The following is a 144179-nucleotide window of genomic DNA, read 5'->3' as shown; positions in this document are numbered from 1 at the left end:
TATTGCTCTGCACTAAGGAAATAGCCAACACAGATCACCTCTCAGGAGGGGTCCATCCTTAAACACTACTTCCCATTTTCGCACTGAAGAATCCTATCCCATTCTACCTAATGAACTTGATATCCCACACCCTAAGCTGACCAAATAACTGCTTCAAATTTCTGACTTTGTGTTCTTGTGAATGACCTTCGTCTCCAAGATATTGGGAGAACACATGGGAGGGGATACACTCTGTGCTTTTCTCATTGTACCACAAAAACTCTTCTCCCTTCAATCCCTTCAAGCACAAAAGTAATAACGGTAACAATAGCAAACACATATAGAGTGCTTACTATGTGCCAGACACTATTCTAAATTAACTCATTTAATAACCTCAATCACCCTATGAAATAAGTACTGTTATTATCCCCAGTTTTACAGATGAAACTAAAAAATACAGAAGTTAAGTGACTTGCCTACCTATGAAATGACACATCTGGAACCCTAAGACTAAAAAAGGATAGAAAACTTGACCAAGGTCACAATGCTAGTAAGTAATCGAGCAGCAATCCAAATCGAGGTTGGTCTGGATCTACAGCTCATGTTCTTAACCACTATGCTACTTTCCCTTTAATGTTGATTGTAGTAGATGTTCAGTAAATGGTGGTCAGGTGCCAGGTACTTGACGTATGTTCTAACATCCACAAAAACTTTCCAAGGTAGGGGCACCTGGGTAGCTCAGTTGTTAAGCGTCCAACTCTTGATCTCGGCTCAGGTCTTGATCTTAGGGTCGTGAGTTCAAGCCCTGTGTTAGGCTCCACACCCAGTGCCCTACTGTCCAAGGTAGGCATTAGGCTCATTTTATTGATGACAAAACTGATGTTTAGAGGATAGGTGTAAGGTCACACAATCAAGACGTGGGGGTTCCAGGCTTTGAAACTGGGCTTGCCAGACTCCACAGCCCACTTGTCCTAGATTATTAGTGCGAATGAAACCCAAGGGAGATGAATCACAATGTCTGAAGACAAGATGGGGCAGGCCGTTTTTACTCCTTGAGAGATGAGGGTCTCTACATCATTGCTAGTGTCAGGAGTCAGAAAAACTCTTCTCCACAAGGAGATCTCCACACATAGGGCTGAGGGAGACTCTAATATCCAGGAGAGTGAGAATGACCCCAACCCCAGGGAGGCCTAAAGGAAGCAGGTCACATGGACGTCATGGTCTAGATAAGGAAGCCAGGGACATTGGAAGCTAGCGTGGACAAGCTCCTGGACAGTCATGTCTGAATAACTTTTCATGACTTTTCTGAAGAGTTTGAACACATTAGCATGTCGGAGGGCCACAAACTCCTCATATCTGGGTTTTGGTATTAGAGTATCTTAGGACGATCTCATAGAAAGACAGGCGAACAGTAAGCATAGTTAGGCAGGTTCATGCACATCATGCTGCTTCCTATCTTTTGGCCTTTGCCCATGCTGTACCCTTTGCCTGGACTGCCCTCCTCTCCCCTTGTTAGTCACCCAGAAGATTCTTACTCATCTTTTTAAAGCTCAGTTCATATGCCGCCTCTTCTAAGAAATCTTCCCTGGTCCCCTGACCTGACTTCCGTGTTCCTCAGAGGCTCTCACAGTCTATTGTACCCACTGCTACTACACTGGCCACACTGAATTGTGGTTCCATGTCTGGGGACACACCTTGTTCATCTCTGGGTCCTCAGTGCAGAGCAGGAGGCCTGACGTGTAGTAGGTGGTCAGTCTATTTTGCTCAATTAAACTTATGATTAGTTGGATGGTTACACTGGTAATGATGAATGAATTCATGTTGGCCTGGAGAGGGAACTCTCTAGTGGCACGCTATAGGGCCCTGGGTATATTGATGACATTCTGATGAAATCAGTGGGTGACAAAAAACTAAGGGAGTAGGTTATATCTTAGACCAGAATTAGTATCTCAACAGTCATGGGCAAGTAAATACACTGGAGCCACACTGGTCACCAAGGAGTTTAGGGGAAAAGTCAGGACTAAAACCTCACAACCTATTGCAGTCTTGACAACGGGGGAAAAAAGGGTTTTTTGAGCTGAAACTTAGCTCCTCGTGTTGTCCACCATTATAACAGTACTTACTATGTGCCAGGCTCTGTATCAGCTTCTGTACCACCACCACCTCCCAACCCAGTAACGGAAAAAGAATAATGGGGGTGATTTGCTTGACCTGGGACCAAGAAACAGTTCCTCACAGAGCAGGAAAAGGGGGGATCCTAGCTGGGCTCAGAAGGCCCAGTGAGAGCTGCGGCTTTGGTTTTCACCAGGTAACAGGCAGGCATGACAATACAGCAGTTTGAGGGCTGTTTGAGAAAGAGGCAGGTTCACCTTCAGGAGCCTCAGGGCATAGAGCCAGTCATGGGGAACGTGGGTCTTTGTCACCACCCTACCAACCAGGAACTTACTTCTCGAAAGAACCCAGGATCTATCCTTACTGCTTCTTCACAACCCTCACCCTTCTGAACAATGACATCCACGCTCCTTAGCATGGCATGAAGGCCTTCGTGACTAGCCTAGTTCTCAATACATTTCTCTATCATTCACATTAATTAATTAATAATTCATTAATACTGTTTATTCCATAAATATTTATTGAGTGTCTACTAAATATTACTATGCACTGTTTTTCTTGGCACTGGGGATACAATAGTGAAGAAAACTAAGTCCCTGCTTTGTGGAGCTTACAGTCTACTGGGAAAAGACACACACTAACCACAATAAATAAATAGAAAATATATCAGGTGGTGATCAGTGTTTTGTAATAAAAACATAAGACATCAAGTAGGATAAGGGGTTAGAAAACACTAGTGAATGGGACTAGTTTGGTCAGGGAATGCTTCTCTAGGGAGGTGACGTTTGAGCATACTGGAAGTGGGTGGGAAACTCATGAGATTATCTGGAAAGAAGAGTGTTCCAGGCAGTGAGAACAGCAGGCACAAAAGCTCTGAAGGGGAAGGGTACCTGACATGTTTGAGGAAGAGCAAGGAGGTCAGGGTGGCTGGAAAAGAGTAATGGCAAGATTAACAGGATATGAGGTCAGAAAGGGCATGGGGACCACATTGTGTGGACTTTTGGGCCATGGCGAGGGCTTTGACTTTTCTTCTGAGGGAGCTGGGAGCCATGGAAGAATTTTGAGCAGAGGAGAGACATGACATGATATGGATTTTAAAAGGGATTTCAAACAGTTAGTAATAGGTATGATAACATTAGGCAAAAGAAACAAAGACTGTTACTAGGAAAGCAAAAAGGTATACAACAGAGGATATATAATCAGAGTGTACTATGTGGTTTAGATGTGAACGAAAATGACAATGTCATACTTATGCAAACAGTGATTATTGGTTGAACAAAAAGTGTACATAATGTTCTTTTTAAATAAAAGATGCAACCACAAAAATGAGCAAGCAACAAAAGACTATTAGGGATGATTAGGCATATTAGAAAGGGAAAATACGCAGCTTGTACACATGAAAAATATACTTACTGAAACAAAAACTCAGTAGACAGATTAAATAGAGCTGTCAGACAGACAGAGCTGAAGAGAAAATCAGTGAACTAAAAGATATATCTCAAGAAATTGCCCAGAATGAAATGCAGGAAGACAAGGAAACAAAATATCAACAAGACATTATGAGATATGGAAGATAAAATGAGATCCGAAATATGACTGACTGGATTCTGAGAAAGAAAATATGGAAAGGGTGGAAGAAAGGCAATATTTGAAAAGATAATGGCTGAGAATTTTCTAGAAATTATGAAAAACATGAATTCAAAAGCATGAAGCACATTTCCAAAGTAGAATAAAAAAGAAATACATGCCTGAACATGTTAGAATGAAACTGCATACCCCTCTGAGAGAGAGAGAGAGAGAGAAAGAGAAAGAATTTCTTAAAAGTAGCTCAAGTATAAGAAAATAGCAATTAGACCGACAGGAGACTTCTAAACACTTATAACAAATTATCTTTTAAGAATGAGGATAAAATAAAGACATTTGCATATAACAACAAAAACTGGGAGAATTTAACACCAAGAGACCTGTACTAAAAGAACATCTAAACATTGTATTAATGATAAAAGAAAATGATCCCAGAATGATGGTCTGAGATGCAAGAATGTATGCATGGAAATCCAAACAAATACTGTCTATATAAAATAATACTAATGATGATATAGAATTTGTGAGGTTAGGGGAAAAAAAAGAAACAAACTAACATACTCAAGACAACAGCATGTGGCAAAGAGAGGAATGACCAGAGCTGAAGGTTCCTGCATTCTTCAAGAGGGAGGTTAAAACGCTATTTAGCTTTAGACCTTATAAGTTACACATGCATAGCAAAAGTTCAAGGATAACTGCAGAAAGAATTTTTAAAAAAAGAATGTGTAAATTTCAAACAGTACAGAGGAAAATTTTGAATAAGAAAGCGAATAAATCTCAAAACTAAAAAACAGGCCAGAAAAGGGAAAAACGAAGCATAGAAAAGGTAGTGGTAGGAAATAGAAATGAAAAAGCACAATGGCAGGAACAAGTCCAAATATATCACAGAAAATGTAAACAGACTAAACTCGCCCATTAAAAGATATCATCAGATTAGATTTTTTGAGGGTCCAGCTGTATGCCATTCTCAACAGATATAATTAAAGCATAAGGGCATGAAAATGTTGAACAACGAAAGGATGGAAAATTGTATGCCACACAAATCCGAACAAGAAGAAAAGTTTGTGTTAAGGTAAGATAAGATAGACTTCAAAAAATGCATTATCGAGAATAGAGAGGGTCATTACATATTTACCAGGAATGTGTAACAATTCTTCATTTGAATATTCCTAATAAAATATCCTCAAAATATATAAAATTTTTAAAAAGAACTATAAGGGGAAACAGACAAATCCACCATCATAGTTGAAAATGAACACACTTCTTACAATTACTGGCATAGCACGACCAAAAAATCAGTGTAGATATAGAAAATTTGAACAATATAATTAACAAACTTGATAGTAGACATATGTAGAACTCTGTGTTCAACAATTAGAGAACATACATCTTATAAAGCACATACGAAACACTCAAAAATATTGATCATGTACTAAGCCGTAAAACAAGTCTCAATAAATTTCAGAGTTGTTATCACACGGACCACATACTCATACCATAATGCAATTAAGATAGATTTCAATAACAAAGAGATACATTAAAAATTCCCCGCACATTTAGAAATTTATAAACACACTTCTATATCACTCACTAAAGAAGTAACCATGATGGAAATGTTGAAGTACTCGGAACCAAACAATAATGAAGTAGGACATGTTTGAACGTGTAGAAAAGTCGTGTTTGGAAGGAAATGTATATCCTTAAATGCACACGTTACAAAACAAGAAAGGCTGAAAATTAATGATCTCCATGTCCAACATAAGAAATCAGAAAAAGAACAACAGAATAAATCCAAAAAATGTGGACGGAAGGAGATCAAAAAAGATAAGAGCGGAAATTAAAGAAATAGAAAACAAAGAAACAATAGAGAGGAGCAACAGAGCCAAAAGTTGGTTCTTGGAAAAGACTAATAAAATAGACAAACCTCTGGTGAGATTGATCAAGAAAAAAAGTGAGAAGGCACAAATAACCAGTATCAGCAATGAAAAAGGAGACATCGTTACAGATTATATGCAGCAGAGGATTTTTTAAAAAGGGATCTTTATGCCAATAAATTCGAGAATGCAGATAAAATGGACCAATTCTTAGAAATTGATCACTTACCAAAACTGACTCAAGAAACAAAAAGAAATCCCGAATAGCCCTCTAATTACTACAGGAATGAAAGAAGCAAGTTAAAACTCTTCCTACCAAAAAACAAACGAAAGAACAAAAACTAGGAGGCAGAACTTTCCAGCTGATGTGTGGATCCTGGGTAGGTGGAAAGGTACTGATCCCCTCAGTCCTGGAGGTGCCCACGTGGGCCTTAAGGCTGTGGAGAACCCAGGCAGGCCACTTCTCTCTATGGGCGGCCTCCTGTGGAGATCCTTACAGGGTGGCCTTAGTGAAATGGGGCCTGACAAATCCCTCTACAGTCCCCGTGGGTAGTGAGTACGAACAAGGGACACCCAGCGCGCCGTTACTGCTCTGTGGTAAATGTGCTAAGTGGAGCCAAGGAGGAGTGCTACGGCTCGGACAGCCTCTTCAGTAGCCGGCTTCTGTCGTCTTCTGCTCACTGAGGACAAAGGGGCTGTGGAGCTGCTGGAGGAGTCTGCGTTCCAGTCGCCAAGAATCACCACACACAGCCCGAGTAGTGACTGGCTGGGGTGGCGCTGGGTGCAGGGAAGCCAAGCAGGGGCTTCTGGAGGGCGTAGCTCCAGGTGGCAGCCCTGAAACTCAGTCTTCACGAATACCAGATACTTCTATCCGTGTGCAGCTGATGAGCCCTTTTAATGGCGTCCAAGCTAGCTGCAGGGTGATGGTTCTAACAGTGATGCATGTTCTGCAAATAAGAGCTTCATCATTATTTCAGAATAATTAATATGAAAGAGTTCAGGCGGATTTGAAATCTAATCACACTGTCTCAAGAATATAACAATATATTTGTCAGTCAAACAAAAAAGGCTGCTATCATTTCAATCGGCAAACATTTCTGAACAAGTTAAAAATTGGTTCTAAATACTTTATCGCTTCCATTGTACAAAGAGAGATTTTTGTTGGTGGTGACTGTTAAGAATTTGAAGAACATATCATTAAAAAGTCTTGATCAGGATTTGTGTGTAGCCACTTCAAGCATAAAACCTCATATAAAAGAAACACGTTATGGGAGCAGATTTCAAGTTTCTCATTTAAATGTTTGAAATGATTTTATGTAGAAGTTGAATATTAATTCAATGTTAAAAAAGCAAAACACCAGGGCAAGATGGTTTTACAGGAAAATTCTACCAAACAGATCGTTCCAAAGTCATGTACCATCTTCCAGAATATTGTAAAAAAGGGAACACTAACTCATTCTAGGATCCCAGCAGAACTTGAGGCCAAAAGCAAATTATGATTGCATGAGAAAGGAAAATTAAAGACCAATTTTACTCATGGACACAGACACAGAAATCCTAAACAAATATTAACAAACTAAATCTAGTACCGTATACAAAGGAAAAGATCACGACCAAGTAGTGTTTATATCAGAAATGCAAAGGTAGTCTACCATGAGGAAAATCCATACACATCATTTACCACATTATCACATTACTGAGGAGAAAAAAAAACCCATAATGATCCTAAGAAATAGAAAAGGTATTTCATTAAAAAAAAATCAACACCCTTTTGTGATTTAAAAACAATAATAAAAACTTCTTAGCATAGTGACAGGTTGGCACTTGCTTCACTCTGGTAACACCCGGGGTAATCTACAGCAAATGTCATTCTTAATAGGGAAAAAGTTAGTGGTGTTTCCTTTAAAATACCCAACAACACAAGGATGCCCACTACCGCCTTTTCTCTTGAACACTGTACCGGAGGGCCTGCCCATCTCAGTAACACAAGAAGAATAAACGAAAGGCATTAAGATTGGAAAGGGAAAAAACAAATTGTCATTATTTATAGCTGATATTGTTGTCAACATAGAAAACACAAAAGAATATACAGACAGTAATGATGTACTATACCTTGGCCAATTGAATTTAAATTAAAAAAAAAGAATATACAGACAACTTAGAAGAAACAAGGGCTCCTTGAGAAATGGTCAATTCTAGGGATGGAGCAGGAAAGTAACAAGATGAGTAGGTAGTATCCTGTAGCCCCGAAACAGGTAAGGCAGTGCTAAAAAACAAAAGATGGAGGCATTTGAAACGGGACACAGGAGCCAACTTGAAAGAGCTCCCAGTGGCCAAAGCTGGAACAATTTGAGCAACAAGACAAATGACAAAGTATTGGATTTATAATTCAAATTATTAAATAAATATGCACGAGTGCATACTGATACACACAGGCAACTGAATAAATAAGCAAATAGGCAGGTAAATAAACAAAAAAAAGAAACAAATAGTTTTTACAGAAGAATTGCAAATACTACATATAAATACACGCCCTGCCAGAAGTGGAGCTTAAATCCTTTCCCTCTCCTTGAAGGGGGGTAGAGTCTTCTAAAGAACAGAAAATAAAAAGGGAAAAATAACAACTTTACAGTGGAGACATTTGGCAAACTCTACCTTAACCAGTGATTAAGGTCAACATCAGTGATGTCATGGGGATACCACATACGTCTGATATAATATGATGAAAAGGGCACTTCAACTCTACGTTATTCTTTCCAAAAACAACCCCAGTTTAATTACGAAGAAAACTTCAGACAAATCCAAACTGAGGGACAGTCTACAGTACGCCTCAAAACTGTTAAGGGCATGAAAAGCATGGAAAGACTAAGAAACTGTCAGAGAGCAGAGGGCAATAGAGATGACAACTAAACACAATATGGTATTTTGAACTGGATCCTGGAACAGAAAAAAAGACATTAGTGGGAAAACTGATAAATCCATATGAAGTCTGAAGTTTGGTTAATAGGAATATACCAATATGGCTTTCTTAGTTTTGACCAATATATCATGGTGAGGAGTACACAGGAACGCTCTGTACTATCTATTTACTTTCCGTAACTGTAAAATCAGTCTAAAATAAAAAGTTTGCTTAAAAAAATAAAAGTTTAGCAAGGTGAATGGCTGGAATATTAACATAAAAATCAACTTCATTTCTCTACACCTGCAAATGAGATAAAACATGTTAAATGACAAGATCTCCCTTATAATAGCAGCAAAACCGTAAATACCAAGGAGTAAGTCGAACGCAAGATATGCAAGACCCTATGCAGGAAATTAGAAAACCGTACCAAGAGACATTCAGGAATTTATTTAAAATGAAAGGGTATGTCATGTTCATAGCTAGGAAGTCTCAGCATCACCAACATATCAATTCTCTTCAAACTGATCTGTAGATGCATTGCAATTGCAATATTCTTGTCGGACCGGACAAGATGGTTCTGAAATGTGTTTGAAATAACAAAGGGCTAGGAATATATGATACTCCTGAAGAAGAATAAGATGGGAAGATGTTGCTGTACCAAATGTCAAGATTCTTTATGAAACCAAAGTCATTAACGTAGTAAGGTAGTAAAGTAATGAAGGCCGTGTGACACTGGCTCAGGGACAAAACGTTGGCCAGTGGCAGAGATCCCAGCAACGGACCAATACAGATATGGACCTTTGGTATATGACAGAGTGGTACTTCAGATCATGAGGCTATCCGTGTGGAAAATAATGAAACCGGCTCCCTCCCTCATACCTTTATACCGCACAAAACTCAATTCCATTTGGATTAAGGACTTAAAGAGGAAAAAAAAAAACCATTAAACTTGTATTCAAAGAAAATAAAGAATGTTTCTATGATCATAGGTTAGGAAAGACAACACACAAAAAGTGTTCTAGCTATACAGAAAAGATTGAGTTGTCAACGAAAATTAGGAATTCCTGCTCATGCAAAGATACCATAAAGAAAAAAACGCCACAAACTGTGAAAAGATAATTCAACACGTATAACTGGCAAATGATGAGTATCCAAATAATTAAATAGCTCCTGCAAGCCAATAAAAATGAGAAAAATCCCAATTTTAAAAATGGGCAAAAGACAGTAACAGTCATTTCACAGAAGAAGAAACACGAATGGACAAGAAACATGAAAAAAATGCTCAACCGCATTAGTGATTGGAAAAATATTAATTAAGTCCACAATGAGATATCACTTTACACCCACTATAATGACAAAAATTAAAAAGTGGGACAGTATCAAGTACTGATTAGGGTGTGGATCAATGGGACCTCTTATAAATTGCTGAAAGGTATATAAATTGGCAACCTTCAGATAGGAATACATTTGGGATAATACTGTCAAGCTGAATGCTTAACTGTCCTATTAACTAGCAATTCCATTCCTCAGTATATACCTTCGAAAGATGGGTGTGTATGTGTACTAGGAGACACGCACAAGAATATTCATAGTTGCACTGTTTCTAAGAGCAAAAAGCTGGAAACAATCTAAATGTCTATCCACAGATAAACGGATGAATAATTTGTTTTATGGTCACCCAATGAAATATTATACAGCACTGAGAACGAACAAGCTACAGTTACATGCAAGAAACCAGGTGAATCTTTGAAACATAATAATAAGTGAAAAAAATAAGTCACAGAAGACCACATACAGTATGATGCTATTTTTTTTACAAAGCTCAAAACCAAACCAAATAAATAATGTATTGGTTAAACATTTACACAAATATGAAAAAAATGTATCAAAAAGAGCAAGGGAAATGCTAAACATAAGACTTAAGAGAATGGTAATTTCTGGCAGGGGGGATGGTGGGGAATAGGACAGAAAAGGACATAGGGATAGATGCTATCATTAATGTTGTTCTTGGGTGGAGTTGTGACTTCTACAGTTTTCATTACATTACTTCTTGATAACTCATGTATATAATTTTAATTACATATCTAATATATTTTGTATGAACAAACAGAGAATAGAAGAGTAGGAGAAAGTGAGGAATGATAGCTCTTTTGGAGAGTTTTGCTGTTAGGGGAATAGAGAAAGTCACAGTTGCACAGGGATGTGTGATGAATCAGGTTTTAAATGCTTTTTAAAGACGGTAGCAATGGGAGATAAATGGAATGACAGAATAAGGGATTTGGTGAACTGGCTTTCCCTTTAAAACAATGACAATATGGGCAAACCAACAAAAATCAACCATTTCAAAACTTGAAATTAACCAAAGACACAGAATGAAGTAAAAATCATCCGTCTAAGAGAAACCACTGAATCTTGGGAAGACAACAGGTTCTATGACATTTTAACTTGTAGCTAATTCCCATCCTCTTTCCCTCTCTAGCTCAGTAGTATAGTAGGCAAAGGCTGACTAAATTGCAGGCAACAGAGAGGCCTGACTGCTTTGGCCAGGAATTTAAAAGGAAAATCCTAGAGAATGAGACAACTACAGGAAACTTTGAAAAGCCCTGATATATTCCCAGGTATGTTAAGGGCTGTGCACATATTCAAGGCTATGCACATGCCCAATAAAGAGGTGGAAAAGGAGAGGCCCCAAGTCACTCACTTCTGGCTGACTGTAAGCAGAATGTGAAAGCTAAGCCTGCCTTGTAAACTGGCTAAAGTTGGAAGACACACTTTCTCACACAGATTCCCTTGGCGAAGGGTGGAAGACATATGGACAAGGGATTTAAGGAAAGCCAACCAATCAATGGCTGACCACTAACATATACTTACACAGGTGCAATCTCCCAGGAATCCAGGCTTAAAAATAAAAACATGAAGTTTTAAAAAAATAAGCTAGCAGAGAACTCAGGGGCCACATAGTGCAAGGAATATAGAATCTACAGAATTAGTTGAGAAAAGTACTCAACAAATTAACAGTAATGACGGAAATAACAACAACACACACATACAACAACCACACACACACACACACACACAAATACCACACATACACACACATACCCCAGAAAAACAAACCTTGAGGGTAGAAGAGGTTGATACCAGAGTTGTTAGAATAGAGTATCTAAAATGCCCAGTTTTGGGGGTGCCTGGCTGGCTCAGTCAGAAGAGCATGTAACTCTTGATCTTGGGGTCATGAGTTCTAGGTCCATGTTGGGTGTAGAGATTATTTAAATAAATAAAAACTTTTTAAAAATGACCAGTTTTTGACAAAAAAATTATGAGATATGCAAAGAAATAGCAAAGTATGTTACATGTACCAAAAAAAAGCAGCCAAAAGAACTTGTCCCTGAGGGAGTCCATGTTTGGAACTCAATAGACAAAAACTTTAAATTATTACTATAAATATTTTCAAAGAAATAAAAGAAAGTATACCTATAGAACTAAGGAAAAGTTTGAGAACAATGTTTCACCAAATAGAGAATATCAATGAAGACACAGAAATCATAAAAAGAATCAAAAAGAAAATCTGGAGTTGAAATGAAAAATTCACTTAGTGGGGCTCAACAACAATTTGAGCTGGCAGAAGAGAGAAAGGGTAAAGCTGATGATAGGGCAATAAAAAGTATACATTCTGAAGAGCATAAAGAAAAAAGAACCAAGAAAAAGAAACGGAGTTTCACAAAACTATAGGACACCACCAAAAGTACCAACATATGCATAATGGGAGTACCAAAAGGGCAAGAGGAAGAGAAGGGGCCAAAACACTGCGAACTTGATGAAAAATATTAACCTGTACACTTAAGAAGTAAATGCAAGTAGAATAAGCTCAAAGAGATCCACACCTAGACACATCATAGTGCAACTGATGAAAGCAAAGACAAAAAGAAAATCTTGACTGCAGCAAGAGAAAAATGACTTATCACATATATGGGACCCTCAATAAGGTTAAGAGCTGACTTCTCATCAGAAATCATGGAGGCTGGATGATAGCATGATGGCATCTTTAAAATATTTACAGAAAAAGACTATCAACTCAGAATTCTGTATCTAGCTAAATTGGTTCTTCAAAAATGAAAGAGAAGTTAAGATAAACAAAAACTGAAAGAATTTGTTGTTAGCAGACAACAAACACTACTTTCAGGCTTAAATTAAAGGACACTAAATGATAACTTGAAATAGGTATTATGAAAGAAAGTATTTTTATTTGTAACCTTTATTCTCTTAACCGTTTTAAAAGACAACTGTGTAAAGCAATAATAATTATACTGTGTTGATGGGCTTATAATGTAAGAAGTAATTCATATGATAACAACACTACAAAGAAGGAAAGAGGGAACAGAGGCAATTGGAACAAAGTTACTATTGATATTAGAATTAATTCGAAGTAGACTGTTTCTAGTTAAGATATTCATTGTAATCCCCAGAGCAACTGTTAAAAACCTAACTAAAAATACATATAGTTAACAAGGAAATTAAAAAGTTAAAGTAGAAAATATCTACTTAACACAAAAGAAGAGAGGAACTGAAGAACAAAGGAACAGAAAAGACAAATGGCATACAAAAAGCATATATTAATCCTTCACAAACTCTTCCAAAAATAGAGGAGGAAACACTTCCCAACTCATTCTATGCAGCCAGTATTACCCTGATACCAAAACCAAAGACATCACAAGAAAACTATAGAACAATATACTATAAGAATATAGATGTAAAAATCCTCAACAAAATACTAGCAAACCAAGTCCAGCAATGTACGGAAAGTATCATATAACATGACCAAGGAGGATTTATTTCAGGAATGCAAAGTTGGTTTATTATCTGAAAATTAATCAAGGTAATATACTATAATAACTATATAACTATAATATAATTAATCAATGTAATATACTATATTAATAGAATAGAAGTATAAATTCCAGATGGTCATCTCAATAGATGCAGAAAAGCATTTGACAAAATCCAACATCCATTCATGGCAAAAAGACCCAGAGAACTGGGAGTAGGAGGGAACTTCCTCAACTTGATAAAGGGTAACATCACATTTAACGAAGACTCAATACCTTCCCCCTAAGATCAGGAACCAGACAGGAATGTCTGTTCTCATCACTTCTAGGCAACACTGTACTAGAAGATCTAGTCAGGGCAATTAGTCAAGAAAAAGAAAGGAAAGGCACCCAGATTAGAAAAGAAAAGTAAAGCTATATTTGCAGATGACATGATCTTGTATATAGAAAATTCTAAGGAATCCACTAAAAAACTATTTGAATTAATAAGTTCAGCAGTGGGCCAGGACAGAAGATCAAGAAACAAAAATCAAATTTATTTCTATGCACTAGCGATGAACATTCTGGAAGTGAAATTAGGAAAATAATTCCATTTATAATAGTAACAAAAAGAATAAAACACCTAAGAATAAATTTAACAAAAGAAGTGCAAGATTTGTACACTGAAAACTACAGAACACTTTTGAAAAAAGGTAAAGAACAGCTAAATGGAAAGACATCTCATGTTCATGGATTGGAAGGCTTAATATTGTTAAAGGCAGTACTTCCTAAATGGATATATAGATTCAATATAATCCTTATAAAAATCCCAGCTGTTTTTCTGCAGAAATTGACAAGCTGATCCTAAAATTCACATGGAAATGCAAGGGACTTAGAATAGTCCAAACAGTCTTGCAAAAGAAAAACAAAGTTGGAGGACTCCCATTTCCTGATGTCAAAACTTATGACATAGCTATAGTAATCAACACAGTATGGTCTGGCATAGTGACAGACCTACGGATCAATGCGGTAGAATTGAGAATCCAGAAAATTAACCTTTACATTTAGAATTTATGGTCAGTTGACCTTTGACAAGGGTTGCCAAGACAATTCAAAGGGGTAAAATACTCTTTTCAACAAAAGGTACTGGGACAACTGACATCCACATGCAGAAGAATGAAATTTGGACCCTTGCCTCACGCCATACACAAAAATGAACTCAAAATGGATCATAACTATAATCACACAAATATAAGAGATAAAGCCATACAATTCCTAGAAGAAAAAGCAGGAAGAAACCTTTGAGACCTTGGGGTGAGGAATGTTTTCTTGGATATGACACAAAATGCTCAAGTGAGAAAAAACTGATAAATGGGACTTTCCCCAAATTAAAAACTTTTGTGCATCAAAGGATACCATCAAGAAAGTAAAAATACAACCCACAGAACGGGAGAAAATATATGCAACTCACATAGCTGACAAGAGACTTGTGTCCCAAATATATAAAGAATACTTACAACTCAACAAGAAGACAATCTAATTTTAAAAGGGCTAAGGATTTGAATAGACATTTCTCCAAAGAAGATACACAAATAGCCAATAAATACAGGAAAAGATGTTCAACATTATTAGTGATTAGGGAAAGGCAAATCAAAACCACAATGAGGTACCTCTTCATACTCACTAGGATGGCTATAATAAAAAAGACAGACAGTAAAAAGTGTCAGTGAGGATATGGAGAAATTGGAACCCTCATACATTGCTGATGGGGATTTAAAATGGTGCAGCCACTTCTATGAACAGTTCTTCAAAATGTTAAACATAGATTTGCCATATAACCAAGCAATTACACTTCCTAGGTGTCTACCAAAAGGAAAAGAAAACACACATCCACACAAAAACTTGTGCACAAATGTTCAGAGCAATATTATTCAGAACACCAAACATGAAAACAACTGAAATGTTCATCAACTGACAAATGGATAGGATACAAGAAATGTGGCATATCCGTATAATGGAATCTTATTTGGAAGGAAAAAGGAATGTTATATCAACAATATCAATGAACCTCAAAACCATTATGCTAAATGAAAGAAGTCAGTCATAAAGAACAATATATTGTATGATCTCATTTATATAAAATGCCTAGACTAGACAAATCAATAGATAGAGACAGAAAGAATAGTGGTTACCTATGACTGAGGGGGCGGTGTGGGGAAGAACTGCTAATGAGTTTGAAGCTTCTTTTCTTGGGGGGAGGATAAAAATGTTCTAAAGTTGATTGCAGTGATGGTTGCACAACTCTGTGAATATACAAAAAACACTAAATAGTACCCTTTAAAAGGGCGGATTTTATGATATTAAATATATCTCAATAAAGCTGTAACAAAAAGATGGGAACAACAACAGAATGTCTGTGTGCTAATGGGAATGATCTTGTAGAGAGGGAGAAATTGCTGAAGCAATGTCTTCAAGTAGGTAAAAGAGGATGGGATCTAGTGCCAAAGTAGAGGGACTGGATTTTGATGACAGCAGGGCTAGTTTATCCATAATAACACAGAAGAAGGCAGAGTATGTGAATACAGATGCTGTTTGGTGGTTAGGTGTGGTGAAGGGAATCTATGCAGGTTTTCTTCTGATAGTTTTGATCCTTCAGTCAAGTACGCAGCTTGAGTATAGGATGGAAGAAGTGGTATCAAGAGATTTAAGGAGAGAGAAGATACAAAACATCCAACTAGGAAGGTAGGAGAGTGAATGGCCTAGGGAAGTGCAGTGGAGCAGGCAGACAGTTGGATTTCACCGGGGCTGGGGTTTTGCCCTATAAACACGCTTAAGTACAGAGGGCCATGGAAGTGAGGATGTATGCAAAGGAATGATGGTCATGATGGACCATGGAATCTAAGCTGATTAAAGGAAGGACACAGGAACACAGAGGAAGTAAAGGGCAGTGAAAACGTTCAGTCTTGGTGGTGTTGAGGGATTGTTGGGAGTTGGGGAGCTAGAGGGAGTAGACTACAAGGATAAGAAGCACTGGCTGGATGACAGGATGCCTGAAACAGTATGGAGGCAGTGCAGTCAGAGGTACTAATAAGAAGAAGGGTAAGACTGTTGGAGAGGGTGGCTGAGGCAGGGTTGAAAGGCAAGAGCATTATAGGAAAGCGGATCACAGAACTGAGAGACGAGAACATCAGAAGGATCATCTAGGAGGATATTAAAATCACCAAGAAGTGGGACTGGGGTAGTGTTAAAGAGTGACAGTGAGCGAGTAGCTAAATTGTATGAATGAAGTATGATGGGGGCAGGTATGTGTATATGTCTGTACCTGACTATAACACAGATGGGCAGGTAATGGTATAGTCTGATGGTATGAAATTTAAAGCAAGGTGGTTGTGGGGCGCCTGGGTGGCTCAGTCGGTTGAACGCCTGACTCTTGATTTCAGCTCAGGTCATGATCTCAGGGTTGTGAGATCGAGCCCCATGTTGGGCTCCAAGCTGGGCATGGAGCCTGCTTAGAGTTTTCTCTCTCCCTCTCTCTGCCCCTCCCCAACTCCCTCTCTAAAAAAAAAAAAAAACCAAACCCCAAAACAAGGTGGTTGATATTTATACAATCTTAAAGTATCTCCCCACAAATTACTTACTAACTACAAAGGAAAAAAGAGTAACTATACTGGAGAAACCTGGCAGGCACCACCTTAAACAAATAGTCAAAGTGAACAAATCCAGTACTAGGAGAAACTGACATCATGTGCCTTCTGATATAAAGCACTGAAGACACATCTCTTCCATGGTCTTCTTGCCAAAATCACATAACTTAACTATAATCACGAGGAAACATCAGACAAGTTCTATAAAATAGCTGGCCAGGACTCTTCAAAAGTATCAAAGTCATGAAAGACAAAGAAACACTAAACAACTGTCCTAGATTGGAAGTCTAAGGAGCTAAGACAACTAAATGTAATATGGGATCCTGAATTAGATCCCAGAAGAGAAAATTCATATTAGTGGAAAAACTGAAGGAATCTGAGTAAGTTCTGTACTTTCATTAATAGTATTTTACCAATGTTAACTCCCTAATTTTGATAATTGAAATACAGTTGCATAATTTATTAATACTTAAGGAATCTGAGTGAAGGATATATGAGAATTCTTTGTACTCTTTTTACAGGTTTTTAAATCTGAGATTACTTAAAAATAAAAAAAATTTTTAATTCTAAAAAAAGGTAGTTTGAGGAGGAGAGAGAGTAAGTGTCTGGGAAGGTCAAGTAGAGTGACAACACCTACCTTCGCCTCTTGGCCTCCTGGCAAGAGGGATATGAGGGGGCTTCTGGGGAGCAGCATGATCAGGAGAAAGCCAATTTCTATTCAAGCAGTGGTTCTCAGCAGGGGGTAGACAGTCAAGGGATGTTTTAGGGTCTTTTTGATTACCACAATAATTGGAGATCACTAGTGACATTTAGTGGCCATGGACCGGGGCGCTCAGCATCCTGCAGTGCACAAGACAGCTCCACACAGCAAAGAATTGTACTGCATCCCATACAGCTTTTGAACACCCCACCAGACAACAATGTAAGTGAAAAACCCATTCATTTCATTCATTTATTCATTCAACATTTTTTTTTTGAGAGAGCCTATTCTACGCTAAACACTGTTTTAGGTAATAGGGATACATCAAGGCACAAAAAAGACAAAAACCTCTCCCTTCTGGAGCTTACAATCCAGTAGAAGAGTCAAACAATAAATAACAAACACAATAAAGGTGTAGATTAGATATTATAGAAGAGGGTGAGGAGCACTAGGGTAAAACAGATTGGGGTATGTGCTAGGGGAGAGCTGCAATTTTAAACAGGATGGTCAGGGTAGGCCTCACTGAGAAAGTGACATCGGGATAGAGGCCGAAGGAAGTGAGGGCATGAGCCTTGTATATATTTAGGGGCAACGCCTTCCAGGTCCAGGGGATGGCCCAGCACAAACCCCTGGGGTGGGAGTGTGCCTAATTTGTTCAAGTAGCGTAAAGGAAGCCAGTGTGGGTGGAATAGAGGGAACAAGTGGGGAGAATGGTAGGAGAGAAGGTCAGAGAGGTTATGGGGGCCAGATCATGGATTCTAGTACTGACATTTTCAGAAATTCAATGAACCATATAAATTGAGGGAGGATTGCACTTGGTTTTGTTTAAAACTTTATGAAGAATTATTCATGACTCGGAAAATCACATCACCCTACCCATGGTATTTGAGTCAGCAATCAACACACATGTAAGTGTCATATTCCCAGATACAAGGATCATTACGTGCAAGACCATTCATTATGTCTCCTAGTGAAATTATATCCTAGCCTTTACATATTGAAATACATATTATTTTATTAGAAATTACTCTTCCTTTACTTCTCCCTTATATTACAATTAGGACATTACATTGGTTTGGGAGGAATTATGTGGGGAGACAGATTCTGTTATCTATGCACTTCATTTCAGGATAGTGAAAGGGACGTTTCAAAATAGAAATTATAAAAATTGAGTGTTGGGTCCAGTAGGTATGAGAACCACTAAGGCATGGCAAGAAAAAAAAGGAACTGTTCAGAAGCCAAGGTGAGAATGGAGATTTTGCTGGTCACTGACAGTGAGTTCCAGAAGGCCTGGTTAAAGGATTTCAGGATGGGGACAGAAAAGAGGGCTGTGTAGAGATGTAACTAGGAGAATTCTGGTCTTCTTGTGGTGACCAACATAATAAAGGATAAAGGGCCTGGTTCACTTTTTCATCTAAGTTGACCCCCCACCCTGGAGGCCTCTGCCTGTTTAACACAGTAGGGTGGGAAACAAAGAGGGTTCTCTCCTCAGTGAGGCGAGAAGTAGACCAAAACCAGGCTCCATTTTTTTTTTTAACCCACATAACAGTCCAGAGCCCCAGGCTAAGCTCATAGATGCTCTCAGGCCAGGCTCATTGCTATAAACAATGCACCTCTAACCTGCTTAGAAATGGGAAAGAGACAGAGAGAAATATGAAAAACAGTAACAGAAAAAGAAGCATTCAGAAAGAAGAATCAATGGCGCTAGGGTCAGAGACAGGCAGGGAGAAAACAAAGCCAAAGACCAAGAGAGATCATTTATTTTTTTTTCAGTCACGACAGTCATCATTTATTGAAAAATTTCTAGGGGCCAGGCACTGGGCAAAGTGATGCACATGTATTGTCTCAGATGGAGATTATTTTTTTAAAGATTTTTTTATTTATTTGACAGAGGGAGAGACAGCCAGCGAGAGAGGGAACACAAGCAGGGGGAGTGGGAGAGGAAGAAGCAGGCTCCCAGCAGACGAGCCTGATGCGGGGCTCGATCCCAGAACGCCGGGATCACGCCCTGAGCCAAAGGCAGACGCTTAACGCCACCCAGGCGCCCCTCAGATGGAGATTATTAGACTCCCATTTGACAGATGAAGAAACTGAGGCCTTTATGGGTGGTGTAGATAAAGGTTTCATGGCTAGTCTTAACTGGTAGCGTCAGGGTTCAGCCTTCTAGGTCTGGGCTGTCTAGTATGTCTCAGAGAAGGAGACAGGCAGAAATATAGAGACACACAGAAAGATGGAGAAGGACAGGGAGAAGAGCGGCAGAGAGATGGGAGACTTACAGGCACGCAGACGATCACGTGAGCTGCAGACCTGCACAGAACCGTTTCCCAAGAGACAGGGGTGGGCATGGGTGATGGGCTCCGCAGGATACTCACCTGGTTGTTGTCTGGGGCTGCAGGGGCACTCGCCCTCCCTTTGCTACCCGCACGATCCTCCGCAACCCGCTGACCTAGGGTTAAGAGGCCGCCCAGGTAAAAGCTCGTCCAGGCCCCACCCCTCATGCGCTCCAGCCCGGCCTCTTTCCCTCACACCCCCCACCTCCGTCTTTACAGCGTCTCACCAGACACCTCCTGCCTCCGCGCCACCACTGCCGAGCGCCAGCAGATTCGAGGGGCCGGCGGCTGGATCTAGTGAACGCACTGGACGCGTCCCTCCAGCCGGCTGGAGAGCTAGCTGGTTAGCAGGCCTCCACGGCTACTGACCGCTCTCGGGCTCCCATTGGAGGAGTGCCCTTCTGCCTTCCCTGGGATTGGCTGGAGATGGAAACACTTTAGTTTTACCTCCCAGGCCCGGATCCAAGCCGAAGAAAACTCCGCCCGTCTGGGGGTCTTTGATTGGTTTATGAGCCAAGCCCACCCTTTCATAGGATTGGCCAGGAGAGGAGGACTTGTTGCCTTTTGCCAGGCTGTTTGACAGGCCTTCGAGAATTAGTTGGGAACACGCAGACGCTAAGGCCAAGGTAGCCTGGGCGCGAGTCACTGAACAATAGTAGATCCCCGGCTTCTTGACGTCTTACTCTCCGTAAGCCACCTTGCTTAAGCCAACGCTGTAAGAGACATGACTCGACCCCCCACCTGCAGGATTTCTGAGCCAGGTTTCTTTTGCTCAAAATGAGCGTAGTTCCTAATTTCATCCATGGAGGATGAGGTGGTTATGGGGGTCTGGCCAGTCACCCACCAGCCCCTGCCGCTAAGACATTGTTCAAGTGACAACCTCGCTAGGAGCCTCAGTTTAACCATCTGGAAGTGGGAACATAATTTAAAAATCTTTCCTTACAATGCTGTTGTGAGGTTTGAGAATACACAAATTAATTGCCTGGAGCGTATATAGTTAAGGTCTCCCTCTTTTAATTCTTGCCTTTCCCATTGTTCCAGACTGAGGGAATTATGGCCCAGAGAAGCAAAGTGATTGGCTTGAGTTTACACAGCAATAAGACCCTGAATAAAACCCAAGTTCTGTCCTCCAAAGGAAAGCTATTTAAGAAGGAAGGAGAGACGGAAAGGACATTTCTATTATCAGGTGTTCTTAATTTGGGTTGATGGACCTCCAATCCAGTCCCGGGACAGGGTTTGGAGGGGCCCATGAATTTGGATGGGAAAAAATATACATAAAAATATACATCTTTATTCACTCTAATTGAAATTTAGCATTTTTTCAGTAAAGACTGTAACATAGTAGTAGTACCTGTGGTTCTGTCATCAATAGAAATCACAGAGATTTTCATATCGCATTATAGATGTTGTAGATCTGAAATATCATGTAATCTCATCTCTATTTTAATATCATGATAGTCATTAGACCCTCCACTAGATCTTATGATTTAAGGGATTAGTGAGGAGCACATATATTACCATAGCACATATCTGCTTTTTCCATATTTTAATAACTATATTTCAATATAATCAATTTCTTTTGTAACTCTAGGTATTTTATGTATTTAAAGGATACTGTTTTCTGAGGAAAGGCCCATAGGCTTCACCAGATCACCAAACAGATCTATGGCACAAATTGTCTTAAACTCTGGGAAGGAAGACAGACCTGGTTTATCATATTTCTTTATTGTATCCCTATCACCCAGTTTAGTATCAGACACACAGTAGGTGTTCGAAAAATGTTTACTGAATGAATAGGATTCCTCCCCAACCATCCTCCATACCCTCAACCAAGGAAGCCAGTGCTGGCTCTCTTGGTCACCTGAGAAGGGGGGTATTCCTGAATCTAGTTTTGTCCCTGCCAATTGCTTTTGTTCACAGAAGGGTGCGGAACTTTAAAAGTCTGGTCCCAGAAGAACTTGGTCCCTGAGAACCTCACCCGCAGGCACAGGGCCCTCTGCTGCAGAGGAGTGGAGTAAGCTGTGAAGGATACAAAGACAAGTAGCTTCAGCATGGGAACCGACCCTGGGGCACATTGGGCCCATGACTCCTCATCCTCCACCTGGTCCTCCTTCTGGTTTCTGTTTAGGGTCCCAGCAAAGGCAGCCTATCTTCTCTGGTTTTCAGCAAAGACTGTATTTTGGAATTGGATGTGATCTTAAAGACCTTCCAGAACAGCCCTCTCTTTTGGAAGCCCAGACTGGGCAGGACCTGAAACCACACCACACACAGAGGAGTGAGGACACAGGGAAAAGATGTCACCCTAGGCAAAGAACATCTTCTCCTCCCATGCCTTAACCCAAAACATGAGCACCCTAGCCAACTATATCAGAATCCCAAAATTGGCTCCTAACAGTGTCCCTGAAGCCAGAGGCCTTCTCTAACAGGGTGAATGAAAAGGAGTCTCAAATGCCAGGATGAGGGGCTGGGGATTTGATTAGGGGAGCAGAGAGGAATCAGGGAAGACATGATGAGGGCCAAGCTTTGGAAGTCTGCTTCAAGGCTAGTCTCCATCTTGGGATCCTAGGCAGGTTGCTTCTCCAGGGCTGATCCCCCAGTAAGATTAACCTCAGTTTGCGGAGGGAAAACTCAGGCCCTCTAGTGAGGGTGATGGAATCACATTGTGAGGCAGAGCACACTGAGGGAAGGATACCCAAGCCGTCTGTCTCTCAGACTGGCTGGGATCCTTTTGCTAGGCTGACCTCTTCTCCTGGCCCACTCCAGGCCCTTTGCCCCTGTTGTTTTCCCCTCTACTTCACCCGCTGGTCATTGGGACTGGCTCCTGATTATGCATGTAGGTATCTCTTCCCTCCGCACAAGATGCCTTTGACTCAGAATCTTGCACTCTCAGCTCTGGCCCTGAGGCAAGATGTTCCCCTCTCCAGGCTAGAGTCTCCTCTTCCCACCTCTGACAGTGCAGTCCCAGTCAGAACCAGGGGAATCAAAGCCTTCATGCTCTCCCCAAAACATTTATCAGAATCATGGAGTATGTCTAAGATCTGGCATTCCAACTATATCACAGAGGTGGCCCAGGGAGGGAAGGGGCCTTGCCAAAGGTCCCACAACAACCTGGTAGTCATCCCTGACTCCTCTCAGTCCCCTCTTTTCCCATATCTAAAGCCCATTGATTCCAGCATCTAAAAAGCTCTCATAGAATAGACATGTTTCTCGTGCAGAATTCCAATTAATTTATGTAGATATTTCCCCCTCAAGGAGTTGGAGCTTAACTCCCCACTCCCTAAGCATGGGCTACACTTAATGGCTTCCTTCCAAAGAGTATGGTATGGAAAAGGGGTTGGGGGCAGGGAGCAGGAGTAACTTTACAGTGGAAAATCCTGGCATACACTGCTACCTCACTCAGGTGATCAGCGTTAACATCAACAATGGTAAGACATATTGATCGTATGTACCCTTGATATGATGAGGATGGCATTTTCTTTTTGTGGTCTTCCTTCCCCAAACCCATAACCCCAATCTAATCATGAGAAAAAACATCAGTCAAATCCCAATTGAGGGACATTCTACAAAATACCTGACCAGTATTGCTCAAATGTCGATGACTCCAGGTCATCAAAACCCAGGAAAGTTTGAGAAACAGTCAGTCACAGCCAAGAGGAGCCTATAAAGACATGACAACTAAATGTAATATGATATTCTGGATGGCATCCTGTAACAGAAAAATTACATTAAAAACTAAGGAAATCTGAATAAAGTATGGACTTTAGTTAATGATAATGTATTGGTATTGGTTCATTAATTGTGACAAATGTACTATGCTAATGCAAGATGTTAACAATGGGGGAAACTGGTTGTGGGGTATATGGGTACTCTGTATTATCTTTGCGATAATTCTATAAGTCTTAAACTTTTAAAATAAAAAATGTATTTTAAAAACCTCCCATATCCGCCCATTACACCACTCTAACCTGAGGAATAAGCGTCAACTTCCTCACTGCTCTCCCTCCCTCCAATCCATTCTCCTGGTATCCAGCAGAGGGCATTCTCTGAAACTGAAATCTGACCGTATCTGAAGACTTCCATTAAAACATGAGCGTTGGATGGAAAATTCGGGAGGTATATCGCAGAAGACCAACGTGGGTATTTGTAAAAGTTATCATTATGAGCCACAAAGAATCTGGAGGTATTTCAGGTGTCCACCGAAATAAAGTTACTGTATCCAAAATCTAAAACAACTTGGCCTTTCCAAGGTCTGCCTTTCAGACGCCCAACTCCTGACCACTCCCCCACCCCATCACACAGCTACATAGTAATTTCCCTTTGCTTTCCCCTTCTCTCTATGCACTCTTTGGCTCGAGCCATCTTTTCTTGCCTTCTCTTCCAGGCCTAGTTCCAGGAATCCTGCACCCTCTCTCTAAAACGAGAGAGGATTCCTGAATTATTAGGATGTAATGTCTCGACAGATTATCATTTTTTAAAAACTACATGCAAATGAGAAAAATGGATTCCAATGGTTCCCCACACCCAGCTCACAGTAGGCCCGAGGAAAGGTTTGACGCATGATAAATAAAATGATGAATCACTGAACAAATGGATATTCTAGGGCGCAGGGCGTTTCTGCGCGCCTGCGCGAGAGGGGAAGGCGTGGGAAGCTGTTTGCTACCTGCCGGGGTCTACTGCAGCCGCTGGTAGGGGGTGGGGCTTTCTCAGCCTCGCCCTGCCATTGGTCAGGATGGTCCGCATTGGTCTGACGCAACACCTCTGCGGCCTGCAGAGTTCTCCCCCAGAAAGCCAACCGCCCCCCCCCCCCACACCACCATCTTGCAGGCCAGTGCGTACAGACACCGATTTGAGGGTCTGTGGAAGAGAGACTGGTTCCTGGGGATGGCTCGCCAAATGGGACAAAAGACTAGAAGCAGCACTTTGAATTTGCTCAGAATTTTATTGGGATTACCAAGGTTCACAAGGAACAAGGAGGGGCTTCTGGGGGAGGGGGACAGGAATACCGCAATGACAAGCGGCCTTGCATAGACACCAAGGCGGGCTAGCGGAAACAGCGTGGGGGAGGGGGCGAGGGATGGAGGGAAAGAGAGGCTTGGGAGAACAGGGTGGCAGCAGAGCCCCCCAAGGCCACAGCGGCCCTCCCCGCTTCGGGATCAAGGGTATCCACTCCACACAGCACGAGGAGGGGGGGTAGAGGGGCCCTGACCAAGGCATCACAATAAATACGTTTAGCAGCACACAGAAGCCTGCAGGGGAGGAGGGCCAAAAGGAAGGGGGAATCCCCCTCTCCCTCCCCCCAAAATAAGAACTCTGCAATTACTAAACCATAAAAATAAACTTTAAACCCGTGTACGAAGTCGGTCACCCCCCAGAAGTGCAATGTGGGGCCGCGCGGCCCTAGCTGAGGGGGAGGGCAAATGGGGCAGGGGGAGAGGGATACAGAGAGGCAGCCCCTGCAAGGCTGCAAGGGTAAAATGTTTATCCAGTTTTGCCCCTCTTCCCCGGGTTGGCCCAAGCATTTTGGACCTGAAGCACCTCCTCCATGTCGGAATCTTCAGAGTCTTCCCCTCCTTCTGAGTCTTCTTCGATCCCTTCCTCTTCATCGCTCCCTTCCTCCTCATCGCTTCCTTCCTCATTATTGCTCTCCTCGCTTTCTTGTTCACTGTCTGCAAAGAGGAAGAGAGGCAAGGAGGGGAAAACGGAGGGTGATTAGATGGACAGGTAGATGTCATTCTTTTTTTGTTGTTTGAACAATAGAAATTTATCTTCTCACAGTTCTGGAAGCTGGAGGATAGCACTTTTACCAGGGAACAGAGCCCATAGCCAGGGTTTTGGGGGCCTTGGTACACCTGCCAAGCACCTCTGCTTGGAACAAGCCACTGTGTGTATGTGTACTCAGGCAAGCCTGGAGTGAGGGAGGAGCGGAAGGGAAGCAGGCAAGCAGGGTGGGTTCCCTGCCTCTGGCCTATCAAAATTGATACATCTCTGAAAGTCACTTTTTCTCCCCCTGTAATGTGTCAATGTGTGTGTCCTTCCTGAGTTCTGACCTCAGCTGAATAAACCTTCTGTTCATTCCAGGGCAGCTCCCCCGCTCCTTCTCCACAGTCTGATCCAAACAGGCTCCAGTCTGTCTTCTTTAGCCCAATTCCCCACCCCCACTCCCACCCTAGGGCCAGGCAGATAGCTCTTCCTCCCCCTTCCTGAAAGAAGATGCCATCCGGTGGCAACTCCTTCAGTTTCCCTACTCTAACTGAATATATGTCTACATTGAATCTACTCATTCATTCAATGCCTCCTTCCTTGCCCCTGCCCTCAGTGGAAATTTGCCAGAGCTCCATGGCCAAAACCCCCAGCAGCAGTTGGTCTTCCAGCTCCTTCTACCTCCTCCAGGGGCCTGCCTCTCCAAGGTCTGCCTGCACACAGCCAGGCTCAAACATCTCCCTTGCCCACCCTCCACCATCTCCTTCCTAGCTAAGATTTGACTCTTTTGCCTTGCCCCTTACTCAGTCCCTCCTCCTACCCCACTGTGGTCTGGCTCTGCCCCCACTAATATATTGAAACTACTCTTGCCAAGTCCTCATTTTACCTGACCTTTCAGCAGCACTGGATACTGCTGACAATGCCCTCCTTCTGAGAACGTGCCATGAAACAGTTCTCTTCCTAATTCTACCTTCTCAGAACCTCAGTTTCCTCGTCTATAATAGTACCTACCTCTTAAGACTTGCTGTGAGGATTAAATGAATTAATAAAATAAGTAAATCACTTAGAATAGTGCCTGGCACATAGTAAACACTTCATTAATGCTAACTGGTCCCAGAATCCAGGGCTAGGATTCTGCTCTGGCTTGTTACCACCTTTATTTACATCTTCTGACTTCCCAGACATATAACCAATCACCTTCCTGGGCTACCTGCATCTTATGTCCAACAAGCCCTTTCCAACTCCATGTTTCTCCCTGCATCTCATCAATCCTGCCACCATGTCATTCCTCATCCTAAGAAATGGCACCTCTGTTTGCCAGTCATCCAGGCCAGACTGAACCTGGGAGTCATCTTAAATACTGCCTTCTCCCTCAAACCCACACACGCAAACCTTTCCCAGCATTTCCTAAAATTCATGCTTTGGTGTAAACAGTGGCTTCTGTGGTCAAGAAGTTTGGGAAATGCTGGGTTCTAACAATGTTTAAATGGATTTCTTACAGCAGGACTTTTCAGAGCCTTTAAGGTGCTAATGGATATGTGACTCTACCTGAGAATATTCATGTATGCAGTATGTCCCCAACATATTTGACTACTGGACCTTTTTGTGAGAAGCAGCTTTCAGGACTGGTGAAGGATCCTCAGAAGACAGAGAAGCCTGAGAGTTCCCTGAAGCCCTAGGCTGGGTACAGGGTATGCTGAATTATAATGTGTTTGTCATTTACACCCTCTTCCTGTGTGTGAACTTGTCCTCAGTTTTCTACCCACCTTCTCCTATCTCTTCACTCTTCCTGTGTCTTTTGCTCTGTTACAACCTATCTACCCACCACCTAGAACTGGAATTTGTTTCTTTGGTTCCGCTACATTTTTAAGTTAAAGTTTCCCTGGCCTTGCTTTGTTTAAAAAGTTGCACAAAATGCTGCTTCTTTTCTCCACAAGAGCAGACTGTATTCATGCCTTGATGCCTTGACCCTGGCCAGCTTTCCTGAGGAGAGAAAAGGAGGGAAGAGGGGCGCCTGGGTGGCACAGCGGTTAAGCGTCTGCCTTCGGCTCAGGGCGTGATCCCGGCGTTCTGGGATCGAGCCCCACATCAGGCTCCTCCGCTGGGAGCCTGCTTCTTCCTCTCCCACTCCCCCTGCTTGTGTTCCCTCTCTCGCTGGCTGTCTGTCAAATAAATAAATAAAATCTTAAAAAAAAAAAAAAAAAAGGAGGGAAGAGCCTCACCTAGAGCCTCACCTTCCTCACTGTCCTCTTCCTCCTCCACTGATGATTCTTCTTCAGAGATGTTCTCTACCTCGTCCTCATAGTCGTCCTGGTTGTTGCTATTATCCTGATCCTTGTCAGGGTCATCAGTGTCATTCTTGTAATCTTCAATGTCTCTGTCGTCATCATCGCTGCCTTCATTGTCACCTTCATTGCCATCATCATCACTGCCTTCATTGTCACCTTCATTGCCGTCATTATCTTCATCATCACTGCCCTCATTGTCTCCTTCATTGTCACTGTCGCTGCTGTCCTGGTTGTTGCCACTGCTGCCATGGTTGCCACCTTTGGGGTTCTCATCATCACCATCAGGGTTCTCGTCAACATCAGGGTTCTCATCGTTGTCATCAGTATTCTCTTCATTGTCATCAGGGTTCTCTTCGTTGTCATCAGTGTTGTCTTCAGGGTTCTCACTGTTGTCATCAGGGTTCTCATTGTCATCAGGATTCTCGTTGTCATCGGCACTCTCATTGTTGTCGGTGGTCTCGTCATCAGAGCTCTCATTATTATCACTGGTCTCATTGTCGTCAGGGCTCTCATTGTTGTCAGTGGTCTCATTGTCAGGGCTCTCATTGTGGTCAGGGCTCTCACTGTCACAGAGGCTCTCGCTAATGTCAGTTATCTCATTATCAGTGGTCTCAAAGCAGTCGGTGGTCTCCATGAAGTCAGAGATCTTGATATCATGAATGGTCTCATTGTCGGTGATATCATCACTGTCTGAGGTCTCGCTGATAATGTCTTCCATTACATAATAGTCATCAGAGTCTTCCAGGATCACCACCTCACACCTGTCCCTGTTTTTACTGTGGAGAGGGCTGGGGTTGAGTATAGGGTTGGTGGGAGGCAAGGCAGACACTGAAAGGTAGTAACTAGGGAGGCAGTAGGCTACAAGGGATCCCAGGGATGAGGTTAGGGTGGGGAAATTCCCATTTCTGCTCCTGACTGCATGACCTCAGGCCAATCACACCCAATTTATGGGCATCATTCCCCACTTGTAAAACATATTGGACTGAATTCTCTCAAAGGCCCATTTGGCTCTATAAATCCTGTGTGACACTAGCCTAATCTTTGTCCCATCTCTAACAAACCACCTCTCAGCCACCAAACCCCCATCACCTTTCTTCCTTTTCTTGCTTCTTTCTGTTTGCCCTGTAGCCCCCTTCTCCCATCATGTAGTAGCGCAGAGGGTTAACCCACAGGTCATTTTTGATAATCTGTTGAAAGAGGGGGGGGGAAGGGGAAGAGAGTTATGAATACAAGCCCCAGAGCCTACTCCCAATTCCCCAAGCATCCAGAAGCAAGCCTAGCAAGGCTTTCTCTGGCAATGCCAGGAGGGGCCTCACCTCAGCAATCCTGTCAGCCTCTGGGAGGCTATGGTTTGAGAACCAGCTGAAGAAGCTGTGGTTGGTGTCCTGGTTCCTGTGCCTGCGGGCCTGGGGTTCCTGGCCCCGGTGCCAGCGGATTGGAGTGGAGTGAGACACCAGCCGACCTGGGGGAAAGGAGGCTATGGAGAGGGCAGTGGACAAGGACAGATGAGGGTGGGGGGTGTGGATTTTCCCTAGGACTGCTTCTTACCAGAGCGGTTGCGCTGGAACTCCTTGACAATCACCATGTTTGTGAAGTAGGGGTTTGTCTGGAAGTACAGCTTCATCTTGTAGCCCATGGAGATATGTCTGAGATCCTGTACCTGCTCAGGGTAGAGGTAACGTTGGAATCCCCACCACACCAAGGCCCCTCCCCCCCAACCCCCCTCACCTCCAAGGGCCAGATTCCTTGCCCGATCCTAATAAAAAATAGATCTTTGGCCTGACCTGCAGATTGGTCAAGTAGCGGAAGATGTCTTCATCGCGTCGGTTGATCAAGATTGAAATTTTGGGGTGGTTGAGGAACTGATGGAGGGAGCAGTTTAGGTCAAGGAGTGACTGTTCAATGAGAAGGAGGGAGGGAAGGCCAGGCAGGGCAGAGCAAAAGAGAGGCTGGAGCAGAATTCCCTCTGTGTTTATGTGATGTGTGTGGAGCAAGTGGGTCATGGGACATGACCCACACTTTTCTTCCCATGATACTGTGTGGTGAGCCTGTGTTTATGCAATGTCAAACCTCTGTATTAGGTTGCCTTGCCTCAGTTCACATTTGCTGTGTGTCTGGGTGCTAAGGGCCTATGTCTCTGTGATGTTGTGTCCCTGGGTGCTGAGAGTTTGTATTCAGAAGACATTGTGTGTCTGGGGGCCAAAGGCCCATGCCCAAGTGATGTTATATCTGGTTGCTGAGGGCCTGTAGTCTCATGATGTTGTTTATTTGGGTGTTACAGTTCTGTGTCCGCATGATATTGTGTATCTGGGTGTGAGGGTTTGTGTCCAAGTGATGCTGTGTGTCTGGATGCTGAGGACCAATAGTCACATGATGCTGTGCGTCTGCATGCTGAGGACCTGTGGTCACAAAATACTGCGTGTGCCTGAGTGCTGACAGCCTGTGATCATGTGATATGTCGTAGGAGGGTACCAAGGGTCTATATCCATGTATTCCACCAGGAAGTTAAGCCCATGTATTCCTAACATGTTGCACGTATGTATGTATGTGCCCCAGAGATAAGCTTTTCACCAATAGTGAATGAGATTCTTCTTACTCTCTTTCCTTCATTTAACTCCTTAATCTCCACTTCTAAGTACTCCTTCCCCTGACGCTTTAGCAGCTCCAGCCCCTTTCTACCTCCCTTCTCTCTAGCCAGGATTGGGGTCTCCCTAGCATCTAAGCAGAGACCTAGGCTTGAGAGCCAGGTGTGACTTAGGCACCCTTTCTGGGCAATTTCTCTGCTATGTGCCCTTCCCCTCTCTCTTCACCATCTCTGAGTCAGTTCATCTTCTGTGTGTCCCTCCCCTCCTCCTTTCACCATCTCTGGTCTAATTTTTCTGCTTTGTGCCCCTCTATTACGCTCCCCATTTCACTGCCTGTGATCCATTTTTTTTTATTATGTTCCTCCTCTCCTCTGTTTCCCATCTGTGGTCCAGGTTTTATGCTGTGTGCCCCTGTCCCCTCTTCACCATCTCGAGTCCAGCTTCTCTGATGTTTTGCCCCTCTCCTTCCATTCCTCCTCCACCAAACCTAGTCATTTTTCCAATAGACGTCCACCCCCACATCTTTTCTCCCCCCCTCCCCCCCTTTACGTCATGGGCTCCCGGCCCATGAATATAGATGACAAGGATACTGCTTTGACCCAGAAGCCTGGGATATGCCGGATGATGAGGTCTCTGCGCTCCAGGAAGGGTCTTCTCATCTGGATGAACTTGCGCTTCAGACGGAGGAAGGCCTTGCCTGCCTTGATGTTCACCGCCTCCAGGTCCAGTTGAATGTTTTCCAGCGCCTGCAGGATGCACTCTATCTTCTCGGCATTCCTCTCCTTGCTTTCCTTCTTCACCTTCCTCTGCTTCCTCTTCCTCCTCCTCCTCCTCTTCCTCACGCTCTCCTTTTCATCCTCGACGTCATCTTCCACTATGATGATAGTCTCCTCCCTCCCCCTCGGACCGGCTAACCTCTGGTACCCCCACTCCCCTACGCTACAGGTTTCTAGGACATTCTCTCCAGCAAAACTGCTGGGCTCCACAACCTGAAAGTCAATTTCCAGACTTTCCCCAGAAACCTCCGAAGGAGAGAATGTTTCCAGGCTCTCCGTGGGAGGGGGCGCCCCCCCGTACCCTGACTCCATCGCAGTCTCCCAGCCAGGACCCCCTGCACCCAGGGTGAAGTACGCACGGACCCCCCCCTCCTCCAGAATGACATAGGGCGGCGGCGGGGGCAGAGCGGGGCCCAGTCCCACCCCCCTCATGTCAGCCAGCACCTGTGCCGCCTCGGTTTCCTCCTGGAGCCTCGGGCGCTGCTCGGGTGGAGGTAGGGGCAGTCGCAGGAGCGGCGGCGGAGGCGGCGGCGGCGGCAGCTGGTCGTGCTGAGAGGGCTCTGAGCTACTCAGGCGGCGGGCCTTGGCCGGAGGCCCCTCATCCTGGCGGTCCATGGTGACCGCGCTCTCAGGTCTGGGGATCGAACTCGCCCCTTCGCTCTCAGCCAGGCCGCCGCTGCCTGTCACACCTTAAGCTGAGCCGCAGCACCTAACGCCACCAGCTCTCCTCGCAGCCTCGCTCTGGCGTTCCCTCTCACAGCGCCTGCCCTACTCCCTCCGCGCCAAGCGTCCAGGACCCGCCCCCTCCCTGACGTAAAGGGCCCGTTGTGTCTCTCCATTGGCTGCTAGCCTCCGCCGAGGCGCTCGCTCCCCCTCGACCTCTGCCCGCTCTCACGCAATCTGCTTGCCAACACCGCACCTCATCGTTTTCCGATTGGCTCCTTTCGGGCCCGCCAATCATCGGGCTGACTCCCCCAGCGACGAGAGGGAAACTGCAGGGCGGTTGGCTGCAAGGAAAGCTAAGGGGAAGAAGCCCCTCTCCCTCACCCTTCCTGCGTTTTATCCAATGGGAAAAGTACCAGTGGCTCTGAAGACCAAAAAACAAAACAAAAAAACAAACGCAGGCTCTGAGCAGGATGTGCTCAAATAAAATTGGGAGAGCCTCGCTATCGTTTTCCCCCTTTCTCTGCCCTCCCCTCGGCAACTACGCACTTCGTAAATCTGCCCCTTACCCTATTCCTGGCGTTTGCTGCTGTGGCGAACCGTGATGTGGCCCCCGGGGCTAGGGTTGCCCTAAAGGAGCCTGGCATTTAGAAACCTAGGACCTTTGGTTTGGGGTCGGATTTTGATGTGGCGTTTTGCATCTCTGCAAAATGGCTCTAGAAATAATCGCACACAAAAAGTAACTTCTTCTGCGTCATTAAAATGATTGTGATTCCGTTCATCCGCTAGATTTTTCTAGGATTTTATATCTCTTCATCCACTCGATACTTGCCCTCCTTCCAATCCTTTCCTCAGCGTATGCCGTTTTTAATTGTATTTTAGATTTTGGGGGGCCAGATTGATGGTCTTTTCCTGAGGCATGGTGGTGGGGTTGTGGCTTTGGTCTGGGATTCACATCACGGGGGTGCTGCTCACTTTGTAACCCTAACCAAATCACTCCCTCTCTCTGAGCTTCAGTTTCCTCTCCTCTAAATTAGGCATCCTTAAGACATGTAGGAAACTGCCCATTGCAGCTTTTCTGTGGTAGCAGAAAATTGGAGGCGACCTAGAGACCCATCACCAGGGGAATGGATAAGAAAAATGTGATATATGTAGATGGACCGCTAGGATGAATTAGATCTAAGTACAGCAACAAGGCTGGATCTCTCAAAAACAGAATGTTGAGTGAAAAAAGAAACAGAACAAGATTTATAGTACAATACTGTTTATGTAAATTAAAACACATAACAATACCATATATTTTTCAGATACACATATATGTAAATAAACACATGAACGGTGAATTGGAAGGACATACATTAAATACACGAGAGTGGGTGCCTATGTGCGAGGGGGTATTGGATCAGGGATGGGTGATGAAGGGGAAGAAACAAAACAAAGCGAAGAATAAAAGGGACTCGCATGGACCAACGATGATGTAGTGTGCCAAGAACTGAGGAGTATGGTCAACTCAATTCTGTGCACCTGAGAGAATAAGTAAATAAATAGTAAAGTAATTGAGTGCCCAGGGAGCAGGCTAGCTGGGTAGACTCCCAGGCTTGGCTTTTTCTCCCCTGTAATATCCCTCCTCTGAATTTAGTCAAAGCTTACCGAAGTTCCAGCTGTATACAGTGGACTGTTCAGAAGGGCTCCCATCCCAGACTGAGCAGTCCTTCCAGAAGTCATTACTTTGTAGGGGGCATTTTCTAATCCCGCTAGTTCCCCCATTCAAGTTTGATCCCCAAATCACAGTCCCTGTTCTCCAAAGTGGTCCACTTTCAGAAACACCTCATTTGCGTTTTGGAGAGGAGACTGATACAGGAGTTGGAATGGTACCCAGGGGCTCCAGGCTTCGGGAAGAGATGGGATTCTCAAGTATTCTATCCCTCATGTTCAGAGCCTGGGACAAAGGAGGAAGATTTTACGAGATGGGAGTCTACCCTCTTGCTGCATACATATGTACGGTTTTAAAATTCTTTTCTCGGACCACTCTAGCTCCCAATGCTGGCACATAGTCTAGTTCGTCTCCTTTCAATTAGGTGCATACATGTATGTGTGTGTGTGCCATATGTCTCCACATACAGGCATTTGCTCACATGTGTGTACCAGGCACATGTGCCTCCCCACACAAAGTCACACAGACACAGTCCCACTTGACCATACTTCCCCACATGTGGTCACGCAGACAGGACACACACGCGCACACACACACACACACACACACACACACACACAGAGTCAGAAAGAGAAAACATCCAATATAGCATTGTTCTTTTCAGTTTTCCATTTACAAAATCCAATGGTGAATCCAGGCAGTTAGAAAAAAGAAATGGAGGAAAACCCTCCAGAATATACCCTACCTACTCCCACCCCTGTGGTTCCCTCCCACCCCACTCCCTGGGAAAGGCACCCCCATCACTATCACTGAGAGAACAGGTACCCTCCACCCCAGCCTCTCAGCCACTCTGGCCTGCCTTTCCAGGGTCACTCCACAGCCAGGCTCATTAATGTCTCTCCTGCCTAGAGTGCCCTCCCCATTCCTCTTGGGTCAAGGCTTCCCCAGTTCTGGGGCTGTCTTGGGGGTAGGGAGGGAGCTTAGGACAACGGCTTCTATCAGGAAGGGAAAGGGGGTAGATAAATACAGATCTCCCCCTCCCTCAGGAAATGAGAGGGAGACAAAGAATCTGGGCAAGGCCAGGCAAAGGAATGCCAGCTTGGCTCACCAGTCCATAAGAACTGGCAGTGATATGAGCCCAGAGTGGACTCTGCCCTGGGAGGGAGGCTTGGGCTCTCCCACCTGGAGAATCTGGCTGCAGTCTGCTCCACTTTGGGTGGAGGGAGGGGGAGAAGGGCTATTCAGGGGAAGGAAGTTGGGGGCTGAGGGCGCAGAAGGCCAAGGGCTACCAAGAGGGGCTTGAGGTCCCCGAGGCTTGAAGGGGACAAAAAGAGGTCAGATAGGAATGGACTCAAGTCCACAATGCCTTGGAGCTTATACCACTATGTGTTATACCAAGGCCACCCCCCAACTTTTCATCCTCAGAAGAATAGTGTGAACCCAGGAGACAATTCTGGGGTTGAGTTCTGCTCTGACCCCAGGCACTAGGATCCAGTTACTCTGGGGAGTTTGGCTCCCTCCCTATACTTCCCTGGGGGTATGTTCCTCCCTGTATGGCACCCACATCAGCCCTAGTGGGGCTGGAGTGGATTTCCATCCTCAGGAAGAAGAGTTGGGGGCTGGGGATCCAGGAGGCAGCTCGAAAGAATGCAGCCAAGCTCAGGTCTCTTCAGCTCCAGGCGTGCAGCTCACATCCCGTTCTTCACCTAGCCTGGGCCCATCCCAGGGGTCCTTCTCCCTCCCCTCTGGCTTCTTGAACAGATGCTCAAGAAACACTTGGGAGGTCAGGACATGGTGGGGAGGGAGAGGAAACCAGGCTTTGGACCAGGGTTAGCTTAAAACAACATTGCACACAACATAGCAATTAAACGTCTCTGCTCCCTGGGGACCCAGCACCCCCTTTGGTCCCTGTTGTCAGCAGATGAATTTCTCCCTAAACATCCAGCCCTTGCTAAAGGACTCAGAAGGGGAGGGTGCATGGGAGCAGAGGGGGCAATAAGAGCTCTGGAAGTCTATTTTACAGGACAAATTTCCCCCTTCTGGACAATGTCAGAAGGAGAGACATTAAAGCAAGAAAGCCTGTCTCCTCAGCTGTTAGTAGAAAAACCTGCATTTCAGTCTTATTTTCTTTTTCTGAATTGTCACTTCTGAGAGAGAGAGGAAGAAAGAGAGAGAAAGAGAGAGAGAGAGAGAGAGAGGAAAGGAGAGAGATTGTAGAAGTGGAGAAGGAGGCAGCGGAGACAGGCCCCACAGAATTAGAAACGCCTCTTTCCCAGTCCCCCACCCTAGTCTCCAACCCTGGGGAGGTGTTGGCAAAGGTGCCTAGATTCCGGGTGGTTTGAGGGGCTAGGGCTGGAGCTCAGAAAGACAGGCTCCTGTATGGGGCCCACCCTTTCCTTACTGCTGGCCCCATCTCCGTAGCCATGACCTTCTCCCTGCCTGTCTGCCTACCAGCTTGCTTCACATGACACAGTAGGGTTCTCTGGGAGCCGGGACACCTCCTGTGCCCCAGCAGGGAGCGTGAGTCCTCAGGCACTTCTTGAGGTCCTTGTTGAGCAGGAAGCAGACGATCGGGTTGACAGCAGCCTGGGCGAAGCTCATCCAAACAGCGGTGGCCAGGTAACGGTGGGGCACGGCACAGGCTTTCACAAACACTCGCCAGTAGCAGGCCACGATGTAGGGTGACCAGAGGAGCAAGAAGAGCAGTGTGATCGCGTAGAACATACGGCCCAGCTGCTTTTCACCCTTGACCTCGTCCATGCCCAGCAGCCGCCGGCTGGCTGCGTGCCCATTCTGCCTGATACCCAGCAGGGTTGGTGGCATGGGCCCACGGCCAAAGCCAGCGATCCAGTTGGCAGCAGCCTGGCCAGTGGCCCCAGGGCCATGGAATGTCCAGTTCTGGCTGATGGCTGGCACCATCTGCACTGGCTTCATCTTGCGGTGACGATACTCGAAGAGGAGCAGCTTGCCATAGACAGCATGTGTAGCTGCCATGAGCACAGCCAACATAAGCATGAAGCCCAGCGTGTCATTGGCCTTGAAGTAGCGATGCTCAAAGATGCACTGGTCCTCCTCACGGATAAACTTGTAGGTGCCCACATCAAAGACGGGTGGGAAGGCCATGGCCACAGACAGGGTCCAGGCCATGCAGATGACAGCTGCGCATGTCCAGAGTGTCATGCGCTTGGCGTAGAAGCGGTGGTGGGCGATGGCCATGTAGCGGGTGACGCTGATGCAGAACAGCATGAAGGCCGCATGGAAGCAAAAGAGCACTGCCATAAAGGCCACAATCTTGCAGCTGAGCGCACTGAAGGTCCATGAGGAGCCATGGCGCACAGAAGCCAGCACAAAGGGGAAGCAGACGGCAGAGCGTATGCCGTCGGCCAGGCACAGGTCCAGCAGAAAGTAATAAGGAGCCTTGTGCAGGGCACGCTCCTTGAGCACCAGCAGGGACAAGATGGCGTTGCCTGCTAGGCTTACGCACATGATCAGTCCCAGCAGCACCAGCTTCACATAAGCTGATGCCGATGGCGGGGACAGTGCGCCGCTCACCTCTTCAGGCTCTCCAGTAGTGTTGGCCATACTGAGGGGCAGGGGCTGCTCCCAACCCTACGGGATCAGCCAGTCCGGTATTCGATGGGCCCTGGGGGACTCCATCAGTTGTCCTGCTGGGCTGCACCTGCAAATGGGGATAATGGGGGAGACACAGACACAGAGAGACAGAGAGATGACGGCAGGAGAGAGCCAGAGAGAAAAACGCGGGCAGAGGCACAGAGACAGAGTGAGAAAGGATAGAATTAAAAAAATGGTGACAAAGATATCAATGGATACAAATTGAGAGGGAAATAGGGGGATGAGAATGAGAAGAGATTAGAAGAAACAGAACCAGAGAGACAGGGAGAGAGGGAAAGGAAAGATAGAGATAGAGATGGAGAGAGAAAGAGAGATAGAAACACAAGAAAAAGAGACAGTGAGAACAGATGGAAAGGAGAGGAAGAAACAGAAAGGGCAGTGTTAGTGGGGCTACATGGCCTCCACACATACTCCCGAACTGGTGTCAGGCTCTGTCCCTCGCCCACTGCTGCTCCTACCCCCTCCTTGCTGGGTGAGGGGGCTGCTTCACCTCTCTGGATGTCCTCTGTTACCTGTTTCCTCCATTGGTGGGTCTGTGGGGCGGGGATGTTGGTGCAGCTCCTCTCCCCCTTTGCAAAGCCCTGAGGTTATGTTCTTCAAACTTTTTTGACTGCTACCCATAGTAAGCCAAACATTTGACATCACAACCTGGTACACATACACGAGTACACACATAACTGAACCAAAAGTTTCACAAAACAGTACTGATCCTATGTGTAATGTACCCCGTTAGGTCTATTCTATTTCATGATTTTTTTTTGTTAATGCTGGTAGTCACCCATTAAATGGGCTTTTTAATTCATGATCAGGAATGTGCTTAGCGTCCTCAAGAAAGAGTGGGAAGACCAGTGTGGTTGGGAAAGGAAAGGCGGGGGAGACAGTGGTAGAAAGTGAAGTCACAGAGGTGTCTGGAACCAGATTGTATAGGGCTGTGGGCCATGACAAGGACTTGGGTTTTTATTTTAAGTGGGGCAGGGAGTATTGTGAATATAAAGATATGAGTGTGCTTGTGTGCATTCCTTCACTGAAAACCGATTTATTGAGCATCTACTGTGTGCCAGGCACTGGGGACACAGCTGTGAACCAGATAGAAAAGGATCCCTGCCCATATGGAGCTGATATTCTAGATGATAAAGAAGATGTATAGGTGAAGTATAGTAGGTCAGATGATGATAAGGTCCTAAAAAGAAAAGTAAAGGAGAGAAAGGGGATAGGAAATGCTAGGGGTGGGCAAGGTATACTTTTAGATGAAATGGACAGAGAAGGCTTCACTGAGGAGGTGTCATCTAAGCAAAGACTTAAAGGAGGTGAGAGTGGGCCATGTGGATATTGGAGGGAATAGAAGTCCAGGCAGAGGGAACAGCCAGCGCAAAGGCTCTGAGGTGGGATCACACATGGTGTATTTGGGGAAGAGCAAGGAGGCCACTATGTGTGGAATAGAGTGAGTGATCAGAAAATGGGGGGAGGTAAGGTCAGAAAGGTGGTGTGGCCAGATCATGCAGGCCACGGTGAGGACTGTGACTTTTACTCTGAGTGAGATGGGAGCCATGGGAGCAGAGGCAAGATGTGATATGACTTGGGGTTGAAAAGGATCCCCCTTGCTGCTGTGGGGAGCAGAGACCAGGTGGGGCAAAGGTGGAAGTAGGGAGACTACATAGGAGGCTCCTGCAGTAAATCAGATGAGAACTAAGAGCACTCTGTGTCCCTTGCCCGGCTTTATTTTTCTTTGTAGAACTTATCTCTTCTAATGCACTATATAATTTACTTAAAATTCAGTTTATTGTCTGCCTCTCCCTATTAGAATGAAAGCTCCACAAGGGCGGGGACTAGAGACTCAGACATTCTCCTCTAGAAGAGCAGTGCAGAGCACACAGTAAGCCCTCAGTCAAAGGCTGTCAGATCAATTGGATGTGGGACTGAATGGGCTGGTGGCTCAGGGAGGGTTGCCTGGAGGCATTCAGGTAGGATTTGCTGAAAGAGCAGCCTGGGCAGTACAGGAGTGGGAGGGCACGGGCAAGGCTTGAGGGGGAAACAGGAGGGCTCCTGGTGTGTGTGAGCAGGGGGCAGGGGGAAAGGAGTGTGATAACGTAATGTGGTAGGTCCCAGAGGGAAGGCAGCAAGCTCAGAACTATTGTTGGGGCTGGGATGGGCTTGAGGTTGAGGTACACGAGGCTGAGTGGAGCCTTTCTACCTTCTCCCTCCCAGGAAGTCACCCCTCGGTATTGTTTCCCAGCTCGCTCCAACCTGGCCTGCCACAGCCACCTGGGGCCAATCTCTTTTGATGGCACCCCGAAGTCTCAGACACAGTGCCAATAGGCCATGAGAAGGTGCTAGGGCAGGGGCTTGGGAGAAGTGGGGTTGGTGGGCCCTCTTTCAGCCCCCTCAAGGCCTGACAGCTCCCACAGAACTGTGGCCCAGCTGATAGCTGGGGGTTTGTAAATGTGTACACACATACACACACACTCCTTAGCCTTGAGGGGAAGCAGGGGGAAAGCATTAGAGACAGAGAGAGATTGAATATAAAAGAGAAACAGAGAGACACACAGAGTGACAGAGGAGAGAGGTTTGTGAGAGAAAGACAGACATAGGAGGGAGAAGGGGAGAAATAAACAGAGAAAGGGGAGCAGGCCTTACACACAAACAGGAAGAGATAGAAATAGAGACAAAAAGGGAAAGAAGAGTGAGAAAAAAGAGAGAGACACACATAGAAACAGAGTATGAGACAGAAGAGAAATAGAGACAGAAGAGACAGAGAGAAAGAGAGACAGAGAAGGAAGGAGAGAGAGAAAAGTGAGAGAGACAAAGGGAGAGAGGGAAGGAGGGAGGGAGAAAGAGAAAGACAACAACAGAGAGATAGGAGAGGGATAACGCCAGGAAAGAGAGAATAGAGAGATAGACAGGTCGGGAGAGAGGCAGAGATAGAGACAGAGAGAAGCAGAAATAAAGATGGAGAGAGAGGGAGACACAGAGAAACACACTAAGATCCAGAAGGTGGATAATTTGTAGCCCAGAGTCTCAGTGAAAACAAAAGAAAACAAAACAAAAAACACACTAAAATGAACAAAACACAAAACAATAGCAGCAAACGAACAAAACCCTGGTGTTGCCTGGAAAGCTGGGGCGACTCTACAAGCGAGGAGACGGTTCTTCAGAGCAGACTGGCAGCCACAGCGTGGGCCCATCCTAGGCTAAAAGTGTGAGCAAACGCACACAACACATACACACCTGCTCGTGCCCAGACGCCCTCAGAAAGATACGCAGACAACTACTCACACGCTCACACAGAGACATAGGCTCCTGCTATGGAGACCTAAGGACAGCAACCAGCTCACACGTACGGACGTTGCCTAGCACGCATGCGCACACACGGTATATGTTCTATGGGGCCTTTTTTCACGGGCACAGTATACCCATCTAAACACCAGTGCATCATCTTCAACAAAGGCGTTACTGCCCCCTAGGGGACATTTTGGAAATCTCCAGGAGCATTTTTTGTTGCCACGATGCTGGAGTGTAGGACTTCCTTCTAACATTTAGGGGTCCAGGGCAAGGATGCTGGCCATCCAGTGATGTGTGGGGCAGTCCCACACAGTCAACATATGTCCCAAGTCCCCTAGGACTTTGGGCTCGTAATGAACTGAACCTTGAATCTAATTACTCTATTTCACATATAAATACAAATTTCCCACTAGTTTAATATACCCTGAATTACTCAAGAATATGGCTGGCAAGTAAGTCCAGAAGAAACTGCACTTTGCTTGGGGGAGCACTTTTTTTTGAGTTGTTAACTATTTTGGAAAATCTCACCCCTAGGCCTTTGCCTGTCATTTTCCTGCACTTTGAGCAAGGGGCAGCTTCTGACTTTTTCCCCTTCCAAATCCACATTTACTCATAAGATGTTACAAGCCTCTAACTACCTTACTGAATTTCCTGGGGAGTGCCATGCCCAAAAATTCATATATCAAAATACAAATTACTACCTTATAAATCACTTTCCTTTAATTAATTTATTTGTATTAGGGTTAATACAGTATGCATAATATATGAAATAGTTACTATATGGATTTTCTTTTTAAATTATATGTGCAGAGAGATTATATTATCTAAGAACTTCATGTCTGTTTAGTAAAGGGGTGTTACAAAATACGTTACATAAAAGAGAGTGTTAGCTATGAGAGGGCTGAGAACTGCTCATATACACCAACACACTGAGACACACACATGTGCAATGGCTCATAAACCCACAATTATAACTCCCCTAACACACACACACACGCACACACACACAGATGAACACTCAAATCCTGACAGATAGATACACATATGCAAACCTACTCACACATAGACTCATATATACAATCTACCTGATTATTCAAATCCTCTCACATAATCAGATAAACTTCTGTGACACAGGCATGTACACAGTGGCATACCTATATCATCACATACAAATACTCTTACACAATAACACTCGAAGTCACTTACATATGCCACCATACTCACATGCACTTGAAACCTACTACATCCATACACACACACAAACACACACATGTATGTACACACAGACAGAATCCCCCTCAGATATCCACAGATACATTTACATGGAGAAAAAACCAGACAAGCAAAAACTCCTTACATATACACACATGTACATACTCTAACACACTCTAACACACAGGCCGACTGAGCCAAACCCTTTCACATAAATTAGGCGCACTCAGCAAAACAGACACGTACATCCTGACACAGGTACACAGATACCCATTCAGGTACATACTCACTTCTGTAGAGAAGTATACCAGCTCCAACACACACATACCCGCTTGCAACGTGCAAGCACAACCAACCACAAAGAGAAAAACCACCCATGTATACTCTTGCACACACAGACATGTGTACACACACAAACTTGCTCACATTACTTGATATACACACCCCGCAATAGGTCTACACCCAGAGACAAACTTGCACACATGCACATACCAGCAGACTCCTTCAGGCGCAGGTGGAAACATCAGCAGAGCTGCTTGGCTGGTGAGGGGCACCTGCCATAGCAGGGAGCCAGACCAAGAAAGGCTCTAGGGGTTCAAAGGGAGGTTGTAAATGTTTGGATCGCTTCCTGTTGAAACATCCCAGATAGTCTGATTATTAATTTGATTGCCACTCTTGTTCATCAGTGAGGTTTTTTGGTTTTGTCCATACATGTACAACACTTGTTTTTCTTTTTAATTTGACCTTATTTAAATTTTTCCGCAACTTTTTTCCTACAAAAATAGTTGCATGACTGTTGCTTTATTATATTATTATTATTATTATTATTATATAGTAGCAGGTATTCCTAAAGATAATATAACTATTTTGTTAATTGCCCTGATTGTTCCTTCTTTATAAAAAATTTTTTCCTTATAGAACATTTCAGATATAAAAAAGTAGAAAGAGAGGGGCGTCTGGGTGGCGCAGTCGTTAAGCTTCTGCCTTCGGCTCAGGGCGTGATTACGGCTTTCCGGGATCAAGTGCCACATCAGGCTCCTCCTCTGGGAGCCTGCTTCTTCCTCTCCCACTCCCCTGCTGTGTTCCCTCTCTCGATGGCTGTCTCTCTGTCACATAAATAAATAAAATCTTTTTAAAAAAAAAGTAGAAAGAGGGTACGCCTGGGTGGCTCAGTTCGTTAAGCATCTGCCTTCAGCTCAGGTCATGAGCCCAGGGTCCTGGGATCAAGGCCCCACATTGGGCTCCTTGCTCAGCAGGGAGCCTGCTTCTCCCACTGCCTGCTGCTCCCCCTGCTTGTGCTCTCTCTTTCTGACAAATAAATAAAATCTTAAAAAAAATAATAATAAAAAAGTAGAAAGAGTCCTGTAATGAACTTCAGTGCACCCATTGCCCAGATTCACCAATGATCAACCCTTAGGGTCTTGTTTTGCCTATAACCTCACCCACTTCCCCCGCTTCCAGAGTATTCTGAAGCATATCTATTATACCACTCATCCATAAGTATTTCCCAGTGTTTCTAAAAGGACTCTTTTAAAAACGTTACAATATAATTTTTATTATTTCTTGGTTTATTTACTGATTTACTTGTGACTGGCTTTTAATATTAAAAATTAGCCAAAACTGATTCTTGGTGGGATTTCATAATTTATTTCATAATAAATTATTACCTTTTGTTGTTAGGTAAAAATATTTGTCAATAAAAGAATAAAGCCTGACTGTGGTTGAATTGAATTGATTCATTAAAGGGAAAGCTAGACCTTTAAGGCTTTGTTTCCAGAGTGCTGTTCTTTTAAGAATGCAGAAGACCTCAAATTTGTTTTTGCTTTAAATCAGTTTTCAGAAGTCACTAAGATCTGCTGGCCCCTTCAATACTTCATATTCAACTAGATTTAATTTTTAAGATATTTTTTCCTATCAAAATGGACTTTTTGATTAAAGCTGGAAAATCAGGAGACTCACAAGACAAACACAGTCTGCCCTCCAGAAACTCCAAGCTGTCCCCAGTTTAATGAGGATTGTCCCAAATTTGGATTCAGCTGCCAAATAAGCCTCTCATCCTCAGCCTATATGTCCAATTTGTAGGGAAAAGTTATCAAAAGAAATTTTGCACTGGGTGTTATATGCAACTGATACATTGTTGAATACTACATCTGAGACTAATGTATGTTGGCTAACTGAATTTAAATTAACAAGATTTTTAAAAAAGAAACGATTTCCCAGTAGGCTATGTTGGTCAACTGGCCAGGAAACACTCTTACAAAGAGAAATATTTGGACTTTTAAAAGCATCTCAAAATGCAAATTAAGAAACCTGGCTCTTTTATGAGATGAGTTAGAACATTACTTTTTCTTTTTAATTTGGGTTAGAAAATTCTTAGATGGAGTTCAACCAGCTAGGGACAGGATTGCATGATTAACAAGTAAAGCTAAGATGCCCCTGCCAGTAGTATCTCAGCATTCTGCCAGGAAAGTTCTAGCAGTCTGCCAGGAAATTGTCCACATCATATTTGGGACCAATGAAGTAAAAAGAATAGGAAAGAGGTCACTTTCAAATATTGTTATTAGGAGACACAGTGATGATGGGTCAAAGGACAGTGAAATGACACTAACTCAGAAGATTGCTGAATCAAAAGGGTTTTCATTTTATACTGATGCATCTCTAGATGTTGATTAATTGTGCTCAGTTCAGAGTACTAGTCAGAAAGCCTGAAGAGAAATGCAAGAAGCACCAAAATAAACTAAGGTTGAAATATTCAAAATGATACATCAATATTTTCTAATATTATGGAAACTCTGCCTTAGTCTGTGGACTGATGCTGCTGTTGAGATGGCATGGAGTTTATATCTGGAATTTGTTCTGAAAATGCCAAGATTAATGCACCAAGGAGCACTCACCTATAAAAGTCTACCTGTAGGTCTAATTTCCACAGTAATTGATGGTAGGTGAATTTGATTAAACCCAAGATACTACCCACCTGTGTGTTGGATTTCTGTGAAGCTTCGGGATCAGTACACTTTTCTCTATTGTTTTAAACCTAAATATGTAAGGATTCTGTAAAAGATTTATGAACTAAAAGAAAAATTTCAGCATTTTTTTTGTGAATGATTCTCATTTGCAGATTTGATGCTTACTCATTTCAACAAATGGCTCTTTGAGCACATGAATAAAATTACATCAAAAAATATTAAGACTCTCAAAAATATATGAAAGTATACTGTCAAGGTTTATGGATTCAAAACCAAACTTCAACTTAGAAGTGAGGTCATGTATGGTTCCCTGGATGATAATTAGTTGGTGTTATTAAGTTGACTACTAAAAAATACTTATTAAGATGAGTAGAGCAATGTCTGTGTCTACTTAAGGCAAAAGTTTCATCAATTATTTTGAAATACTCAAAATGAAAATTTTTTTGGTTGGATTCAAAATTCACGTGCATTTGTTACAAGGAATTTCAACATCACATTTGATTGAAAGAAAAGAAAGAAGTGTTAGATTTAAAGAAGGATCCTATCTTTGAAGCACAAAATTCAAAGACTATGAGTTATCCAAGTCCCGATTATTGATAAGAAAGGAGTTTAAATCAGTAAACAAAACAAAACAAAACAAAAAACTCTTTGGTCATTTGCTGCCACCTACTCATGCTAGCAGTTTCCTGTTGATGGTGACCACCAAGAGACAGAGGAGGTCATTAGCCATTTTGAGCATAAAACCTGGGTCTCTGCCTGGCCATGGCAAAAACAAGTGAGTTATCAAAGGGAGGTCAAACAGAGGGATGAATAAGCAGTTAGTTGTTGCATTTCTTAAGAAAGGTTGGTATGGTGTGAAAGCTTCAGAGAAACCAAAATGGCACCTAATGACCGCAAAGCTAATGCTTTTAAGGTGAACTTTGCTGACCTGCAGAATCATGCAGCTACGTTTCATACATTCAAGCTAATTACTGAGGACATTAAGGCAAACGGTGCCCACACGACCTTCACAGACTAGGTCTTACCTTCATCAACAGGCTTTCCAAGATCAAGAAGTAGCAGGTCACAATAGAAGCTTATATCCCTGTCAAAAGTACTAATGGTTATTTGTTTGTTTTGTCTGGGTTTTTACCAAGAAAAACAATAACTTGATGTAGAAGATTGATGCTCCGCACAAACTACTTTACCAAATCATGATGAAAATGTCCATAAAGGAGTCAAATTACCATAAAATAAATAAAGGCAGTCGTGACCAAAGGCTCAGAAGTGGCATGAATGCTGACCATTACAAATTTGCACAAGTGAATAAAAGTTATGTTTCCAGACGTGAGCTCAGTGTTCCATGAAAAAATCCTGAAAATATTTCACTTGGAAGTTGTATACCAAAAGTTGTATACAAATTCAATATTTAATAACTCCCCTAAAACTGCATTTTTGTTTTCCTCATCACGATTTGTATAATGTAAAGAAAATGTAAGGAATTTCTTTTCACCAAACCACAGTACCCCTAAATCCTCTTCAGTTTACTCCAATGTGCCATACAGATATTTTACCTTTCCCATGTGCCAGATTGGGAATGCCCTAAGACATTCACATCCAGTCACATTGCATAGACACACTAGCACACATGGACAGATAAGTGCACACAGGAACACATGTACATCAAGATTCAAACCCAGACTTACACCAGCTGATAAGCACAATCAGGTGTATGTGTTCAGGTACACACACACACACACACACACACCCCTCCTCTCCTACACAGAAAGTTAGGCATGTGCGTAGGTACCCACCTTCCAGCAAATCATGCAAAGATATACAAAACCCACGCAAACACACACACACACACACACACACACACACACACACACACACACACACAGATAGCCACCCTTCAGTAGAAATATAGACCTAGGCAGAGAAAAACTCACCATACACATGGGCACATGCAGGCACATACACAAATAAACCAAATCATATGGACCTGGGGCACCCGGGTGGTTCTGTCAGTTAAGCAACTGACTCTTGATTTCGGCTCAGGTCATGATCTCAGGGTCATGAGATCGAGCACCACTGGGGCTCTGCACTGGGTGTGGAGGCTGCTTAAGATTCTCTCTCTCCCTCTGCTCCTCCCCCCACGCTCCCGCGTGCACGCACTCTCTCTCTCTTAAAAAAAATAACCAAATCATATGGACCTACATGCTTTCAGACACAATCATGCATGCACAGACATAAGAACAGACATTCACACACAGGGTTTAAGTCTGATTCACATCCAATAGATCCAGGCCCTCCCCAACCCCAGGCTCATACATTAAGAGATTAAAATCCACTATTTTATGGAATACTACTCAGCCATCAAAAAAAGTGACATCTTGCCATTTGCAATGACGTGGATGGAACTAGAGGGTATTATGCTAAGTAAAATAAGTCAATCAGAGAAAGAACATTATCATATGATCTCACTCATATGTGGAATTTAAGAAACAAAACAGAGGATCATAGGGGAAGAGAGGAAAAAATAAAACAAGATGAAATCAGAGAGGGAGACAAACCATAAGAGACTCTTAATCATAGGAAACAAACTGAGGCTGACTGGAGGGGCGGGTAGAAGGATGGGGTAACTTGGTGATGGACATAGAGGAGGGCATGGGATGTAATGAGCACTGGATGTTATATAAGACTGATGAATCACTGACCTCTACCTCTGAAACCAATGATACATTATATGTTAATTAATTGAATTTAAATTAAAAAAATAAAATCCACTATTTTGTACAAAACTTGCCCTGGTACACATACATTATACACACAGTACAGACATGCTCACACACACTGGCATATCGCTCAGGTTCACTGCTACACACACATAGACAGGCATTATACAGAGCAATGCAGACTCACACATACATAACCACATAGTTACCAATGCTTATAAACACAGACAGACATAAACCCTCAGATGCACACACCCATTCACACCTATGCATTCACTTATACAACACAAATATATACATCCTAGTACATGGCTATATGGGCACAAATCCTTTATACACACACACACACACACACACATCACCACATATAAACCTGGTACTACCTGTTTACATATTCAGATAAAAACATACTGGTGTGTGTGCACACACACGTGCATACATGCACACACGTGCTTATATACGCAGCATACCAGCAATGCAGGTAACATCTGCACTGACAGGGACACACATCACCACAGACACAGATGAGTGCATTCATACACCCAGATGTACACTGGGAAATACACATGCATGGCCAAACCCCCTTCATTGACCTCCTGGACACACACTTCCTTTCTCATACACTCATGGTTTCATATACACACTGGGGGCACATATAAGTATAAAGCCAGTTTTATGTATAAAAACACTCACATACACACAGAATCGACTCACTTTTTTACATATACACATGGATACAGATAATGGGGCAAATATGCACATAGAAACTACTCCGTTGCACTTGCAGATGGACACATACTGTTACTTACACACCAGGCACATGAAATAATTGTAGTACCAGGTTAACACCTGATAAGGAACAGAGGACTTATTATGTGCCAGGCACAAACATTAACTCATCTGATTTTCACCCTATGAGATAGATAGTATTATTATCCTTACTTTACAAATAAGAAACGGGGGCTTACTTGAGATTAGGTGACTTGCCCAAAGCCCCACAGCTAATAAATGGCAGAACTAGGATGCAAACCCAGAGCCTGGCTCCAGAGACCTTGCCCACTGAAATTATTAACGTGGAGAAACACACTCACACACACATACAGATTCACACCACTCTAGCACAAACACATGCACACACAGGCCACGTACCAACATACTTGGCTACCAATAGCCACACATGTAAGCACATACACAAATACGGATGACATTTACAGACACTCTAGAGAGGTATATATGCCCTAGGAAAGATATACACATACATACACGCCCACAATCACACACCCCACCCAGGCACACCCACACTATCATACACACAAAACACCCAGATACACCACCTATGAACCATCTGGATAAATCCACACTCACATGCAGATACACCCACATTCTCAGATACGTTCCCCACCCAAATACACCCAAACACTCTCACACACACTATGCAGATACACTCACATGCACACACCCTCACCCAGATACTCACACACCCCACACAGATTGACCTATATACTCGCTTTCACACACCACCCAGATATACCTTGTCTCTCACACACCAGCCAGAGAGAAGCCCATGCTTCTTACTTAGATACACCCACACTCACACCTCAATCCAGATAGGTGCACATTCTCTTCCTTACACACATCATTCAGACACACCCACTTTCGCACACATACCCAGTACTGATACAACCACACTCTCTCACACACATCCCATCCTCATACACACACACACCTCAAATATACCCTACATTCACAGCCACTCCACCCAGCTACAGCCACACTTACGGGGAACTCCCAACTCAGTACACACACACTCTCATATGCAACATTCAGATATACTCTAACCCATAGAAACGCCTAACCTAGAGCCCTCATATTTGACCCAGGCACACCTACAGTCTCTTTCACACATGGTATCAAGACACACGCCCACAATGACACACACACCATTCAAAGACGCTACACTTACACACAGCCAACCCGGATACTCACACTCACAAATTCCCAACCAAGTACGTTCACACACACACAGATACCCACACATTATCCAGAGACACCCGTTCACACACAAATCCTATCCATATATACCCATATTTTCTCTTGTTCTCTCTCTCTCTCTCACACACACACACACACACACACACACACATACCCCAAACACAGTCCCACTCACAGAACCCAACCCAGATACATCCACCCTCTAAAACATATATACACCATCCAGATTCATCCCAAATGGACCATTGAAATACACACATATCAACTAGATACACTCCACTACCATCTAAATACATCTGCATTCACACATACCCATCCCACCCAGATACATCCAACTTTCACACATGCCTTCCCTTTATCCCTCCCCAGATACTCCGCTGCTCAGCTCATGCTCTCATCCCCTCCACACCACTCAGATGTACTCACACTCCAGACACACACTTTCCACCCAGATATATCCCCCAAATCCTCTCACACACCCCATCCAGTTATAAACACCCTCACACAGATACCCAAGTACATATATGCTCAGATACACAACCAAAGCTCTTAGAGCACACCATCCAGATACACCTTACTACACATTCCACCACCCAAATACACCTGCGCTTTCACCCACCCACCATTTAGATGCACTCATATTCAAACACACTCCACCCAAACTATACCCACACACTGTCTCACACAGCCAACATGTACCACTACACTCTCTCTCACACACCATCCTGATATATCCACACCTCACACACGACATCCAGATACACCCACTCATACCCCCAATCCAGTTAAACCCAAACACTTACAACCACCCACCTACACCCACACATTCCTCCCACCAGATATATCTATGCTGTCACATGCCCACCACACTCAGAAACACCTGCACTCTCTTCTACACATACACACAATCCAGATCCCTCTCTCTTAAACACCATCATACCCACACTCCACACACACAATGCAGATACACCCAAACTCTCTCACACATACTACACACACATCTCATCCACATACACTCCCACACACCATCCATAGATACTCCAATTATATATACATTCACACATACCCCCTTCATCACCTAGATGTGCTCAAATTCTCTCTCTTACACACACGCACCATCTAGATATATTCCATCACACATCTCCTTTGCCTAATAGACTTATATGCTCACCCACCTAGACACCATCCAGATATACCCATACTTAAATGCTCCCACCCCGTTACACCCATTCTCCCTCATGTACACACTCTACCCAGGAACACCCATGTTGTCTTAACACAACACAGATACATCTACACTATAAAACACATACATCATCCAGACACCCCCGCACTCCCTCTCACACAATCCAGATACACCCATACACACATACTCCTCAAAAACACACAGCCTCACACATATTCCCACGTAGCTATACCCAAACTCTCATATATCCTCCACCCAAATAGGCTGATGTTCTCATATCGCCTCACAAATGTACCATTTACATGCACCCATACTCACACTCACCCCTCCCAAATACAGCCAATGCCTCACATAGATATCTTACCCAGACTTTCTCGTATGTACACACAACCCAGATCCCTTCCCTTCCTCTCCCTCCCTCCCCCTCTCACTCCCTCATTTTCTCATTCTCTTATCAAATATACCACCTTCTACACACACACACATACACACACAGACACACTATACTCTACCCAGATACACCTTTACTTATACATACACATTGACATCTAGATTTCTGCCTGGCTGGCATAACTCGGGTGCTCTCCGTGAAAACCATTTGCCAACCTTAGCTATTATACAAAGCCATTTTGTCCTGGGCCTTCAAGGGTGGGGGGATGGGAAGGGAGGTCTTTGGGTTTCAAGAAACCCGTTTCTAAAAGGTCACAGGCCCCCTTCCCTAGGGGGACATCAGCCATGATTGATTCCTACTTCTTGAGTGTGAATGATGACAAGAATTATCCTGAGACACCCCCCCCGGCCACCACCCCGCAAAAGCCCAGCACATGGTTGAGGCCAGCGAGGCCCCAGAAGAGGGTCATGGATTGCTCAGGTGTTGCCATCCTGTAGGATGTCTACACAGAGCCGGATTTGGTCTAGCAAGGTGCACTGAGTCTTAGACATGCACATCAATACATGCTGGGGTGTAGACACAGCATCACACAGACTTGTAAATACCCTCCTTTATCACTCCCTCAGGGATTAGACCCATCTGCATAGGCCTAAGGCCAAATCTCTCTCTCTCTCTCTCACATACAGACCATCAGACCGGCACATGCACAAATGCCTACACTTACCCTATGCACAGGCACACTTATAGCAATGCACACTCACATTGCACTTGGCCCCACGTCTGCACATTCATTTACTCTCAAACATAGGTGTACATTCATTGCACACATTCACATGACATAATGCCCGTGAATGACACACATTCACTCACAAACACAGGTATACATACATTCAGGCATACTTCCACATGTCCACGGACAGGCAGACTCTCACACCCAATGAGACAGTGAACAAACATGACACACAGAGGTGGGATCCCAAATGTACACACACATATACCCAGATGTGACCACATAAACATTTGCACACACACTTATGTGTAGGTGTACTCATGTACATAAACACCCAGATGTGCACCTGCTTGTCAATGAGACAATGTATTCATATACAGACATTGTAATACACACAGAGACATACAACTGGGCATGTATGCCTATGAGCATATTCACATGCACACAGACATGTACGTCATTCATTCCTATATGCATAACCATACATGAAGACACAAATGTACTTAAAAAACACACTCATGCAATTATAATAGGAATGCACACGATGTGTGTTCAACACAGTTCATACATCCATATGAGAAGCTATGCAAACAAATATTCATTTATACTTAAATTGTCAGATAGATTTGGACACAAAGCTATGTTCACACACACGCACAAATGGAAGAATAGTCACATATTCTCACATCCTTGTACATCTGCACAAGAATTGATAACACTTAGCACATACACATGCAAAGACACACACACACACACAAACGTATGTATGGCATGCATATACATTCACTTAAACTGTTCTATGATATATGTTCCAGAATAAATACAAACACACATATACAAATAATTAGAACTACACAAACTGGTACATTCACACACCTGTACATTCAGACAGGCACACAAAGGCATATTCACACACACACACACTTAGATGTACATGAACACATGGGCAAATATAAAGACATGTTCACTCAAATGCACACACAGCCAGATGTTCACACATATTAGCATATACACACACATATACACTCATGATCCCTCACAGGCATATCCACACTCACACATTCACACTTGTACTCAGAAATTCAGACAAAACACATATTGAGGTATGTGCACCAGGTATTATGAAATCTAGTTACTCATGCATACCACAACCAGACTTGCACTCACATGTAACATTGTACCCACAAACACAATTAGACATGTACCCAAATGCATTCTTTCAACTATGCACACAGCCTTTTGTGCATATATACACAGGCATAGATCCCCCCCACAGCCATACCTATATACATAATCAAATGTGTACACATGGGCATACCCAGAAAATACATTTTCATGAACAAAACATGTATTCATACACTCCCCCCACACACAATTAGTTCTCTTTATATGAGGGTGATCATCTACACTAATATCTCCCTAATCAGATGTGAACCCATAGGTCTGTCTACAGACCTATGAACCCAAACACACACACACAGAGACATACACACAATTGAAAATGTTGGAGAATCCACATGGACATCAACACACAGACCTAGTCATACACATACGTGACAGACAGACCCACACAGAAGCATATTGACACACACATACACTCCCATACATGCATGGACACACACACCCCCTTACACTCACAAACACACCATTTAGATATACCTATACTCATGTGCGCACATAGTCACATACAAATATACACAGAGACAGCTAGACGTTCACTTAATTGGGCATGCATACCCAGGCGTTCTGAAACCCTCATACTCACACGCATATAACCAGACACGGACACTCAAAGACAAATTGATACCACACACATATACAACTAGACATTCAACAGGCCTGTTGGCTCACAGAAACACAATCTTAACTCAGCCTCAGAATCAAACATGCCCATTTGCTCACCCAGACAGACATGCAAAGTCATACCCACTCCCCTGTACACACACAAGCCTACCCAGACACTCACACACTTGCACACACCATCGTGTGGTCTGGTCCACACACAGACTCATATATATCCACAATTCCCATGGACAGACACATATACTCACAGACTGCACACGTACATCGTTACACATGTCTACCCACTCTCAGGCCCAGATGCCTCCAAACCATGGGCTGGGTCCTCTCCCTTCCACACCAAATGCTTCTACAGAAAAGTCTACTCTATACCTCAAAGCCCCACCCCTTCCAACCCTCACCATGGGGTCTTCTGGGTCTCAGATTTTCCCCTCCTCCTCCTCCTCCCCTGCCCGTAAGGACCTTCCTCCAGCCACCCACCCCTCACTCAATGTTCCACCGCATCTCCACACCCAGAAACCAGCCAGCAGACCCCACTGTCCCCCCCAGTCCAGGCTCTAGGTTAGCAAATCCCTGGGACCCGTCCCTCCATGGGTCTGACTGCTGCATGGGCCACACCCCAGCACTACCAGAAGCCCTGCGATCTCAGAAGCTTCAGCCTTGTCTCCAGGCACTGCCAACCACTGACCACAGGCCCAACTCTTGCCAAGTCTCCCCTCAACAGGGAGACGCCTACATCACCAGGGCCAGGAATGGTGCAGGCTGCAAGCCAGGCCTCTGCTAGCTCATGGAAGCTCAAGCCTCTGTGTGTGTGTGTGTGTGTGTGTGTGTGTGTGTGTGCGCGCGGGCAGGGGCAAGTACAGGGAAAGGAGTGGAGGGGGGTGGGAGGCTCTGCCCATAGCCACCACTTATCACTCCCTACAAAGGAAGAGTGACAACATTGAGCTGCTCCTGCCTCCCCTCCACTCCCCAACCCCCATTTGCCTACCTGCTGTCCTCCCTAGATGTCTGCCAAGACCCTGGAGAAGAGGGGCCAGTCCCTCCTCCAAATAATCAATAACAATATTAATCAAGAATAATCAGCAATATCGACCATGAGCTTTGCTGATACTGTTTCAGTGCCACTACTATGCACATCCTTTATTTGCATGCACCGTCTCATTTAGTCACCACACACGCCCATGATGGGAGGGTTACTGGTCTCTTTGACAGATGGAAAACTGAGGTTCAATAAGTGGCACACTCTCACTAAAGTTGCAGAGCTAGTAGTTGGGGGAAGTGTCCCAGGAGAATCCACGTTCTCCATGTATCCGGCTTTCCTGCCCTTCCAGGCATAGGGACCACTGGCCACCGTGCACAAGACCATAAGATCTGGGGATCCCAGACACAACACGGGCATGTGAAACAGAGATAGAGAGCCTTGGATGGAGGCTGGGACCCACACTGTGGCCCCGCAGGTTGTGTGGCATGGTCCTGGCCCCCACAGAGCCATCAAGCAGCCTGGGGCCTGGAAGTGCTTCCCACCCCCACCCCACTTTCCCTACAGTGGCTTTCTGCCCCTAGCTGGGAATCACAGCAATATCTTCAGTGCAGAGCCAGCAAAAGTCTGTGCTACCTGTGGGGAGAGACGGGAAAGTAGAAAGGAAGGGAAGTAGGGAGGGAGGGAAGAAGGAAAGAAAGAGTGGGGGGTGGTCTGGGCTTGGATCGGCTTCTCTGTCATGTCTACCCACCTGCCTGCTCACACACACACACACACACACACACACACACACAGAAACACACATATCCTGCATGCAGGCCAAGGAACCTCGAGGAGAGTGGAGGAGGAGGGAGAGGGAGAGGAGGCAGCTGCAGGAGGCTGAGCCTGCCCAGGGTGCAGGCATTTAGGAGAGCACTGCCAGGCTCCCAGGCATGCCTTCCACAGCTAGCACACAAGGGATTATTAACACAGCCTCATGCCCCAACGCGACCATAATGATAAAAACAGACCCCCGTGTGGGGAGTGGGGAAACAGGTGGTAGTTCCCTTTCTCATGGGACATTTGCGATTGAGAAGATGGAGATGGCTTGAGGACTCTACAGGCTTGGGTGCCCAAGTAGTCCTTGTGATGGAGCAGGGATGGGGGGTGGGGGACACACTAACCGAGTCAGAGAGAGACAGAGAGCATGGCAGTGATGGAGACCCTGAAATATGTGTGGGGAGACAGAAGAGAAATCTCAGCCCCCCCATCCTTGGTGGAGGGATGCTGACTACTTACCTGGGCTCTCTCAGCAGGGCTGTCTTGGAATCCAGGGAGGGGGCTCAAGCTGTCTCACCCAGGATAAATCACAGCCCAGGCCACATTGTGGGACCCTCAGTGATCTGGCGGCCAGTGACACTCCTGCTTCTGTTGCCGTGGATACAGCAGCCGGGCTGGTCTAAAACGCAGACAGCGGGGGAAGCAGGCACCGAAGGGGTGCACCGGGCAGGGCTGGGGGCGTCGGGGAACACCAAGTGGGCAGCACACAGCCTTGGGGTGCCCAGCTAGCTGGCAGGTGAGGGTCCAGGCAGGTGCTTCCCCCACTACACACTCCCACCCCCATCTTCATGCCACCGCCAAGCTGGGAGGGGGGCCAGTCCTGGCCCCTGCTACCCGTCTGCCCGCCCTGCTGCCGGTCCCCCCTCCCCCCGCCCCGTCTGCTTTGCTGGCCGCCGCCTTTTGTCCTCAGAAGACACGGTCCCCGCGGGGCCTCTGCCAAGCCTCTAGCAGATGCTCAGGGGCCATGGCTCCTCTCTGGGAGCACTCTGGCCATGGCCTGGGAGAGCCCCAGATTGGGGGGCTCTCATCCAGGCTCACCCCGCTTCCCAGGCCTGGTGGGGATGGGGAAGAGGTGTAGGTCCACAGCCAGAGGCAGCAGCCGAGGTGCTGTTGGGGAGGGGATGGACGCCAGAAAGAGGGGGTGGGGTGGAGAGAGAGGCTGGCCTGATAGCTGTGTCCCGGGTTTTAGATCCGGGTTGAGGAGGGTGGCTCAGAGCATCCGGGGGGGGGGGGGGTCCTGATGCAAAACGGGGGTACCGTGGGCCTGCCGGAGGCAAGCTCCTGACCTGGGAACCACTCCAGCTCACACAAATCCAGGTCCCAAGATGTTGGGGACACCCAGCCTGGACGGGGTATCAGTGGGGATCCCAGGGCGTTAAGCTGGACCCCATCCAGCTTGTCTGTCCCCCCTCTCCTCGATTTGCACGGTCCCTGCCTCAGGGGCGGGCGGGGGAGGAAGGCAAGCAGGGAGGGAGAGGGAGGGAAGGAGGGAGGCTGAGCAGGCAGGGAGACTCCCAGCCGCCAGCCTGGTCCTCCGTGGGGCGGGGCGGGGCGAGGCTGGGTGGGGGCTGGCGAGGCTGGGGAGCAGCCGGCTGGCTGGCTGGCTGGCCGACTGGGTGGGGATGCTGGCGTGGCGGCCGTGCTGCCAGGACAATAGCTGGCTGGGGAAGTCAGACTCCGGCCTTTCTGAGATGTTTGAGGGAGGCACGCGTGGAGGTGGGGAGAGGTGGCCAAAGGGCTGCTGAGAGAGCAACTCACCTGGGCTACAAGTGCAGAGGACGCAAGGATAAGGGTCCTGGGTCGGGTCGGGTCGGGGCAGAAAGGTCCTGTGGAAGGTTCTCAAAAGCTTTGGGATGGGAGGGATGCTTAGGGCTGCGCGAGGTAGGATAGATAACCTCATTCAGAATGGGTTCTGCGGGCATTTTCCCACCAAGGCCTGTGGGCTGGTGGTGGGAGAGGGGCAGGGAGCGCTGCTCAGCTCTGAACAGCCCTTCTCAGGACACATCCCGGGCCACCCCTACTTTCTCTGTGCCAGGAGACAGGCACATACTCATACCTAAGGCCATGTTCCAGGACAGCAGAATGGGACAGGTGAGGAGAAAGCTTAGTAGGCAGAGATTTGAAGACAAGGAAAAAAATATCTGTCCTGAATGGATTTAATTGGGACCAAATGATGCCGCAGTGGTTCGCGAATTCACAGTATTCAAAAACTCCAAGTGTTTCCATAGAAACAATTTTCTTTTATTTATTTCCTTCTTTCACCCATTGGTTCACTCTTAAACATGGCTTTATGCTAAGCCCAGTGGTGGGCACTGGAGATACAGGTGAATCAGACTTGCTCTCTGCCCTTAGGATACCCTTGCTGTGCTACCAAACTGTGGTCCTGCAGCCCACCTGCATCTGAATCCCCTGCAGAGCTTGTGAAATGTGGGTCCACGGACCTACTTCCCAGAAACACTAATCTGGGAGGTTTGAGATGAGGCTCCCAAACCTGTATTTTGACAAGGCCCTCAGGTGGTTATTTTTATGCCTACAGAAGTTTGGACACCATACTTTGGAGAGGGAGAAAAACCCATGAGTCAAAAATAAATTCACAGTGGAAAATAGCAAATATTTTGAACTGACTGATAATGAAAATATTACATTTGAAATCCTGTGGGGTGCTGCTAAGGCAATGCTTAGAAATGAATAGTCTTAAATTATATATTAGTTTTCAAAAGGTAGCAAATTCATCTCAAAAAGTTAGAAAAAGCAGGGGCGCCTGGGTGGCTCAGTCATTAAGCGTCTGCCTTCGGCTCAGGTCATGATCCCAGGGTCCTGGGATCGAGCCCCACATCGGGCTCCCTGCTCTTTGGGAAGCCTGCTTCTCCCTTTCACACTCCCCTTGCTTGTGTTCCCTCTCTCGCTGTCTCTCTGCCAAATAAATAAATCAAATCTTAAAAAAAAAAGTTAGAAAAAGCAAATTAAACTTAAAGAAAGTAGAAGGAGAGAAATAACAGATAAGAGTAGAAATTAACATGGGGGGCTCCTGGCTGGCACAGCGGTTAAGCATCTGCCTTCGGCTCAGGGCGTGATCCCAGCGTTCTGGGTTCGAGCCCCACATCAGGCTCCTCTGCTATGAGCCTGCTTCTTCCTCTCCCACTCCCCCTGCTTGTGTTCCCTCTCTCGCTGGCTGTCTCTATCTCTGTTAAATAAATAAATAAAATCTTTAAAAAAAAAAGAAAAAAAAAGAAATTAACATGGGACGCCTGTATGGCTCAGTCGGTTAGGCATCTGCCTTCAGCTCAGGTCATGGTCCCAGGGTCCTGGGATCGAGTCCTGAATCCCCAGTCTCCTTCTTCAGCAGGTAGCCTGCTTCTCCCTCTGCCTGCCGCTCCCCCTGCTTGTTCTTGCTCTCTCTCTCTCTGATAAATAAAAATTTTTAAAAGAAGAGTAGAAATCGACAAAATAGAAAACGGAACTATTACAGAGAGGGTCAAAAAGCTAAAAGTTGGTTCTTTTTAAAAACTAGGAAAATGATAAATCACTAAAACTGATCCAGAAAAAAATGTATAGAAGGCACATAACTAGTATCAGGAACAAAAGGAGGAAGTACAATATGGGTCATGGATACATTAAAATATAAGACAGCATTATGAAGAACTTTATATGAACAAATTTGAAAATTTTGATAAATAGGAAAATTCCTGGAAAAACACAATATGCTAAAACTCACACAAGAAAACAATTTAAATATAAATAATCCTGTAACTATTAAATGATTGAATTTACAATTAAAAAGCTTTCCATAGTCCTCCAGATTCAGAGACTGTCAATGGTGAATTCTACAAGATACCTAAAGAAACTCACCAATTTTCTAATTTTACACAAATTCTTCCTGGAAATTGAAGAAAAATCGTATGATCACTTCAATATATGCAAACAAAGCATCATGACAAAGTTCACTAAGAATATAAGGGAAATTCCTTAATTTAATACATGCTAACTACAAAAAAAACCCTATAGCCAATATCATACCTAATGAAAGATGTTGAATGCTTTCTGTAAGGATGCCCACATTAACTATTTTTATTCAAATTGTACTGGAGTCCTGGCTAGTGCACTAAAGCAAGAAAAATAAATAAAAGACATAAGGATTAGAAAGGAAGATATGAACATACAACTTCATTAGTCAAGAAAATATGAAATAAATCAACACACTAAAATGACTAAAAAGAAAAAAGACAGGGGCGCCTGGGTGGCACAGCGGTTGAGTGTCTGCCTTTGGCTCAGGGCGTGATCCCGGCATTGTGGGATCGAGCCCCACATCAGGCTCCTCCGCTGGGAGCCTGCTTCTTCCTCTCCCGCTCCCCCTGCTTGTGTTCCCTCTCTCACTGGCTGTCTCTATCTCTGTCAAATAAATAAATAAAATCCTTTAAAAAAAAAAAAAAAGAAAAAAAAAGAAAAAAGACAATACTGAATGTTGCTGAGAATGTGGAGTGACTGAAATTCTCATACAATGCTGATAAGAGTATAAATTGATATAATTACTTTGGAAACTGCTTAGCAATATCAACTAAAGGTGACCATATGCACACCCCATAACCCAGCAACCCTTCTAGGTATAGGCCTAACAGAAATGCCCGTGTATGTTTACCAAAAGACATATGCAACAATGCTCATAAAAGCACTATTTGTAATAGTCCAAACTGGAAATGACTCAAATGCCAACAACAGAAACATGAGAAATAAATTGTGGTATATTCACACAATGGAATACTACACATCGATGAGAAGAAATGCCCCACACATACATATAATATGGATTTCTACAAACATTAAGCTGAGCAGAATAAACCACACACAAAAGAGCACCTGCTGTATGATTTCATGTAAAGTTCTGAAACAGGCGAAACTAATCTATGGTGATAGAAATCAGATTCGTGATTGCCTTTAAGGGCTGAGTAGGAGGCCTAAGGAGACTTTTCCGAGTGCTAGGAACGTTGTGTTTCTTGATTTCCATGCTGATTACATGGGTGGTTACTTAGTAACAATTCATTGAGAGCTGTGTGTTTATGCCTCCTTGTACTTTTCTTTATGTGTGTTATACTTCAATCAAGAAAGTTTTTAAAAATGAAGGAGTGAAATAAGCAGTCAGATTGTTCCATCCTAATGGGAGGTAAAGGTGGGAACTGGGAGCTGTGGGCGCTCAAGGATGTCAGCTGTTGATAGCCAAGGTCAGTGTGGAAGAAGTGAAAGTGAGTTGGAAGAAGTTTAAGAGGCAATATAGCGTAGTGGCTAAGAGCGTATTTATTCTGGCTCCAGGCTGCTTGGGTTTGAATCCATGCCTCTCACCCTCCTTGCACCTCAAGTTCCTTATCTGTTAAATGGGGTTGTAATAGTGCTTACAACATAGGGTTGTGAGGATAGATGAGGTAATATCTGTAAAGTGTTTATAATGACGCCAAGACATATAATTAGTATCATGAACATCTTGATTAAATAAAAAATGGTGGCCTAGGTAAGTGGAACATCCTGAACAAAAATTTGGGGGTCCCAGAAGGCAAGACGCGCTTGGAGCATGGTGAAAGCAATTTGCAGTGGCCTGTGTGAGGGATGTTACCCTGGCACGGGCCAGGCCCTGAATGCCAGGCTGAGGATCTCAGACTTTCTCTTGGAGAAGGAGATCCTGACCTTGCCTCCTGCTATCTTGGTTTTCCCTCAGTGAGCCTCCGACCCATGTCCTTCGAAGGCCCTCAGGAGAAAGGATTGTTCTGGTGAGGCCACTGGAGACGGTGAGGAATAACAATGAGGAAGGAAGGACTTACAAAGGACCATAGGACAGGCCAGCTGATTTCAAGCCCCCCACCCTATCCTCCACCCTGAAGCAGCCTTCTTCCCTTGGCAGGGGGAAGAAAGGGTTCTTTAAAAAGGCCTGTCTCTATGAGATAAGCACATAGGAACCAACAGGCAAAGCCATAGGGGGCAAAGACAGGGGAAACTGAGTCATACACTTATAGCCACAGTCTCCCATCTTGAGTCAACTCCAACATTCTAGGAATGGGAGAACCCTGCTTTCCTCCTGCTTGTGCCCCTCTGTTTACCCTCTGAGCAGGAGGGGACATAAGCACATTTTTAGAGGATTTTAGAAGTTCTTTTTTTCCCCTTGTTCCTTTCTCTGAAATGACAGTACTCTACCACCAGGTGGGCAAAAACACCTTAGTGGGGCTGCTGTGTTCTGCTTGATGGGTCCAGTCTGTATTGAATTGAGAGAAATAGTGCCATATTTTACCACTCAGTTATGCTTTAAAAAGTCTAACGTTTTAAAGTGTGAGATGTAATATACAGATAGAAATGTACATAAGATTCATGCATGCAGATTAACAAATAGTTAGAAAGTGAACACCCATGTAACCACAGCTCAGCTCAAGAAATAGAATATTAATGGTATCCAGAAGCCCCTAGCATTAATGATTCTTTTATTTTAGAGAAGAAAAAATACATTCCTATTATAAGGAATGTTCTACTTGGTCTCTAAACAGCTGGGAATGGTTTGGTACATTTCTCACTCATGTTTAACTGTCCTAGTTACCGAATCTAAACGAGGCTTTTACCCCAGGCTTGAATAAAAATGCTCCTTTCCAATTTATTCTACAATTTTTCTTAGAGCTCTCATTCATTCTCTCAACAAACTTTAATTTTTTATGAACATTTCAAACATATAAAGAAGAGAATAGCATGACCACACGCACGCGCACGCGCGTGCACACACACACACACACACCCACCCCAGGAAGATTGGACAATAAGATTCTGCCATATTTGTTCCATCTTTTCCATTTTTTTCTTTTTTTGAAGTATTTCAAAGCAAATACCAGGCATCACATCACATTCCTATATACTTCAGTATGCATTTCTAAAAAGGGACATAATTTTAAAACCCCTATGCCATTATTACTCTTGAGCATAGCAACAATTCCTTGTTAATGTCTAGTAATAAACAAGTCCACAGTCACCCAACTGTCTTCGTAATGAAATGTCTTTTTACAGCGGGCTTGTTCCAATCAGAATACACTGCACTGTCTGATGTGTCTCTTGAGGGTCCCTTAATCTAGAGCAGGTCCTCTCTTCCTGATTTTTTTGTGTCATGCTCTTGACTTGTTGCAGTTGTGCTATAGATGGACTCATCTTCTGATTTTGTCTGTTTGCTTTCTGGTGGTGTCATTGACCATGTTCTTTACTCTCCATTTTTCCTGGAGACGGAAGTTAGTTCTGAGGGCTCTATTGCACTGGGTTTTTTTAAATAATAATATTTAATAATAATAATAATTATTATAAGAACACTTCATAGGTGATGCTGTGAGATTCCTATTTCATCACACCAGGAGGCATTCACTATCCGGTGGTCCTATTTTAATGATGTTAAGGTTCATCAGTGGGTTAAGGTGGTAATACCTGACCTCCATGGAAAATTTCCCCATCAACCATTTATCTAATGATCCCAGCTCTTGATTGTTGCCTGAATCAGTAATCTTTTGAAAACGTCTAAAATTCTATCAATTTTCTACATTTACTTATGTAAGTAAAAACTTTCCTTCATCAACTTGGGCTATTGTGTTATCCAAAATACAGGTAAGACAAGATAAAGATGTAATTCTGTCATTACAAATGCCAATTTTAGAGTAATTGATGCTTTATGGTTCCAGTGGTTCAAATGAGGTTTTGTTTAGACTGTTTCTTTGTTTTTTGCTTCTTCTTATTTTTAGTGTCATTCTGAACTTAATGGGTTTTTAAAAATACATATTCAGTGTGTTTCAATCCATTGTAATCGTTATTCTGTTTGATGTTTGAAGTATCCCTCATTTGGCCGGTGGGAGCCCCTTCAAGTTTGCTTTGTGCTTATTTGATGTGACACTAGTAATTTTTGATAGTTTTCTTGGTTTCTAGTATGAAAAGATGTCTGGAACACATGTTGGGCATTTTCTGCTCCAGACCTGGAATAGATATAATACTTAGCGCTTTGCATTCCCCCCTTTCTTATGCAAAGGTAGCAGGCTGGATATGCTGTTTCACCTTCTGCAAGCATCTGTTCAGTGGTTATTATATTTCCAGCACTGGACTGAGCAACTCAGGCAAGAGCAATCCCACTTATCACCATGTTCTAGTGTATTTTTCTGTATTACAGTTAATTACGGCTGCTGCTGTTATCTCTGTCTCTCAGGAGACGGTGCTCCTGGGTGCCACCTCAGTGTGACTTGTTTATCTCTTGCTATCTTGCAGTACGCACTGACAGTGACAAACACTTGTCCCTCAGCATGTCAAAAGAATAAACATATTTTTAATTACACAAGTTATGCATGAGAACATGCACGTTGTGAGATGCTTGAACAACACAGAAGTGTGTGGAACAACAAGTCTTCGTTTGCCCTCACTCTCACCCAATCCCACTACACTTGACTGAAATAATTATTCCGATGGTGGTTGCGAAACGGTGATTTTCTTTTCTTTTTTTAAAATTGATTTTATTTATTTATTTGAGACACACACACACACGGATATAGTGAGAGAGAGCATGAGCAGGGAGGAGAGGGAGAAGCAGGCTCTCTGCTGAGCAGGGAGCCCAATGCAGGGGCTCAGTCCCAGGACTCCAGGATCATGACCTGAGCCAAAGACAGATGCTTAACCAACTGAGGCACCCAGGTGCCCCCAAATGGTGATTTTTTAAAAAAGATTTTATTTATTTATTCGACAGAGATAGAGACAGCCAGCGAGAGAGGGAACACAAGCAGGGGGAGTGGGAGAGAAAGAAGCAGGCTCATAGCAGAAGAGCCTGATGTGGGGCTCGATCCCGTAATGCCAACATCACGCCCTGAGCCGAAGACAGACGCTCAACCACTGTGCCACCCAGGTGCCCCCCCCCTTTTTTTAAAGAGCAAATGGTGATTTTCTAATTCCATTATTCCTTCTACATCTATTAGTTCACATTCTACAATAAGGAAGAGCTTTTCCTTCTCCTCCATTTATTTATTTCTTTGTTCATTTAGTTTTGTCAGATGAATTTGTGGATTCTCATTTTTTTCAATGGGTTATAAATTGCAACATCTATTATTTATTTTGATGCCAAATTGTCCTAGAATTTGACAAGGGGAGTCTTTTCAAGCTTGTTTTTGTGTGCTTTTGATATGCATCATTCCTTGAACACTTCTTATTTTCTGGAACAGCAAGATGTTCCAGGCTCATCTTGTACTTTTCCTGCCCCAGCTCTAAAGACAGCCACTTCTCCAAGAATTCAGCCTTGGTTCCTTTTGTTAGTGATATCAAGATATTACTGCTGTACTCACTGCTTTTAGGCCATTTCGGAGGACAGAGCTAGTATAGGAATATATATATATATTATATATAACACATATATTATATTTAACACATATATATTATATATAACATATAATATGTTAATATATATTATCTGTCCATCCATCTATGCAATCTCTGTTATCATTTTAAAAATCATGAGTTCATCCTGGTACTCCAATTCCAATCTCAAACCACAAGGTTCATTCTAGCCTTTTCCCTTTCTATATTTCTAACACCCTTCTCTAACAGTGAGAAACCTGGTTCTCATTATCCACAATATACTTAACTTGTTCGGTTCTATTGTATACACATTCTAATGTATACACATTCAGTAGCTTCAGAACTGCCAACCCACAGCACCGTGAAAGATAAAGCTACTAACTAGGGCTTAATATTTTTTTACAGTTCTTTCTGTTTTCCCCTTCAGTGTAGTTATGTATTCATTTGAATTAGGCTCATTTGTTTCTGTTCATATTCCATTTTGTTCTTCCCCCATCACTGTTGATTGGTTGATTGTGTAAAACATTAACATGATTTTAAAAACCAAAACTATACAAAAACTATAACCAAAGAAGTAGGTATAATTCCCATCCTCTGTACCCCATGCCCATCCTCCAATCCTTTTCAACCCATTCCCACTCATCCCCTGTGTGTAATAAATCCCGCTAGCTTCTGGTTTACCCTTACTGTGTTTCTTTGTGCACAAATAAACAATAGGTATTTTTCATTTCTACATCTTTCTTACACAAAATTTAGCATACTATAGATACTGTCTTGCACTTTGCCTTTTTTTTCTGCACCGTTTGCTTTACAAATACATCCTGAAAATGTATATACTTACAAAAACACTTTAGTGGTAAAATGTAATACAGAAAAGTACATAAAACATACATTCATTTTATTTACTTATTTTTATTTAAATTCGATTAGCCAACATGTAGTACATACTTAGTTTCAGATGTAGTGTTCAGTAATTTATCAGTTGCGTATAACACCCAGTGCTCATCACATCATGTGCCCTCCTTAGAGCCCATCACCCAGTTACCCCATCCCCTCACCCACCTCCCCTCCAGCAACCCTCAGTTTATTTCCTATAGTTAAGAGTCTCTCATGGTTTGTCTCCGTCTCTGATGATGTCCCATTCAGTTTCCCTCCCTTACTCTGTGATCCTCTGCGCTGTTTCTCATATTCCACATATAAGTGAACATACATTCATTTTCAAAGAATAATTATATAACCACCATATAGCTTAAGAAATAGACATTGCCAGCACCCTAGAAGTCTTCCGGGTGACTTTTGTCAAACATGGCTCCCTCTCTCCCATCCTGAATGTTATGGTATTTACTTCCTTGTTTTTCTTTTTTCTTTCTTTTTTTTATTGAAGTATAACTGACATATAATTTCTTTGCTTTTCTTTATGGTTAACTACCTTAGTTTAGTTTTGCCTTTATTCAAGGAAAACACACACACAAAAGTGCACGAAAATTATTGACAACTTGATGAGTTTTCACAAAGCAAATATACTCAAGTCAAGAAACAGATGACCAGCACCCCAGAAGCCCCAACTGTGTCCCCTCCCAGTCACTTTCTACCTCAGGGTAGCCACTATTCTGACTTCTGAGACCATGGTTTACTTTTGCTCTTTATATAAGTGGAAAGCTAATAGAGTATGTGCTTCTTTTACTTAATTATGTTTGTGAGATTTATCCACTCTGTTGTCTGAAGATAGTTCATTCTTATTGCTGAATAGCATCCCGTTGTATAAATATACTACGATTTTTAAAAATCTGCTTCACTGGCATTGTTGGGAACTTGAGTTGTATAGAGATGGTTTGTAGAAGAAAGAAAAAAATAACCTGCAGATCACAGCCCCATAGGTGAGACAGACAAATGAGGCCGAGTTGCCGGACAAGCTTTCCATGAGGTTTATACACGTGGAGTTATGGATAAATGGACTTTGAGATGTTGGAGGTAAGTTTTGAAGGATGAGAAGATAGTAGCTCTCTAAGAAGATACAGGGAGAGAAACAGAGACAGAAAGAGACAGGGAGCTTCCAGGCAGAGGGAGAGCTTGGTGAAGATCTGGGAACTGGTCGCATTTTGGCAAGGCTGAGTCAGAGGGAGCTGCATTTAGAGGTGGAGGGGAGAACTGAGGTTGCAGGGTAGGTTGGTAAGGCAAAGGATGTGTCACAAAAGTCCTAGGGTGCTAGGATAAAGATGAGACTTTATTCCTTAGGGGATTGGAATGTTACTGAAAGATTGTTTTCTCTCCTCTTTTATTTTTTTCCTTACATTTTATTTTATTTTATTTTATTTTACTTTAATTTTTTTTAAAGATTTGTTTGAGAGAGAGAGAGAGAGCATGAGCAGGTGGTAGGGGCAGAGGGAGAAGGAGAAGCAAACTCCCAGCTGAGCAGAGGGCCCCACGTGGGGCTCAATCCCAGGACCCTGAGATCATGACCTGAGCGGAAGGCAGACGCTTAACTGACTGAGCCACACAGACTCCCCCATTTTTCCCTTTATTTTTAAAACAGGGGCATCATATGGACTATTTTGCAGTTTAGTAGAGTCCCTCCGGCCATGGCAGGAATGATGGATTGGAGGGGGAAGAGCAGGAGGCTAGGAGACATATTGGTGTTTAAGAGTGAAAGTCCTGGAATCAGGCTTCCAAAGTTTGTTAAGCCCAGTTCTCTCTTGATCTCTAGACTCTCACATCCAACTTTCCACTCAACATCTCCACTTGAATACCTAATAGGCATTCTCAAATTTAACACAACGAACAATGAACTCCTGACCTTACCCCTAAAACCAGCTCCTCTTGCAGTCTTTCTCTTACCGTGTTGGCAATTCCAATTCTTCTCGTTGCTCAGGCCACACTCTTAGAGTTCTTCATTCCTCTCTCATTCATATCCCACATGCAATCCATCCTGAAGTCTACTAACCTATTCATTTGCATTTCCCAGATTCCATATAAATGGAATCCTACAACATGTTTTCTTCTTTTTTTGCCTGCCTTCTTTCACTCGGCACAATTAATTTGAGCTTCATCCTTGAGGTTGTGTGTATCAATAGTTCATTCCTTTTCGTGCTGAGTAGTATTTCACTGTATTTATATACCACAATTTCTTTATCCATTCACCTGTTGATGAACATTTGGGTTGTTTCCAGTTTTGTCTATTACAAATAAAGCTGCTATGAAGATTTGTGCACCCAGCTTTGTGTGGACATATGCTTTCATTTCTCCTTGGTAAATACATAAGAATGAGTAGGCTGGATTGTATAGTAGATGTATGTTTAATTTTGTAAGGAACAGTTAAGCTGTTTTCCGAAGTGGTTGTACCATTTCATTCCCATCAGCAGTGTATGAAACTTCCAGTTCCTTCATATCCTTGCCAAAACCTGCTATTGTCAGTCTACCAAATTTTCATCATTTTAATAAGTGGGTAGTACTTAATCATGGTTTTGGTTTGCATTTCCCTCATGACTAATGAACATTTTTTCACATGCATGTTTGTCATCTGTATATTTTCTTTAGAGAAGTGTATTCAGATCTTTTGCCCATTTAAAAAATTGGGTTGTTTGATTTCTTATTATTGAGTTTTCAGAGTTCTTTACATATTCTGGATACAAGTTCTTTATTACATATATACTTTGCAAAAATTTTTCTCCCAGTCTGTGGATTGCTTTTGAATTTCATAACAATCTCTTTTTGAAGAAAAAATTTCTAGTTTTGATGAAGTCCAAATTATAAATGCTTATTTTATATCCATGCTTGTTGAGTCCTAGTTAGGAAATATTTGCCAATCCAGAGGTGACTAAGATTTCCTTCTATGTTTTCTTTAATAAATTTTTGTAGTTTTTGGTTTGACATTAAGTTATATTATCCATGTTGCATTAATTTTTTTATATGTTGTGAGGTATCTGTCAAAGTTCACTTTTTTGCATATGGCTGTCCAGTTATTCTAGCAACATTTATTGAAAATATTATTCTTACCCTCATTGAATCACATACTTTAGTGGAAAATTAAATATATATATATTTATATATATATATTACATATATATAAATATATACATATATATTCTTGACTCTCTTCTTTTTTACTGATCTTTACCCCATTGTTTTGTTTACTGTATCTTGAAATCAGGTAGTGTAAGTCCTCTAACTTTGTTTTTTTCTTTTTATGTTTTTTGGCTATTCTAGATCCTTTGCGTTTTCATATGAATTTTAGAATTGGTTTATCAATTTATGCATCTTAGTAATATTGGGTCTTCCAGTCTGTGAACATAGGATATCTTTCCATTTATTTAGATCTTCTTTAATTGCTCTTAGTAATGTTTTGTAATTTTTGGTGTATAGGCCTTGCACATTTTTTGCCAAATTTATCTCTAAGCATTTTATATATTGTAATGCTATCATAAATGGTATTTTTATTTCAAATTCCAGCTAATATAGTATACAGCTGCTAGTATATAGACATGTAGTTGATTTTGAATATTGAGCTTTTATCCTGCAACCTTGCTAAACTCATTTGATAGAGGGTTTTTGTTTTTGTTTTTAGACTTTTTAGGATTTTCTTTGGACAGTATTGTTATATGAAAAGAGGACAGCTTTACCTCTTTCTTTACAATCTGGATACTTTTTATTATTTTTATTTATTTATTTTTTTAAAGATTTTATTTATTTATTTGACAGAGATAGAGACAGCCAGCGAGAGAGGGAACACAAGCAGGAGGAGTGGGAGAGGAAGAAGCAGGCTCATAGCAGAGGAGCCTGATGTGGGGCTTGATCCCATAACGCCAGGATCACGCCCTGAGCCGAAGGCAGACGCTTAACCGCTGTGTCACCCAGGCGCCCCCAATCTGGATACTTTTTATTTCTTTGTCTTACCATACTGCCAGGGCTAGAACCTCCAGTACAATGTTGAACAGAAGTGGGGTCAGACATTCTTGCCTTATTGCTGATCTTAAAGAGAAAGCATTCAGTCTTTCCTCCATAGAGTATGATATTAGCTGTAGGGTTTTTGAAGATGCTCAATATCACTAATCATCAGGGAAATGCAAATCAAAATCACCATAAGATATCATCTCACACCTGTTAGGATGTCTGTTATTAAAAAAGACAAGGGATAACACATGTTGGTGAGGATGTGGAGAAAGAGGAGCCCTTGTGCACTGTTGGTGGGAATGTAAACTAGTGCAACCACTTTGGAAAACAGTATGGAGGTTTCTCAAGAAATGAAAAATAGAAATACCATATGATCCAGCAATCCCACTTCTGGGAATATATCCAAAGGAAATGAAATCACTATCTCAAAAAGATATCTGTACTCCCATGTTCACTGCAGCATTATTCACAATAGACAAAGCACGGAAACAACCTGTGTCTGTCAACAGATGAACGGATAAAGAAAATGTGATTGGTGTGTGTGTGTGTGTGTTATATGTGTATATATTATACATATAAATGTATACACATACATATACACAAAAGTTATATATATTTATATATGTGCATATATATGCACATATAACATATCTGTACATACACACAGAAGAATATTATTCAGCCTTTAAAAAGAAGGAAATCTTGGGGCGATTGGGTGGCACAGTTGGTTGAGTGTCCCACCCTTAGTTTTGGCTCAGTTTGTGATCTCGGGCCCTGAGATCGAGCTCCATGTTGCGCTCCGTGCTCAGTGCAAAGTCTGCTGGAGACTTTCTCTCCCTCTCCCTCTCCCTCTGCCCCTCTTCCCCTCTCTAAAAATGGATGAATGAATCTTATAAAAACAGAAAACTACTTAAAAAAAAGAAGGAAATCTTGCCATTTGCAACAGCATGGATGAACTTGAAGGGCATTATGCATGATATCACTTATATGTGTAATCTGTAAAAAAAAAAAAAAGTTAAAGTTATGGAAATAGAAAGTAGAACGGTGGTTGCCAGGGGCTGAGAAGTGGGGGAAAATAGGGAGAGGCTGGTAAAAGGGTACGAACTTTCAGTTATAAGATGAATAAGGTCTGAGGATATAATGTATAACATGGTCACTAGTATAGTTGGTAATACTGCATTATATAATTGAAATTTGGTAAGAGAGTGAAACTTAAATGTTCTCACACACAAAAAAACCAAAAACCAAACCAAACCCAAAAAACAAAAAACAGTGGTTAATATGTGAGGCAATGAACATGATGGTGGGAATACCTTCATAATGCAAACTTATATCAAATCATCATGTTGTACACTTCATTTTTTTCTTTTTATTTTTTTAAATTTTGTTTATTTTTTAATCCAAGTATGAATAACATGCAGTGTTATAATAGTTTCAGGTGTACAATATAACTATTCAACAATTCTATACATTACTCAGTGCTCATCACAGTAAGTCTGCTCTTAATCCCTTTTACCTATTTCACCCATCCTCCCACCTATCTCCCCACAATTCCATGTGTTAATCATACCTCAATAAAGCTGAAGGATTTTTTCTATTGCCCCTTTTTATTTCTTCCTTGACACAATATTTAGAAGTGTTAATTTGCTTCAAAAATTTGCATATTTCCCAAATACCTTTTAAAAATTTATCTCCAATTAAATTCCATTGTGTTGAGAGAAAATACTTTGTATGATTTCAATCTTCTAAGTTTGTGGAGATTTGTTTTGTGGTCCACAATATGGTTGTATTAGTTTCCTAAGGCTGCCATAATAAATTACCACAAACTTGATAGCTTAAAACAATAGAAATTTATTCTCTCACAATCTGGAGGGCAGAAGCCTGAAATCAAGGTATAGGAAGGGTTGGTTCCTTGTAGAGAGACTCTGAGAGATCAGCTGTTCCATGCCTCTCTCTTCACCAGCTTTTGGTGGCTTCCAGCAATCCTTGGCATTCCTTGGCTTATAGATGCATTACTCTAATCTCTGCCTCTGTCTTCACATTGCCTTCCTCTCCTTGTCTCAAATCTTCCTCCACCTTTCTTTTATAAGGACACCTGTCATTGGATTTAGGACCCACCCAAACTGCCCTGGGTAGAGCCTCTAGTCTCTTTGGCTTGTTGCTCTCCTAGAACTACCAGCCTTCTCTTAATTGCTTACCAACAGGATCTCCATTGTTTTTGAGAGCATACTTAAGTTTGAACTTCTACAAATTCTGTATCATGTAAAATCAGTTCCTTTGAGGACAACTTGGAGTTCTCCCTTATGAACGGCCTCTCTCCTTGGGCAAAATCTCTGAGCCACTGCTCCAGGCACTGGGTGAGGGTGGTAACTTCCAGCTTTTCCCAACGGAAACCTCTTCTCACGAGTGAGCTGGGGCAAAGGCTATAGAGGCTCTAGTATTTTTGGCCTGCTCTGCCTAGGGTAAGTTTTCCACCCTATGAGTGGCGGCTGGATGGAAGAAGGGAACACCAGACCTTTTAGACACTTTCTCTAGGAATTTGGCCTCTGCAATGGAGTGGGAGTGGATGAGAAATGCTGGTGTCCTGCCCCCTCCAGTGAGATACTGTATCCCTTGATTGGGAGCTGAATGGCGAGGGAGCTCCATTTTTTTGGCCACATCCTCCCGAAGTGGACCTTCCATCTAGCTGAATTGGGGGTTGGAGGATGAACTGGGTCATCATGGCTCAAGTGCCACAGACTCTCACTGTGAGATTTAATAGATTTTCTTGAGTAACTGTTTCCTTATTTGTTGTATTCCCTTAGGACAACTTCTGGAGACTTCAAATGTTTTGATTGTAAAACAATAATTTTTACTACTCCACAGAGCTCCTTGTGTTACCATTCTGGAAGTGAAATCCCCTGAGTGGCCTGTCCTTTTACTTTTAACCTATTTGTATCTTTACATTCAAATTGGGTTTCTTTCAGGCAGTATATAATTGAGTACTGCTTTTATTTAACCCCATAATCATTGTCTTTAATGGACTCATTTAGACCCTTTATATTTAATATGATTATTGGTCTGGATTTACATGTTCCACGTTATTATTTGTTTTCTATTTGTTCCATCTGTTCTTCATTCCCAGTATCCTCTTTTTATGCTTTGTTTTAGATTACTGTAGTAGTTTTTTATTCCATTTTATCTCCTTTGTTGATTTGTTGGCTTATTTGCCATACTTTTACTTTTTGGTAGTCAATTCAGGGTTTATAGTATATACCTACAATTTATCACAATATACTCAAGTAATATATACCACTTTGAATAGAGTATAAGAATTTTACAACTGTAAAATTCCATTTTATTTTTTCCAGCCCTTTTTTAATTTTAATGTTTTTTTATTATATTATGTTAGTCACCATACAGTACAACCCTGGTTTCTGATGTAAAGTTCGATGATTCATTAGTTGCGTATAACACCCAGCGCACCATGCAATACGTGCCCTCCTTACTACCCATCACCAGTCTATCCCATTCCCCCACCTCCCTCCCCTCTGAAGCCCTCAGTTTGTTTCTCAGAGTCCATAGTCTCTCATGCTTCATTCCCCCTTCTGATTACCCCCCCCCTTCTTTATCCCTTTCTTCCCCTACCGATCTTCCTAGTTCTTATGTTCCATAGATGAGAGAAATCATATGATAATTGTCTTTCTCTGCTTGACTTATTTCACTAAGCATTATCTCCTCCAGTGCCGCCCATGTTGCAGCAAATGTTGAGAAATCGTTCTTTCTGATAGCTGAGTTATATTCCATTGTATACATGGACCACAACTTCTTAATCCAGTCATCTGTTGAAGGGCATCTTGGTTCCTTCCATGATTTAGCTATTGTGGACAATGCTGCTATGAACATTGGGGTGCATATGGCCCTTCTCTTCACTACATCTGTATCTTTGGGGTAAATACCCAGTAGTGCAATCCCAGCCCTTTTTTTTTTTGCATTTTTGGCATATATTTTGCTTTTAGTTATGTTATAACCTCCCAACATAGTATTATTTTTGCCTAAACTGTCCATTTTTAAAGTTATACTTAAAATAAAAAATGGGTGGTTTATATTTATACATATGTTTATCATTTCTGATGCTATTTCTTTGTGCAAGTCCTAATTTCCATCTGATATTTTCATTCTATCTGAAGGACTTTTAAAACCTTTTTTTTTTTTTTTTTAGAGAGAGAGAGAAGGTGAGTGTGGTGGGGGAGCTCAGAGGGAGAAGGTGAGAGAGAATCTTAGGCAGGCCCCATATCCCGTGTGGAGCCTGATGTGGGGCTTGGTCTCACAACCCTGAGATCATGATCTGAGCCAAAATCAAGAGTCAGATGCTTAACCGACTAAGCCACCCAGGCGCCCCTAAAACCTTTTTTTCAATCCTGCATATTTGCTGATGAATTCTTTGAGAGTTTGTATCTCTAAAAAAGAGCATTATTTGGTCTTCATTATTGGAAATTATTTTGTCTGTTTTCAATTTTAGTTTGACAACTTTTCTTTCACTACGTTAATGATGTTGCTCCACTGTTTTCTGGTTCCCATTGTTTCTGAAATGTGTTGTTATATTTTATCTTTGTTCCATGTTACATAATGAGTCTCTTTTCCCCTCTGTCATCTTTTAAGATTTTCTCTTTTTTTACAGCTTTTAAACATTTTGATTGTAATGTAACTCAGTGTGGGTTTTGTGTGTGTGTGTTTCTTGTGCTTGGGATTCATTGAGCTTCTTGGGTGTGGGTTTATGGTTTGCATTAAATTTGGAAAATTTTCAGCTATTATTTCTAAAAATATTTTTTTCTGTCCACTTCCCTTTGACAACTACAATAATATGTATATTAAGCAACTAGAAGTTGTCCTACAGCTCATTATTGCTCCATTCATTTTTAACAAAGCTTCTTTTTTCCTACATGTGCTTCATAGGAAGTTTTTTTTTAAATCTCATTATGTCTTCAAGTTCACTAATCATTTCTTCTGAAATGTCTAATTTTAAATGTTTAATCTGTTAATCTCATACAATGTAATTTTCACCTCAGACCATGTATTTTTGATCTCTAGCAGTTCAATTTGAGCCTCAAGATAATTATCATATGGTTTCACTCATTTGTGGAACATAAGAAATAGCAGGGAGATTGGTAGGAGAAGAAAGGGAAGAATGAAGGGGGAGTAAACAGAAGGGGGAATGAACCACAAGAGACTGTGGACTCTGAGAAACAAACTGAGGATTTCAGAGGGGAGTGGGGTGAGGGATTGGGCTAGGCCGGTGATGGGCATTAAAGAGGGCACGTATTGCATGGAGCACTGGGTGTGCAATGAATCATGGAACACATCAAAAACTAATGATGTACTCTCTGGTCACTAACATATAAAATAAAAATAAATAAATAAATAAATAAAATAACTTTAGGGGCACCTGGGTGACTCAGCTAGTTAAGCGTCTGCCTTCAACTCAGGTCATGATCCCAGGGTCCTGGGATAAAGCCCCGCATCAGACTCCCTGCTTGATGGGGAGTCTGCTTCTCCCTCTCCTCCCCACTCCTGCTCTCTCTCTCAAATAAATAAAGTCTTAAAAAAAACTTTATGTCTCCTATTAACATGCTCACTCTTTCCTCTATTTTTTTCAACACACAAGACTACATTTATAATAGCTGTTTTAATGTCCACATCTGTTCAGTATATCACCTCTGTCATTTCTGGATCTGTTTCTATTGATTTTTATCCTCATTATTGGTTGCATTTTCTGCTTCTGTGCATGTATAATAGTTTTTTTAAAGATTATATGCAAACAATGAAGCAAGGAACACTACATCAAAAAACTAATGAAAGTACTTCATTATGGTGACTAACAACATAATAAAAAAATAAAAAATTAAAAAGATTTATTTATTTATTTTAGAGAGGGGGAGGGATGGAGGGAGAGGGAGAGAGAACATCTCAGGCAGACTCCTTGCTGAGCGTGTAGCCTGATGTGGGGCTCATCATGAGATCATGACCTAGCAGAAATCAAGAGTCAGATGCTTAAGCGACTGAGTCACCCAGGCACCCCTGCCTAATAGTTTTTTTTTTTTTTTTTACTGGATGCCAGACATTGTGAATTTTACCTGTTGGGTTCTGGTTTTTATAATAGTAATAATTCCTTTAAGCAATTTTGAGCTATGTGCTGGGATGCAGTTAAGTTACTTGGAAACAATTTTATCCTTTTGAGGCTTGCTTTCTAGCATTATTAGATGTAACCAGAACAGTCTATAGTACAGGGTAAAATTTCTTGGTGACTGAGGTAATAACTAGCTGAGAGATCTACCCAGTACCCTGCATATTTTGAGGTTTTCTCACCTCTGGTAGGTGAGAAGATGAACTATTTCCATCCCTCTGTGAACTCTGGGGTTGTTCCACCCCTTCTTTTTTGGTGGTACTTTTCTCTGTCTTGGGTAATTTCTTCACACATATGCACTGATCAGAATTCAGCTGGAGACTCCAGGGGAACCCTGTGCAGATCTCCAGAGCACGTGCACTCTCTCTCTTTGCAGTTCTCTGCCCACCAAGCAGGTCTCTTTTCTCTGGTCTTCTACTCTAGGAATTTTACTTGTCTTGGCCTCCCTGAAATCTCATCTGTTTCCTCAACTCTGGGAGACCATGGGCCTCTGGGTTTCCTCTCCCTGCACTGATGCCTGAAAACCCTCTCCAGGCAGTAAGATGAGGGAAATTATACTACTTACCTTATTTCTCTGTTAATTATTTAAAGTGGGAGGATAAATCCAGACCTGTTTCTCCATCATGGCCAGATCCAAATCCTAAGTCAGTCTTGAATTAATCCTTGGATGCTGTGTTAAGAGGATCGGCTATCTTTCTCATGTGACACGGGCATATCCTGTGACGAAGAGGTTCAAGGGAACTCCCGAACCTCTGTCAGTGTAAGGGTGTAACAGTTGTTGCTATCATAACAATGGCCACTATTTATGATAATGAGGATGTTAGAGAATTGTGTGTAAAGCATGGGGCATGTGGGTACCATTAAAGAGCATCTGCTACTAGAGGCAGAAGGGAATACAGTTTTAGGTCAGTACACCTAGAGTCACAAAGGGCAGTGTGTGAATCCAGGCTTTGCTGTGGACTAGCAGGGGGACCCTGGGCAAGTTGTCTAACCCCTTGGTACATCAGTCTCCTCATCCACTGGTCTATTAACAGAATCAGGGGTGAGTGTGGGCTGTTGCACCCACTCAGAGGGTAGAGTGCCAGGAAGTAGGTTGTGAAGGTTCATCTGGGTCCAGGAGCAGAGGGTCCCTAGAACATGGGACCTCAGCATGTCCCACCCTGCATTGCAGGGAGAGGTAGGTGTTGCTTGGATCAGCCTTGGACACGATCCTGCAAGTGGCTAAGAGGCCCCTGGAAAACAAGACCCACAGGATGAATCCTCGAGCCCACGGGACAGGTACAGGGAGGAGTGACTGACTGAGATTGAGAGTACTCTGGGTATCTAATCTTTCCACTTCATGTTATGGAGACCATATTTGTTTCAAGGTCTTTGCTCAGCTTTGGCTACCTCTATGATGTCAGCAGCTACTGCTGTCACTGACACTGCTGTGGGAAAAGGCACAGCCAAGGGCTATGGGCAGGAGCTCTGTGGTCAGACATACATGTGAATAAGTGTTGACATCTCCCCTCCTGCCTCTGGTGAGCTTGAGTAAGACAGTTAGCTGGTACATAGTACATTAGTTACTCATCTGTAAAACAGTGATTAATAATAATAACCACCTCCCAAGGATGTTATGACTATTAACAGAATTAACTGATGGTCAAAATAGGGCATCTCTGGAAACAGTAATAATGACAAAAACAATAATAACACCAGCTAGTGTTTACCTCATATTTATTCTGTGTCAGGCCCTGTGAAAACTCTTGCTGGGATTATCTCATTTGCTTTTCACTACAACCTATGAGGACTGACACTGTTTCACGGTGAAGAAGACTGAGGCACAGAGAGAGCGAGGGCAGATCCCCAGTCACACAGCTAATATGAAGAGAAAAAGCTGAGATCGGCACTCAGGAAAACACCAGAACCCAAATTCCAGACCACCGTCAGGGATAGGGGTATGGCATGGAGTGGTCCATTCCAGGAGGGGCTCTGCTAGGGCTGAAAGCTCAGAGAAGGAATCAGAGTGGGCTGCTGTGGGCAGTGACTACTGGGAAGACACACCAAGAGGATGAAAGGGTCAAAGGGCAAGTGATGATGCCTTCCAGATGGTGGGGATCAGAGTACTTATCCAGGACCTAAGAACAGAGGAGAAAAAGACCTGGGATGCATTCATACATTTATCATTTCAGTAGCATTTCCTGACCTCTTGTTGTGTTCTGAAAGGGATCCAGAAGGGTTTCAGAAAGATCTGTCTTGGAACGGAACCCTCAGACCCAATCTCAGTCCCAGACACATTGTTCTATATGACTTATACAGACCTAGGCTGAACCACAATTTTTGTCAATTGAATTTGTTTCTATGATTTACAACAACAGCAGATGACAAGAACCCAGACCTCTGGCTTCACTGGGAAAATAACAGCTCCTTGCCATGCAGGGCTCTCATTCCTGCCCAAGGACAGTAGGCGGTAGCTGCACTGGGGGATGCACCCTCAGATGGGGGCGCTATGAGCACCCACCCTGGAGGCTGACGGGCAGGGAACATATATCACACCCAAGGGCTGCTCTTCCACACTCTGAGATGAGCTGGGTTCTCTGATGCACATTAACTGCCTGGCCCTGAGGCATGTAAGGTTGAGAACCCTTATCCTGGACACCTTCCAGATGTCCTCACAAACAAATGCTCTGTGGAACAGATACTGTTTTCATCACATGACTTTGCTTTATAGAGTTACTCAAATAATATATGAATATGGGCCAAGGGTGAAAAATTCCATTAGTATATCAGTGCCTTCCTGGGCCTACCCCTGGAGTTAGTTCTGGGTGTTTCCTTAAAATATATTTATCTGTATTTGAACTACACACACACACACACACACACACACACACACGCATTCACCGCAGCCCCACTGTGAGCATTTCCCATTTGTTCTCTGCTCCACCCATTACTGGCATATCCTGAAAAGATCCCTCTGATCTGTACAGACTGGTCCCCTCATTTGGTTCCATGGCCAGTGAGCACTCCATGGTAAAACATAACCTTTCAACTTTCAGTTACCATCCAATGATCACTGACTATTAATGGACAATTAGAGGTTGTTCCTGATTGAATTCTACTACCTTCGTTGAATATACAGCTCTGTTCATGTGGGTGTTGATTATACATTCTTTTAAGGGCAATTGCTGATCCAATCAGCACCCGTTATATAGGCACTAGAGAGACTGAGGATATGGAACCAAAAAAAGTCCTTGTCCTCACCAGCCTAGCTCTGCAAGTTTTTTCACGTCGACAGATGCTGCCATGATACCGTCCACCAGTGGCCCAGAGGAAGAGAAGCTTGTTCACCAGCATCCTCACATCTTTCGTGGGACAGGAGCTCTGATGCAGGGTACTAGACACTTACAAATTTGACCTCATCAAGATCTTCAGGGTCCAGGGATAAGACTCTTCATCTGGGTGTGCTATGGGGTGAGGAGGGAGAGAGACAGGAAAGGACTGGTCCACTAGTAATGAGGTGGAGGGAGATGGGAATCAGAGTCCACTCAGTTGTGTGGCAGGGAGGCTGAGCCTGGTGAGAACTGAAAATTCCTGGGCCCACCCCTGACCTACCGAATCACAATTCTAGGGGTAGGGCCCAGCAGTCATGTTTGAACAAGACCAACAGGTGATCTTGAAGTTTCACATTAGCATTAGAACCACCAGAATGATCCACAGGACTTAAGTGAGAAAGAGCCCCTCTGAGGTCTCAGCTCCTGGGGGTGTCCTGGGAATGAGGTGCAAGACTTAGCACTGTGGGAACAGAGATGGACCACAACCACTACAACTACTGTGTATGGAGGGGCAATAAAGTCCAGCCCACCGCAGGGTGACTAGCCCCAGCCTCTGACACAGGTGACGATGATGCTGTCTTGCACCCCAGACTGCTAGCCCAGCTGCGGGCAGACACCCATTCGAGGACATCCTCACGGGGCCGCTCCAGTCCCACTTTGGCCACGCCACCTCCTACACATTTGAATGACACAGGAGGCAGCTAAAGGGAAGGTGGCTGGTGGTGGGATGAGGCAGGCAGGAATCCAGGGTGGCCCTGGGTGGCCCACCTGAAGACTGCCAGCTCTGGCTCTTGCCGTGCACAGAGGGAAGGAGCCCCAAACCCGGTGCCTGTGCTCACATGGTCAGGCGCTGTGGTCCAGGGCGGGCATTCGTAGTGCGGGTCTGGAGGACCAGTACAAGCCAGTCTCCAGAGTGGTCCACTGTCCAGTCAACAGGGCTGAAGACGCTTGCCCACCAGTGCAGGGTGTAGTGAGATCACACTAGGGGTCCACTAGCACCCTGTGCACCTGGCTCTGAGTGTTAGGTGATCACTGAACTATTTTGCAGTGTCCTAAGAACTTCTTAGGTACCAGCTCACTGAATCCTCACTAGGCCCCCTTAGAAGAAAACCTGGTCACCAATGAGGCCACTCAGGCCCAGACAAAGCAGGTAACAGACTCGGGTTGTCCAGCTGCCTTGGGGCACAGCAGGCCAGAGGCTAAAGCCCATAAGGACAGCCATGGGAACACTAATGTGATCAAGCGGCCCCCGTCCCTCCCAGGGGCCCTTCTCTGTGCCCAGCCCTGCACAGTGTCATCCCACCTCCTGATGGGACACTCACCGCAGCTCCTCCTCTCAGAAAACCTGCCCTTTACCCTCAGCCCTGGGGAATTGCCCAGGGACTGCCAGTCTGGAGCTGGAGATTCACCCGCATCCTGGAGAATTTTCAGTTCCTCCCTAACAGGGACGTTATGACAGACCCCTGCGGGATGAAGGAAAGAGCTCTATCCTGAACAATGTTGTGCACTTGCAGGGAGCAGGAAAGGTCCAGAGTGAGTGCTCTGAGGCACAGCTGGGGTGCTGCTTGACAGGACGAAAATGGGAGAGACGGGGTGTACCTGAGGCCCCGAGACTAGGGCTGGGGAGGGAGCTAAAGAGGCTCCTGGGGTGGAAGGGGATGCCTGGTGGCTGGCAAGGAGAGCACGGAGGTGTCTGCAGACAGAAGGGGTGTAGCACCTGCCACCAGAAGAGGGGGTTGGGGGAAAGGACAGGGCTGTTCAGAGGGATTTCGGCGGGGGGGGGGGGGGGTTTGCCAGAGACAGTGAGAAGGAAAGGCCTCTCCATTCTCCAGGATGCAGTAGCCTACAGTGGGTGCTAAGAGATGGCAGAGATGACAGGATCCATGGGTCTCATTTTGTGGATCTAGGACTCAACCTAAGACCCCAAGGGGCAGGATGCAGAAGTCACTGTGACCAGAGGTGACTAGGGTGGGTCAGATAACAGGCATCCCCAAGATCCAGCCCTGAGAGGTCACTCTCAGAACCCTTCAGTACCAGAGAACTCCCCAGCCCTGGGGTGAACCTGACTTCCGGATGACATGGTGGTGACTGCAGACAGCGAGGACGGCAAGACACCAGGCCTCTCCCCCACAGGGTGGATGGAGCAGAGATTCACTGTCACTGCCCACACAGCTGCCCTGAGCTGAAGATTTGTGGCTCTGTGTCACAAGGTGCCGCCTGTAGGCTCTGGGAGTGGGTGTGTGAGGCCTCTGAGTGGAAGGGCAGCTGTTACTAGGACTAGGAAACCTCTCAGCCAGTTGGGACTATGTTGTCAGGTGTGACATCCTTGAGCTGTTTGTGGTTGGTGTCTAGGATGAGAGCTCTCTGAACGGTTTGTGAGTCTCCACCCCAGGGTATGAGGTCTCTGAACTATTTGGTGGGGCGGGGGTGTCTTTGTCCAGACGGTTGGGTCTTTGAGCTGTTCATGTATCTGCATCTGAGAATGTGGTTGAGAGGAAGGCAGGATGGACCTCGCTCTCACAGGGCTTAGCACTAGGCCTGGGATTTCACATTTGCTGTGCTGTCTCCCATGCCTGCCCTGCTACCACAGGGATGAAAGCTTAGGGTACCCATCCTCAGGGAGGGCCTTTCCTCAGCCACATGCAGCTCCTAGGACCCCACGGTAACGATGCAGATGAAAGGAATATCTGCTGACATTACCCCCATCCCTGCTATGGGCCAACCCCTGTCACGAACCTATGTACATGTATTAACTCAGTTAATCTCTCCAACCCCTAAGGAGAAGGTCATCATTTGCACGTGAGGGGGCTGAGGCCCACGGAGGAAGGGCAATGTCAGCTCTTGAGGAGGGAGGAAATGGATGTGACTTAAGCTATTTGAAGGAGGCAGGCAGAACTCAGCACAGCAAGGCCTGGTGGGGAGTGACCAGGAAGGGGGAAGGGCGAGAGTTGCCCAGGGCCGCAAGGACCCTGTAACCAACTCACTTTCACTTTCAGGATGTCTGTCCCTCTGTCTCTCGTGCACACACCCTGCTCCCCGGCTCAATTCTTGATGTACGAAATGTGGAGGTGGTGGTGGAAGGTAGAGAGGTGAGGAAAGCACCTTGGTGCATCAATTTGCACAAAGCCTCAAGCAAACCTAGACATTCCTGCCTTCACTTCCCTCCTTGCAGCATTTTTGGGCACTGAGTTCAGCAGGAGGCCAGTCAAGGGCATGAGGGGGTGGGAGGAATCATGTGTACACGTAAGACTCCCCATAACTGAAACGTGTCCTTGTCCTGAGGGGCAGAGGGTCCTGATGTAGGTCAAGGCAGTGGGACTGAGGCCCAAGACCACAGGCAGCTGAATTATTATGTCAGGTACATCTTTTGCTCTGGGGAGACATCCCGTAGCAGACCTGGGGGCCCACCGGTGGGCACTAATTCAGTGGGGACAGTGTGTGGCCAGAGAGTCTCTCTGTCCTGGGCTCTCTAATGCTCTTCTTTCTCTGGCTTCTTTGTGCCTGTAACTTTGTCTCTGTTGCCCACCCACCTGTGTGGGACCTCACTCATGCCAGAGGGCCCTTGCTTGGCCTCTCCTGAGGCTATCATCCTTTGACATAGATGTTCATGGGGAACCGTGGGGGGTCGCTCATGGGTCTATGGGACTTTCCAAGGCAGGCGTGTTCAGCCACAGAGGGGTAGAAGGGAGGTTCTCCCTTGGGGCAAGCAAGGAGCTGCTCCCCATACACTGGGTGCCCTGGGCCTCTGGCCTCTGAAAGAACCCTAGGGGCTTTTCTACTACAAACAAAACAAAAAAACCCAAACCAAACCAACAAACAGAAAAACCCCAAAACCAAAACCTTCAGGGCTCAAACAGAGTAAATCAAAGTCCTCACCAGGGCCCTGAAGTCACTACAGGATCTGACCCCTCCCACCGCATCTCCTACCTCTCTCCCTCAGCCATGTTGAGCCAGCCACACCGGCCTCCTCACTGAACCTCATACACCCTGGACAAATTTCCACTCCCGCGCTTTTCCACTGGCTCCGACTTCTGTCTGAGATACTTTTCTTGCAGATACTCATCTCCTCTAGGTGTCTGCTCAAGACCTTCCTTGCTTGACCTGTTTCTAGAAATGGACCCCTCTATTTCATTTCTCCAATTTAATTTTAATCGCAGCAATTGCCAAAACCTGACAACTTCCTTACGTTTTTGTGCTGTATGATCCCAATAGAACGTAAGCTCCGTGAGAGCAAGGTTTTCTTTTTTCCCTGTGTCCCTATTAATGAATGGATGAGAGCATGAATAAATAAATGCAAGGCTGTGATGAGACGCATACCTACACAGGCTAAAGGATTCTCCTAGGGAACATGTTCAAGGGTGACAGGATGGTGACCAAGTCGGCGGTCTTTCTCGGGGGTGTCCTCGGGGGCTCTTGGGAGATGGCCCCTTCCCTAACAGAACCCAAGAGTCCGCTATCCCTCTGACCTATTACTGAGAGGCAACCAAAGGCCTGCCCCGCACCAGGCCTCTAACACCAGTCCGGTGCTCTGTCTTTCCTGCCCCTGTTCCCCCACTACACCCATTCCGCATTGCCCAGGGAGCCACAAGCCAGCACAACGCCCAGCACATTAAAAACGCTTGTAACGCTCCCTGGTACAATGGTGGCTACTGGAGGGAGGTCAATTTCAGCTTAGGAAGCTTTGTTCCCGAGTCCAAGACTGCAGCGAGCTGCGGGGTTTGCATCCTGGCTTTGCCCTCCCTCCCTTTGCAACCAGCCTGGAATGGCCCATGGCCATCTGCATCGACCAGCCATTCCAGGTTCGCACCACCAAGGGGCGCTCGAGATGGAACAGGAAGAGTCTCCGGACGTACCTCTCCGGGGCGAGGAAGGAGGACCGTCCACGCCGGGAGGTGCCACCAAGAAGGGGGCGTCCGATTTTGGAATAATCCATTGTGTAGGTGACACCTCTGTGGGTCCGCTTACACACCGCGTGTGGCGTCGGCCACGGATCCCAGCGGAGGCGCTAATGGCGCCGCCGGGGCCTTCCCCACACGCTCCGCTCCATTCTCCTGGCCCATTTGAGCCCGAGTGGACACCCGGTCTGAGGCCGCAGCCTTCAGTCACTTCGCCGATGCCACCCCTCCGTCTCTACATGGTCAGGTCCAGCTGGGCAATAACCGGGAGACAGATTGGCTCTCCACTGTAGGGGGCGGGGTCAGAGACTTTCTAGGCGGTGACTGGTTCCGGCGAGATGGCCGGAGTAAACCCTTCCGGGGCGCACAGTGCCTCCGGATAAACCCCCCGTAGTCCCCGCCTCCGTCTTCGCCTACCCAGTTCCCATTGGTCGTTGGGCTGGGACGGGCACGACGATGGCAGAGCTGGTGCTCGGAGTGAGGGGTGTGTGTGGTGTTTGTGTGTGAGTGCGTGCGTGGGTGTGTGTGTGCGCGCGTGCGTGTGCTTGTGTGTGCGTGCGTGTGCGCGGTGGCCTTTCAGAGGGTAGAATTTTTCTCTCCGAGTTGAACTACTCACCGACCGACTGCCCCGAGGGGCTGAAGATGCTGCCCCAGTCGGTGGCGAGGTTCGGCGCAACAGCTGGCTGGTAGCCGGTGTCTGGCGCTGGACGCGCGCGGTGACTGTGCCGTCTTCACGTGAGCTCTTTCAGTCTCGTTCAGCCCTAACACAAGCCTAGTGGGGCGCGTCTGGCACGGCGCCGTCAGTCCCACAGATGCAGTCAATTAACGTCCAGGGCGAGGTCCGTGGGCTTAGTTGGCGACCCTGCCTAGGAAGTAAAGTGTGTCAGGCAGTTTGGGGATGTGTATCGCTATAGATAGGTCAGTACGGATGCAGTTTGGGTACATTTGATCTTTCTGAGCCTTTGGGGGGATTGTGAGTGAATGGGATATGCCGTCTGAGCGGATTGTGTACGCCATGGGATCAGGTGTTTCAGGCTGTGTGTACCTGTATACCTGGGGGTGCACTTTCTAAGGTTTTTGTGCATTGGTGTCCCTGGGTTTGAGATCTCTGTGTTGGCGTCTGCACCCTAGGATGTGAGGTCTCCGAGCTGTTTGTGAATCTGGGTTTCAAGCTGTGATGTCTCTGAGCTGCCTGGGCTGGGGGGCATTGTCTTAAGGTGTAAAGGATCTGAGCGGTTTGGGAGTTTGTGTCCAAGGTGTAGGTTGTCTGATTTGTGTGGGGGCTTTATCTGAGGGTTCTGTGGTGTTTCCGAGTTACTTAAACTTCTGTCTTTCTGGTTTTGGAGGTCTTTGTATTAGCTTGGGAGGTGTCTGCATGGTTTGGGAGTCCCTCTAGGATGTGACGTATCTGAGCAGATTTAATTTGTGTCCTAGAGTGAAGACGCTGGTCTGTTGGGGTGTGGGAATTGTCTCAGTGTGTATGATCTCTGTTGCCTTCGGGAGGCTGTGATGCACAAAGGTGTGAGCTCTTTGTGCGGAGATTTTCGGAATCTTTTTAAGGCTGTGTCCAGTGATCTGTTTTTGTCGTCTCTGGGTATCTGAGCTGTTTGGGGTCTGTCTTGGAAGTAAAATCTTTTACCTTAGTGGTTTGGGGACCTGGCAGATAAGATTTCAAGGCCCAGAGCCCCAAATCCTGGTTGTGTCATTGGGCAAGTCACCTGTCTCCTGAAGCCTAACTATGGATCATAATCAATAAAATGGGGCCAGTGCCTGTCTTGGAGGGTACCTGTGCAACTTAGAAGTGTGTGTAAAGGTCCTGACTCCCAACCACCTTCCCCCAAGAATTTTCTGATCACCTGCTGTGTGCCTGAGTACTTTTCTAGGAGTTGGGAATACAACACAGGACAAAACTGACAAAGTCTCGCATTTCATAGAGTTAGCCAGTAAGTATATATTGACCATCAGAGGGTGGCAAGTGCTACATAGAAAAGGTTAGAGGAAAGAATATGTGGGGTGCATGTTGTTATTCAGGGCGATGAGGGAAGGACTCCCTCAGACGGTAATGACTGAGCAGAGGACTGAGGAAGTGAAGGAGCAGGCCGTGGACCTACCTGCATTGTTAGAGTGTTGCAGGCAGAAGGTACAGCAGGTGCAGCAGTGCTGAGGGAAAATCCCCTGGGTGTGTTGCTGGATATCAAGGAGTCCTGTGATGCTGGTCAAAGTCCTCGTCGCTGGCTTTGACCCACAGAGCTCATTGAAAGGTGTCTGGTGTTGGTGTCTCTGTTTCTCCCACAGCCTGTGAGGGAAGTGGTCTTCATCCCCATTTTACAGACAAAGGACCCAAGGTTCCAAGAAGTACACAGAGTCTGCTCTCCTGCTTACACCTGACATTGCTAAAAGAGGGGGAGACCTTGTGCTCCGTCGCAAGAGACAGAGGGCTTGAGTGTCAGAGCTGCACGGTGGACGCCATCCACGCTGGCTGTCAGCCAGCCAGCTGATATCAATGATAATACGGGAATCATGACCCTCGTTACCTTTATACACTTGATGGAGGTCAGGACTGAGAAAGAACAGGGGTAGAGAAGACAGGCAGGAAGAGAAAGCTGGAGAGCAGTGAGGAAAAAAAGGCACTGGCTTCATGATATTGCCCAGATTTGGCCCAATTCACCTTAATTAACTGATCGTATTGAGGTAGATTGACCTCTTCCCCTCCCCTTTCTTCCCCTTCTCTTCTGTGCCTGAGCAGTTGAGCCCTAAAGCCATTCGGTGCCACAGAGCAAGGCAGGTGTCCGTGTGTAGGGGCATCCCATGCTTGAGGAGTCAGAGCCCAGGCACAGTGAGCAGGGCATCCATACGTAGGAGCAGGCTGCGTTAGGGACAGAGCCCAGGGTGGTGAGGACGATGTCCCTGGGGGTTGGATGGGGGAGAAGGGTAACTGGCTCAAGGATTCTAACTCGAGTGGTGTATGGACGTCAAGGTCAGGGAATGGTTCAGCAGAGCATGTGAGGGTGGGCCACTGTTGTGCAGGAGGGATGGCTTCTATACAGTGGGATTCATCCACTCAGTAAATGTATAAGGATACTGGGAGACATGACTCTCACTTTTGGAAAAGGGAGTTTCAAATACAGAAGGGAACAGAAAACAAATTCTGAGGTGTTACATTGGGATTGGAGGTCTCCGTGTAAACTCCTGCTTTTTGGTACGTGTGTGTGCATTATGCATAGATCGATAGATACAGACGTACGTATGTGTGTATGTTGGGATGGCAGAGGAAAAGGAGAAATGAGCCTGGCTCAACTTGTGGTACCAGTAATAAGGGACAGTTCAAGGAAGGATTGGCGGATGTCAGCAGGACACAGAAAATCGCTTGAAAGGGCTCCCACTGGAGCATACTGGGGATAATTTTGTTTTTTCAGCTTTATTGAGATACTATCGATATATAACACGAGTAAGCTTAAGGTATACGAGGTGATGATGTGATAATGTATATACTGTGACATATTTACTATGTAAAGTTAGTTAACAGTCTGTTCTTCACATAGTGACTGTTGTTTTGTGGTGATAACATGTAAGATCTACTCTCTTAACTTTCCATATCTAATACAATATTGTGAATGATCGTCACCAGACTATCTATATATGTATTAGATCCCCATAACTTAGGGCTGGAATTTTGTACCCAGGACCAGCGTTCCCCCCAACCTCTGGCAAACACCATTCTCATCTCTATTTCTATGAGTTTGCTTTTTAAATTTCCACATATGTGAGAACATACAGTATTTGTCTTTCTCTGTCTGACTTATCTCAGTATAAAGCCTTCAGGGTCCATCCATGTAGTTGCAAAAGGCAGGATTTTCTTCTTTTTTATGGCCAAATAATATTCCAGCGTGTATCTCTAGCACATTTTTCATGACCCAGTGATCCCTCCACGGACACGGTTGTTTCCAAATCTTGGCTGTTGCTGCATAGTAAATCATAACATTGGTGTCACTCCTCCAATGTTCTTTTTCAAAATTATTTGACGATTCTAGTTCTTTTGCCTTTCCACCTAAACTTCGTAATCAGTATATATTTCCAAAAAGTCCTACTGGGATTTTTGATTGGCATTGCATTAAAGTGATGGATCCCGGGGCACCTGGGTGGCTCAGTCGTTAAGCATCTTCCTTCGGCTCAGGGCGTGATCCCAGCGTTCTGGGATCGAGCCCCACATCAGGCTCCTCTGCTGGGAGCCTGCTTCTTCCTCTCCCACTCCCCCTGCTTGTCTCTCTCTCACTGGCTGTCTCTCTCACTGGCTGTCTCTGTGTCAAAGAAATAAATAAAATCTTCTTTAAAAACATAAAGTGATGGATCCCTTTGGGACCTAGTGACATCTAAATTTTACTGACCTTATCAACCCATGAACACAGTGTGTGTCTCCATTTGTTCAGGCCTTCTTATACTTCCTTCCTCAGCTTTTTGTACTTTAGGGCATACGGATCCTGTGTATGTTTCACTAGGTTTGAGGGGGGACGCTATTGTGAATGCTATGTGTGAGTGACTTCTGCTTTTTGTTTTGTTAGGTAATTGTTCATAGCTAGCATGTAGAAACTTGCTTGACCTTCTGTGTTGAGCTTGTATGCTGCAACAACGTTGAATACACTTGTTAGTTCTAGAAGGTTTTTTTTTTTTAATTTCATGGGATTGTCTATGTACATAATCCTATCTTCTGTGAATTGGAACAGCTTTATTTCCTCCTTCCTGATCTTTGTTTTTTCTGTCCTTTCTGGAATGGCTAGGACTTCCAGCAAATATTGAATAACAGAGGGGAGAGTAAATATCCTAGCCTCATTTCTGGTCTTAGGGAGAAAGGATGTAGTGTTTCTCCATTAAATAGGATGGGAGGTGTAGGGATTTTTGTAAGATGCTTCATATCCAGGTTAAGAAAACTCCCTTCTGTTCCTGGTTTGTGGAATGGTTTTATCATGAATGGCGGTTGAATTTTGTCAAATGCTTTCTCTGCATGAATTGATACGATCATGTGGTTCTTTTTTTGATACACTAATAGAATTGATTTATTAATTGATTTTTAAATGTTTTTAAAGATTTTATTTATTTATTTGACAGAGAGAGAGGCAGCGAGAGAGGGAACACAAGCAGGGGGAGTGGGAGAGGGAGAAGCAGGCTTCCCGCGGAGCAGGGAGCCCAATGCAGGGCTCGATCCCAGAACGCTGGGATCATGACCTGAGTCGAAGGCAGGCGGTTAACGACTGAGCCACCCAGGTGCCCCTATTAATTGATGTTTAAAAGATTTATTTACTTATTTTTAGAGAGAGAGAGAGAGCGAGAGTGAGCATGAGTGGGGGGGGGGGGGGAACAGAGGGAGAGGGACAAGCAGTCTCCCTGCTGAGCATGGAGCCCAAGGCCAGGCTTGATCCCAGGACCCTAAGAATATGACCTGAGCCGAAACCAAGAGTGGGACGCTTAACCAACTGAGCCACCCAGGTGCCCCTATTAATTGATTTTTGAATACTGCACTGCCTTTGCATTTCCAGGATAAACCCCACTGGGTCATGTTGTATTATTCTTTTCTTTTTTAAGATTTTATTTATTTATTTGTGAGAGAATGAGAGAGAGAGCATGAGAGGGGCTAGGGTCAGAGGGAGAAGCAGACTCCCTGCTGAGCAGGGAGCCTGATGCGGGACTCTGTCCTGGGACTCCAGGATTGTGACCTGAGCCAAAGGCGGTCACTTAACCAACTGAGCCACCCAGGCTCCCTGTATTATTATTTTTATGTATTATTGAATTTGATTTGCTAGTACTGTCTTTGCCTGATTTCGGTTATCAGGGTAATGCTGATCTGATCGAATGATTCAAGAAATATTCCATCTCTTCTATTTCCTTGAAGGGATTGTATAGAATTGCTGTTATTTCTTCTTAAATGTGTGGTAGGATTTTCCAGAGAAACCGTTAGGGCCTGGAGATTTCTTTCTTTTTCTTTTCCTTTTTTTTTTTTTTTTTTTTAAGATTTTATTTATTTATTTGTCAGAGAGAGAGAGAGGGAGACGGAGAGACCACAAGCAGGGAGAGCGGCAGGCAGAGGGAGAACCAGGCTCCCCGCTGAGCAAGGAGCCCGACTCGGGACTCGATCCCAGCATCCTGGGATCATGACCTGAGCAGAAGGCAGACGCTTAACCCACTGAGGGACCTAGGCGTCCCAGGGCCTGGAGATTTCTTTCCTGAAAATTTTTAAAAAATAAAATTTTTTAAATAATATGTGTGTTTTTCAGATTACCTGGGTGGTTTTTGTTTTTGTTTTTGGTTGAGTTTTAATAGTTTGTGTCTTTCAAGCAATTGTTTGTTTCATCTAAGTTGCCAAATGTAGGTACATAGAGTTATTTGTTAGAATCCTTCCAATTTCTGTGGCGTCTGTTACCAGTTTCTTTGCTCATAGCATTAAGTTGTATCTTTCCTTATCTTTCTTTCTGTGTCAGTCTGGATAGAAATTTATGAATTTTATGGTTTCACTCATTTATGGAACATAAGAGGTAGGAAGATCGGTAGGAGAAGAAAGGGAAGAAGGAAGCGGGGGTAAACAGAAGGGGGAATGAAGCATGAGAGACTATGGACTCTGGCAAACAAACTGAGGGCTTTAGAGGGCAAGGGGGTGGGGGATTGGGATAGGCCGGTGATGGGTAGTAAGGAGGGCACGGATTGCATGGTGCGCTGGGTGTTATACGCAACTAATGAATCATGCAACTTTACATCAGAAACCAGGGATGTACTGTATGGTGACTCACATAACATAATACAAAATTATTATTAAAGAAAAGAAATTTATGCATTTTATTGACCTTTTCAAAGAACCAGCTTTTGGTTTCATGGACTGTTCTTTTCCTGGTACCTGCTCTAATGTCTGTTTCCCTTATTTACTTGCTTTGAGTTTATTTTTATTTTCTTTTTCTAGTTCTAAAGGGCGAGGCTTTCATTATTGATTTGGATCCTTGATTCTTTCTAGTACAAACATTTGATGCTGTACATTTACTACCAGGCGCTGCTGTAGCTGCATCCTGCAGATTTGGATATGTTGTATTTTCATTTCCATTCAGTTCATCTGATAAAGGGTTAGTATCCAGAATATTTTCTAATTGCCCTTGAGACTTGCCCTCTGCACCGTGGATTGTCTAGAAGCGTATGGTGTAATTTCCTTGTGTTTGGAGATGTTCCTCTTCACTTTTTCTTTCATATTGGTAGTTTTTCTCTTTTGCTCAGACAACGTTCTCTGTATGATTTCAACTGTTTTATAACTTGCAGTATTTGTTTTATGACCCAGGATGCAGGGTACCTTGGTGAAACTCGCATATGCCCTTGAAAAGAATGCATATCCTGCTGCTGCTATGGGAAGGGTTCTGTACTTGTCACTTACATCCAGCTAGTTCACGGTGTTGTTCCGTTCATCCACATATTGCTAATTTTCTTCTGTTCCTTCTGATTACTGAGAGAGTGTTGAACTCTACAACTATCCTTTGTAGATTTGTTCATTTATCCTTCCGTTCTGTCTGATTTGGTTATGTATCTTGAAGCTTTGTTGTTGGGTGTTGTGCAGAGAAGAGTTAACATAGCAGGCCTGAGACCACTATCCTTGCAGAGATCAGCACGTTGGCCCTTACCTTGCATCCGAGAACTTGAATTTCAGAAGGCTTCCCACCGTTCCCTACCCGAGCGGGATGCTTTACTCTTCTTAAACTGTCCAAACAGTATGTTTCGTGCCAAACACCCGCTTTCCTTCTGGAACTCTAAAATCTTGGTACGTGCTAGGCAGAGAGTGCCTATGTGACCAGCCCCCAAACAAACCTCAGACACGGTGTTAGTCATGAGCTTCCCTGGTAGACAACGTTTCGTGTGAGTTGTCATGATTTGTTCTGGGAGGCACAAAGAGCATGACTCTACTGGGAAAGGAGTCTTGGAAGCTTGCACTGGTTTCCTCCAGATGTTACCCAGGGGACCTTTTTCCCTGGGTAATTTTGCTTTGTATCCTTTTGCTGTAATAAATCTTAGCCCTGAGGATGACTGTATGCTGAGTCCTTTGGGCCCTCCTGGGGAGTCACCAAAGCAAGGGTGGTCTTGGGACGTCGGAAACAGCGGTGGTAGCCGTGGGACTCACTAGCAAGAACACCCTGACTCACTAAAATATGGTGAAAGATTTCGTTGAGTAGGAAGGGTGATGCGGTAGAGATGATGAACCTTTTGTGCCCCAGTGACTGTGGATATACCCATGGGATGAAACACCAGCTGAACTGTTTTGAGAGGGAAATGTTACTTACAGAATGTAAAAAGAAAAGATCCACCTCCAGGAGCGTTAGCTCACCGCGTGCCTTGGCTGCTTTAGCCATGCTGGGTGATAGGAGGGGAGCAAGTGTAGCCACCTTACGACTTGGGGCTTTATTTACTCAGGGCCAGGGAAAAGGATACAGACCTTCCCAAAGGTGAGCTTTGGGTCAGCCAAAAATGTTGAAAGTTTAACTTGCTGTCTCCTCCCAAGTGGGAGGAAACAAATCTAATCCATTCCCTGAGCCGGAAAAAGCTTTCCATAAACTAGAGGCAAAGACGGGGGGGGGGGGTGTTTCTTCACCTGGCTTACTGCTGCTGTGGCTTCCCCTCCCAGCATTCCAACCAAGAAGCCCCCTGGCCCCTGTGTGGTCACCTGGTAAGTATCAGTTTACTGCTAGCAGTTTCGATAAACTTTCAGTGAGAGGGGAAAAGGGAGGATTTCAAAATGGCTTCGAACGTTGTGGCTGTTGGCGTCTGGATGTATCGAGAAAATTGATTCAGGATGTGAGGCAGGGCCGCTATTCAATGCAGCTGCGCCCAGCAAGGGAACGACCTATTCTAGCCTGGTCGCCGCATGAATGAGAGAGACAAAGGGGACAGGAGATGATGTAAACCCATTTTGAAAATGTTGAAAATTCAGGATTTCATCCTGACAGTTCTTAATGATCACGAGTCTTTGTCGTTACGCAGTAGGATTTTCTATGAAAATGCTTTTGTCCCTTTTGATAACAGCCCCTCCATACAAAGGGTTTGGAGGAGAGTGGAGGATAAAGAAAGAAACGTAAAGGTTCCATTTCAGAATTATACACACTGATTTTGTAACAGTGGAGAAAACACAAACCTGGCACCTGGGGAGAGGCAGAGGGGGGAAGCAAAGACATTAATGACCTCTGTTTGTCCAGACTGTTCCTGGAAATGGGCTATTTTTTTTTTTTAAAGAAATACTCACAGAGCAATCTTGCCAAGTGGCTGTGAGTGCTTTGGTGCAAACTGGCTGCTGAGCCTCCAGCCACACCTGCCAGAGTGCTGACTGTGGGACAGCAGGCATGGCCCCGGCTCTCGGGCTTTGCACACACAGCACTTCCACATGACCTCCTGCCTCGGAAAGAGGGCGAACTGGTGTTGGGGACAGACCATACTTTCGGAACTGACTGCCTCCAGGCAACCCTCTGAAACCAAGGGCTCAGACGGATATTCCGAGTGGACGGGGAGTCCTGGAGGGGAAGGTCTCATGGTGGGAGGCCACGTGGAAGCCCTGGTGAGCTGTATCGCCTGATTTGTGTATGTCCAGCTCTGGGCTCCCTAACAATTGTAAACTCTGTTTCAGGAGTGTCACGTGTGCCCTCTGCGATTACACTTGCTGTGTGTGTGCTCTCACTAGCCTGACACTGCCTCAGCCTGGAAGACTTTCAGGTCAGCTTCTGCTTCCCGACCAGAGAGTGTGCTGTGCCTGAATTTGTGCCTCAGGCCAGCTAAAAACAAGGTTCATACACACACTTAAGCAGTAAGTTATCTCTTTTTCTACGTTAGACTTTTATGGGTAGTGAGAATTGTTTTAACTGGTCAAGTCTGGGACCCCTGAGGGATGTAATGGAGATGAGTTCCACAGGCTGCTGTTACCCTGCTTCATGGGTCCTAAGACGGAGACCCGTGGCACTTGTGTCCCACCCTCCGCAGCCTGACATGCTTCAGCCTGGACATGGTTCTGTCAGATGGTTCGTCATTATGACATGGGGTCCAGCCATTCCCAGTTTCCTTCGTTCCACAAGTGTGGACTGACCTTCTGTCAAGTGTCAGGTCCTCTGCCCTGAGGACACCAAGATGAACTGGGTGTGTTTCCAACCTTCCAAGAAGGAGGTAAGAGTCTGGTGAGGGAGACAGACATGGAAACAAAGTGGTGTGGTTAAGTTAAGCTGGTTTTGTTCAGCCACTCCTGGCAGATGACAGGATGAACCTCTCCCAGTGAATTCTTTCCGTCCTTTCCCAGCATATCCTGCAGAAGATCCATCTGGCGCGTACACTTGGGTTGCCCTCATCCCGTTTCCTCCGTGCACAGCCGCAGCTATCAAGTGATACTGGCATGTGGTCGCAGACTCAAAGCCAGGAAGGGAATGGCTTTCGCTGATGTGTTTTCCAAAACGGTCAAGGGTAATTGGTACCTTTCCAGGTAAAACAACATGCCAGTTTCCCTCAATTTACAGGAGCGTTACATTTATGGAAAATCCAGTGTATTGAAGTCTCTGCAAAAAAGGTTTGCATCCCTACAACTTTCCCTTCCTAAATGCCAGTACCTCCGTTTCATCATTTCAACAATCAAAATTGCCCTCTAAGCTTTTCAAAATGCGCCCGTATTTTGGTTTAAATATTATGTATTATGTGGTTTTAAACCACAAGAAGATGATCTTATGCAGGAAGCCCCCAAAGCCTCGTATTCGCAACCAAAGGATAGGAGTGTTGTCATTGCCTGCATTTGGTCAGAGGAAATAGCGTGGCAGCATGGAGTAGGGCACACTACCACCCAGAAAGGATTCCGGGCACCTTCATCTTCTGTCTGCTTACTGTGATGGGAAAATGTTTCAGGGACAGCTGGGGTGTGAGGTAAAGCTTTGTTCCAGGGGTCACCACTGCCACGGGTTGTCAGCGCCCAGGATGGTTTTGCAGTAGTCATGGTTCTTAGCTCCTGGACCTGGGGTTCTCCTCATGGATGAGAAGCCTTTCCAGGTGCGGACCGTAGAGTGAGGGGCTGGGCTAGGGCTTGAGGCTACTGTCCTGTTTGGGACAGCAGATGAGATCACAGACAGACGACAGCTGAAAGGAGAAGAGGGAGACGGTCTTCTAAAGTCAGGGGCAGGTTTCTGGCAGGTGAAGGGAAAACATTATCCCCAAGTTCTGGTTGCTCCAGGCTGACGTGGAATGGACTGTGGGTGCAAGAATGAACCGAAGGCTGAGAGGAGGTGGGGATAATAGATCACATAACCTCACATCATATGGGTCACATGGTCCCCGAGAAAACCCATGCCATCGTGGGATCTAAATGTCATCTCCTGTCACCACCACCCCCCCCCCCACACCAGCCATGAAGAAAATGGTTTTGAGATAGACAGACAGAAGCCTTCAGGGAGAAAGGCCAATGTGGTCATGGTGTCTTCTCGGAAAATTCTCTGCCCTGCCCCTGGTTTGACTCTCACACTATGTTTATTATGTCCTGTCTTCCTGCATGCTTTCAAGCTGGACTTCTCCTGTGCCTGTCTGTCCAGAAAGTCAGTACATTGGAGACAGGCTTGCTCCCAAAGGGGGTTAATAAAGTTCTTGAGTGTTTCCTGGGCAGAGATAAAAATGACAGATTCTAGGGCACAGTTGTGGCCACACTAAATGAGATTCACTGGGTGTGGATCGCAGCATGTGCGTTTTTTAAAAGTTCCTAGGTTCTGACTCATGTGGACAACTTGTCTGGGAACTACTGGAGCAGGGGAATGGTCGTGTTTTTCCTGCCGCCAGGCTTCTCTCTCCATTGTGAGGGTGCGGAAGCGACCACAGTGTGGTGCCTTCTCTGATGCACAAACCCAACACCTTCAGCTAGGAGACTGACGCGCTGTCTGCTGTACTAAGGAGGCTCTGAGAATTCTCCTGAATCCAGTCCTGTCGAGCTCCCGTCTACGTGATTGCTGTTGAAGTCACGTTTCTGTTTACTGCGCACTGCCATGCTATAAAACGAGTTTGTGGTATATGTTAGCCGTTATTCTAAATTTTTTGCAGTGACCATTGGATCTTGAACCATTGATTGAACAGATACAGAGCAGGGTGAGTTTTCCACAGCATCTTCAGACCTGTGCGTCCACCACTTACAGCTGGGTGACGCTGAGCAAGTTCCTTAACACCTGTGAGTCTCGTTTCCTGTGGCAACATGGAAACACTAGTTAGTGGTAAAGGTAGCTACTTCTTGGGGCAGTTTAGAGCACTGACTACATTAAGGCAAGGAAAGCTGTCAGGACAGTGCCTGGCATGTGGTGAGCTGTCAGGCAGTTCTAGCTGCTGTTCCTGTTGTCGTTCCCACATTTCCCTGAAGCACGTTCCAGACAGATGGTGTCAGGACTACCTTTGGCTCACTGGAGGGACTTGGCACTATCACGTCAGCTCTTCAGGAACTCCAGAATCGAGTCGGGGCTGGGGGAGGGTGTTACAGGGGAGGGCGTATTTTTCTTAGCATAACGAGTATTCAGCTCTCCCTTTGGGTTGTTATGAAGTCTGAATGGCAACTTCTGTAGGAAATTGGAACAAATGGCCTGTTCATACGTCGTGTACAATGGTTGGAAAAGCAAGTGATCACTGGATAAGGATAGAACACTAGTCTGTGAATTTGCATAATCATGTCAAAGAGTGAAATTTAAAGGCCAGAGAACCTCATCATGTGGCTTCTTTTCTTGCTGTTAGTTCTATTGAATCCACTTCTCCTGCATCAGATGGTCACATGTGAATCTGGGAAAGATATGAAACTGTTACTAGTCAAATTGTCATTGGTAAGACTTTCTCATGGAGTTTTCACATGGCCAGTTTTATTGCGTGGATTTTTCTCTTCCACAAATGTTCATTATTGATTTAACAAAAGGCCGATGTATTAAAATTTTCTGAGCTCCATCATGAGGAGAGGGTAAACAGTGTTTTGGGGGAGTCTGAGGAAAGGGGCAGTGGCAAGGGAAGGGGAGAGGGCGAGGTGAAGGTGTACAAGGGGCAGGAAGAGAGAAGTCGTGGCAGCGGAGGGGCAGGAGGGAGGGATGAGGGGCAGAAGCAGAAAGCAGAAGTAAAGAGACATAGGAATAGAAGGTCACACGTCAGGAGGCTTACTATAGGCCTGGCATTGTTTTTAGCTCTTTCCCTACAGATAGAACTTTAAAAGTCATTGAGTAGGAACTGCAACACTGGGAGGTATTTTTAAGGTGAACGTCCCTTTTTACAGACCGGGAAACTGAGACATGTAGAGGTTAAGAGGGGAGGTAACTTACCCAAAGCCACCTAGCCAGCAAGGGCAGAGTTGGGGTTGTACCCAGGTCAGAGAGAAACATAAAGAGATGTGGGGTTTGGCCCTAAACTGCAACGCACCTCAGTGTCCAATGTCCTCTGGCTCAAAAGGCAGGTGAACGTGTGCAGCAGCTTCATCTGATTACACTGGATCTGGGTATGGATTGAACATGATGTCTCCTCAGTGCATGAAACAGTATGGGGTGACAGGTCACTCTAGGCACATCACTAAGTGGGTATCTGCTTCCTATCAAGGTCTATACTTGTGGACGTCAGCGTCAGTATCCTCATCATTATCGTGATGGACAGTAGTTTATGGTATAATGTTCGGAAACAAAACAACAGATAAAAGAGTGTAGATGACCTCCCCACTCCAGTCTTATAATTTAAAAAATGCATAGAATGAAGTCTGGAAGGGAGTACACCACCTAAGTCATTTTCCCTAAGGGTGAAACTCTAGATAATTTGCAAATAACGTTTTAGTCACTGTTTTATTTGCTGTTATATCTTCATTGTTATAGCACAGCCAGTGTTCCTGTTACAAGTTTTAAGTCGTTTCTGTGAAGACTCCGGCTTTGATATCCTCGCCAGGTGACAAACCAGTCAGGGCGTTTAAAGCAGAGAGGAGCTAGGTGGTACATAGAGGGGAGCAGTGGGGGAAGTAGAGCGCTTCGGATGGAAGGTGAGCTAAGTCTGCCAGTGCTATGAAATCGCCCCAGATGCTGCAGGCCAAAACCAAACCAAACCAGACAACAACTTGCATGTCCCTAGAGGAGACCGTTGTGCCACTGAGAGGAGTATCTGCGTTAAGATTTCGTAGGCTTTTGCTCTCTTTTGGCCCCTGTGGTGCAGCGGGGCAGCGTGTGGTTCTTAGGAGGCAGCACTGCTTTGCGCCGTGCTGTGGATGAGAGTGGCAGCCTACCTGAAGCGTTCTCCTGTTGTGGGCCAGCTGGAGTGCTTTTCTTGACGTCTGGAAGCTTACAGATTCAGGAGAGAAAAGAGAAAGGAAATACACAGTACAGTAGTTAGCTCCAGCTCTCCTCCAATAGATCCCTGCCTCGCAAGTGAGCCGCAGGCACAGGTGTTGTAGTCATTGGTTGGTAATTAGCAGGGTTGGGTTGGGAGACTCAGAGAAGAAACACGGAAGTGAATCCAAGGTGAGAAAACACATCAAGAGGGGACAGACATCGAAAATCCCATTTTCTGGCCTTGGCTTCTCTGCTAAGAAACTAGTGTGCTCCATTATTGTGGGGAGAGGGCACCGTGGCCCGAGGTCTGGGAGGGAATCAGTGCACTTGGTGCTGAGCATTCTGAGGACCCACCATCAGCAGTAACAAAGGGACACTGAATGTGTGAAGGCACAAGGGTCTCAGCCTTTACCATAGACTCAGAAAGCATCTTAGCCCTGATGAGAGTAATGCTGTTTCACCTTACCGAAGCTCAGAGCCGCCGTCTCGCAAAACTGCTGGTACTCCTCCACCTCCTAATCCAGCTAAGAGGGTCTGCCCCGGGACTGCTCACTGATCGGCAAGAGTACGATGGTAACCGTGTGTGTGTGTGTGTGTGTGTGTGTGTGTGTGTGTGTGTGTGTGTGAGAGAGAGAGAGAGAGAGAGAGAGAGAGATACACAAGGGGCGAGACTCTGTTCATTTCAGTGTGATTCACCAAGTTCCCAACTACTGTCTAGGCACTGTGTTGGGTGCCTGGGGGATACAATAAAAAAAGAAGACACTTCCCTGCTTTTGTGGAATTTATGCCAAATAATAAGAGAATAGTTCATCTAACCATCATACACAGAAACATAAAAATTACACCTGTGATTAGTGATACCAAAGAGGTGCATTTTATTGAGGTGTGATTGATAGGTAGAGCTGTGTGTATTTCATGTGTACAACTTGAAGAGAGTGTATGCAGATGTAGGTCATCACTGCCATCAAAGACAGTAGATGTAGGCATCACCTCCGAGAGTTTCCTACCACCCCTTTTGTTCTTCTTGGTGTGGCTGTTATATTATTATCGTTGGTGGTAAGAACACTTAACATAAGATCATCTTTTAGCGATTTTAAGTATACAACACGGTATCAACAGCTAAAGGCACTGTGCTGTAGAATAGATCTCCAGAACGTATTTATCTTGTGTAATTATAACTTTCCACCTTTAACCATCGCTTCATCATTTACCCCTGCCCCAAGCCCTCGCAGGGGCCCCATTGTTCTGTGCTCTGCTTCGAAGAGTCTATTTTAGATTGCATATATAAGTGAGATCATGCAGTCTTTCTCTTTCTCTGTCTGGTTTAATTTATTTAGCCATCATGCCCGCCAGGTCCACACGACATGCTCGGGTTTTTTTTTTATAATAATATTTTTTTATTATATCTTAGTCACCATAAAGTACATCCCTGGTTTTTGATGTAAAGTTCGATGATTCGTTAGTTGCGTATAACACCCAGTGCACCATGCAATACGTGCCCTCCTTACTACCCATCACCAGCCTATCCCATTCCCCCACCCCCCTCCCCTCTGAAGCCCTCAGGTTGTCTCTCAGAGTCCATAGTCTCTCATGCTTCATTCCCCCTTCGGATTACCCCCACTTTCTTTATCCCCTTCTCCTACCGATCTTCCTAGTTCCTATGTTCCATAGATGAGAGAAATCATACGATAATTGTCTTTCTCTGCTTGATTTATTTCACTAAGCATTATCTCCTCCAGTGCCGCCCATGTAGCAGCAAATGTTGAGAAATTGTTCTTTTTGATAGCTGAGTAATATTCCATTGTATATATGGACCACATCTTCTTAATCCAGTCATCTGTTGAAGGGCATCTCGGCTCCTTCCACGATTTAGCTATTGTGGACATTGCTGCTATGAACATTGGGGTGCATATGGCCTTTCCCTTCACTACATCTGTATCTTTGGGGTAAATACCCAGTAGTGCAATGGCTGGATCGTAGGGTAGCTCAATTTTTAACTTTTTAGGGACCTCCACACTGTTTTGCAGAGTGGCTGTACCAACTTGCGTTCCCACCGACAATGTAGGAGGGATGCCCTTTCTCCCCATCCTCTCCAGCAATTGTTCTTTCTTGCCTTGTCAATTTTTGCCATTATAACTGGCGTGAGGTGGTATCTTAGTGTGGTTTTGATTTGAATTTCCCTGATGGCTAATGATTTGTAACATTTTTTCATATGTCTGTTAGCCATTTCTATGTCTTCATTGGAAAAGTGTCTTCATATCTTCTGCCCATTTTATGATTTGTTTCTTTGTTTCTTGTGTATTGAGTTTGAGAAGTTCTTTGTAGATCTCGGATACCAGTCTTTTGTCTTTAGTGTCATTTGCAAATATATTCTCCCATTCCGTGGGCTGCCTCTTAGTTTTTTTGACTGTTTCCTTGGCTGTGCAGAAGCTTTTGATCTTGATGAAGTCCCACAACTTCATTTTATCTTTTGTTTCTCTTGCCTTTGGAGATGTGTCATGAAAAAGGTTGCTGTGGCCGATGTCGTAGAGGTTGCTGCCTGTGCTCTCCTCTAGAATTTTGATGGATTCCTGCCTCATATCGAGGTCTTTCATCCATTTGGAGTTTATCTTTGTGTATGGTGTGAGAGAGTGGTCAAGTTTCATTCTTTTGCATGTAGCTGTCCAATTTTCCCAGCACCATTTATTGAAGTGACTGTCTTTTTTCCACCGGATGTTTTTTCCTGCTTTATCAAAGATTAGTTGCCCAAGGAGCCGAGGGTCCATTTCTGGGTTCTCTGTTCTGTTCCATTGGTCTATGAGTCTGTTTTTGTGCCAGTACCATGCTGTCTTTGTGATCACAGCTTTGTAGTACAACTTGAAATCCGGGATTGTGATGCCCCCAGCTTTGTTTTTCCTTTTCAACACTTCCTTGGTGATTCGTGGCCTTTTCTGGTTCCACACAAGTTTAAGGGCTGTTTGTTCCAGTTCTTTGAAAAATGTCATTGGTATTTTGATCGGGATAACATTGGAAGTATAGATTGCTCTGGGTAGCATGGACATTTTAACTATGTTTATCTTCCGATCCATGAGCATGGAATACTTTTCCATCTTTTTGTGTCTTCTTCAATGTGTTTCAAGAGTGATTTGTAGTTTCTAGAATATAGATCCTTTACGTCTCTGGTTAAGTTAATTCCAAGATAACGTATGATTTTTGGTGCTATTGTAAATGGGATGGATTCCCTAATTTCTCTTTCCTCAGTCTGATTGTTCGTGTATAGAAATGCAACTGATTTCTGAGCATTGATTTTGTATCCCGCCACATTACTGAATTGCTCTACAACTTCTAGTAGTTTGGGGGTGGATTCTTTTGGGTTTTCCATATAGAGTATCATGTCATCTGCGAAGAGAGACAGTTTGACTTCTTCTTTGCCGATTTGGATACCTTTTCTCCCTTTTTCTTGTCTGATTGCTGTTGCAAGGACTTCTAGTACTATGTTGAATAATAGTGGCGAGAGTGGGCATCCTTGTAGTGTTCCTGATCTTAAGGGAAAGGCTTCCAGCTTTTCCCCATTGAGAATGATATTTGCTGTAGGCTTTTCATAGATGGCTTTTATGAGATTGAGGAACGTACCCTCTATCCCTACATTCAGAAGGGTTTTAATCAGGAAAGGATGCTGTATTTTGTCAAATGCTTTTTCTGCATCTATTGTGAGAATCATATGATTTTTGGCTTTTTTCTTGTTGATATAATCTATGACCCTGGTAGATTTGTGAATGTCGAACCACCCTTGCATCCCAGGGATGAATCCCACTTGGTCATGATGGATACTCCTTTTAATGTACTGTTGGATCCTATTAGCTAGGATCTTGTTGAGAATTTTGGCGTCCATATTCATCAGGGACATCAGTCTGTAATTCTCCTTTTTGGTGGCGTCTTTGCCTGGTTTGGGGATCAAGGTAATATTGGCCTCATAGAATGAGTTTGGTAGCTTTCCTTCTGTTTCTATTTTTTGAAATAGCTTTAGGAGAATAGGTATTACTTCTTCTTTGAATGTTTGGTAGAATTCCCTGGGGAATCCATCAGACCCTGGCATTTTGTTTTTTGGAAGGTTTTTAATCACTGTTTCAATCTCCTCATAATTAATTGGTCTGTTTGAAAAATCAATTTCTTCCTGTTTCAGTCTTGGTAGTTTTTAGGTTTCCAGGAAGGCCTCCATCTCTTCCAGAATGCCTAATTTATTGGCATAACGCTGTTGATAAAAGTTTCTAATACTCCTTCTTTTTTTTTTTTTTTAAAAGATTTTATTTATTTATTTGACAGAGATAGAGACAGCCAGCGAGAGAGGGAACACAAGCAGGGGGAGTGGGAGAGGAAGAAGCAGGCTCCCAGCGGAGGAGCCTGATGTGGGGCTCGATCCCATAACGCCGGGATCACGCCCTGAGCCGAAGGCAGGCGCTTAACCGCTGTGCCACCCAGGCGCCCCTCTAATACTCCTTCTTATTTCCTTGGTGTTGGTTGTGACCTCTCCCTTTTCATTCATAATTTTATTACTTTGGGTCCTTTCTCTATTCTTTTGGATAAGTCTTGCCAGTGGTTTGTCTATTTTATTAATTCTTTCAAAGAACCAACTTCTAGTTCTATTGATCTGCTCTACTGTGCTCCTGGTTTCTAATTCATTGATCTCTGCTCTAATCGTTATCAACTGCTTTCTCGTGCAAGGATTAGGCCTGTTCTTCTGTTGCTGTTCCAGCTTCCTGAGGTGAGAATATAAAAACTGCATTTTAGATTTTTCTATTCTTTTGAGTGAGGCTTGGATGGGTATGTATTTTCCCCGTAGGACTGCCTTTGCAGTGTCCCATAGGTTTTGGACCGTTGTGTTTTCATTCTCGTTGGTCTCCATAAATTGTTTAAATTGATTTTTGATTTCCTGGTTTATCGAATCATTCTTGAGCAGGATGGTTCTTAGTCTCCAAGTGTTTGAGTTTCTTCCAAATTTCTCCTTGTGGTTGAGTTCCATTTTCAAAGCATTGTGGTCTGAGAATATGCAGGGAATAATTTCAGTCTTTTGGTATCAGTTGAGACCTGTTTTGTGTCCCAGAACATGGTCTATTCTTGAGAATGTTCCATGGGCATTAGAATAGAATGAGTATTGTGTTGTCCTGGGGTGTAGTGTTCTTTATATATCTCTGAGGTCCAACTCGTCTAGAATGGCATTCAAGACTCTTGTTTCTTTGTTGATTTTCTGCATAGGTGATCTATCTATTGCTGGTAGTGGAGTGTTGAGGTCCCCTACTATTAACGTATTATTATCTCTATGTCTCTTTATTCTGGTTAAGAGTTGGCTTGTGTATCTTGCTGCTCCCCTGTTGGGGGCATAGATATTTATAATTGTCATATCCTCTTGTTGGATACATCCTTTAAGAATAATATAGTGCCCTTCTGTATCTCTAACTATACTCTTTAGTTTAAAATCCTATCTGTCTGGGGCGCCTGGGTGGCACAGCGGTTAAGCGTCTGCCTTCGGCTCAGGGCGTGATCCCGGCGTTATGGGATCGAGCCCCACGTCAGGCTCCTCCACTATGAGCCTGCTTCTTCCTCTCCCACTCCCCTTGCTTGTGTTCCCTCTCTCGCTGGCTGTCTCTATCTCTGTCGAATAAATAAATAAAATCTTTAAAAAAAATAAAAATAAAAATAAAATCCTATCTGTCTGATATGAGAATTGCTACCCCAGCTTTCTTTTGAGGTCCATTGGCATGAAAAATGGTATTCCATCCCTTTACTTTCAGTCTGGATGTATCTTTAGGTTCAAAATGAGTCTTGTAGACAGCAAATGGATGGGTCATGTCTTTTTATCCAGTCTGCAACCCTGTGGCGTTTTATGGGAGCATTTAGGCCATTTACATTGACAGTGATTATTGAGAGATATTATTTTAATGATGCCATGTTGCCTGTAAAGTCTTTGTTTCTATAGATTGTGACTTTCTGTTCTGTATCACTCTTGGGGCCTTTTTACTTTTGTAGAATCCCCCTTAATATCTCCTGTAGGGCTGGTTTCATGATTATGAAATTGGTCAGTGACCGGCGATTCTGGAAGGTCTTTATCTCTCCATCAATTCTGAATGACAGCCTTGCTGGCTAAGGGATCCTTGGCTGCATGTTTTTCTCTGAAAGAGCTTTAAAAATGCCCCCCCCCCCAGCCCTTTCTCTCATTCTGGGTCTGTGTAGACAGGTCTGACGTAATTCTGATACCTTTGCCTTGGTACGCGAGAAATGTCTTTGCCCTGGCCGCTTTCAGTACTGTATCCTTGGATCTAATATTTGCGAAATGCGCTATGACGTGACGTGGTGTAGGTTTGTCATGGTTGAGCTTCGGAGGGGTCCTCTCTGCCTCTTGGACATGAATGCTTGTATCCTTTGCTAAATTACGGAAGTTTTCAGCTACAATTTGTTCAAATATCTCTTCTAGACTTCTGTTTTTCTCCACCCCCTCGGGGATGCCAATGATTCTGACATTGGAATGTTTCTTGAGTCAGTAATCTCCCGTAACCTACATTCTTGAGATTGGATTTTTTTTGAGCCAAGTTTCTGTTTTAGCTTTCTCTTCTAACCCATCCTCCAATTCGCCAGTTGGTCTTCTGCCTCATTCACCCTGGCCATCAGAGCATCTAGTTTTGACTGCATTTCATTCACAGTATTTTTACTTTCTGCCAGATTCACTCTCATTTCCGCCCCTAGAGATTCTAAATTCTCGTTAATATTTTTTCAAGTCTACACATCATCTTGACCATTGTTACTCTGAACTCCATTTCTGATAATTTGGTTATATCCATATCCATTACTTCTGTGGCAGAGGCCACAGACTCATTGTTTTTTCTTTGCTGGGGGGCATGTCTTCTCGTCATTCTGATGAAGAGAGGTTGTGGGGTTGCCCAGAGCCCAAATTATTGACCAGGACCCAGGCAGTGTGTACTTGTTTTATAGGGACCTTAGGGATGTGGGCTTCTTGAATTTTCAGCCTGCCTTCTGGGGGAGGGGCCTGCTGCGCCGATACTCAGGCAACCCTGTTTGGGTAGAGTCTCCGTGTCCCCTGCGAGGGGGGATGGGGACGGGCACACTGTGAGCCGGTATTTCCAGGCTTTTGTTCTCTGGCAGCTTTCCCTGGCGTTTTGCTGTGCCTCTTCTGAGAGTCAGAGCAGCAGTAGCCGAATCCCAGCCTCTGTCTCAGAGCAGAGGGATCGCAGACCGCTCTCCACTGGGGTCTTCTGGCCACTTTAACTCCGTTACTGTTGGTGCTGCTCAACCCTGCAGCGTCCCGGGATGTGCGCCCCACAGCCAGCGTCCCAGCCCTCGCTTCCAGGGCCGGCAAGTCTCTGTCCTTTGTGTTTCTAACACCGCCAGCCGCCCCCACGTGCTCCGAAGCTCCATTTCAGTGTGGTTCGCGTGCACTCCGGAGCTCCGGTTTTCAGACTGGTCGCGTGCGTTCCCCGGCTCACGTCTTAGTCTGCTCTCTCACAGTCCACGAGTCCGCCCGCTCCCCACTGCAGGTGGCTACTGCTTCCCAGCGCCCGAACACGGCGGCTCCCTCCCCCTTCCGTTTATCTTCCGATATCTGTGCGCGGCTTCACTGCTTCCCACTTCCTATCTTAATACTCAGCGCTGGAGATGTTCGTTTGTAGAGGTCCAGATGTATCTTCCTGCGTCTCAGGCTGATTCAGTGGTGTTCAGGATGGTCTGGTACCTATCCAGCTCGACTCAGGGGACCAGCTGAAAAAGGGGTCCCCTGCTCCTCCGCCATCTTAACGCAGAAGCGGACGACATGCTGTTATCCACAGAAAACCCTGAGGACTCTTACAAAAACCAAACCAAACCAAAACAACGGTTAGAACTAAGGAACAGATTCAGTAATGTTGCTTTCATCTTAAAAAGAATTTACTGCATGTGAGGTTCTTGGTCGTTGAGCATTTTGAATGATTATCCCACTTCCTTCTGGCCTCCATTGTTTCTGCTGAGAAATCTGCTGTTAATCTGATTGGCTTTCCCCCCTCTAAGAGAGGGGGGTCATTCTCTCTTCTTGTTTTCAAGAGATTCTCCTTGCCTTTGGCTTTCAGCATTTTTACTAAGCTATGTCTGAATCTCTTCTTGTTTATCCTGCTTGGAGTTCCTTTAGTTTCTTTCAGGCAGTATAGCTTTGAATATTTTTTCTGTTCCTTTCTGTCTGTATTCTGGCACTCTCATGTGCCTCTGTGAGTGTTGTTAAGAGTGTCCCATATTTCTCTGCAGCTCAGTTTATGTTCCTCATTTGTTTTCCTCTCGTTCTTCAGATTCCATAACCTCTGTCTGTCTTCAAGATAGCTAAATCTTTCTCTGGTAGTTCAACTACTGTTGATCTCCTGAGTGACTTTTTTTTTTTTTAAGATTTTATTTATTTGACAGACTGAGCACAAGCAGGGGGAGAGGGAGAAGCAGGCAGAGGGAGAAGCAGGCTCCCCGCTGAGTTAGGAGCCCGATGTGGGACTCGATCCCAGGACCCTGGGATCATGACCTGAGCCGAAGGCAGACACCACCCAGGCATCCCTCCTTGAGTGAATTTTTTACTTCGGTTATTGCACTTTTCAACTCCAGAACTTCTATTTGGTTCTTTTTGATAACTGTTCTCTCTTTATTGTTATTCCCTAGTTGATGTGACATTTTCATCATACCTTCCTTTACTTCTTTGATTGTGGTTTCCTTTTGTTCTTTGGACCTATTTATAACAGCAGCTTTGAATTCCTTGTCAAATCTGACATCTGGTTGCAACCACAGCCAGTTTCTGTTGCTCACTTATTCATACTTTCCTGGGTGTTTTTTTTTCTTTGTTTGTTTTTATTATTTTTTTGTTTTGGTCTGGAAACCAGACCTCCCTACAATAGTCCGGTTGCTACGCTATCTAAAATATTATAGCAATTCTGGGTACTGGACCATCCTACCCCTTCCCAGGTTTGTTATTGCTATTTGCTTGTTTAGTTGTTTGGTGTCTGGCTGGTTTATTTTAGTGGAGTCTGTTTTCACACCTTATTCTCCCCCTAGCCTCACCCTCCATCCTAGCTGTGTTATGCTTCAGCTGTTACTCCTCAGGGAGAGCCGACTCGGGTATGCCCACTGTCACCCTGGGATGAGTGCTTTTGGCAGGGCCCTCTTTGTCTCTTTCCCTGACCAGACCCAGCTGTTTGGGCCCACTAACTGGGGGCTGCTTCTACTGTATTCAGCAGTGCCCTGGCAATGTTGCTTCATAATATAAACCCGTGAAATCCCTGATCCTTTGAAGGGCTAGCTGTCAAAGTTAGTGTTTGAGATTTTTTTCTGACCCTAGGCAGGTTCCTTCCAGCTATCTATTGTCCCTGATTGTCTCAGGTAGTCCAGCCAGCCTACAGTTGTTGATCCTCTGTGTCCAAGAATTCCACCAATCTCCTCTGGGTTGCCTTTTACCACAGCCTCCAGTGTTTCGAAAGTGCCCCTAGGCCTGACCTTCAAAAACACTCCATTGCAAATAGAATTCATTCCTCTGAGACGGGCTATCTGCTTCAAACCTCTGAGCCACAACTCTGTAGTTGGGGAGTGGGGACGATGGTGGCACACTTCTCTTCTGTTTTGTGTGTTATCCTATGTAGTGTTGCTTTTTACAATGTCCATTTTTGAGAGTTTATGGCTGGTACATAGAAACAATTGACTTTTGCATACTGATTTTGTGTCTTGTTAGTTTGCTAAACTGGCCTCTTAATTCAGGTAACTTTTCTGTGGATTCTTTTTATGGATTCAGGTTTTGCCTGTGAATAATGACTCTTTCTTTCTTTCTTTCTTTCTTTCTTTCTTTCTTTCTTTCTTTCTTTCTTTCTTTCCTTCCTTCCTTCCTTCCTTCCTTCCTTCCTTCTCTCTTTCTCTCTTTCTCTCTTTCTCTCTTTCTTTCTTTCTTTCTTTCTTTCTTTCTTTTCGATTTTTTTATTGGCTAGAACAGGCAGTAAACTATTGACTAGAAGTGGCAAAAGGACACATACTTGCTGTGTTCCCTGTCTTAGAAGGGAAGCATTCAGACCTTCACGATTCATGATTCTATTAGCTTTAGATCTTTTCGTAGATGCCAGTTATCCATTAAGGATGTTGCCATAGACTGAGTGAGTATTGCCATCTCCCCAGCATCCATGGTGAAGCCTTTCTCCAGTATCAGGGTAATTGGAGGTGGGGCGTTTGGGAGGTGATCAGGTCATGAGCACGGAGCCCACATGAATGGCATTAGCACCCTTATAAAAGAGACTCCTGAGAGCTCCCTCGGCCCTCTTGCCATGTGAAGGCAAGAAGTCAGCAGCCTGTGTGACAGGAAGCAGGTCCTCACCTGATCCTAAATCTGCCAGCACCTTGATCTTGGGCTTCCTGGCATCCAAAAGTGTAAGAAATACATTTCTGTGGTTTTTGTAAGTCATCCAGTCTACGGTAGTTTTGTTAGATCCGCCCTTAGAGACTAAGATAGAAATCCCTCTCTATTCCTAATTTCCTAGGAGTTTTTGTCAAGTACATTTTATCCAATACTTTTTATGCATCTGTCGAGATGCTCATACATCTTTAGTCTGTTGTTATGGTCAGTTAGCGTGATTGATTATCAAACGCTCAACCAGTCTTGAAGCCGTAGAGCAAATGCCATTTCACTATGGTATTTTATCTTTTGTATGTATTGCTGGTTTCAAGCAGCTGATATTTTATTTTGGATTACTGCATCTGTGTTCATGAGTTATATTGCTCTTGTTAGCCTTAAAAGTAGAACAGCCAGTTATTTTACCAGCAAAAATGGGTTTATTCAGGAGTAGCAGAGAATTAGAAATCGGAACAAGCAACCTAAGGCAAAATCCTAGGCAAGTCCAACAAACCAAGGAGAGGAACGTTATTTTATGGAGAAGGAGGAAGTCGAAGGGGTTGTTTTGAACAAAAGTCCACTGGAGAAAAAGCGAGAGTTCAGAGTGATGACAGTTTCTCATTGGCTGAGTCACAAGGGTAGTCAGTATCTTGTAGGCCATGCCATGTACATCTTTTCCTGTTGGTGCCTGGAATTGAGGTTCTTTCATGTTGATGATTCTTCTGTTGGGTCTATAATGGACAGTTCTTCCTGTAATTGATGTTGAGCAGTAATGGCTGTCCCTTCTATTCTCTGGACTCTACTTTATAGAGATATTTCCCTTTATTTTTTTTTCCACGGTCTGTAATTTATTTTCTTAAAAAGTTTTTGTCTCACTTTGATGTCAGGATATTGCTGGCTCTGTAACATGCTTTAGGAAGTGTAACCTCTTCTTCAGTTACCTGGAAGATTTTGTACAAAACTGGCATAAATTTCTTCCCTGTATATTTGATAGAATTTAAACAGTGAAGCCACTTAAGCCTTGAGTGTTTTGTGAGGGAATGGTTTTTGTTTTGTGTTTGATTTATTGAATTCATTCTCTTTGACAGATAGAGGGCCATTCCTGTTAACAACTTCTTGATGGAGGTTTGCTAGCTAGTGTCTTTCAGGGAGTTTTCCCATTTCATCTTTTATTGGATAATATTTTTAATAATATTTTCTTACCCAGTTGGTGTCTGAAGGATCTGTATTGATGTCCCCTCTGGCCATACTGATAGTAGTCACCTGTATCACTCTGCCCTCATTCCTTTTTTTTTTTTTTTTCCAAGATTTTATTTATTTCTTTGACAGAGCCACAAGCAGGGGGAGCGGCGGAGGGAGACAGAAGCAGTGTCCCCACTGAGCAGGGAGCCCGACCCAGGGCTCGATCCCAGGATCCTAAGATCATGACCTGAGCCAAAGGCAGACTACTTAACCAACTGAGCCACCCAGGCGCCCCTGCCCTCATTCGTTTTTATCAGTCTGGCTAAACCTGTTAGATTTACTAATCTTGTCAAAGAACCAATTCTTAGTTTCCTTATTTTATTTTATTTATTTTATTTTTTTATTACGTTATGTTAGTCACCATACAGTACATCATTAGTTGTTGATATGGTGTTCCATGATTCATTGTTTGCGTATAACACCCAGTGCTCCATGCAATACGCACCCTGCTTAATACCGATCACGGGCCTATCCCAATCCCCCACCCCCCTCCCCTCTGACACCTGCAGTTTGTTTCCCGGAGTCCATAGTCTCTCATGGTTCATCTCCCTCTCTGATTCCCCCCCCTTCATTTTTCCCTTCCTTCTTCTAATGTCCTCCATGCTATTCCTTATGTTCCACATGTGAGTGAAACCATATGATAATTGTCTTTCTCTGCTTGATTTATTTCACTTACCATAATCCCCTCCAGTTCCATCAAATACCCACCATTTGCATCGACATGGATGGAACTGGAGGGGATTATGCTTAGTTTCATTGATTCCTTTGTATCGATTTTATTATTTCTAAGTTGATCTCTGTTCAGACCTCCATTAAACGTTTTCCACTTGCCTTAGGTTTAAATTGATTTTGCTTTTTTAATTTCTTAAGGTGACAGATAATTGATCTGAGACAATTCTTCTTTTCTAACATAAGTATTTAATGATAGAAATTTCCCTCAGTGCATTGTTTTAGATTCACCTCACAAATTTTGATACACTGTGTCTTCCTCTTCAACTTCTTGCAGTTTCTTCTTTGATCCCCGCATTATTGAGACATGTCATTTAATTTCAAAGTATTTTGTGGTTTTCCAGATACCTCGCTACAACCCGTTTCTATTTTAATTCTTTGTGGTCAGAGAACCTAGTTTGTATGATTTCAGTCCTTTAGAAGTTGAGATATACTTTATGGCACAGCAGATGGTCTATCTTGGTGAACATTGTATGTGCACTTCGGAAGAGTATGTATTCCGCTGTCCTTCATGTCTGTGGAGAGTGATGCGCCGGTGTTCCGTAGAGTGTCTGATTGAATTGTCCACTTGTGCTGTCAGTTGTGGGCAGGAGAACGCTGAAGCCTCTCACTACAACTGGTTTGTCCGTTTTTCTTTTTAGTTTCATCAGTTTTTAGTTCTTGTGTTTTAAAAATGCATGCACATTCATAATTTTTACATCTTCTCGATGACTAGACCTCTCTTATCATGTAAATCTGTCTTTTGCCTTGTGATAATCCTCATTCTTTAGTATTCTTTGTGTAATATTAATTTAGCCCCTCCGGCTACTCATTTGATTCACGTTTGCTGGGTGTATGTGTCTTAGTGTGTTGGGGATGCAGGAACAAAGTACCGCAGACTGGGTGGCTTCTACACAAACTTACTTCTCACAGACATGGAGGTTGGAGGTCCGAGATCAGGGGCCAGCTTGGTTGGGTTCTAGTGAAGGCCCTCTTCCAGGTCACAGATTTGTGGTCGTGTCCTCACATAGTGGAAAGACAAAGGCTCTGTCTGGAGCCTCTTTTCTAAGGGCCCCAGTCCCATGCATGAGGGCTCTGTCCTAGGACCTAAACCCCTCCCAAAGGCCAACTTCCTAATACTATCGTCTTTGGGGGTTAGCATTTCACATCAGAAATTTTGGAGGAGACACCTTCAGACCATAGCATTATCATTTTCCACTCATTTACTTTTAACTTATATATGGATTCATACTTAAAGTGGGATTCTTTTGGGGCGCCTGGGTGGCGCAGTCGTTAAGCGTCTGCCTTCGGCTCAGGGCATGATCCCGGCATTCTGGGATCGAGCCCCACATCAGGCTCCTCTGCTGGAAGCCTGCTTCTTCCTCTCCCACTCCCCATGCTTGTGTTCCCTCTCTCGCTGGCTGTTTCTCTCTCTCTCTCTCTCTCTCTCTCTGTTAAATAAATAAATAAATAAATAAATAAATAAATAAATAAATAAATAAAATCTTTAAAAAAATAAAAATAAAGTGGGATTCTTTTGACAGTATATAGTCAAGTCTTGCTATTTTTATCTAAAGTGACAAATTAGGTCTTTTAATTGTTGTGGAGGCAGGGTACATTTAGTGTGTTAACAGTTTGCGTGTTAATCTACCATCTGGCTGACTGTATATTTCTATATGTGTTTTTTATTCAGATTTTCCTTTTCCCTCCATAATTTTGAATCAGTTGAACATTCGCTGTTATTCCATTTTATCTCCACTGTTGGCTTACTAGTTATATGCCTTTAAACATTCTTTTCAGATGCTTGCTCTAGGGTTTCCAGTATGTATTGTTGCTTATCACAGCATGCCTTCTAATGGTATTCTGCCACTTCGTGTACACTGTCTGACTCATATGACTGTATACCTCCACTTCCTTTCTCCCATCCTTGGTGCTGTGGCTGCCTTGCATTTTATTTCTACCAGTGTCTTAAACCCCACAATACATTGTGACTACTGTTACTTTAAATAGTTCTCCTTTAAGGAGATGAAGCGTAAGAGAAAAAGTTCATATTCACCCGCAACTTTACCATGCTCAGCACTATTCAGTTCTTTGTATAGCTCCTGATTTTCTCTGGATATCATTTGCCTTCTTCCCAAAGAACTTCCTTTAACATGTTTTGTAGGGCAGATCTGCCGGCTGTGCATTTCCTCCGCCTTTTTGTTTGTTTTGAAGTTTTTGTTTCACCTTCATTTTTAAAAGCATTTGCATGAATCTGAAAATTCTGGGTCACATAGATTCTGATGCATAAGTAGCCTGCCATCCAGTTTGTTCCCTTGTATGTAATGTGTGTCTCTTCTTTGCTCTTTCCATCAGAGGGTGTCAGTGTTGGTGTTTGAGTCAGTCTTTTCGTTAGTCGAGTAGGACTTCAGTTTGTTATTGTTACAATTAGTTTAACCCTAGCATAAACTAGATTGATACATAAAAATCAATTCTATTTCTGTACATTAGCAGTGAATAATCCAAATAAGTAAGCAAGCAAACAATTTCAGTTACAATAGAGTCAAAAGAATGACATATTTAGGAATTAATTTAATCAAACAGGTGTGAGAGTTGTACACTGAAAATTACAAGACACAGTTGAAAGAGATTAAAGCATACTTAAATAAATGGAAAGACCTCCTGTGTTCATGGGTTGGGACACTTGATGTCGTCGAGTTAGCAACATTCCCCAAACGGATCCAAGCATTCAGTGTAATCCCTATCGATATTCTAACTGCAGTGTTTCAGAAATTGAGAGACTGATCCTGAAATTCATGTGGCACTTGCAGGGACCCAGAATGGTTGAAACAGTCTCGCAGAAGACAGCAAAGGTGGAGGACTCACACATTCCGATTTCAAACATTCTTTCAAAGCTCCCGTAATCAATGCGATGTAGTACTGATATAAGGATGGCCACAGAGATCAACGGAGTGGAATTGAGAGTCCAGAAATAACCCATCCAACTATGCTAATTGTTGGCAGCAGTGCCAAGACAATTACATGGGAAAAGAACAGGCTTGTTAGCAGATGCTGCTGGGACAACTAGATACTCACATTTAAAGAAATGAATTTGAATCCAAACTTGATAGCATAGACAAAAATTAAGTCAGAAGGGATCAAAACTCAAATGTAAGAGCTAAAACTACAAAAGTTCAGGGGCGCCTGGGTGGCTCAGCCGTAAAGCGTCTACCTTCGGCTCAGGTCATGATCCCAGGGTCCTGGGATGGAGCCCCACATCGGGCTCCCTGCTCGGCGGGAAGCCTGCTTCTCCCTCTCACACTCCCCTTGCTTGTGTTCCCTCCTTCGCCGTCTCTCTCTGTCAAATAAATAAATAAATAAATAAATAAATAAAATCTTTAAAAAAAAAAAAACTATAAAACTTCTGTAAGAGAGCATAGGAGTAAATCTTTGTGCCATTGGGTTAGGTGGTGGATTCTTAGCTATGAGACCAAAGCACAGATAATAAATGCCGAATGGGTAAAAACGACTTCATCAAAATTAGAAAAAAAATTTTGTCTTAAAGGACACCATAAGAATGTGAAAAAAACAAATGGAAAGAATGGGAGAAAAGATTCATGTATTGATAAGGGTCCAGTATGCAGAATGTAAAAAGAGTTCATACAAATTAACGGTAAAAAGACAACCCAGTTAAAGACAGGCTAAGCATTTGAATAGACATTTCTATAAAAAAGATATACAAATATCCAATAAGGACATGAAAAGGTGTTCAAAAATATTAGTCGTTAGGGAAATAAAAATTGAAAGCACAATGAATTACAACTTCCCACCCACTAGTATGGACAGAACTTTCAAAAATGAAAATAAGAAGTGTTGGGGAGGATGTGCAAAAATTGAAATCCTCGTACCTTGCTGGTGGGAATGCAAAATGGAACATCTGCTGTGGAAGACAGTTTGGCAGCTCCTTAAAAAGTTAAACAGAATTGCCGTGTGACCCAGTTACGCCGCTCCTAGGTGTATATCGAGGACAAGTGAGGACATAAGCTCACACAAAAACTGGTATACAAATGTTCCTAGCAACATTAGTCACAACAGTCGAAGAGTGCAAACAACCCAGATGCCAACCATGTCATGAATATATCACATGTGGTGATATATACATAGAGTAGAATCATATTCAGCCAATAAAGAATGGAGTCGTGATACTTGCTACAACATGGATGAATCCTGAACACATTATGCTGAGTGAAAGAAGCCAGACTCAAAGGCCACATAATGTATGATCCTGTTCAGTTGAAATATCCAGAGTGGACAAATCTGTGGAGACATGGGGCCGGGTAGTGAATATCCAGGGTTCCTGGGACAGGGGATTGGGGAGGGACTGCTAGTGATATGGGGTTTGTTCTGGAATTAGATATCGGTGACAGTTTGCACAAGCTTGTGCATATATAACTAAAAAAGGGTGAATTTCATGGTACATGACTGACAGCTCAACAAAATGGAAAAAAAAAAAAAAAACCCTGAAAGGAAAGCAGCTATCTTTGGATAGGTTTCTGGCCAGTTTTAGAAATAGAGTTGGCTACACCTGAAGACATGATGAGTTGTCCAAATCTTGCCTTCATCAGTTCGGTCATCAGAGGTGACCACTGTAGCCAGATTAGGTGTTTCCTCCTTGTCCCTGTTACCCATATTTACAAACTGCACGTGCACATACATACACACGTACAGACACTGGTTGACTTAGGAGTACTTCTTACATGCTACTCCCCATTTAAAAATATAAAGAAAATAAAAACAAAATAACATACAGCTCTCCGGCCAGTACAGATTTGCTCCTCTCCTGTTTGAAGGCCAGTGAGTGCTCCATGGTTTGATAGGAACACTTCCTCTCTCATTTCCGCTTCCAAAGGCGGTCGACTACTAATGGCCATTTAGAGTTTCTTTCCCCCAGAAATTTGCTCTTGTCATTATACACACAATTCTGTGCCTGTGTAAATATTTAAGACAAGTTGGTAGAGCGGTGGAAATTGCTGGATCACAGGTTCCTTTGGCTACAGGAACATCTCTGAAGTACCTACTTGTGTACCTGATACTGTTCTACATGCTGGAGAGACATCACAGAAGACCCACGTGTGCGCCTCTTTTCATGAAGCTGAAATTGTGCTGTGGGTGGGGACAGGGTAGAATCAAATTTCGGTAGGTGCCGCCACAGAGCCCTGCAAAGTTCTCTTAGCAATTCATGCTTCCCCCGGTGTGGCTGGGGTAACAAACGCCCCTTTGCTGGCATCGTCAGCACCCCATTCACGAAGTAGGGGCTGTTGACCGGAGGCTGAGCTCTTTCTCCCAGGCCGTCTCCAAGATCTTGGAGTCTGCAGCTGCAATGATCCCTGTGGGGGATTTTTAAGAGCAGCGAGACTGAGCTGGAGCAATCCACTACCCATTTAGGTGTATTCCCCCGGGCAGGAGGGGAGCTGGGGGGGTGATGTGACCCTGTCTGGGCAAATCACCGAGTGTGGGGTGAAAGGTTGGTAGAGGAGCGGTGGGTGGTACCTTCCTGTACTAGGATGTACCACTGAGAGGCTCGGAAGAAGCAGTCCGCTCTGGGACGCACAGCTGGAGTGAGGGAGCCTTGTGTTCCCAAACAGACCATGGTGTGCAGGGTGCAGGGGAGCTCACCACCATGCAAGGACCTGAGCCTCCCCTGAGGTCACCATCATCCCACGTCTGGCCCCAACCCGTCAGCTCTACAGATTGTAATCAAGCGGGGACCAGGGAACATGGCAGGGAAGCACGTGACTGGTTCCCTGATGGGTGAGCAGGGCAGAGATGAAGGACACCCCTGGATCTGATCGGTCTAGATGGGATTACCTACCAGGATCTTCCAGGGGAGAGAACACCCATTGGCTGGAGGTGGGGGTGTCCTCAGAGAGTTTATAGGTGCAGAGGTGGGGCTTTGAAGAGTGGAGGTGGAAGTGAAGGGTTTGGAATCCTCCTCTGGAACCTCAGGCTGCTCATCAGCAAAAGAGGCTGGAGATACTCGCCAGCTCAGTGGGATCACTGGCTTTTATTCTGTCCTCTAGTCTGTCTTCCCCTTACGTTTTTAACAGTGGGTAGTGGATCCCACAATATGGATATCAGAGCCCAATAGCAAATCACTAAATCTTTCTCCGGTAGGTGCCCACCAGACTCCATGTGTAGGTCCTGGATGGGCGGAGATCTTTCAGGGGGCTCATGACATACTGCAGGCCAGGTTTCTCCAGGGAAACGGATGGTGGTGGCCTACTCAGCCCAAAGAGGTGAACACTTACTTAAATGATGGGATTTTAAGCATTAGGCGGGAGATGTTTGGGTGAGGGTAGGTAAGTAAGACATAGGTGGATTCTCAAGTCAGTGAACTTCTCACCAGTCAGTCATTTAGCCCTGACTGTATTCACACCTGGGTCTGAAAGGCTGCAAGTGCAAGACTGGGCTCCTGTGTTCCTGGGGCAGTGACAATCCACCATGGCCTCAGAGGTGGGCCAGTGTGTGTGTCCCCGGTGCACCAGTCGGGCCCACATCAGCCTCTGTCCCCAAATCCCACTGCCCTACAGTGGATATTGCCCATGAGCAAATAGCCCTGCTCTGGTGTTGGCCTCATGGTGGGAGAGGAGGGGGGAGACGTACGTGCCTCACAGTGTGCACAAAGCCCGGCAGGAACCGGAGAACCTCATGCCATGCCACCTTTCCCTTTAAAGCAGACTTAGACATTGAGAGGAGGGGACAGGTTTCCTCTCCGGGGATGGGGAGATGATAAGGTGGAGGGGTGGGTGGAACAGAGGCACCCTTCGGGGGTCAGGTACGTGGTCTGGCATGTCTACCTGGCAGGGCAGTGTGAACCCCTTCACCATCTCCTTCCCCCGTCGTGTTCAGGGGCTTGCAAAGGATCTGCTGGCTGAAGGTGTCCTTCCGTTCGGGGCTCAGCTAGACACTGGGAAAACCAGGTGGCTGCAGTGCCTCCAAGGTTTAGGGGCTGAGAAGGCTGAAGGAAGCACTGTGTTTAGGGTGAATGGGATGTGGGCCAGGCCTCCCACGAGGCTGGGGGGGGGGCGCTGGATCTACCATGAGCAGCGTGGGACTTTCCTGCTCCACCTTCCACAGCTTCCACTCCTCAGCAGGGCTGAGGGGTCTTAAGGACAGTGTGAGTCTCCTGAGGATGGTATGAACACTTCCATCCTAGAGGGTATCCCTCTTTTGATGGGCGGAGGGCTCTACTGTGTGTCAAGCCTGGCGCAGGGGGTGCTGCCCTCCTGGGTGTGACCTGGGCCTAGTGCAGCTGTGTCTTTGTCCAGAAACAGCCAATGATGGCAAAACCTGGGGGTCATCCTTCCCCCTGGAAAAGGAGGTTCCAGAAAGGCTCTCTGTAATTCTGTCTTTCAGTCTCTGTGTGTCACTTATGGGGCTGGGTGAGACCTCATTGTGGCTCTCATTGGCGTGTGTCCTGTATGGGGTGACTTTTTGTGTTCAAAGGCAAGATGTCATTTCTCTGAGCTGGTTTGGGGTCTGTCCAAGATTTGAGATCTCTGAGCTGTGTGAGGGTGTGTCCGCCGTGTGCGATCACTGAGCTGTGGAGTGTTGTGTGTCCCAAGTGAGGGTTCTCTGGGCTGTTCAGGGCTCTCTCCCAGTGTGTGAGGTATCTGACCTGTTTTGGGTGCAGTGTGCAGAATGTAAGGTGTCTGGGGCTGTTGCCATGATGTATTTCAGGAATTGGGGTTTGAGCTCTCCTGAGGGTCTCTGTCGAGGTTGGCATATTTGAGCGCCTGGGGGCCCCTACTGTAGGTTGTAAGATCACAAAGGTGATTTGTCACAAGACAGGAGGTGTCCGAGTGTTCACAGTGCAGGTGCTCTGTGCTGTTTGTGTGTCTGCATGCAGGGTTGCGAGCTCTGTGATTGTGTGGCATCTATGTGCAGCGTGTGAGGCCTGCGAGCTATTAAGTTTCTGTGTTGCAGGTTGTTAGGTTCCTAAAATGCATGTGGATCTGTATTTTAGAATTTATTGGCTCTCGGCTGTTTCGTGTCTCCTTCCTCATAAGATTCTTGGGTTCCCAAGAGTTGAGTTCTGTGGGTTGTTTGATCTTGTATGTCCAATGCACTGAGGTCTCCTAGCTGCCCTTTCCTGGGTCTGGAGCTCATCCACTCCAGCTCCCAAACACCCAGCTTCCTTGTCTAGGCCACTGAGTCTATGTGGTGGCTTCCCTCAGTGTGTTATTGGGATAGTTTGGGTCTTGTGAGCCAGAGTGTGAGGTCTGTGAGGTATTTGGGAGTCTGTGTCCAGGTTGTGATGCTTCTGAGCTGGAGGGATATTCCAGGCCCAGGGTGAGGCCTCCTCTGTCTGTGGTGCTGTGTTGCAGGCATTGAAACTTCTGAGCCACGTGGCTGTTTACATCCCCATTGAGAGACTTTGTCACATACCGAGTTCAGACATGAGGTGTTTGTGACCTCTACCCATTGTTCAGTCTGACAACTGTCCAGAAAGACAGAGCTTGATCTGAGTTGACCACTGGGACTCATCCATTCCAGCTCCCAATAACCTGGCTTCCTTGTCTCCACCATTGACTCTCTGTGGTGTGCTTCCCTCAGACCCTTCCCTAGGGTTGGGTTCTCTCAATCCAGAGCTGAAACTTACCTATTTCATGCAAATCTCCAGTACAGTCTGAAATGTAGTCAATATCCAACTAAAAACGCCAGGACCAGTGCTTCCCTAAAAAAAACAAACTATTCACAAAACATTTTACTGAATCCCAAGAGGTTCCAGGTAAGAGACCCTGCCCTTTTGATAGGGAGTTGTTGCAAATCTCCTCAAAATATGGAATCTTTTTTTTTTTTTAATCCTTTCTCTGTTGCTGGTACCTTGAGAGGCTCAGGCAAGAAAAGCCATTCCATTTTATGTTTTTGACAAAACAAGCAAAACCACCCTAACAACACACACACACACACACACACACACACACACACACACACACACACACAGTAGTAGTCAGCATAAGGAAATTGTATTGGAAATGTAAATGGAATCCTGTGATTAATTATAAAACCAAATTTCTGATCACACTATATGTCTACTGTCAGGATCGGCTGTATTCTAGCAGACTGGACAACCAAAGATGCCTTCTTTCTCCAAATCTCATACACTGCAGCTTGTAATCTGATTACTACGGTCTAAATAATTGCAAGCAGTGTAGGAATCACAGAGCCTATTAAAAGCATGTCTTTTCCTGTGTCACATCGTGACCTCTCTTTCTCTCACCACCCAGACAGAATTTCTCAGCAAATACAGGAGGCAATGCCAAAGAAACTGACTCTTTCTGACCCCGTGGAACACTGGAGCCAGTGATGTCCCAGGGTCTAGCACTGCCCGTTAGAAGTCTCCCTCTCGTCTCCGCTAAAAATGGCAACCCTAACCAGAGAAGGAGAAATACGCCATACGCAGGTTCTCAGATCGCACTGCTGATACGGCTGAGATAGGGCTTGTGAGAAAAACAGCTATTCTTTCAGACAGCACCGCTCGCTCATGGCTCACGGAGAACGCTAGTCCTGCGACACTAATGCGCATACGGCCTGTTTAGGGAGATTCTCCCTCGCTCCCTCTCAGGCCCTCGCTTTCCCTCGTTCTTTCCCGGGATCAGGTTCCCGCCAGCCCGCCGCCAGCGCACCTACCGCCCCCGCCCCCCGCCCCATCCTCAGCCTAGGCGGTGGAAACGCGCCTCCAGAAAACAGAAGGGTTAAGACAACCGAGAGGAGACGTCCTCCCGGCTTCCTAGAGAGAACAGCCACGCGCGCCCCACGGAAGGCGGGGCTGCGGAACTGCGCGTGACGTCATAGGGATGGGACCATGTGCCGAAGCCGTGTGGTTTTTAGCATTCCTCGGGCTGTACGGGGCCGGGAGGGAGACGGGAGTGTCCCGGGGCACAGTGGGCTCCTCTCCGTGGGCCGCGGCGTGGGTGCATGAAACCCGAAACGTAAGCACCCCGCGAGTTGGGAGGGTTGAGCCCGCCCCCACCCCCACCCCGCCACGGCGGCGCACCAGAGTGACTGCACAGAACGAATGCTTCCTGAGGTCGCTGGGAGAGTTTCCGGGCGCTGCGGGTGACGTTACAGACGACATACCTGGTGCCGAGCTGGGTGGGGTGGGGCTTCTGCGTGACAGCCTGGTTACGTTCCCTGTAGAGCGCACGCGTGAGGAGTACCTGTTAACTAATTTTTGTTTTCTTACTAGGGGTTTTTGCTTAGGCTATGCATGTACGCTGGCAAAGGGAAAAGCACAACTAGTAGAGAGCTTGTCTATTCAAGTTCTTGCAGTCCGGAGAGTCCCCGGATCTGAAGATCAGTGTGTCTCGGCAGGGTGTTTTGCCCTTTCTTCATAGGGATGAGTAGACACGTTATAGTGGGGACGTTTAAGGTACGGGTGTTTCTGCATTCAGGATTAGTCTGTCAGTCGAACAGGAAATGGTTCTCTCTGCGTCTAGCTAGTTTCGGGAGGACTGACTTTTAATCGCACTTGCTGTTCCTGAGACAGCAGGGAGCTGGAGGGACTGTGTCTGGCCCTTCAGCCAAAGAAGGAAGAAGGTCTGTGTGTTTGGCCTTGTCACATGTAAACCCAAGAGTCACCCGAGAGACTGACGGGAGGTATGACAAAGAGTGAACTGCAGGCCTTGTCTAAGTTACAATGGGAAGAGTGGTCCTTTATGGTAATCCATTTCTGGAACGCGAGAGCCTCTAGAGATTTCTCTCCTGTGGCTTTTTTCAGGGCTCGGGTGAAGTTCAGCGTTGTCTACAGGGTAAAAATGTGCTTGGCCTCTTTTGTGCCTGTCCAAGCAGATGTCCAGATAAGCAGAGATTCTCTTTTTAGCCCTGGAAGTAATCGATACTTGAAGTTTTTAACAGGTACTATTTTCCTGATCTAAAGGAAGGAAGCAAAAATGAGTCATTATCCCAGAACCGATCATTGTCCTCATCTGACAGGTGAGGAAACTGACCACAGAGAGATTAAGTAACCTGCCCAAAGTCAAACAAGGAAAAGTGGTGGGGCCCTGTTCAGATCTTGGTCTGGCTGGCTTCTTCACCTGTCGGCTATGCAGGCACAGAGTGTTGGTTTCCAGATCTGGGTCTGTCCTCTCTAAACCACACACCTGAGACAACTGACAGGCCCACAGACACATTGTACTCAACAAGTGCTAGCCACTCCCTGGGACCCTGGAGATGACTTTACGGGGAAGAGAAGTATTGGAGAGAGTAGGTCCCAAAGGCTCACCAACCATCCCTGAGGGAGTGAGGCTACAGGAGGAAGACTGGAGGGCCTGAAGGGGGGCTGAGTCTCTGAGAGAGAGGCTGATGGGCTAACCTATGGCACACGTGTGTTAAACACATTGCTTTGAGTTCATTTTTTTTTTTCTTTTAGCACTGCCAACGCGTGCTGCATGTTGAAAACACACAAGGCAGTTAAGTAAAACCGACCAGTATATGGATAAGTAGAGAGACTCCCATTTTACCTAGGGAATACCTGACTGTCAAACAGCACTGTGCTCTGCAAAGGGAGAACATTATGCTAGACTAAATGAAACAGAAATTAGCTATATTCCGAATTTTTATATCCTTCTATTCCTGATGAGGCATCCGAGGCACAGAGAGGCTGGGTCAGCTCCCCCAAGTCACTGAGGTACTAGGTGGTTGAGGGCCCCAGGCAGAGAACACACAACATGTCCAAAACTGACCGCGCCCACCCCCACCCCCCATACATCTGCATCTCCTCCGCTGTTGCCTAACTCAGTGAAAAGCAGCCTTCTACCCAGCTGCTTAGGCCAGCGATCCTTAAAGCCATCCTTCCTTGCTGCCTCTCTCACCACCCCTTCAGTCACCAAGGCCAGCTAATCCAGCCTCCTCCGTCCTTCTAAATAAGATCTTGACACTTCTTCCATCACTATGGTTGGTTGCCTAGTCCAGATGACCTTCATCTCTGCTTGATAATCACCACCAGTCTTGACCCTTGGCCACGAATGTTTTCATCCCACTGCCTGAGGGACCTTTCTTAAATCCGAAGCTGGTCTTGTCTGCCCTGCTCAAAACTCTACAGGGGCTTCCTGCTGCACTTACGGTAACGTCCGGCCTCTTGGAGCAGGCACAGCAGGCCTTGCCTCCCCTCAAATGCCTCATCTTCGGCACACCGCCTCCTGCTCCACCCCCACGCCACATTCCAGCCCCTTTCCACCTCCTTCTGTTCAGTAGATGGCCAGTGGACCCAGACACTCTTCTCCCTGCCTCTCATTTCCCCAGCCCCATGCATGCCATCCCGTGTAGATCGAGGATTCACTTCATTTGCCTGATTCCTACTTAACGTTCGGCTGTCAGGTTCAGTAGAGAGCAATTTCCATTTACCCTGAGGAGTACCTGGTTGAAAAGGCACTGTTCACAGAACTTTGTATTGAAAAGAAGTGATGGAGATTGCATTATAAATTCCCCCAAATGGACAGATGTTTTACTCTGGTTCTCAGTGAGCTAATTGGAAATGCAATCTGGCAGCAGAGTTTTTCTGGAGAAGGCTTCCTTGCTTAGAATAGGATTACACTCGGCAAAGATCTCACCTCATTTTACACGGAGCCTTGGATGCGTTTGAACTCGGAGTTTGGAATGTGGCACAAATTTTCCTAATGTGGAGGGGTCCTACCTTCCAGTGAGGAGGGATAAGCAGAAACATGGAAAAAATATGTCACTTCATGGCACCTGTGACCCAGGAAATAAGCAGGCCTTCAGCCCCCTCCCTTGGACTTTGTTTTGATGAGTTCATTTTTCACAGTAAGTTGCAGTCTGAGTTTTCTGTGAGGACAAGAGAAAGTATACTAACTGGTCTTCCCTTTACAAGGGCTTTGATTAATCAGTCCCTGTGGCTGTCAGGGAGGCAAGGATCAGCTGCCTGCTCCTATGGGAACTCTCCGAGGGAATCTGACTCCCTAGGGGCCCCCACCAGGTGCCAGCAAGCCCTGGAGGAAACTGTGTCTGTTCCTCCAGCATCCAGTGGAGAGTGTGACCCCACTGCTGGTTCTCCCTTCCATAGACTAGACTCAACTGTGAGGATTACCCTCATTCGCTACAACCCACCTCGGTGTGAAATGAAGTGTGTGCCTTGGACAAGAAAAAAGAACCACCAGTCCAGGGGCGCCTGGGTGGCTCAGTCGTTAAGCATCTGCCTTCAGCTCAGGGCGTGATCCCGGGGTCCTGGGATCGAGCCCCGCATCGGGCTCCTCCACTGGGAGCCTGCTTCTTCCTCTCCCACTCCCCCTGCTCGTGTTCCCTCTCTCGCTGGCTGTCTCTCTCTCTGTCAAATAAATAAATAAAATCTTTAAAAAAAAAAAAAAGAACCACCAGTCCAACCACCACCACCCCAACCCCCAACCCTGGACAGAAGGTGGGACTAGACTCCCGGGGACCTGGCATACGTCCCTCCATTGCTGATGTGTCCCTAACTCAGGGCACGGTGTGATTGCCTCTTCCTGCAGCCTAGCTCTCGAGGAGCTAAGGTGTGCGTGGTATATACAGTTTGATTACCCAAAGGCTCAAGGTAAGTCTCAAAGCCCAGCGTCCGTACACAGGGAAACCAACTGAAAGGAGTTAGGTGGCTGATGCAGGAGAGGGTGGATCTGGGAATCACACCTCCATTTTGCCTGACTCCGCAGCCGGCATTGCGCTCGCAATGACACACCTGGATGGGGTTTCAGGATTGGGTTTCAGTTGCCGAAATGCAGATACTGTTCCACGATTGCATAGTCATCATGGTCGGAACACCGTGTCCCCCCTTGAAATGCAGGTACCCAGCCAGGTGGAGCAACCCCGAAAGGTTCTAAGACTCTGTGTCTGGCCTCTGAGGAGCGGCCCCGAAGCAACAGCCCAACAGACCAGGGAGTCCCTTGGCGTGGAAGGCTTGCCTCAGAGCCAGTGGCCAAGCAGGACTTCAGCTTCCAGGGTTCCCCTGTGGGGAGGTCCTTTGCCATAGTAGAGAGACTTTTGCAAACCACCCCTCGCCCCAAACGAGGTCTCCACCAGTCTCACTCTATTGACCAGATGGTGTGAATTGAGAGGCAAGCAGAGGCAGAGGAAGTGGTTTCCGTGGCTGCATCACAGTTGTGGAGCTGGCCAAACGGCAATGGTGGTTTGGAGCTCAGTAGCCCAAGGACCGAAATCTGGCTCTACTTGTGGGGATCTCTCGGTTCTTCAGCTTGCAGGTCTGTAAAATGTGGGTGCTCCAAGTGCCTACCTCAGCAACCTCCCCACCCCTGAGAAGTGGGTCAGAAGTGTACCTAAGTACACTTACGTAGGGTTAAGCTGCCCTCCTCTGTGTTCCTAAGGTACCGTGACTTAAATTCCGCCAACACGCTTCTCCCACGACATGTGGTGGTCATCTGCTGGCAGATACAGCCTAAATCATCCCTGCATCCCCAAACCGTGTGCGGGAAACTGATGCATGGTATTTAGGTGGTGCTCAGAACGTGTTTCTTCAATGAATGAAGGACCCTGACCCAAGGTGATGTTATGACTTCATCATAAAGGGTGGCTATTGTACCAGCTATTTCTGGGTGACAAGGGGAGGAAACCGGCCATCTCTGTACTCAGATTCTCTTTGGGAGGAGGGGGAAGGTTGCATCTTTCGTACCATCTCTAATTGTAGATACATAAAAAAAAAAAAAAACACGAGGCTATAAAGATATTTTAATTGTGTGGGACACTGTGTTGCCCCATCAGCCACAGTTCTGGTCTCACAGTGGGACTCGGATCAAGATCTTTGGAGCACCTGTCAGCTCCGAGAATGTTTGTCAAGTACCAGGTGACCAGTGCACATACATAGCAGGTGCCCACAATGATCTGTCCAGCAGGTGGACTGTTGAGTGAATTCAGGCCGCTAATTAAGGGTGTGATACTATGGCTAGAGCACAAATGCCGGTGGGGACAGGGACGTGGGCACCCAGGGGAAGGCTGTGTCGGTCCAGGCGAGTGCTGTCAGCCTCACAAGGAGGCGCGCCTCCTCACTGTCCTTCCAGCTCTTTGCCCAAATCTGCCTCTTCTCTGAACGGTCTTCTCCGTGTCCCTCGTCTGCCTCCCTTACAGCCTGATACAGGCCGTCACTTAGTGTCTGTGATCCGTGGGTGTCCTTTGTGGTCCAGCTGACTAAGCAGAAGCTTGCTCACCCAGCAGGATCTAGGGCCCGTCACCCTCTGCTGTCCCCGCTTTCTGTGAGACTCTCACTCCCGGCCCCACCCCCAGTTGCTCCAGCCTCCCGAGAGGATCTGCACTGTGTCCGGCAGCCTCTGCTTCAGTCGCTTCTTCCCGAGCGTTCCCTCTTGTCGGGAAAGTCCTGACCCCAGATATCTGCCTCTCAGACTCCCCTCATGTTCACATCTTTGTTGAAAGGTCACCTCCTCAAGAAGCCTGAGGTCACTCCCTTGGGGTTACTTTCTAGGCCAAGCCTCGGGGTTTACGGGTAATCCAGAGAGGCATCGCCACCAAGGGTGCATACTGCTGGAGTCAGGATGCGCCTGGGCTGGAGTCCTGTCTCTCTTAGTGGAGGTGAGCTCTTGTGGTGTCACTTACCCTCTCCGCACAGGCATTTTCTCCTTGGGGACAGTGGAAAATATGGATTCTGCAGGGTTGATACACCAAACGAGATGTTTAGAAAGGGCCTCCCGTTCTCCTTTATCCCATTCGGTAGGTATTTGTGAACGCCCACTGGGGTTGAGGCTCTGATGGGTGCACAAGACAAAGTCCCTTGACTCTGTCAGCTCCTGGGCTGGTGAGTGAAACAAATAATCCGCCTCTGACAGCCGGGTGGGGTTGGGGCTGGGATAGGGGAAACGCGGGGTGTCGTGGAAGTTCAGAGGAAGGTCCGCCATCCAGGATGTAGGAAAGAGGGCAAAGGAGGCTTCCTGGTAGAAACGCTGCCTGAGTCCCTAGAGATGAATAAGAGGCGAAGGTCTTCCTCACAGCCCTTACGTTCACAAACCTTTCGTGCAGGACAGATGTGGCGTCGCCTTCCAGTCCCTCCTGACTGACTGCGGGATGGGGGTGTGAGCCCATGCTGGCCAGTGGGAAAGGAAGAGACTGTTTGCTGGAAGGCTTCTGAGGTTCTTCCTTGTTCATAGCAGAGATACAGGACTAGACAGTCTCTTTGTGCACTTGGACGTTGCTGTATCTGGGTGTTGGTCCTGGAACATCTGTTCCAGGAAAGGCCAGATCAGAGCTGGAAAGAACCTACGTCCTTGATGGCATCACTGGTTCCCGGAGTGTGCCCTGCCTGTGCCCACCCTTCCTTCTGATTCCGTTTTGTGTGATTGTGAATTGCCTTTGTGCTTAGGCCTGTTTGCGGAGGGGTCTCCTCTTTACTCACAGCACAAGGCTGCCTTCCTGATATGGCGAGCATCGTGGGGTCTGGTTCTCTGTTTTGTGGGCGCCATGCCGTACAATGGGTAAGGACACAAGCTCTGATCCTAGACACCCTTCCTTCCAACGCAGTTCTGCCACTTGTAGCCATGTCCTCTGGAGAAATTTACTTGGCCTTCTGTGCATTACTCTCCTCGCCTGTGAAATGGGTTTATTATTCTTCGTAGTAACGATACCAAACAGAGAGGGTTGCATTTCTGAGTGTGTAGTGAGGTAATGCAAGGATGGCTCACAGAATTGTACCTGGCACGTCCCCTGTCTTGACAACCACTGAGACTGCTATGGGGTAAGTTGCAGGTCACGCTTCACACTGTGAGCCACAGCCAAGAACATAAAGATGGCATCAGACGTGTCCATTCAGCCCTAGAGACTCTCTGTGCCACTCTCTTGTCATCCTTTGTGTCACACACAGATGACCCCTTGCCAGAAGGCTGGATTTTCCGTTGTGGGTCTCCCAGCAGAGAGAACACAAATACACATCATCTTCCATAGTGTGCATGAGTTCAGCTCACTCCAGTTCTGTCCCCAGATAGTTAGGGGCTGCTTCTGGTGCTGGGGTCGGGAGGGGGGGGGGGGCGGCAGGAAACAGAGCATGTGACACTCCGTTACTGCCACATGGCATTGGAAGCTCTCTGTGTCCCGGTGCCTGCCTTTATCTCCAGACTCACCTCCCTGCACCCCAGAATTCGGTTGCCACTCACACTGGATTCCAGGGCACTGGAATTCCTGCCACGTCAGTCTCTCTCCTTCAGCCTCAAATTCGTCCTGGTAAAAGGGCAGTCACTCTGCCTCCCCAGGTTTGTTGGGAGACCTGCAGGAGAGAATAGATGTGAAACACCTAGCCGGCATTACGTGGCGCGTGGAAGGCACTGAGTGAGAGGCAGCATCGTCCGTCCCGCTTCCTAAATCCACAGCAGCTGGCCTGCAGATGGTAAGATTTCCTTCTCTCTCGTGCGGCTGATCATGTCCCATTGTGTATACGTGCCACGCTTCCTTTATCCACTCCTCTGTTGATGGACAGTTGGGTGGTTTCCATTACCCTGGCCCCTGTGACGAAAGCTGCAGTAAACACAGGAGCGCGGACATCTCTTTGAGGTGCGGATTTCAGTTCGTTTGGACATACACCCAGGAGTGGGATTGCTGGATCATACGGTAGGTGTTTTGGTTTTTCGTTTTTGTCGTTTTGGAGGGGGGGCACCCTGGTATGAGCAAGAACCTGTGGCAGTTTTAGTTTTAACTTTTTGAGGAACCTCCGTACTGCTTTCTGCTATGGCTGCGCCAGTTTGCATTCCCACTGACAGGGCACAAGGGTTTCCGTGTTCTGCATGCCCAGCGACACTTGGGATCTGCTGTGTTTGGTAGCTGGTTTGACGAGAACCATCCTCACGCGTGTGGCCCGATATCTCATTGCGATGTTGACCTGCCTTTCCCTGAGGAGTAGTGATGTGGAGCCGCTTTTCATATGCCTTTTGGCCATGTGTAGGTCTTCTTTGGAGAAATGACTATTCAGATCCTTTGCCCATTCATTCTTACATCGCTTTGTTTGTTTTCTTGCTCTTGAGTTAGGAAAGTTTGTTATAAATGGTGAAAATCAACCCCCTTATCAAATACGTGGTTTGCAAATGTTTTTGCCCATTTTGCAGATTGCCTTTTCGCCTTGGTGGTTTCCTCTGCTGTGCGGAAGCTTTTAAGTTTGATGTAGTCCCACTTGTCTGTTTTTGCTTTTCTTGCCTGTGCCATGGGTGTTGATTCCACAAGATCATCGCCAAGACCAATGTCATGCAGCTTTTTCTCTATGTTTTCTTTCAGGAGTTTCACAGCGTTGGGTCTTCTATTTCATCTTCAATCCCCTCTGGGTTGATTTTCGTGTGTGGTGTAACAGAGGGTCCAATGTCATCCTTTTGCACGTGGGCATCCGGTTTTCCCAGCGCCATTTGACGGAGGCTGTCCTTTCCCCGTTGCGTATTATTGGCGTGCTCGTCAAGATCAGTTGACTGTACATGCGTTGGGTTTATTCTGGGTTCTATTCTGTTCCATTGGTCTGTGTCTGTCTTTCTGCCCCTACCCTTTCTGCTTTGGTACCTCCAACTGTGTTCTTCCTCAGGGTTGCCTTGGCTGTGCTCGGTCTTGTGTTGTTCCAGATGCATTCTAGGATTGTTTTTCTATTACTGAGAAATGCCATTGGGATTTTGATAGGCATAGCATTGAGTCTATCAGTTTTCTTTGTAATCTTTCATCTTTTTTTAAGATTTGATTTATTTATTTGACAGAGAGAGACAGCGAGAGAGGGAACACAAGCAAGGGGAGTGTGAGAGGGAGAAGCAGGCTTCCCACCGAGCAGGGAGCCCGATGCGGGGCTCGATCCCAGGACCCTCGGATCATGACCTGAGCCGAAGGCAGACGCTTAATGGCTGAGCCACCCAGGCGCCCCTGTTTTTAATCTTTCATCTTAAACTGTAGATGACACTGATTAATCAGTTATATGCTAACTCTGAGGATTGCCTTCGTGGGCTTTCAGTTATTGAACCACCCTTGCTTCCCTGGGCTAACCCACCTGATCACGGTGCATTTTCCCTGAAGAGATTGCTGAAGTTCACTGCTGGTATTTTGTTGAGGAATTTTGTGCTTGCGCTAAGAAAGAATATTGGTCAGTAGTTTTCTTTTCTTGGTATCAGTGAAATGCTAGCCTCATAAATCACTTGCAAGTGTTTCCTCCACTTAGTTTTCTGGAGGCAATTGTGTAGGATTTCTGCGTGTGTCTGTGTTTCCTGTCAATATTTGGTAGAATTCACTGGCAATACCATCTGGGATTGTTGTCAAGGGTTTTAAACCACTGATTCAATTTCTGTAAATGATACTGAACTATGCATGTTATTTCTCCTTGGGTAAGTTTTGGTAGCTTATGGGTTTGGGGTAATTCATCCATTTCCTATTTGTTGCATTTGTATATGTAGAATTGAATGTAATATTGCCTTCTGTTTCTTTCAGATTTGCTGGGCTTCTAGCGAGACGTCCTCTTTCATTCCTGCTATTGGTAACTTATTTCTTCTCTCCCTCTTTTCTCTCTCTTTTTCTCCAGTTTTCTTGAAATACAGTTGACACAGAGCAGCGTAGAAGGGATACAGCATAATACTTTGACTTACATGTATCATGGAAGGATTACCGCAATAAGCTTAGTTGACCATCCCCATCTGATATAGACAGAAAAAGAAGAAAAAGAAAACAGTGTTTTCCTTGTGAAGAGAACTCTTAGGATTTACTCCCCAACAACTCTCATTCACACCACCCGGCAGTGTTAACTAGAGCCATCATGTCGTGCATGATGCCCCCGGTACTTGTTTACCTTGGAACTGGAAGTTTGTTCCTTTTGACCACCATCCTCCAGGTTTTTTCTCCTTCCCCAAATTGCCACCTCTGATAACCACAAATCTGATATCTTTTTCTATAAACTTGGGAGGTTTTCTTCAATTCCATATATGAGTGACATCATATCATATTTGTCTCTCTCTGACTTATTTCACTTAGCATAATGCTCTCAGGGTCCATCTGTGTTGTCACGAATGACAGGATTTCCTCCTCTTTTGTGCCTGAATAATATTCGTGTGTGTGTGTGTGTGTGTGTGTGTGCACATGCGTGCATGCGTGCATGTGTGTGTGTGTGTGTGTGTGTGTCTTCTTGATCTGTTTATCCATCAAAAGCACCTAGATTGTGTCCATGTCTTGGCTATTGTAAGTAATGCTGCTGTGGACATGGGGTGCAGGTATGTCTTTGACATAGTGATTTCATTTCCTTCAGGTACATTCTCCGGAGTAGAAGGTCTGCAGCATATGGTAGTTCTGTTTTTGATTTTTTGAGGAATCTCCATACTGTTTTCCATACTGGCTGTGCCAATTTACAATCCCGCCAACAATGCAAAACATCTTTTTTAAGATTTATTTATTTATTTATTTATTTGAGAGAGAGTGCACTGGGGTGGGGGGCAGAGGGAGAGGGAGACTTAAGCAGACTCACCGCTGGGCATGGAGCCCGATGCAGGGCTCGATGTCACGACCCCGACATCAGAACCTGAGCGGAAACCAAAAGTCAGCCGGTTGGTGTTCAACTGAGTGCACCACCCAGGCAGCCCCTGATTTCTTTATGCTCCACATCCGAGCCAGCATTTTTATCTCTTGTCTTTTTGTTGCTAGCCGTTCTGAAAGGTGTGAGGTGAGACCTCATTGTGGTTTTGATTTGCATTTCTCTGACGATTAGTGGTTTGGAGCAGCTCTTTATGTCCCTGTTGGCCATTTGTAGGTCTCCTTTAGAAAAACATGTATTCACATCCTTTACCTGTTTTTAAATTGGATTATTAGCCTTTTTGTTATGGAGTTGTATGAGTTCTTTCTGTATTGTGGATATTAACTAATGCCTTGACAGATATATGGATTTCAAGTATTTTCTTCCCATCCTGTAAGATATCTTTTTACCTTGCTGGTGGTTTCTTTGGTGTGTAGCTTTTTACTTACATGTAACCCCGCTTGTTTTTTTGTTTTTTTGTTTTTTTTTTTTTTTTTACTTTGTTGTCTGTGCTTTGGGTATCATATCCAGAATTCATGGCCAAGACCCATGTCAAAGGGCTTTTTTGTTGAATAGTATTCTTCCAGGAGTTTCATAGTTTCCGTCTTACGTTTATGTCTTTAATCTATTTCATGTAAATTTCTTCTGCGTGTAAGTCAGGAATCCAGCCTTCTTCTTTGACATGTGAAGATTCCATTCTCCCAGCACCATTTATTGAAGAGACTGTCTTTTCTCCGTTGAGTATTCTTGACTCCTGTGTCATGACCGTATATGCGTGGGGTTATTTCTGGGCTCTCGATTCTGTTCCATTGGTCTGTATGTCAGTTTTTATGCCAGTACCACACTGTTGTGATTTTCTGGCTTTGCCATATGGCTAGAAAGCAGGAAGTAGGATGTATCTTGCTTTGTTCTTCTGTTTTTCTTCTTTTCCTTCATCAGTCCTGTGAGAGGCTTAGCAATTTTCTTGATCATTTCAAAGAAGCAGCTTTTGATTTGAGTTCCTTTAATGTGTCTTGTTAGAAATTTCATTGATTTCTGTTCTTAGGCTTCGGTAAATTCTTATTTATTCTTACAGGGGATTTCTGAAATAATTTCCATCGGCTTGAATATCCTTTTTAACTAGATGAAAGCCTGTGAGAATTGAAAAGAATGTGTCCCTCCCCATGGTGGAAATGGTTAAATTGTAGCAAACGTCTGCTTTTTGAAAGTACACGAACACCTAGGAGGAGAGCACATGCTAGTCACACGTGGATTGTTCTTGAAATGATGTTCGAGAACGGTTATAACATGTCAGCAGGGACTTAACGTGGTTGACTGCAGGGCAACATTTTGCATGATGGGTCATGTGGACGCGATAATGGATCTCCCTTCTGAGACCCTGATTATATGCCATCAGTATTCTGAGCCCTTGGAAATGGTTGATCCCATTTAAAGTGCGGAACAGTTCCAGCGACTAGGGCTCGTTATGGTCCCCATTTCACAGATAGGAGACAGAGGCACGGGAAGGTTACATCAGAGGAATAATAATGGGTTTTCTTTCTTCTTCTGTCACCACGTGTTGCAGTCTGGGTTCTTCTGGCCGTGCCCGTCCCTCGCTACCTTCCAGCCCTTTGAGAACCTTCATCTTCCCCTTCCTGTCTAGACCCAAGGGCCAGGTGGAGCTGTGAGCACCGACTACGCCTCCATGGATCCACTCCAGAAATGCAACTCAACGTCGATTCCCGAATCTTCCCCAATGATCTCCGAAGAGACTTCCCGGGAAGTCACAGCAGCCTCCCCTCCTTCCTTCTCAGAACTGCTAATGATGGGCCTCGGTGACCTCAAAACCAGTCCGGGTGCCAAATACCCTGCCCCTCTGCCAGAGGGGCTGCTCCAGCAGCGGTACAGGGATGAGAAAACCCTCCAAGAGAGGCGGTGGGAAAGGTCGGCGTCCCCTCAGAGGAAGAGAACACTTCTGGGGCACGCGAGGCGGCGACACCTCGATCACGTGGCACCTTATCGCGTCGAAAGGAAGGCCAGGATCTCTTCCTCAGCAGGGGATAGAGATCAGAACAGATTCCGATGTGAATGTCGATACTGCCAGAGCCATAGGCCCAATGTCCCTGGGATGCCTGCAGAGAGGAAAGGGGCCCCGCATCCTTCCTCCTGGGACACGCTGGTGCAGGGCCTCAGTGGCTTGACCCTCAGCCTGGGGACCAACCGGCCCGGCCTTCTGCCCGAAGGGGTGCTCCAACAGCAGGAGAGAGAGGAGAAGCTCCAACTGGAGATGCAGCAGGAAAGCAAAAGAATGTTTCAGAGGCTCCTGAAACAGTGGTTGAAAGAAAACTGAAGCTCTCGCCCTCACGTGACAGAGATCGGAACGGATTCAGACGTGGAGGCTGGCGTGGCCAGATCCTGAGCATGGATTCCTTTTGGGACCAAACAGTAAGCAATCAGAGAAGTCAGAGAAGGAACAGGAGCAGCGTGAGGACTGAACGCTCTGTCTGTGTGAGCATGGATCCAATCCCGGGAAGGTCCTCCTTTTTCCCGCCTGGAATTTCTGGGTCACCGTGGGGCTTTCTATGGGACAGTGCGTACCAGAGGTCCTTAACTTCTATATTACGGCTCCCATGATGCATGCTGTCACTTTCCCACCCCGGATCTCTGTCTTTCCTCCCTGCCTTGTTGTCAATAAGATATAGGGTTTCTCTGTAGCATGAATGCCCTGGTGATGGCCCGTGTGCTTTTGTGCCGTGTCACTGACTGCCTCCCAGAAGCAGCACTAGGTCTGCTGGGATGCCCGTGCGCTCAACTGAGCTCCACTTCCAAGAATCGGACGCTAAACTGAGTGCGGAGAGGGACGTGGAACTGGAATGCAGTGGTTCACCATTGTGCTATCTGTGTAAGCCATTATGAATGTGCTGAGCTAAATGTAGGCTAACGTTTCCCTGCTTCGTGACAGTGATAGTATTCCCCTTGGCGGAATTTCTGATGGGTTACCTCATCATGCATACCAAATAAATATACGTATGAAAGGAAAATAGCTTTTGAGTTCTGGTTTGTTGATCCCTAATGCTTTGTTCTTTGTTAGATCTGAGATCACGACATTTAAATCCCAGAGCAGCAGATCACGATTTATCAAGAGGAGTTCTAAACCGTGTGGATTCGGAGCAGGGGACGGGGAGGGCACCAGGGAACACCATCACATCAACCATTGGCGGCCCTGCAGCAGGACCAGCCTTCACATCATCCGGGAGCAAGGGGAAGAGAGTCTTACTGCCCACAGAGAGTTGGAAACAGAGTCTGCTGCCCACGGCTGGAGTTCCTGAGGGATGGTGTCGGTTCCCCTGGCCTTAGGATGCTCAGGGGCCCTTCCTCGTTCGTTGCCTGGTGTCCCTGGGTCGCCGCAAGGGAACAGCAGTTTCATGCCTGCTGCTGCACAATAGAGCATCGTTGAGTTACTGAAGAGTCGTTTTGGGATTTAGACACGTGCCTTTTCATTTCAGGAGGCATGAATGAATCCATCTACCTCCCTCCCCCCGCCACACACTCACACACACACACACACACACACACACACACACACACAGGATCCAACGCTCTGTACCCAGGAAGGGCCCATGCAATTCCTGTGAACTGAAAATAAATTCTGCTTTCTGTCAGGCTCTATTTTTAGGTAGTCCCCAGAGCTGTGTTGCTGCCAACATCTAGGAGTCTCCTGCAGAGGGAAGTGGCTTGAGCACAGGTGTGCTTATTATGTTCGAACTTGTGATCTCGTCCGAGAGCTTAGGTGCTCACCTGACCCTGCCTGGCTTTTCTCCCACTTGAAGAGAGAAGGTAAGTAAAGCAGGACTTTTCTTTTCTTTCTTTTTTTTTTAAGATTATTTATTTATTAACTTGAGAGAGAAAGAACATGAGTGGGGGAGGGGAGGGCGGGGGAGGGGCAGGGAAGAGAGAGAGAGACAGACAGACAGACAGACAGAGAAGCCCACTCCCTGCTGAGCAGGGAGCCCGAAGCGGCGCTCGGGCGCTCGATCCCAGGACCCTAAGATCATGACTTGAGCCAAAGGCAGACGCTTAACTGACTGAGTCGCCCAGGGGCCCTAAAGCAGGACTTTTCTTTCTTGAAACTCCCGAGACCTCAATTCTAACTGGTCATTTGGGGTGTGGTTAGCAGGAATAACATGGCATTTCACTTTATTGATTGTGTACTAGTTATCAGACACTACGCTACGTATTTCCACGTATCAGCTCATGTAATCCGCTCCCAAAGACCCCTCATGGAGCAAGACCTCAATCTCAATTGGTAGGTGGGAAAGCAGAGCACAGAGAGGTTAGGTGACTTGCTCAGTGTCACGCAGGCACCGAATGGGGGAGTGGCACACAAACCTAGGCGGACTGTATTCAGAGCGGGCACTGTTTTTTGTTTTTAAAGATTTTATTTATTTATTTGACAGAGAGACAGTGAGAGAGGGAACACAAGCAGGGGGGAGCGGGAGAGGGAGAAGCAGGCTCCCCGCAGAGCCGGGAGCCCGACACGGGGCTCGATCCTAGGATCCTGGGATCATGACCTGAACCAAAGGCAGACGCTTAGCGACTGAGCCACCCAGGCGCCTCCAGAGTGGGCACTCTTAACCAGCTCAGCAACTGTAACCTCCATAAAGGCTGCGGGTGAAGTGCGGAGAACCGGTGACTTTGGTGGACGTTTCCCAGCTGGAAGCACCAAGTCTTATAAGCTACATCTTTGAATCCTCTCCAGAATGCACTGGGGCAGGGCCAGCCTTCCCCACCTGGCAGAGTTCACAGAGACGGGAAAGAGGAGGCCTCAGCCCAGTAGCCACGCCAACCACCATCAAATGTATAGCCACTCGTGAAGGTTTCGTTGTCTCCCCTTGCCTTCCCCACTCCGTGCTAAGCTGGCTGCTGGGCGGGGCAGTTTGGAGTAATGGCGAGACAGTCCCGACCCTTGGGACTTGAGCCTTTAATCAAGGAGAGCTGTGACACCCAGACACGTGGCAGAGAGCCGTCATGGATCTGCTGTGCAGTTCTCCGGCCAGGAGACGAGAGGAGTGGGAAGGACCAGGGTGGGGCAGTGTGGACCTGGGGCTTGCTGAGGGTGCTCCTAAACACAGACTTACGGCCTACCCGGGGGCCCATGGAGAATGGGTGGGTGGGTGTAACTGAGGGACCCATTGGTGCCACCCCATCCCCACCTCAGAGCATGGTCCCCTTGCCTACATATCGAGTGTACGAGCGTATCTGGGGGGTCCCATCTGACACAGCATACTGTCCCAAGTTCCTGACTGGGAGCCAGGATCCAGTGATGTCTAGAGATGTTCAGCATGCCAGGTTCCAGACCAGAGACAGACGCAGAGCCACCAGGAGGCAAGAAAACACGGGGAGAGAATGGGGGTAAAATGGAATGCTCAAAGAGAAAATCTGAATGGACCTATCACAAGTAAAGAAATTGAACTTGGGAATTAAGAACCTTCCCACAGAGGAAAGCCCTGGGCCAGCTAATGGACAAATAGCGGGCCTCATTCGTGAATCCTGTTAAACTGTAGGAAGAGATAATAGCCATCCTTCATAGACTCTTCCACAACAGACAGGAGGAGGGAACACTTCCTAACTCAGCCCGTGAGGACAATATTACCCTGCTACCGAAGCCACACAGGACAACACAAGAAATCTATAGACCAGTATCTATCACGACTATCCATACATAAATCCTCAACAAAACGGTGCACCAGATCCAGCAGCATTTACGAGGGAGTATGCAACTAACCAGGTGAGACTTATCCCCGGGTTGCAACATTGCTTTAGCATTCAAAATACAACTCAGGTAAGCACCGTCGTAATATAACGAGGACAGAAACCACGTAGTTGATCATCTTGATAGACAAAGAACAGACATTTGACAAAATCTAAGACCCATTCGTGATAAAAACCCTCAGCCGCCTAGGGCTCGAAGGGCACATCCTCATTCTGATAAAGGGCATCTGGAAGAAAAATGAGTCTCATGTCACCTCGTGTTGAGTAGTGAAAGAATGAATGCTTTCCTCTTGAGATCCGGACCAAGGCGAGGACGCCGGTCCCACCGTTCCCTTCCAACATTGACTGAAGGTTCCGGCCGGCGCAATCATGCAAGACAAAGACTGAGGACATGGAGAAACTGGAAACGAAACCTATGCCCAGGCAAAGACTTGTACTCAGACATTCACGGCAAAAAAGTGGAAACAGTCTAAAAGTCTGTCACCGGTAAGAGGATAATCCACCTGTGGCATACCCTTGCAGTAGAAGGCCACTGGTCTATGAAGATGGGTGACCTTCTGATGTCTGCAGCAACATGGATGAGCCTCCATTGTGTTATGCTGAGTGAAAAACACGGACTCACAAGTCAGCTTGAAGCATGAGTCAGTTTACAGGAAATGCCCAGAAAGGGCACACCTACAAGAGATAGAAATTACCTTAGATGTTGCCTCGGCCTGGAGGTAGGAGTGGACTTGAGTGCTGACGGGTACACAGGGTCCTTCCGGAGTGATGGAAATGTTGTACAACTGAATCGTGCTGATGGCTGCACAACTCCGGAAATGTACTACAAGTCACTGCATTGGACCCTTCAACTGGGTGAACTTTGTGGTATGTAAATTATAGCCTTTATATTTTTTTTAAGATTATATTATTTTGAGAGAGAGAGACAGACAGAAAATGGGCGGTGGGAGGGGCAGAGGGAGAAGCAGAACCCTCACTGAGCAGGGAGCCCGATGCGGGGCTCGATCCCAGGACCCGATCCCAGGACCCTGGGATCAAGACCTGAGCCGAAGGCAGATGCTTAACCGACTAACCACCCCGGCGCCCCAAATTATAGCCTTTGGAAAATGTAATGCAGATGTCTAAGTCCTGGAGGAAGAGGTATGCCATTGACTTTATAACACTAAGAACCTGCCCCATCTCTCTTTCCGTGTTCTCTGGGTCCTGCCTGCATGACCCATCATCACCTGCCTCCTCCACGTGAGCTAGCTGCTGCCGCCAGCCTGAGTCCCTATGCACAACAGAACGGAGTGCTGGTGCGTGCACACGTCTGTGCCTGTGTCTGTGTGTCTGCGTGTACTCGCGCGCGCGGGCAGCCACTGGGTGAACAGAGTGATTGGCTCAGAAATCCGTGGCTGGGGGCAGGCTCCCGTGGTCCATCCTGCGTCTGAAACCCACTTAGGACTTTTCCATTCTTGAGGAATCCCATGGAACCGGCTGCAGTTTCCTTGGTAAGCAGCCTCACCCTTAGCTTCACTCTGGCCACAGGAAGACATGTGTAGACTGGAGAGGGATGTTGTCCCCTCTCCAACACACAGGGCCCCCTGCCCCACTCAGCAAGCCAGTGGGGATATGCAGCAGGGGGGTAACCAGGACAATGGAAATCCCGCAGCCTTTTCATCCTTGAGGCCCTTCCCCCTCCCCTCCACCTGCCTGAGTGTCCCCTAGAGAAGGAGACATTGGTACATAAACACACTCCTGACTCCTTGAAGTTGTTCTAAATATGGCTGTAAAATAAATAGGTCCCAGAGAGCTACTGACTTATGAATACAGAACGCAAACTGATGGCTGCCAGATGGAACGGGTGGGTAGATGGGAAAGTTGAGTGAAAGGGAGGGGGAGATACAGGCTTCTGGTGAAGGAATGGAAGAGTCACCGGACCAAAGGCAGAGCATAGGGAATATCGTCAATGATATTGTAATAGCATTGTATGGTGACGGATGGTAGCTACGCTTGTGGGGAGCAGAGCATGACACTAGAGATGTTGAATCACTGTGACATACGCCTGCAACCAATGGAACACTGTGTGTCTACTCAAATTAAAAAAAAGGGGGGGGGCGCCTGGGTGGCTCAGTCGTTAAGCGTCTGCCTTCGGCTCAGGGCGTGATCCCGGCGTTGTGGGATCGAGCCCCACATCAGGCTCCTCTGCTGGGAGCCTGCTTCTTCCTCTCCCACTCCCCCTGCTTGTGTTCCCTCTCTCGCTGGCTGTCTCTCTCTCTGTCAAATAAATAAATAAAATCTTAAAAAAAAAAAAAAGCTCCTGCAAGAGAAGACACATAAGAATTTTTTTTTTTTTAATTTCAGTATTAGTACACATGGCTCTAAAGTCCAAGATTCTCTTTAAACCAGGACAGGTGAAGCTCAGCGATGCTTCCCAACCTCAGCTTCACATTGAAACTTTCCTGGAGCAGCTTAAAAAGGACTCAACGCCTGAAGAAATCATCCAATTAATTTAAGAAATGGGCAGAAGACAGGAACAGACATTTCTCCAAAGAAGACATCCAGACAGTCAACAGACACATGAAAAGATGCTCGACATCACTCATCATCTGTGATGTTGGTAAATGCAAATCAGAGCCACAGTGAGATATCGCCTCCCACCTGTCAGAACGGCTAAAGTCAAAAACACTAGAAACAACAGGTGTTGGCGACGATGTAGAGAAAAAGGAACGCCCGTGCACCGTTGGTGGGAATGCAAAGTGGTGCAGCCACTGTCGGAAAAGAGTATGGGGTTTCCTTAAAAAGTTAAAAATGGAGCTGCCCTACAGTCCAGCAATCATACTACTGGGTATTTTATCAAAAATTCAAAAACACTGATTGGAGGGGTACCGGCCCCGCTATGTTTATAGCAGCATTGTTTACAATAAGCAAAGCATGGGAGCAGCCCAAGCGCCCGTGGATAGACGAAGGGATAAAGAAGATGTGGTATATATACACAATGGAGTATTATTCAGCCGTAACAAAGAATGAAATCTTCCCATTTGCAATAGCACAGGTAGAGCTAGAGAGGATTATTGCTAAGCCAAAGAAGTCAGAAGAAAGACAAGTACCATATGATTTCACTCGTGGAATTTAACAACCACAAACGAGCAAAGGAAAAAAAGAGACAGAGAAAAACCAAGAAACACACTCTTAGCTAAAGAGAACAAATTGATGGTAACTGGAGGGGAGGTGGGTGAGGGGGTCAGTGAGCTAGGTGATGGGGATGAATTAGTGCACTTGTCCTAGTGAGAACCGGGTGATGTATGGAATTGTTGAATCACTGCACTGTACACCTGAAACTAATGTAACACTGTGTTAACTATACTGGAAGTAAAATTTAAAAATTACTAGTAAAAAAAAGAGGGACAGATGCTGGTGCTCCCTCCCCAGGGAATCTGATGAAGTGAGTCTGGAATGTGGCCCCAGCGAGAGCATTATTTGGAAACCTCTGTGAAAACCTAGTTTGCCGCTGTGGAAAGAGAACCATCCTTAAGGTGAACACCTCAAGTCAGAAATTTGAGACTCCCTTACAAGGCAAGCAGGTCTTCATCATTACCTGCTGTGGCCGGCAGATGGTGTAGGCTGTGAGGAACGGACAAACACGTCAAAGTGAACGCGGGCTTTAAAACTGACATTGTACTTGCTGCTCTCAGTGTTCCCGAAAACCAGTTTGAAGTTAAAACCCCTGATTTGCTCATGAAACGTACGACTTTTTATTTCTTGTCAAGATCCCTTGCGCTTCGCTACTTTAAAATCGGAGACGACGTTGTATAGATAACTTCATCAGACAGATCCCAAAAATTCTTTGAAAATGCGTTGGCTGAGACTTGGATCCGTTGATGGAGATGCTCAGCTCTCAGGCTTATCGGCCACGTTTAGTGGGTTGTGTTTTTTAACTGTCTTCTATACTTTTGTTCTCAAACTCATTCCCGGGCTCAGATAAGAGCCCAAACAGGTCAAGGTATTTATGATGAAAAGTAAAATTGAGCAATCCCGTGTTTCATGCTCACCCAAAGACACGTGCCTTCCAGACTTTCTCGCTGAGAGATTACATCCGGGTATTCACTCTATATTCCAAATCCCGGGCTTACTGCTCCGCCCCATTCATGGAGCTTGCGCAGGGAGTTCTTACAGAAGGTGAGGATTTCAGTCTCCCCGGTTATGTCACAGGGCGTGGGTCTTCTCCTCGGGAATTGCTGTGGGGAACCCACCCCAGCCAGGAGCATTCTGAGGACGTGCTCAGAGTGTACCTGCGGAGACGGAGCCCTCACAGGCGACTTTACGAACACCTGTGGCAACGTGAGGATCATGGTTTAGCTTTTTCCTGAGCAGGTCCCAGAGAGTCTTGGGGTGATGGAGAGCACACCTAGCAACCTCCCCAGGACTCCGTCTTAAGGAACTGGGTGGATGGCAGTGTCCACCCGTGAGATGGGGAATGCAGGTCTGGGGTGATCTGCAGATTGGCGGGGCTTATGGGACCTCTGAGTGGAGACGCCCTATAGGTTCAGCCCGTGGGGATTTGGGGCCCAGCAGACATTTCTTTGGTAGACTTGTTGATGGCAAAACCACAGGCACACAAGGGGATACAGACGAAAACAAGTCAGCTGGGTAGAGCTCTGGGTGGCGACGTAGTCACCCACGGATCGTGTATCGAATGAGAAGAGCACAGGGCAGAGGTTGGAACCCCGGGAGAAAAAAACAAAACAAGACTTGGGAGGGGATCAAATGAAATGGGCCAGGAAGGAGACTTAGAAGTAACGATCTGAGAGGCAGGAGGAAAGCCAGGGTGGGCTGCCGTCCCAGAAGCTGAGGAACGAGAGCATTTTGAAAACAAGGAATGTTACTGTGGCCAACACAGCATTGGATACTTTGGTTTGGCAACATGGAGCTCTTTGGAGAATTTAGCAATGGGATGATCCACGGGTGGGGGGACATCGAGGAGGAATCCGGAGGTAGCCAAGTAAGTCCACCCTTTGGTCGACACGATCAAGAAACCTGGCTTGACAGGAATCAAAGACACAAGGCTCTAGAAGCACTTTGGCTGTGTGATTTCAGAGGGTGTTATTTTCTGTCCCCAAAAGCAAGTCGGAAAAACAACTGGGTGCCGGTCCCTGAAACGCCTGTGGATGGCGGGGACTGTTGACTAGATGACAGGGTTGAGATCTGGGATGAGCCTCACAGGTGTTTCTTCAAGCGTGGGATCAGCGCAGCAGTGGGGTTGGAGAAAGTCTTCCATCACCTCTCCCGCCCCATTCTTGCCTCTGTGACCCCTGGAGATGCCGCTTCAGAGATTCATCATCTTCCAGGTAAAGGCCTCAGTGAGTGGTGTCCGGGGAGAGCCCCACACTGAATTGCCAAACTGGAGTGAAACACAGGGGGAGGGATTGGGAAGTTGTGGCAGAGGTGGCATCAGAGGACAGGAGTCCTGCTGCAGACGCTCAGAGCAGTGCTGCCGTTGAGGGCACTGGAGGTGAGGGGCTTGGAATTGGGGCGATGGCAGGCCTGGGGATGGGGGCATTTGGCCACGACATTCAGACCGAGTGTCTGCGACAAAGATGTTTCTCGGTTCTGGGCAACCTGGTCTGCCGCCGGGGCCTGGACAGACTTGAATGCTCGGTAAAACTAAGGCCTGATCATGAGATTGGCCTCAACATGTCCTCTCTGGCGGACAGGAGGCTGGGCTTTCGGGTCCTTCCAGTGAGGAGCAGAGAGGCTGGGCCATAGAGCCGCAGAACAGAATCGCCACGTGGTTCTGCCCCTGCAAAGCTGGGACCAGAGTGCAGTCCTCAGATCACCATGAAGGGGATGCGGGGTGCAGGTTCCAGCGGGTTGTTGGAAGTACACGGAGTGGCCCAGGTCTGGAGCGTGCTAACATCTTATACGAGGGCCACTGGTCAGGCCACCGTGCACTGACTCAGGCGAACGCTCTTAGGCGAAGGACGAAGGTCCCATCTGAAAGCCACGTAGGCCATTGCTTTGTGGCCATAGTGTTCGAGTTTTTGTGAAGGAAACCCCATCTTTCCAAAGCTCCTTATCCGTGCTGGATGAGGGAGTGAGGGATAGGTCCTTATGTGAGAGGAGGCCAGATGAGGGAGGAGGCCCGGTGAACCACAACTCTGAGACCAAACCCTTGCTCCAGGTTGACCCCTTCCTTCCCCAGAGTGACACGAGAGCATGGTGGCTTCTTCAGGACTAGACCCTGGTTTCCATTTGAGAGACTCTAGGGCCTCTGGGCATCACTGTCTCATTAAGATGAAGGGGGGTAGAAAGCACGACTTCCTGAGCTCCAAGAATCAAGTGGGGCAATGGGTGTAAGCCAGGACGTTCTAAGGCCTCTAGCTTCCTGTAAAGGAAGCCTGCCAAACGCTGTTCCTGCTGCATGTCTGCGTTGTGGCCAGTGCCTAATGGGCTCTCACACGGAGAACACACTCAAGGGGCTGATGACAGCAACTGGAGACGTGAGACGTGTCCTTTACTGGGAGCTTGAGGGCTGGTCTCTGCAGACAAAAGCCCGGGTCCCTACTTGAGGCCCTGCTAGGTCTAGGCGACCCGGGGAGGATCTCACTCGAAGAGTGGATATTCTGAGCACCCAGCAGAGAGGGAAAAAGACCTTGGGGATCGTGCTGGCTCTGCCAGCAACTCCTGAGATCCTCACCTAGTCCTCCCCGCTCTCTGGAGGAAATTCACATGATTTACCTTCACAAGAATTAAGAAGGTTCCGAAATCCTCTCCTTCTTCTAACAAAAACCACTGGCTTCAGGCAGGCTCCTGCGGGTATCCTACTCTGGCTCTGGAAACATTTTCTGAAGGCCAGCTCCAGAACTCAGGCCCCGAAGTGAGTGTCTGTGTTGTTCAAGGAGATGTTGCCTGTGGAGGGCAGGGTGGCCATGAGGAGGCGCGGCTCACCTCGCTGACAACCCTTGTCAAGGACTCCACTGTGTGTGTCTGTGTGGGCCTCTCTTCTCTCCGTCCCCTGTTCAGGGCAGGGGGTGGGGGGGGGGCTCATTTGTGAACGGTAAAAGCTTCCTGAGTTAAAGGAGAGGACAAGACAAGGACCCCCGATCTCCTCAAACATGACTGCGTGGACAGACTGGGCAGAGGAAAAACCGGCGGGGATGCTGAGCTCAGATCACAGACTGACTCCTGTTCCTGTTCCTGTTCCACTCGGGCGCTTTGGTTCCTTAAGTCTCCTGAGTGAGGGCCCCCCATCTGGGCTGGAAGGCAAGGGGGGAAGGAAGCCATTCATTTGCACGAGTGTGGTAAGGGAGAATGGTCCAATGCAGTCGCTGAATGGTCCACACCTACAAATGCTCCGTCTCACATTTCCACCACCCCTCACCCGTTGCTCCTCCCCAGTATGAGGAAGGGGGTATGTGTGGCTTACAAGTCTGCGTGAGGATGTGGAAAGGGGGTTCTTTGA

The 144179-nt window shown here is 45.4% G+C and overlaps 3 protein-coding genes across 48 annotated transcripts; 1 reads left to right on the top strand and 2 right to left on the bottom strand.

Annotated features, from left to right (window-relative positions):
- Positions 1–24849: 24849 nt before the first annotated feature.
- TSPYL2 (TSPY like 2) lies at positions 24850–32071 on the bottom strand. Of its 4 annotated transcripts, none has more exons than XM_026488691.4 (7): positions 31094–32071; positions 29703–29780; positions 29467–29578; positions 29235–29380; positions 29008–29105; positions 27853–28706; positions 24850–25596 (listed from the first exon to the last, which is right to left on the bottom strand). In XM_026488691.4, exons 1-7 carry the CDS (start codon positions 31892–31894, stop codon positions 25409–25411), a joined length of 2277 nt encoding a protein of 758 aa, XP_026344476.2. In that variant the 5' UTR covers positions 31895–32071; the 3' UTR covers positions 24850–25408. The 4 variants fall into 4 exon arrangements, with proteins under 4 accessions (XP_026344476.2, XP_048069688.1, XP_026344477.2 ...); XM_048213731.1 differs by having other exon boundaries at positions 27865–28694; XM_026488692.4 differs by having other exon boundaries at positions 27865–28706; positions 31094–32065.
- A 1118-nt stretch (positions 32072–33189) lies between these two features.
- On the bottom strand, positions 33190–56455 carry GPR173 (G protein-coupled receptor 173). 3 transcript variants are annotated; one of them, XM_057311829.1, is made up of 4 exons: positions 55760–56455; positions 45712–45770; positions 42213–42307; positions 33190–37275 (listed from the first exon to the last, which is right to left on the bottom strand). In XM_057311829.1, exon 4 carries the CDS (start codon positions 37176–37178, stop codon positions 36057–36059), a length of 1122 nt encoding a protein of 373 aa, XP_057167812.1. In that variant the 5' UTR covers positions 37179–37275; positions 42213–42307; positions 45712–45770; positions 55760–56455; the 3' UTR covers positions 33190–36056. The 3 variants fall into 3 exon arrangements, with proteins under 3 accessions (XP_057167812.1, XP_026344474.1, XP_026344475.1); XM_026488689.4 differs by lacking the exons at positions 42213–42307; positions 45712–45770; XM_026488690.4 differs by lacking the exons at positions 45712–45770; positions 55760–56455 and having other exon boundaries at positions 42213–42444.
- A 27844-nt stretch (positions 56456–84299) lies between these two features.
- On the top strand, positions 84300–134007 carry LOC113247525 (protein FAM156A/FAM156B). 41 transcript variants are annotated; one of them, XM_057311748.1, is made up of 7 exons: positions 84300–84624; positions 93524–93700; positions 93874–94053; positions 94184–127861; positions 127952–128082; positions 129919–129964; positions 132630–134007. In XM_057311748.1, the coding sequence occupies exons 4-7, from the start codon at positions 127859–127861 to the stop codon at positions 133314–133316; spliced, it is 867 nt and encodes a 288-aa protein (XP_057167731.1). In that variant the 5' UTR covers positions 84300–84624; positions 93524–93700; positions 93874–94053; positions 94184–127858; the 3' UTR covers positions 133317–134007. The 41 variants fall into 41 exon arrangements, with proteins under 41 accessions (XP_057167731.1, XP_057167735.1, XP_057167757.1 ...); XM_057311746.1 differs by lacking the exon at positions 93874–94053 and adding an exon at positions 92531–92572 and having other exon boundaries at positions 84320–84624; XM_057311732.1 differs by lacking the exon at positions 84300–84624 and adding an exon at positions 89863–92572.
- Positions 134008–144179: the final 10172 nt, after the last annotated feature.

The sequence above is a fragment of the Ursus arctos genome, chromosome X, assembly GCF_023065955.2.
Source record: "Ursus arctos isolate Adak ecotype North America chromosome X, UrsArc2.0, whole genome shotgun sequence".
Lineage (NCBI taxonomy): Eukaryota > Metazoa > Chordata > Mammalia > Carnivora > Ursidae > Ursus > Ursus arctos.
Note: the sequence above shows the minus strand (reverse complement) of the source record. Positions and strands in the feature narration are given on the sequence as shown.

Bases quoted from the DNA above. Each gene is read 5' to 3' on its own strand.
- TSPYL2 (XM_026488691.4), bottom strand. From the start codon at position 31,894: ATGGACCGCCAGGATGAGGGGCCTCCGGCCAAGGCCCGCCGCCTGAGT. The intron at 29,106-29,234 runs GTGAGGCCCCTC...CTCTTTCAACAG, and splicing joins AGGCTGACAGGATTGCTGAG to ATTATCAAAAATGACCTGTG. The intron at 25,597-27,852 runs GTGAGGCTCTTC...TCCTCTTTGCAG, and splicing joins TGAGGAAGGTGAGGCTCTAG to ACAGTGAACAAGAAAGCGAG.
- GPR173 (XM_057311829.1), bottom strand. From the start codon at position 37,178: ATGGCCAACACTACTGGAGAGCCTGAAGAGGTGAGCGGCGCACTGTCC.
- LOC113247525 (XM_057311752.1), top strand. The intron at 128,083-129,918 runs GTAGGTGTTTTG...TGTTTCTTTCAG, and splicing joins TGGGATTGCTGGATCATACG to ATTTGCTGGGCTTCTAGCGA. The intron at 129,965-132,629 runs GTAACTTATTTC...CTTCCTGTCTAG, and splicing joins CTCTTTCATTCCTGCTATTG to ACCCAAGGGCCAGGTGGAGC.